Raw genomic sequence first — 130,968 nt, forward strand, 5'->3', positions numbered from 1 at the left:
TTTCTGTGTGTTGTGTTGTGTTTGTTTTTTTCTTTCGTGGCTCGTCATGGTTGTATGCAGAGAATACAGAAACATTTTGATCAACCGTGGTTTTTGTTAAGCAGTGAATCCAGAGCTTTGGTCTTAGTAGTCCATCACTGATCTGTCGAACCAATCCTTAAACTACTACTACTGTGTAGACCTCTTTAGAGTGTGGGGTCAAAGATCATGTTAGATCAAAACAAAAATACTAGAACGTAAATACGAAAGAGTGATATTATCCTGTGTGTGTGTGTGTATGTGTGTGTGCACACTCAGTTAATCCTTCTATGTCATTGTGTACTGTAATCCGTGTGTGTGCGCGTGTGTCACATGACGTCATCATGCATCATTGCTGCTCAGGGTGATGAAGTGTGTGTAACAAAGTGAAAAGACCACAGTAGAGCAAACAGTTGGACTGTTTCATGGAATTCTCCATGAGAAGTCGTGTTGATGGTTAGTTATGTACTGAACTAGTTTCCTTTGGGGCTGCAGTTGGTCGTCAGGCTGTAACGTCCGACCACTTGCATTCACCTTCACAGTTTGGTCTGTTTAGATCTAATTGGTTCATCTCAGCAGGAGGAGTCTCAGTGCTATATGTGGACTCAATGTGCACCTTTCTGGAGTATGAAGCACAGCAGCAGCAGGTTTAGATGGGGTGTGTGTGTTGACCTGGTGAGTGTACGCCTGCTATGTGCCTTTCAGTCAGAGGATGCAGCAGGTGTAGACGTAGTTCGTGTGTGGACTTGGCATGTCGCTCTCAGCAGGAGGAGCTGCAGCAGCGGTCTCTCTGGCACTCAGTGAAGCCACAGATTGTCTAATTAGATTAAGCGAGGCTTTCCTCAGATAATCATTCAGCCAGCTCCTGTTTTTTCCTCTGATAAAGAGAGCTGTTTGAAACTGCGAGCTTGCTGAAGGTCACACTGAAAAAGGACCAGTTTGGGTAGTAAACTGGGGTCTTGGTGCTGTTCTGCAGACTGCCCGCTGAGGAGCTGTCTCTGGGTTATGGGCTGTTTCTGGAGCTGTGAGTGTGTCGGTGCTCACAGTAATCGGACCACCACTAATACCTGCTGCTGCTAACAGGAGGTGATGGGGGAAGTTTCTGTAAGTAAAGCTTTTCTTCTTCTCAGTGCTACAGTAATGGATTGTTGTTGTTTTTTTTATTATTAGAGATGGCTTCAAGTTGTGTTTTTGTCATGAAACCTGGATGTGTTTCTGTTTTTTTGTATTTGTGTGGATGACTTCCTGTGGAATTTATTCATTACTTATGCAGTTTTACTTTGTTTTGCTTCCGGAGCTGTTCTGATGGTTAATTAATTAATAATAGATAATTTGAGATTTCCTCCAATATCCAATTCTAGATCATCTTTTTCAGCTTCTAATGTGAACATTTACAGCTGCACTTAGAATTAGAATTAGAATTAGAATTCGTAGTAAAGCCATACTAAGGTACAGTGAGCAGCAAAACTTCAATGACTATTTTGACTTCTGTCCATCCTGCTCTTCTCTCAGTAGCTCTTTTCTTCCTCTGCCTCAGCCTTAAACAGATAGGCTGTTTCTCCCTCTCCCAGATTAAGCCCAGGCTGACTGATTGACACAGATTACAGCTAAAGGCACAGAGGTCACAACCTGTGAGGCGCAAATATAAAGGGTTTCAGTTCACATAGGAGCAGGGACAAATCTCTACTCCACACACTGTTACATATTCAGTCTGAGTTCCTGTTAACCATTGAGGGGAGAACATTGTGCTTGATGGAAATAAAATTAGCTCTACTGGGTCCTGCTTGGCTGATTTGTGTCTCATGGAGCTGGTTTCTAATGTAAAGGACTTAAGACAATCTCGTAAGCATGCGGTTGAGTAAATACTGGATTGTAATGAGATTTTAATTGTGAAAAAGCTTAAAATACTGTTTTCATACTATTGTCCATCGTGTTGTTGCCCACTAGTTTTCATGTCCTTGCCTTTTTCTTTATAAATTACAAAACATTAGGAAGAGCCTTTCCATGAATGGCTGATCAGGTACAGCAGCTTTACTGGTTGCAGATATTTATGTTAATTGCTTCTATACTATTCATCTCACTGAACTAACCTCAATAATCACTTTATCTCAGACAGTTCAACAAAGCCTTAGCATTAATTTATGCTTTGATAATAAATGTGATCAATGTATCTCTTTTAACAGGCTAAAGACCACATGCTTTTATGGTGCTGTAGTTAAACCCTCCCTTTAAAAGCCCTTATTTGATCCAACTGGTTTACTTCATTATAGAGTGATTAAAAAAATGACGTTTATTAAAAAAAATTATCTAAGGGGTTGTCGTAAAACAGCTAACTGATTAAATACAGAGTAATTATTTATTTAAAAACTTTCAGTCAGGATTTAGAGTTCAGTATAGCAGAGGAACAGCTCAAATTAGCACCATCCTGTCTGAAAGTGGTGCTAAAAAACTGGTTCATCTATTTGTTAATTTAAGGACTTTTGTAGCTCTTTATTTTCATTGTGGTGAACCTACCTGAAATTCTTTCAGGTGATCCAAAAAGGGACTACAAACACAGACTATATTGCCATATTGTCTCCTTCACAGCCCCCTAATAAATCCAGGGCTGAATTTCAAATCAATTTCAACTATCATTATATCTTAAAGACCTTTTGGTATCATAGTATACCAACAGAACACTTTGCTTTCAGACTGCAGGCTGGCTTGTGGTTCTAAGAGTATCTAAAAGTAGCACAGAGAGAGTTTTCAGCTACCAGGACCCTCAGTTATGCTGTTGTAGGCTGCTGGAGGACTTCCCATTGTGCACTGAGCATTCCTTATGTACTTGCATGCTACTACTAGATGCCATTAACTTTTCTGCTCTTCTGTGTTTTGTATGTGTTTTTTCTCGTAGTTTGTCTATGCTCTCCTTTCCCCTCACACAAATCACTCATGATAAATGGCTTCCCCTCCTTGAGCCTTATCCACTGGAGGCTGCTCATCTGATTGTTGGAAGTTGCACCCTGATTTTGTAGAGTTTCTATCTTTTAAAATACCTTGAGGTGGCTTCTTTTGTGAATTGGCACAATACAAACAAAACTGAAATGAAGTGAAGTAAAACTTGTATTGCATGATGACAATGATGATATTTTGAAATGAACTGCTTGGGATTGCAAAAAGTATTTTTTTGACATTATTTATTTATAAAAAACCAAATCTGAAGATGTAGAATCATAAGAAGTATACGAATTCAAATTCATCATATGCAATGTGTAGAATGTGCAAACCTTTACTTTCCAAGAAATCATACCAGAGATGTCACCGTCCTGTCCAATCCCATATTTTTTGTGGTAATAAGTGTATTATTCTTTCTGCAGTACAGCGTATATCCTGATGTTATCAGGACTTATCTTTCTCTCAACAGTCACAGAGTCCCTGTCAGGCTACATCGGTACCTCAGGCCTACCACTGAGTCTGTTTGAGAAGGCCTCTGCTGAGTCCCCAAGAAAGGAAAAATGACCAACAACTCTTTTAGTGGGTCCAAATATGTCCGACGTGGCGAGGCCAACCACGATGCAGAGTTCAGCTGCTCAGTCCAGGAGCTGCGCTCCCTCATGGAACTTAGAGGAGAGGAGGCAGTTGCTAGAATCCAGGAATCTTATAGTGAAGTTAATGGACTGTGTGCCCGGCTGAGGACGTCACCTGTCGATGGTAAATATGTTCAGAAATTGTATTACCTTTGTGTCCTTACAAAACTGACTCCTAGTCGCAGCGTCACAATATCACAGATGTGAATCTAAGATTAAACTTCAGATTAAATTAAGAGCTCAAACATTTGCACAGGCTACTCAGTTTGCTTCATTTTTAAAAAATCATTTAAGGAAAGTAACAGTGCATTAAATGTGAAGCAAGCACAGGGTGTGCAAACTTCTGCATACACCTCAAAGTTATGATTTTGAATAAATTTAGAACTCTTCACTACTGACTCACTGACCTCCCCTCCCGGCGTGGGCATCATTAAAACAGCAGAGGACATACTAGGTTCATTAGTCTTCGGGGACTGTTGACTGTGTGATGGTCAAAGTCATCTGTGACCTGCAGCTCCTGTTGCTCTGCTCTCTGTCAGTTTCTGGGCAGAGAAAAGCACATTGTGTTCAAAAATATTCAAGTAGAGGATTCGTTGCAGTGGGGATAAAAGTGTTTTTTTCTTCTATTTTTTCTGTAGCTGTAAAGATCAGAATCAGAATCGCGTTTATTGGCCATGTATATGCACAGACACATACAAGGAATTTGGTTCTGGTAGATGGTGACTCTCAAGAACTCCCCCCCCCCACCCCCCCACCCCCCCACACACACACACACACTTGTGGATATATACAGCTACACATGCATACACAAACATACACAAGCTGTGTAAACAAACTATAAATGTATGTTGTTGGAGGTGAGGGCAACTCCAGTGTAGCTCAGACAAATGGGGAGAAATGTCTCTGGAAGGGCGTCTGGCAATAAATCTCTGCCAAATCAAATCAATCAAGAAGAAGAAGAGGAAATAACAGTGTGTCTTAAACAGGGATTGGTTTACTTGCTCACAGTGAGGGTAGCTCAAATTATTTATTTATGGATCGGATGTCAACAATCCATTTTACATGTGTGTTTTTTCTTCTTAATGTAATCGTGAAATTTCTTTCTTCTGTGAACAAATATATTAGACTGTTCACTGGAAAATCACACTCCTTGCCAGTCCACTTTTACCAGTTAGTTAGTGTTCAGGTGTGTTTAGTAGTTTTATCTTTCACTTTTATTTTCCTTTTCTTAAAGCACCCACAAGTCAAATCTGCTCATTTACTCAAAATATTTGCTGACTTTGTTCTGAAATGAGAAGCTTGTCTCCTCTGGAGCTTTCTCTCAAGTCAGCGTTTCTTGTTTATAATGCCTCTGCTTCTTTTGCTTTTTCGTGCCTAAGTTGGACTTTAACTTAAGGTTTCCTATTAAACTTTATCTGAATACTGACCCACACAGGGTGTCTTATAGTGACCTACAGACACCGCATTCAGTTTGTCTTTGCTGAGCTTGTCTCATACGTCTGCCCTTTGACATTTTCCCCCCTTTATTAATTCATTCAGTCTGTCCGTCTTCCACGCGCTCGGTAAACACTTTCAGTGCTTCGACTCCTGCTGAGAGTAAAATGTCAGCAGCAGGTTGAATTGACTGGAAAATCCATTCTGCTGCTTTATTTCTCTTTGTATCGACAGCTGGGGACAGATGACATAAACTCTTAGTGTAATCCCACTTACCTAAACATTCGGAGAATGCACAGCACTCTGCTCACTGTGTTTCATTTTCAGACAACATGAAGAGAAATGTTGGGTTAAAAACCAGTTACAACTGACGGAGCCAGCTGCAGCCACGCAGCAGCTGCAGTGTCTCTTAGGGGATCGGAGTGTGTCCTGACATGTTGTTCTACTCCACAGAGGGGAAACCGGTCTGCTCTTTGCTCCCGCACAACACAATATTACTGAAGAGACACAAACACCAAGTGTGATAACCGATGTGTTACATTTAGAACAAGAGCCATCTGAGACTATAGCTTCTCCAAGGAAGAAAATTTCCTTCCACGACATACATTAGCTGAGGCTCTGGATCCAGAGGGAGATGCAAATCTGTATTAGTTTATGATACTTTCTTAAGACGTCAAGGCAATACCATCACTGTATATTTCATCAGTTGTTTTTTTTTATTTTTATTTGATTTTTGAATGCATTCTCATCGAGCACATCATAGGCCACAGTGTTGCCTTATTACATCTTTGGCTACCTAGATCAAATTCATCTTGAGTGTGCATTTAAAAGATCAATCAGAAAATGTGATATTGATGACACATTTGATCAAGTAATATTACACTGTGAACTAACAGTTGTGTTTCACCCCTCGTAAAACAGACCGCAAACAGCTCAATTAGTTCTAAATACATGTCAGGTTGAAGGTGTGATCCATGTTCAGCTGAACGAATATGGAGTCATTTTATCTTTGTGTCTCCTACTGCAGGCTTAGATGGAAAATCGGAAGATATCGACAGAAGGAAAGAGGTGTTTGGACTTAACATCATCCCTCCAAAGAAGCCAAAAACCTTTTTGCAGTTAGTGTGGGAAGCCCTGCAAGATGTCACACTCATCATCCTGGAGGTGGCAGCCATCATTTCACTAGGCCTTTCTCTCTATCATCCACCAGATGCTGAGAGACAGAGTGAGTAGTTTTTGTTACTTGAAAAGAAAACTAGTCTATGAGTATCCAGGTGTCTCGCTGATGCCTCAACATTTTTAGTAGTAGAGCTGTGACGGGTCAATATCTGATCATTAGAAAAGTTAGAGTCCATCATGTGATCAGTGTAATGAGCTTGTATGAAGGTGAACTGGTTTCCACACCAAAATTTCAGCAAAGTAGTCTTCCTGGAACTGGTGTTAGGCCAGTTCCCATTTTGCCTGTAATTTGTCATGAAGTAGATTCAACAAGGTCCCGGAAACAATTCTCAAAGATATCAGTCTATATTGACATGATGGCATCACACATTTGCTCCAGAGTTGCGAAATGCTTCTTTACTCTGCTGGAAGCAGCTATCAGATGTTGGCTACACAATGGGCATAAAGGGATGGAGATTATCAGCAGCGAGTCTCAGGAAGGCTGTGGGCTTTAAATGATACTCTGTTTGTGCCAAAGTGTACCAAGAAAATATCCCCCACACCATTACATACCTTTCCTATTATTTATGCAAAATTCCGACCCTACCGTCAGAATGTCTCACCGGGAACTGAGACTCATTAGATCAGGAAATATTTTTTACAGTCTTTATTTGACCACCTTTGATGAGCCTATGCACATATAGTCCCAGCTGTATTGTCTTCTGCTGCTGTAGCACATCTGCTTCAGGGTTCAATGTGTTGTGCATTAACAGATGCTCCTCTGCATACCTTGGTTGTACCTTGGTAGTTATTTGAGTTACTGTTTCCTTTTTATCAGCTTTAAGGAGTCTGGAAATTTTCTCCATTCTCCGTGAGCCCTAGAAATGGTTGTGTGGGAAAATCACAGTAGATCCAGCTAAAGTCATTGAGCTGTTGCCAATCTGCTTGGTTAAATATTTGCGTTAATGAGCAGTTCAGTGGATATACCTAATAAAATGTCCTGTATTGTATATGGAGTACAGTGGCACTACATGAAAGCTCAGCTTGACTTTATTGTGCAGAGGGACAAACACGCGTATGCATTTCAAAGGATATACCTGGTTCATCTGTCATTGTCACTGTAATCATAATAATAATAATAATAATGCTGTAATAATTAACATCAACTTCATCTAACAAGCTGCTGCTTCTCCAAACTAGCTCTGAGCTTCAGTTCTAATAAAACCCTGAAAACTCCTGACAAGTTCATCCTACGATGCATCTCCAGACAATGTTAAGTGCTGGTCCTTCCTGGTATTTCTGTTATGGCTACTTTCACTGTGCACTCTGCGATTTCACCATGGTGCACCCAACAGTTGAGTAAACGTCAACTTGTGTTTGAAACTGGCATGTGAGGCACTGTTAACAGACAGAAGGTCATGTAAGACTGAAACTGAAAAATGTTCATAAAAGTTCTAGCTGATGTGTCTCTGTTTAGACTGTGGCAGTGCAGCTGGCGGCGTGGATGATGAGAGTGAGGCAGAGGCTGGATGGATCGAAGGCGCTGCTATCCTCTTGTCTGTGGTGTGTGTGGTGCTCGTGACGGCCTTCAATGACTGGAGCAAAGAGAAGCAGTTCCGTGGCCTCCAGAACCGCATCGAGCAGGAGCAGAAGTTCACGGTGGTTCGAGGGGGGCAGGTGATCCAGATCAAAGTGTCCGAGATTGTGGTTGGTGACATTGCACAAGTCAAATATGGTGAGGAAGCAAAATCATGTGTGTAATAATTCACTTTACTAACATTTGGTGACATTTAGTTTGGTATTACTAACAAATAAACAGCTGATACTATTAAATCCTGACTTCTGCAGTCAAATATAAAAATGATTGTATCCTTCTACACAATATCCCCATGTTGTCTTTGTGATGGTCGAAGGTTTAAACCCAACAACAGCGTTATTAGTTTTTATAAATGGTTATTTTCAAATAATAACTAAACATTGTATGACTGCATGTGGCAAGCAGATGACATAACAGTGATGTAACATAATGACCTGAGTGTTTGTCTTCCAGGTGACCTCCTCCCTGCTGACGGTGTCCTGATTCAGGGCAACGATCTGAAGATTGATGAGAGTTCTCTAACTGGAGAGTCAGATCATGTCAAGAAGAACCTTGACAAAGACCCCATGCTGCTGTCAGGTGCATCACTCTGCACTATTTCACATTAAATTACAGCCAAGATCATTGTGACCTGTGCTGTCATTGCTGATGATTTTCCAGATGATTTTAATTCTGACTACCCTCTCTCGTTTTCTCACCTAAATTGGGAACATCAAATCTGTTCTTACAGCCTCAATCCAATACATATAACAAACTATTATTATTATTATTATTATTATTATTATTATTATTATTATTTTAGTCCTTATAGTGAATAAAAACTACAATTTGAAAGCAAACGAACTAGGCCAGAATTCTCTGTGGTACATACTGGGCTTCATATGCCCACAGAGGCTGATGGATATAACATTTCAAATGCAGTCTAATTGTTGATTACTAGTCAATTGAGCTATATAATGGGGTACCAGTTGGCTAATAAAATCATCTTCTCTCTCCATCTAGACAAGTAGGCCATTAAAAAATGCACTTTATTTTAAAGATGTGAAGAACATTCCTTTTTTACAAAATACCATACTCAACCCTGTTAAGCGAGATACAACGTGACTTGTGTTTTTTTTGTTTTTTTCGTGAAATATTTCATTTTCACTTTCTCAGGTACCCATGTGATGGAAGGCTCTGGCAAGATGGTGGTCACTGCTGTGGGTGTGAACTCTCAGAGTGGAATAATCTTCACCCTGCTTGGTGCTGGTGATGAAGGTGACAACGAGGACAAGAAAGACAAGAAAAAAGAGGAACACAAAAGGAAAGATTCAAAGGGGAAGAAAAGTAAGTTCAGTAGAATTGAATCCTATTTGACATGCCAGTGTGGTTCTACTTATATCTAAAACATGTTGTCCACATGTGTTTAAATTGGAGTGTTATTGCTATGGAGCTCAAACCCACAGCAAAAGATTCCTCTCCTGCTCAGGTACTCCTCTGTTTATGTGTGCAAACCTGCTTACACCAATCAACACCTAACAATGATAACAGTTGACTTTGGAGGTTTTAATAATTTATTAATCATTCTTTATGTATGAGTATGTGGGTTAGTCATGTATGTGTGTAGGCATGGCTTTAATAAGAGCAACAGAAACGCAGAACAATGCATGGTCTTCTCACAGAAAAAGTGTTAATTTCCTGCATTCCCATGAATTTATTTGCATCAATTTGTGCTGCTTCCTCATGTTTACACAAAAATTTATATATGGCCTGCAGATCGAAATTAGCTAGTAGCTAAACGTGGTACAATGCATATTTTCTCTTAGAAGATTCATTTTTTCTGTTTATACATGGTCCCTGAAAAATAAAGTGGAAATGGAAGATGAAAATGAAATTCATGCCAGTGATAAATGAATTATGTGGTTTTTGATTAATTGATTAATCAATTAAGTAATTTATTTAAGAACACCTTGGTCTTTAATAACTACGTGGGTGTATATATTGGGGATTATGTAGACTACAGCTCACCTGCTGAAAAGAGAATACCAAGCAACATTTCCTTGGGATTAGCAACAAAACCAGCCAACGAAATTTATACACAACCTGTTCATTTTGGAGACTCAATACTTGCATTTGCCACAGCAGACTTAGTGGTTTATAAACTCAAATTTAATAATATTTTTTGTGATGAAGGATAGAAAAGATTTATGGATGTAGTGAAGGAGGAGAAGGAGGAGTGCTGCATGACTAACGGCTATTAAATGTTTCTTCTTTACAGGCAAAAAAGAAGACAAAGGCAAGAAAGGTAGGCAAACAAATATGCCATCACTGTCTGTGTGAATGAGTTGATGTGAAGGTTGTATTAAACAGCAGAGCTTCAATTTGTTTTTAAAGCTATCTCTGGTTTGAAACCAGCTCGTTCCTCATCCTCTTTGACTGGGCCCAGTTCTCTTGGTCAAATGTGTGACATCAATGACATTTATGAGGGTCAAAGACTTGAGGCCTTTCCCAGTCTGTGCTCCTGTGAATCATCATTAGTCATGGTCTGAGTACTGTCCCATATTTAAATTTCACAGGATGATGTGGATAGAAATATTTTAGGGCATGAGTCTTAAATTATATTACAAAAATACAGATATCTGATATTATCCAATTATCCCGTATTAACTTATCAGTTAAAGAATCCACTTAGTTTTGGTTGCTTAAGGCTGTTTAGGTACGGCTGAAAATCATGGTTACCTTTCCTACAGTTCTTTGAATGAAATCACATCCAGTCTTTGAATATTAGACTTTGGAAAATTATCATCTATTGTTGATGTGTAGTTTTATGTACATCATGTCCAATTCACAACAGTTGTCTCAAGGTACTTGATATTGTAAGGTGAAGACTCTGGGAGAGGTAGCCATCTGCTGCAACCAGTTGGGTGTGAGGGGAAAGAGAGGAGAAAAAGCAGTCTATAAATAGACAGGACAAAACAGTGGAGAAGAAATGTTCACTGTATCAAGTCCACCAGCATCCTGACCCTACAGCGGTATATTTAAGGGCTGGTTCATGGTGACCACATCTAGCCTTAACTAAGTTTTAAGAGAAAGGAAAATTTGAAGCCTAATTTCAAAAGTAGAAAGGTCTCCTGAACCCAAACTGGCTCCACACAAGAGACACGATTGGGCCTGACCTTAAAAGACTTCGTGTGGGAGGGAACCAATAGGGAAAAGCTAATGTGAGAGAAATATGATCTCTTTCTCATCCCTGTGAGTACTCTCACTGCACAGGCTTTTCAGGGGTTTTTTGGAACAACATACAGAATTGTCCAGCCTAAGAGTATCTGTATCTGATTAGATACCATAATTTCAAGATTTCTATGGACCAATACAATAACCTCAGCTCTGAATTCAGAAGTAGAATTCTGATCTTTATTTTTTGCCTCTAGTTTAATTTATTGATTTATGCCATCTTATTTCATAGATAACTATTATGGGGTATCATCTGCATAACAGCACAACACATTTAATTAGCAACTCAGTGTTCAGTATAACATGAAAAGCTTCTATTTTCTGGGCAGGTTACTTCAATCATCCAACCCCTCAAAAAATACTGTTGGAAATTATAGCTTTATAATAGGTAGTTCAGTTAGACTCTTGGTTCCTTTGGAGTTTCCCATGGTCCTGACAGATCCTCCTGTCTCCCTGTGGTCCCACATGGTGTAGTGTGTTTGGCCCTGTGGTCTGAGCAGTAGCAGCAGGTGCTCCTGACTCTATGATTAGGCCCAAGAAGATTATTGGGCTTAAGCTTGGCAGCTGCTTTCTTCTTCTGCCTACTGCTGGCTGTCTGCCTGTCCACTAATAACCTTGTTACGAGATGGGATCAGCACCCTCACATATATATACACACCTGCAGATATGCTTTCTGAAAGGGGGTTGTTTGATTGTTGGGGTTTCTCTTTATTATTGTGCATTAAAATATACAGCACCTTGAGGTGACTATTGTTGATATTTCACACAATGTAAATAAAATAAAATTGAATGGAATTTTACATTTTTATTTAATAGCGTATTAGTGATAAACATTGTTTTCTGAGGGCAGTTTACGAGAGAAAAACAGTTTTTACATTCAAGTGTTTGGATTTCTTTTGTTTGTTCTTTTGGATTTCCTGTAGGGGAAAAGAAGGACGGAGCCTCTGTGGAGATGCAGCCACTTAATGGTGAGGGAGAACCAGAGAAGAAGAAAAAACACATTGCAAAGAAAGAGAAATCCGTCCTCCAGGGGAAGCTAACTAAGCTGGCTGTGCAGATCGGCAAAGCAGGTACAGAGTCTGATTATTGAGATTTAATTTAGATTTAGAGACCACACATCACTGTGCTCTGAAACACTTGACGTTGATTTTTGACGTGATGTCCATATTTGGTAGACATGGGTTGCTACAGCACGTCGCTCTGGATGTTTGAAATGGGAGCGTTTTGCACCAGATGTCTTTCTGGATGCAACCCAGTCGGATCTGTGTCTCCTTACTGGAGATGATCCAGGGATCTTTTACTTGTTAGGCAAATATGTAAAATGACTAGCTGCAAAGCTGCTTTTTTTGTACAAAAATCCTTCAGTGAAAGCTCGCATGCAAGGGAAGCTACTAAGATTACGAAGAACAACTACAAACAATAGGAACAAAACAAAGAGTTCTAACAGAACACTAGAATCCATGGCTTTGATGAGAACAACTTATGTGATGATCATGTTGGATGTGATTTATTAAGCATCTCAAAAAAGGAAGTAATTCCTGAAAAATCTCCTTTGATCCAATATTCAAGATCAGAAGTAACAACAAACCTAGATCTCCAAGAGAGTTTCAGAGCAGATGTAAAGTTTTTCTGCGTTGCAGCAGACGTCTGACTAATTTTGTAAAGGATGCAAAAACTGCACCTTTGCAGTAGCACTGGCTCACATCCAAAGATTCCAGCAGAAATGAGTTAATCTTTCCTCATGCGAATCACTGTTTATACATTTCCAATTTACAAGTCTTTTAACTTGCGAGTGTCATTTCTGAGAAAGACATTTGTATTCCTGAAGTGTATTTTCTCAGAATGTGAACCTTTTTGTTTGAATCTTTCACTTAAAAAGGTTCAAAGGAGTTGTGAAGCTAAAACAACTTGTTTAAACAAGGACTATATTTTGTCCATAGTGAGTGTGACCACAGCCTGTGGAGCCCTTGCATTGTACATAAAGGATGTGATTATATAGGAGTGACTGTATAGGAAGAAATGTTTTGTAGATGCATAATATTTGTCTGGGGGCTGATAAAGCCTGAACATATGAACGCTGTTGTATGCATTTTTAAGATGGTTCAGTGGAAATGAACGCAGATATATAGATCCAGAACAAATTTGAACTTAACTCACTGTTCACTTAATCTGTTATGGTCACAATTAACTCTACAGATGAACTAAAGTCTGTGCCCCTGTTCTCTTCGCTGCCTGTCTTTGCCTTCAGGTCTGTTCATGTCAACTCTCACTGTCATCATCCTCATCACTCGCTTCCTGATCGATACATTCTGCATTCAGGGGGTTGTGTGGATCCCTGAGTGTGTGCCCATCTACATACAATTTCTGGTCAAGTTCTTCATAATTGGTGTGACGGTGCTCGTGGTAGCTGTACCTGAAGGCCTCCCTCTGGCCGTCACCATCTCCCTAGCCTATTCAGTCAAGGTCTGTTTATTTTCCAAGGGAAATTAAAAAATGTTTGCTATAATAAAACTAACATATTTAGCCTGATGAAACATGCCAGATAGATATTTGATCTATTCTTTTTTTTGTAGCACACAGTATTTGTGCAACTTTTACAGATTTATTTATTGTCCACCTCTTTCATTGTAGCAATGACCCGGACTTCAAAAGTAATAATGGAATATTTCAACCCTCGTCAGACAAACTTGGATCAAGCCGAGCTCTTTTGATTGATTCAAAATAAAACCCACAGACTGGTAACATGGCTCTTCTCTTTTATCAGAAAATGATGAAGGACAACAACCTGGTCCGCCACCTGGATGCCTGTGAGACAATGGGCAATGCCACTGCCATATGCTCTGATAAAACGGGCACACTGACTATGAATCGCATGACAGTGGTGCAGGCCTACATCGGGGAACGCTACTACAAAAAGGTGCCAGAGCCAGACCTTATCCCTCCCAAAATCCTGGACCTGCTTGTCCTGGGCATCGGGGTCAACTGCGCCTACACCACCAAGATTATGGTGAGCTGCAAAAATAGAAGTTCATTCAGGAAGCTGAATGGAGTGCAGTGCAGGTTGACTAACACAGCAGTTCAGGACTCATTGGATTACTGTCTCCTGGATCCACTGTATAGCACACAGACAGGAAACCGATTCAGCTACACTATCTATCTATCTATCTATCTATAATATATATATACATACATACGTGTGTGTGTGTGTATATATGTGTGTGTATATATACACATACATATATATATATACTTTGGTGTCACGGTTCGATATTTTTTCGATACAAAAAAAAATGTTCATGCCTTTTTAATTTGTCATTTATTAAATTGTCACGGCACATTCTGCACCACATCTCTGTGCGTTCATCATTTGTTTGAAGCCAGCTCACCTCGTGCAACTACTTTTCCGAGAATATGTGCTTCTTTTGTGGTTCGGACTCCTTCTGACATTTCTTTGGAGGTGGAGGAACATCACAGTAATTGCTTAAAGGAGCTTGCTTCTTCGACATCTTTAAGAGTTCTAAACAAATGTCTGTCCTCCTCCAGAAAATCCTATGTACGCAAACACGCATTGCAACTTCTTATCTTGTGTGCGTTTTTTATTTTGACAGCGAATGCGCACCTGCAGACCACTTATGCGCACCCCTGGTTATTTAGCTCGTCATATTGCAGCCACAGAAATTCTTTTGTCCATGAAACCATAAAGCTGCACTTTCTTTTTGCCTTATAGTCTGATTTGTCATAACTTTTCCATTTTGTGGTAAGCTTTTCTTTGGCTGTCACTTCTTCACCCTGACCTGTCTTATTTGGCTCAGCAGAACTAAAATATATATCCTGCTGCTTTTACACACGCACTCACATAACGCTCAGCGATTCTCTGCGCGATCAACCTCTCACATGTTTAAGCTTGCTGCGGGAGAGTTCACTTGTCATGTTTGCATAGTAAGCTAACGATTGATAAGACGATGTCAGAGGAATTGGTGCGCAAATTATCATCACTCACCAATCAGTGCTGTCGCTCTCTATACACAGTTCGCGCGATTGCAAAGTGAAAGCAAAAAACAAGCGCAAATTCAAACGCGATTTCAACATGTCACATATTGACAGTGGCTCACCGATGCCAATGACATAATTACCCAGCTACATTTCCGAAAGAATGCAAAAGCATTGACATATATATTTCCTTCCTACGATAGGCCGACGGGCAGGGCAGAGATAGATTTTGGTAGCCCGACTGGAAAAATCGCTAGCCCCGGGACGTCGGGCTAGCGATTTTGCAAGCCCTGTATCTGATTGAGGAATCACTCATCTTTGGAAAAGAGAGTTTATTACAGAGAAATGGCTCTTTCCAAAATAAAAGCTATACTATACGCTTCTTCTGGGCTATATTCTCAGCAGCATATTAAACATATCAGGTCCCCATAAGGAGAATCATGTGCTAACGGCTGTCTAAATGACTCGGGTAAAGTTTGTAGCATGCGTGCTTGTTGTTTTTGTCTGCTTCCACTTGTCTTTGCACTAGGATGATGTCGGTGTAAATGTGCAGTCATATTCGTTGTGTTCCCACTAGTGCTGTCAGCGTAAATCTCGTTGAAATGACGTTAACGCCACAACACGGCAAATCTCCGTTAACGAGCTACCCCTGATCGCCCCATGCATGGGGCTGGACGGCCAACACGTTAACGAGCTAACTGCGCTAACACACTAGCTCCCACCCATGTAATTGAGCATTGCGTGGCACATCCAACATACTGTTTTACTTTAGTCTATGACGCGCTTACCTTCAGGGTCATACGTCACATGAAAACCAAAATAGTTCCAAACGCCAGATCTGAATGAGGGTGGGGGAGGTTCAATTTGCCATGTTGCAAGGAGAGCTTAACTTCTGTCTTGCTAGCTTGCCCTGCGCTCAGTGAATCTGCGTTCGACTACTCCGCCTAGGCTGCACTGTCGAGCGCAGATCCACTGAGCGCTCAACACAGACAGCATCGTCAGAAGGAAAGTTGATAAAATAAATTTAAAATTTTGTATTGTTCGATACATATGCGTACCGAACCGAAAGCACTGTATCGAACGGTTCAATATCGATACGAGTGTGCACAGTATAATATTCTGAATCGTGATAGAGACCTAGATGTGGTTAGTTATACTTTCAAATAAGACATTATATGTACATTTCTTTTGCTGACATTTTGTTTTCTATGCTAAAGGTATCACTATAAATTACATCAATTTGTCTGACAATTATTTTAAGCTTAAAAGATCAGCAGCATAGCCTGGGGTTTGGAATCCCCAAGCAGTCGCCTAATGAATGTGAGAGCCTGTGAACTGACAGATAGGTTTAAGTTATCCTTTATTAATCCCTTGGAGAAATTCTTTGACTTTACATTGGGCAGCCAGCTGGTTAAGCCAAGGAAACCAGATATAGCGCTCAGCCTTTGCCATGTTCAGGGCTGTCTTGACAGAAGAACTAAGTACATTAAAAGGCAACAGAAAGCTACCCTTGTGAAAAATTTATAAAATCTTCTATTTACCCTGGAAAACATTATTGCAGGCTCTTTACCTTACTATATAAAGTGCCTTGAGGTGACTGTTGTTGTGATTTGGTATTATATAAATAAAACAGAATTAAACTGAAATGAATTAATTTTAATTGAACCTCAGACAGTGATCATTATTTGACTGTCAAGGATGAAATATCTAGTTTACAGCTGCAGCTACAGTTGTATTGATAGTGACAGACTGTTTTTCTTGTAAGTAGAATAGTAAGTTTATTGATATCTAATTGTGCTTAGTTTTCAGACTGAAAACAGTCTAGCATTAAAAATTCATGTGGTTATGTTATAAACATAAAATTTAATTAGAAAGTCCAATAAATACCAAATTAACAACAGATAAATACATCTAAATGTTTTTTTCTCATACCAGACACTGTATTAAAGTCTAGCACAGCGGTCCCCAACCCCCGGGCCTCGGACCGGTACCGGTCCGTGAGTCGTTTGGTACCGGGCCGCGAGAGTTGAGGCTCAGGTGTGAAATGTATGGTTTTCAGGGTTTTTATCGGTTTTCAGCGTTATTTTGTTATCGTTTTTATCGTTTACTCGGTTTTCCTTGGTCTTTTCACGTGTGTTATGAATAAATTTTCTTTTTTTCAGTACTGGTACTAGTTTTATTTTGTTGTATTTATCCGCGACACCTTAAAGGCCGGTCCATGAAAATATTGTCGGGCATAAACCGGTCCGTGGCGCAAAAAAGGTTGGAGACCTCTGGTCTAGCATGCCACAAGACAACTCTTGAATTTACAGTTTGGCAGGCATGAACTAGTCGTTTTTAACCAAAAGTACTAGTTTCAGCACAGTGTGTCCTTAAAAACTTTCAGGAAACTGGATAAGTGGAGGACAAAAGAAAAAGTGTCAACCCTAAAACACCTACAGCAGACGAACAGTATCTGAAAGCCTTTACTGCTGTAAATTACAGCAAAGAACACAACATGGAGGGAAATCAGACACAAGTCATACATAAGCACATATACAAGATAAAAAGGCTATAAATGAACTGACTTTTATTTTTAAATTAACTTTAAAACCTTGTTGTTGAAAGTTGTGTATTGAAGCTTTTGATTGTTGCTGTATCATTTCACTATGTGTGCTGTTGTCATATTGTGTACATCAGACTTCCCATTAAAGACTTAACTTCCCGATGTTTCTTCTCACAGCCTCCAGAGAGGGATGGTGGACTCCCTCGCCAGGTGGGAAACAAGACTGAATGTGCCTTACTGGGATTCACCCTCGACCTGCGCCGAGACTATCAGGCCATTCGCAACGAAACCCCCGAGGAGAAACTTTTTAAGGTCTATACCTTCAACTCTGTGAGAAAATCCATGAGCACTGTGCTAAAGAACCATGATGGCAGCTACCGAATGTTCAGCAAGGGTGCCTCTGAGATCCTGCTTAAGAAGTAAGTTTACTGCTTGTACTCACACAGCCGTACACAGTAAGATGATGATCACATGACTATCTCTGTGTTTACAGATGTTGTAAAATCTTGACGGGCAGTGGTGATGTCAAAGTCTTCAAACATCGCGACCGAGATGATCTGGTTAAAAAGGTGGTTGAGCCAATGGCGTCTGAGGGACTGAGGACCATCTGCCTCGCCTACAGAGATTTTCCTGTGTCTGATGGAGAGCCTGACTGGGACAATGAAGCCCACATACTAACAGGTCTCACATGCGTCGCTGTAGTTGGCATTGAGGACCCAGTACGACCTGAGGTATGCCAACACAGAGACAGCAGGCAAACCAGTCTTTAGAATAATTGGCTATTAGCAAAAATCTGTCTATTTTAACATTATTGTGGCATGTTTAATAAGACAAGGATGCCAAAGTAATTTTACATCGTGGGCCAGCTTTGATCTTAAATGGGCCAAACCAGAGAAACTCCTCTTTCTGTCAGTGTAAACATATTTAACTACACAATTAATCCCATTTAATGTGGAATTTCAACAGAACAACTCAGTTTTTCTACATGATAGAGAAATTCTTTTGTAGTAAATGCAGGAAATCTGTCAGCACAAATAAATATGTAAAATTACACTTTCTATACAATGTCTCTTTCCCCCCCCGAGGACCCAATGTAAAAAATAGAAATTTCTAAAGTAGATAGTTAAAAAAAGGGACTTCTCTGTGTTTTAATTGATGTTGTTTATCTATTTGTTAATTACTTTGGTGTAATATGAATAGCTGTTGTGGATGTCCTTATCAGAAGAAAACACTGTAAAACCAATGAAAATATGGTTAAAAGTCCCAAATCTGCCCTCCCTCACAATTTCCAAAGCCATCCAGTGGTCTGGTTTGGGGCCTTTGCTGGGTAGATTCTGTCCTATTGTTTGACACCCCTGAGCTAAAGTACAGATGTCTGAAAGACTGGATCATTGGCTACAATAATTCAGAAACTCTGTAGACACCATGGGACCGGTATTTTGTCAGCAACATTTCATTGTTTGTAAAACTGTGATTATTGCAAAAACTAGCTGTGAGTCAGTCAGTATTTTTCTTTGTTCGAACCTTTTATTTTTTCAGTGTTCCGATGAAGCTCACATACTAGATGCATGTTTTTTCTTTTCTTTTGCTCCATAGGTTCCAGAAGCCATCAGAAAGTGCCAGCGGGCTGGAATCACTGTTCGCATGGTGACTGGAGACAATATCAATACTGCCCGTGCAATTGCCATTAAATGTGGCATTTTGCATCCTGGAGATGATTTCCTGTGTTTGGAGGGCAAAGAGTTCAACCGACGCATTCACAATGAAATGGGAGAGGTCAGACAAACATAAAGAAAGAGGATTTGACTGATCAGTAGATGACTGTGAAAATAAGAAAAGTGACACAATAAAAACACAAACATTAGAATGCTGTGTGAGATGTGCATTTATGCATTTACTTACCATTATGGCCTGGCTCACTGTTACAAATGTGATAAGGACTACTCTATTGGTTTGTTCTCCATTTTTATGCTTCGTGAGCCAACCAGTGCTGCCTACACTGGGCGGAGGTCACAGTGTGTTTTTTGAGAGTCACTGCTTTACAGACAAAATACAATCAGCTGGACCTTAAGGCAGCAGAAGCACTGTGTGACAAAATGCACAGACAAACAGTTGATAGAAGTTGCATTTGTTTATGCTTGCTACTCTTTTGAAGGGTAGCAGGACATCTGCAGTTGTTCTGGTGTTGTGCCAAAAACAAAAAAACACTGGCCCACTTTAACCCCTGACCATGGCACAAAGTTTTGCCTCGTTCGTCTCTTTTTATGCAACAAAAAATAACTACTCAAGTGAAATACAGATATATGAAAATTCTATTTAATTACAGTAACAAAGTATTTATACTTTTTTACTTCCTACCTCTGTAACTTTAATTCAGTTTGATTTGATCAACATAGCCTCAGTTAATGATAGTTATCTGAACAACAACAGTTATTCTATGGTAAGGTAGAGGCCCTACAATATATAAAATGTATAACCTCAATGATCTGCTCATCCCCTTGAAAATTGTGAGGAAGCATATGCTGCATCTGGTTGGAAGGTCAGCACAATTAGTCGGACAAACAGTGATTTAAATCAATATTTTGCCGTTAAAACATAGATTTTTTTGGTCTTCTCTCTCTTTTTGTTTTGCAGATTGAGCAGGAACGTCTTGATAAGATTTGGCCCAAGCTCCGAGTCCTCGCTCGATCATCTCCAACGGACAAACACACTTTGGTCAAAGGTTAGACACATCTGGATCAAAGAGGGTGGGTGGGGCAGGAGACAGTTAGTGACAAGGGGTAGATTGAACCATTGAGAGAAGGACAATTTATGTTTACAGGAAAATTTGTACACAAGAAGCTTAATTTTGAGTTACATAAATATGAATATTAAAAGCAATAGAAATTAAACCTTACAAAGTAAATATAAGAACATGTGGAAAGAAATTGAAAGGCAGCTTATGTTAAAGTTGATCCTTTGACACTATTAAACATTAGTAAGGTATTAGTAATTATTGAATTCATTATTTGTAAAGCATTTAGTTTTGTAACCAAGCCTCTAAAAGTCAAAAGAAAAGAAAAGCAAACACCCATTTTTAACATTTCATTTATCAGTTACATCCAGATCCAAGGAAATATTGATTAAGCATTCTAAAAACGTAATTTTGAAAATGGATTCTATCAGGAGTAATGCTTTACAAATAATGAATAAAGTATTTACTCATACCTTATTAATGCTCAAAAATGTGTAGTCATTATAACACATATCACTTGTCTTTTCAGGAATTATTGACAGCACAGTCTTTGAGCAGAGGCAGGTTGTTGCAGTAACTGGAGATGGAACAAATGATGGCCCTGCCCTAAAAAAAGCAGATGTTGGCTTTGCTATGGTAACTTCAGCAGTCATCAAAAGTCAATGTATTTTAACATTTAGTTACATGTTGTTATAGCATTTTTGCAAAGGTGTTTAATATTAAATGCTATTAAATATTGAATATTATTTGCACTGATAATAACGATAGGTTCGTAAACTAGCATACATGCTATGATCTGCAGGGCATCGCAGGGACGGATGTGGCTAAGGAGGCGTCTGACATCATCCTGACAGACGATAATTTCAGCAGCATTGTTAAGGCTGTTATGTGGGGCAGGAATGTCTACGACAGCATATCTAAATTCTTGCAGTTCCAGCTCACCGTCAATGTGGTTGCTGTCATTGTGGCCTTTACCGGAGCCTGCATCACCCAGGTCAGAGCCACCTGAAAACCTCCACTGTCTATCTGTGACTGACTTTAACCGCGTGTACTGTACATTTATTTAGCTAAATTTTAAAATGCAATTTTCTTGGAATTTCTGTAAATACTTTGGAGTAAAATGGCTAAAACCCAACTGGGTCTGCATAAATATAGAGGGTGAACCCCACTGCAAGAAGTGGGACAGTTCTTGGTGCATGAAATACCACTTCTTTGATGAAGAATGACCCAGAGCTTGAGAGTGAGAGATACTAGCTAAATATAATTGTGTTTACCTCAATGTATGCTCAGCACTCGAGTTCTGGAACCAGTCGCTTGGAAAAGCTTTGTACTTTATTCAGCTCTGGACTGGAGGTGGACACAGTGTATATTTGTATATCCCAGTTTAGTGGGCAGTCACTAAACTGGGACAAGTTGCTGTGTGTGAGATACAAAGAAAGTGGTTGTGTACCATTGGGTTGTTAAATGGTTGTTAAATCATTTCTGCCTATATAGTTAATGAGAGCTCAGAGTATTTTTGACTCCCTGGGTGGGGTCCTGGAAGGTGCCCCTACTGGGGACTCCATTGTCCTGCGGGTGGACCTTAATGCTTATGTGGGTAATGACTGTGACTCCTGTAAGGGTGTGACAGGGAGGAATGGCCTGCTGGATCTCAACCCAAGTGGTGCTGTTATTGGACTTCTGTGCCTAACTAATATCATGTCTAACTATATGGGTGCTTATAAGTGCACCTTGCACCAGGAATTACGATCATAAGCCATAGCTCTCATCTGGGGTAAGGGATGGGTGGGGCTCAGGAGGTACAGCAGGTTATTTACTAATTGGAAGATTGGTGGATTGATACCTGGCTGTTGCAGTTGGCATACCAAAGTATCCTTGGGCAAGATACTTAACACTGTTTTTTCTGATATGTTCATTAAAATGTGAATGTATATGAACATTAGAAAGCACTCAGACATAGAAAAGGTGCTTGTGTGAATAGATTAACAAGAGTATCCAGAGCCAGAAGTATCCCATACTTCCTGTATAACTGGATATATTATATAGGAGATATAAGTATAAGAAAGAACCCTTTGTCACTTGTACTCTTTGTAACCTTTATGGAAAGAATTTCTAAGTGCAGCCAAGTATCAGACATGGCCAGTTCCATTTTGCAGATGGTACAATTCTATTACTCTCACTGAACAGTACCTGGGTCAATACCTTGCAGTGAGTATAAAGTGACTGGGGTGACAATTAGCACATCAAATTCTGAGACTATGGTTCTCAGCTGGAGAGCCCGCTCTGGGTAAATGCACTGCACCTCTTATATAGTGCTAGTTCTACTCTATTTGAGCACTCAAAGCACTTTATACAACTTGCCTTATTCACTCATTCACACAAGTACTTTCTTTGTAAGCTCTTTCTATCTAACATTCACACAGCAACTTGGGGTTAGTTTCTTTGGCATGCAGACTGAAGCAGACAGGGATTGGACCACCAGGGATTGGACCCGCTCTGTCTCCTGAGCTACAGCCTCCCCAGAGGAGTTCAAGTATCTTGGGCTCTTGTTTACAGGCGAAGAAATAAAAGAGTGGGAAGTGGACTGAAAAACAGGTGTAGCATCTGCAGTGTTGTAGATGCCCATTGCCTGTTGTGGTGAAGCATGTGAGTGCAGAGTGCAATAACATTCTTACCCTCCCCCATGGACACAAACTATGGACGGTGTCAAAAAGAATGAGATCATAGATTTAAGTGGCAAATCAGCTTTCCCTGAAGGGTGTCTGGGATCTCCCTTAGAGATGTAGTGAAGTGTTCAGTCATTTGTGAGGGACTCAGAGTACAGCTACTACTAATCCACAATAAAAGAAGGATGATGACCCTGGGGCAGACCCCTGACATACTGGTGGCTTGGACTGTGTCTGCCACATATGTGCAGCCACATATAAAATATAACATATAAAATATAACATATAAAATATAGCATATATCGCATTTTACATCATAAATTCAGAATGAGAAATTTTTGAGGTATGGTTTTTACAATTGAGGTTTATGGTTTTGTGTATTTTAGTGCATATTTATTCCTGACTTAGTGACCGTTGTGTATAATTTTGGTCAGGTAAGCTTGTTTTAAATGTCCTATAGAAATAAGTACAGAAGTACTTGAGTTGACTTTATTTTGACTTCAACAACCAGACGAGATCACTTGAAAATGATTCAGACAAACTGGGTGAACATTTTATTTTGGTTGGATGAGTAGAAATTAGTAGACGTGATATTACTTCCATTCACCTATCAGAGTTTAGCAACGTTTAAATCTTAAGTTATTGCAGAGATGGTTATGGGTTTACAACGTGAGCTATAAATTACTTAAGGCATTGGACCCTCTTGAATGTTGAATGCTTACATGAAGAACATCACAATCAATATCCTTCCTGAGAATTGTCTAAGGAGCTTGGAAAGAAAATTCCTGAGAATTAACAAACTAAATTCTCAATACCAATTCCCATCCTAATATTTTTAATTAATTCTTTGTGCATATAATCAAAACCATAATTTTAAATTCTGTTTGTAAATGTTTATTCAAAGGTGTCTTTTCTGTCTGTTTATGCTTTTTGGATTTAACGGATGATTTTCCTCTTCTAAATACCATACAAAAAATGTTTCCAGGACTCTCCTCTGAAAGCTGTGCAGATGTTATGGGTGAACCTCATCATGGACACATTTGCTTCGCTGGCCCTTGCCACGGAGCCACCGACTGAGGCACTGCTGCTCAGGAACCCATACGGCCGCAAGAAGCCGCTCATCTCCCGCACCATGATGAAGAACATTCTGGGACATGGTGTCTACCAGCTGACCATAATCTTCACCCTACTCTTTGCTGGTCAGTGAACACATCACACAAGACCAGTTTTACCCTTCTTTGTTAGGGTGGCCATATTAGGAGATTTTATAGTACATGGCCCCGTCCATAATTCTGGCTGGGTTGTAGGGTATGAAATACTTATTTCACTTAATGACGTGCACATTAATTTATAACTTAAGGTGCCTGCAGCAATAGTGGTGACACAGCGTAAGTCAAATCAGGACCAATCAAAATGGGAAAGATACAGATACAGGTGTAAATACACCCAAGTTATACTGAGGAAGCAGTTTGATCCAGATTGTTTGGGTACATATGACCATATTCTTTTAACAATGTATAAAGGTGATCTGGGCACTTTATTACTGCACAAGCAATAATAAAGTGCAGTAAGATGAATGACTTGGTTTAATTTTGGGTCAGGTTGCGGGTCTGGTAATAATAACTGGATTATTGGTTAGTTCCATAACCCGACTGTAGTTGGTGGGTTGGTAGGTGCGGAAGGATATAACAGGACAGCTTTTTGCTAATGGAAGTAATGCATTAATAATGCATGTTTATTTGCATACAGAACATGAATGTCAGCTTCAGTTCCAAATGTGAAGATACCTTCCAATGCCAGGTGTGAACTGACACACTTAGGGCTCTCCACGTGTGATCAGATCAGCCAAGATGAATGTTGATGCTGAGTGTTTATCACAGCACTCCCTTCAGTCACACATCTTTGTACTGTATTTTACATTACGTCCATATATGTAATAATCTTATGTCTTTTTGCTTGTAGTTTGTTGTCCTTGTAAACAAACTTTACGAAAGCTGATTCTTAGAGGGATTTTAATAGGTTTTGTGTGGCAAATGTCACTAAAGTATTGCTTGAAAATGTCTCAGTATTTACTTATTTTTTTAAAAATTAAAATTTTTGAAAAATATACAGACTTCATGTTCAGTGACCTTTGATCCTCCTTACAGGTGAGACGCTGTTTGACATCGACAGTGGCAGGAATGCCCCGCTTCACGCCCCGCCCTCTGAGCACTATACCATCGTGTTCAATACTTTTGTCCTCATGCAGATCTTCAATGAGTTCAATGCTCGCAAGATCCATGGAGAGAGAAACGTTTTTGAGGGCGTCTTCAGAAACCCCATCTTCTGCTCCATCATCTTCGGAACCTTCGTCTCACAGGTAACCCTGGAAAAAAGAAGTCGTCAGCCTGTTCAGACTCGATGTAATTAAAAGAATTTTCATATAATGTTGTTGCTTTGTCCTCTTGTAGTTCATAATTGTACAGTTTGGAGGTAAACCTTTTAGCTGTGTGGACCTAACCCTTGAGCAATGGCTTTGGTGCATCTTCTTGGGCCTCGGCAGTCTGCTGTGGGGACAGGTAAGAAACTGTTTTTGCTAAAATTATTTAAATACAAACTTGACGAAGAACAGCGATACATGACATATTACACTGTATCATGAATAAACTAAGCCAGAACACAGAAGCACTGTATGTAGTTTACCCTTATTGCTTTCATAGAAATTGACAAGGTAAGTAGGAGCCAAGTGCTGCGAATCAATTCCTTCTTCTTCTTTTGGCTGGTCCCAAAGAAGACCAGCCACAGCAGATCGCCTTATGCCTCTCATTTTATTCCTAGTATCCTTTTCTGAGATGTCCTCTTTCACTACATCCATGAATCTTCTCAGTGTTGTCAGCTAATAGCTCCATATTCATGGTAAATGGTAAATGGACTGGTTCTTATATAGCGCTTTTCTACTCTTCTGAGCACTCAAAGCACTTTACACAACTTGTGCATTCACCCATTCACACCCATTCGCACCAGCACATTTTCTAACTAACTTTCATACTCCGGTGGATGCATCGGAGAGCAATCTGGGGTTAGTATCTTGCCCAAGGATAGTTGGCATGCAGTCTAGGGGAAGCCAGGAATCGAACCACCAACCTTCCGGTCAGTAGATGACCTGCTGTACCACCTGAGCTACAGCCATTCAGTTTCCTTTGTCCAGTATATCCACTAACCCTCCTCTGCTCAAACAATCTGAGACTTGCGAGATGGTTTAGAAATGGCTTCAAACATTCCAACAGTAACTAAAGCTTCCAACAGACCTTAAAGAAATAACCACTATGACTTCATGCCTAAGACATCTGCATAATGTGTCGAAGAACTATCAACTGACACTAAAGTACAGTGAGTCAATCAGGCAAGTTATTAGGAACTCTTTGTCTTTTACAATGGGAGTGGTGTTAAAAAGAAATAAAGTTAAAAGAACAACTCACATTCAAAAAGACTCACACTCACTGGTAAACATTGCCCGCCTCAGTGTGATGGGCATAATTTTACCTGTGCCTACATTATGTTAACAGAAATAAAAAAACAGACTAGTAAATGCATCAATAATAGACCACAAAAGTAGGATGCTCAATACCACAATACTTGAATAAACACGATAAATAAGAGAATGGATGGATGGATGAATGAAGAAATAATGACCTCTTTGCAGATAATCATCATGAGACAATGGTTGCATTAAATCTTCATATTGAGGTGTCCAGGATGCGCTGCTGCTATCTTTGACAAGTGCAATATTTTTTTAATATTGCACTTCAGTTGGTGTCAAGTGTCCCGACAAAGTGGCTGAAGTTTCTGAAGACAGCAGGTCATGCCACACTGCAGGAAGAGATCCCTGATGGGTCCGATGAGGGTAATGATGTGGTTGACCACGGAGACCTCGAGCTAAGCAACGGCCACATCCTGTGGTGCCGCGGCCTGAGCCGCATCCAGACACAGGTACGATTTCAGGCTTAAAGATACATTTGTGTCTCATATGTTTTGCCAGATATCTTTTGTATAATTATCTGGTTAAAAATTCCTGAGGAGATTTAAATTTCAACTGGTTGTTGAACCACTGTTACCATCAGAAATCATGATGTCATCAATTTGTGAAGTTTAAACTACAAAGTAAATCTGTCAGACAGGAAATAAAGTAATTGAATGATGTAGGACCTTATGTTTGGGCTTATTTTGATCAACAGTCAGAATCTATGTGGTTGAATGTCCTGTAAATCAGCGGTCCCCAACCCCCGGGCCACGGACCGGTACTGGTACGTGAGTCGTTTGGTACCGGGCCGCGAGAGTTGAGGCTCAGGTGTGAAATGTATGGTTTTCAGGGTTTTTATTGGTTTTTAGCGTTATTTTGTTATCGTTTTTATCGTTAACTCTGTTTTCCTGGGTCTTTTCACGTGTGTTATGAATAAATCTTATTTTTTTCGGTACCGGTACTAGTTTTAATTTGTTGTATTTATCCGCGACACCTTAAAGGCCGGTCCATGAAAATATTGTCAGGCATAAACCGGTCTGTGGCACAAAACAGGTTGGGGACCACTGCTGTAAATGATCTACCTGAGTTGACTCACTGTCTCTGATCTCCCAGATCCGTGTGGTGAAGGCCTTCAGGGACAGTGTGTCTCCCTATGAAGGTCTGGAGACACCTGAATCTCGCAGTTCCATTCACAACTTCATGAATCATCCCGAGTTCCGTATTGAAGATTCAGAACCTCAGATCCCCCTCATCGATGAAAATGAGAGTGAAGATGATCCCCCTACCAAACGAAACTCTATTTTCATCCCACCACCACTTACTGGATTGTCCAGCCAGCCGCCTCTCCCCTTCACCCCCAACGAGAACAACAACGCCTTGGACCGTGTCATCCCGTTACACAAGGACATCTCCAGGTCTGCACTGGTCCCTCCCAACTCAGCAGGACTACCACCCTGTCCAGGAAGCCCCTTGCACAGTCTGGAAACCTCACTCTGAAGCCCATCCCCCTTACCTGAACACTTCCTGTTACTAAAGTATGTTCGTACTGTGTTTTTTATGGTCAGAATTCTGGTTCTTCTGGGAGCCATGGAAGGGAAAAAATTAAAAAGAGACTCACCAAATTGTTCCAACCAAGAGTTCATCTGCAGAAATGTTTCCAGATGTGCTTTTCTTCTGTGACAGCGACTCACACAGACTGTTTCCTTTTTTAATAGAAATGAACTTCTTGTTACTTAGGAGAATGTTGTTTGTGCAGGGAACAATGAGTAATCAGTTCTGATTGTGTACATATTCTGTTAATGTAGTTTTAAATGTGGGATGTTGCAGTTTTTCAGCAGACCAGCTGATGGGAGCCAGTAGTGATGGTTCATGTTATTTTTTGTTGAGGATCGGTCACTGAAATGTTTAGTGTTTTGTGTTGTAGAGAGAAAGTTTTGAGGGAGGTGTTTAATGTTGAATTTTATTTTAGTGTGGTTTTAGATTGAAAAGGTTACAAAAAAAGTTATTAAAAGTTTCAAAAAATAGACTTTGAGAGCTGGATAACTTTGGTAAAGCATTACATCAGACAAAAGAAGAGTTGTAGCAGTTATCAAAAGTCTTTTCAAATATTTTCACAATGAATTCACTGGATTATAGAGCCTTCCAGTCTCAAGCTTTACTTCACACACATTTCCTAAGATACGCCGTTAGACAGTATGTGACAGCACAACACTGAAATGTCGTCATCATTCTTCATCTATGTGTCAAAAATTTAACAAAGAAAAAGTGGGATTTAAAAAAAGGTGATGCTACTGAAATATGTATGTTTTGTTTTGGTTTGTTTTGTTTTTTGCAAAAAGACGATTCTTTACAATATTTTAGAAAAATACAAACATGTAAATAAGGTTACAAAAATGTAATATTTCAAGGATAACATTACACTTGCAAAAAATAAAAATGGGGGGAATTTGACAAACAAAACAAACAAATAAAACATGTTCAGTGTAAAAATATTGCCATATTTCACTCTATCCTATAGCATGTCTGTGAAGGTTCTCAGTCATCCTTCACCATCATCATCCAGAATCCTTCACTGCGCAAATTAACGCCGTGGATAAAAACATCAAGTTCACCAGGGAAGACACAAAGGACGACTGTTTGCCTTTCCTGGACTGCGCTGTGCACATTGAAGAGAATGGCAACCTCAACATTGAAGTTTACCGGAAACCCACACACACAGACCAGTACCTCCTCTTTGACTCCCATCACCCTCTGGAACACAAACTTGGAGTAATTAGGACCCTACACCACCGGGCAGAACATGTTCCCTCTAAGCCTGAAGGGAAAAAGAAGGAACACACATATGTAAAGGAAGCACTCAAAACGTGCGGTTATCCTAATTGGGTGTTCATAAAGTCAGCAAAGATGCACAGAAAAGAAGATCAGACACCAGCGAGGGAGGATAAGAAAGACAGACGCAACAACATTGTCATCCCCTATGTAGCCGGTGTATCAGAGAAACTCAGGAGAGTTTTCTCCAAGCACGACATCCCGGTGTACTTCAGACCCAGCAACACACTCAGACAGAAACTGGTTCATCCCAAAGACAAAACACAAAAACACAAACTTAACAACGTGGTGTATGCTGTACAGTGCAGCGAGGAATGCCCAGACCTCTACATTGGAGAGACCAAACAGCCACTTGATAAATGCATGGCCCAACATAGAAGAGCCACCTCCACAGGACAAGACTCAGCAGTCCATCTGCATCTAAAGGACAAAGGTCACTCTTTCGAGGATGCCAACGTTCACATTTTGGAGAGAGAGGACAGATGGTTTGAAAGAGGAGTGAAAGAAGCAATTTATGTCCACTGTGAGCGACCATCTTTGAACAGAGGCAGTGGTTTACGACACCAACTGTCTGCCATCTATAATCCAGTTTTGAGTTCCCTTCCCAGACGCCTTAACGCCCACTCACATCCTGGGCCATCTGACCTCAGGAAATCGCATGATAGGGTGGGGCCAGGTTTCACAATGAGCTCACCCGAAACCCTGGCTGATTGTGACCCACACCCATTTTCACACCTCGGCTCATGTGATTAGGTAGAGGATCATCAGGGGGTCCTTTGTCCCTCTTTATCTGGAACTGGAACTGGAACTCTCCACCATTTGACCCTTAGAACTGAAGAAGCTTCTCGGATGAGAGGTGAAACGTCTTCAAGCAACTTAAACAAGTCCAGACGCTTTTCTTTCCAAGCTCCTTAGACTATCCTATAGCATGTGGTTCCGTTACACTGAGCATGTTCTCCTTCAGTACAACCAGAAATCTTCTCTGTCGCCTCTGTGGTTCAATATATCCATTATCCCACCTCTGCACATATCCAAACCATCTCAGTCTTGCCTCTGACTCCAAATCACTCAGCCTGATCTGTCCATCAGATATACTATGACCCCTGACACTTGTCCCCACCCACTCCACTCCGATTGGATTCTCTTTCATCTTTTGCAATGCTCTTTCTTCACTAGGAGGCATACTCCTGCTCAGAGATTGTCAGTTCTTTCCCATAGCTGTAATGAATGCTTGATCAGCTTGAACCCTCTGTGCAGCTCTGCAAATCAGCAGTACGCTTCTTCATTCCTCAGGCATCCTCACGCTCTCCCTAACCTTAATTTTGTTTAAAACTTCCACTGCTCTCTGCCCCCAGACATGTCCACACATCCATAGCCTGGATGAATGTGAATGGATCAACCGCTTTTCCACTTCATCCTCTGAGCTGCTCTCGCTTCTGACTTAAAAATTCACTGCACTTCCTCGCGTTTATCCATTGTTTTCTCTATTCTATTCATCTGCTCCTCAAAGTACTATTTCCATCTTCTCAACACACGCACTTCACTTTATTCATTTCCATCGCTATTCTTAATCACAGGTGCTGCACATCCTCTCCAGTGCAATCTCTCTGCAAGCCAGTCGATCTTCTGTAACCTTGTCTTCAACTCCCCCAACACTATTAACATTCATATTCAAGATTACTCCAACTCTATTTCACTTCCTATCTACACCATGGTACACCAGTCTGATTCCATGAAATTGTCCTTCTTTATGAGCCCTATATTTGATTTGGCCAACATCTTACATCAGATCCTCTTGCTGGTGCAACCCTTTTCTTTTATCCTGGCTTGGGATGAGCACTAAGAGTCCCCTTATTCAACTTTATTGTATAGAGCATAGAACAGGAAATTATAACACACATTTCACCAAAGAGTTAAAGAAATCTCTTTGTCATGGACATAGAAAGTTGTCCCAGAGTGATCCCTGGTGGGCAAATACAGACTTGACAAAAAGAAAAAAAAAAGTCAAGAGGTTAACCTGTTAAACTCCAAGAGTCAATTCTGAGGTTCCTGCTCAAAAATAACATGCCCAAAATTAATACAGTATTTCTCTGCATGATGTCATGTCTCATGATGTGGGAGGTCAGTGCCACAGGCCTGTAATCCAGGGGACCTGGCGTCTTTGGTACAGGGACGAGGCATGATGTCTTCCACAGCACTGCGACCCTCTGCAGACTCAGACTCAACATGAACAGTTTATGAAAGACTCCACAAAGCTGGGGCCACAGGCCTTGAGGAAGCGGGGACTCGCCCCTTCTGGTCCAGCAGACTTGCCTGAGTGGAGTCTCCTCATTTGCATCTGAACCTGGTCATGAGTGAAAGTGATAGGTGGGGGAAGGGTGTCAGGATTTTCACCTGAGGCAACAGTGCTATGTCTATAGATAGATAGATAGATAGATAGATATTTTAGATATTGACTTTCCAGGTTTTTTATTTCTTGTATGATACTTCTTAACTAAACAATAAGAACAAGTAGAAGTAACAAGGTATAAATTGAGAATCTTCCAAACACATAATGTTTGGAAGATGAAACTTTTTTAAAAAAGGCACGTGATTTTGAAAGGGGTCACCTGGCTAAATACAGGTAGGTGGAACTGTCCAAATTAAGATCAGGATAAGGTGTCACTCATGGGGCATTGGTATCAGTGACAAAAGAGACAGATAGAAAATAGAAAATCATGGAATTTCATTCCCATTCACTATGGCGTTTAACTGCCATTCACACTGCTACTAATAATGAGGATAAAGAAGAAGGCAATAACAACATATGTTGACGTTGTTTCTTTGGAGAAATCTGACCAATTAAAAAATAAATACAAATTGTGTCTTAAGCAAAGCCAGCTATCAACAATAGTCCATATTACTTTTTTAAAAAATAAAACACAATCTTATTCCTGATCTTTTCTAATAATGCAAGCCCATTAATGCTACAAAAACATGTGGAAGGTAGAAACTCATGGAAGCCTTTTGAAAATGTGTTATCAATAAGGAGAAGAGGAGACAGGGAATGTCAATTCTTTCATGAAAATTGACTGGTTCCTATTTATTCACAGAAGTAAACACAAAGCCTACATGTTTGCTGTATTCACAGAGCTCAAGGAATATAATATCAAGTGACACTATGACACAAATCACACGAAAAGCACAACAACTTGCAAGGCCAACCGAGAACAGAAAAGATGAGTTGTTAGGTTTGAGGAAGCAACAAAAGGATCAGCGATGCAGCTGTGATAGCTGGCCATATTACTGTCAGCAAGATAACATCGGCTCCAAAAGCATTCTCCGACACGCAACAGGCATTTGCCAAGATCAACTTGACATGAAGCCCTGTGACGGATCGCTCGCTGTTCTCACTATTCACAGTCAGTGCTTTTATCTGCCCACCGACATCCAGCTTGAGGTAACGGACATGCAATGTGAACGTGATTTAGAAAATGAAGCATAAATTTGGACGCATTTGGAACTACTTACCTTTGTGAACATTTTTTTCTGTAATGAACCATAAAACTGCCTTCCAGGCTCAAACAAAAGCACCTCAGTGACATTCTGGCAGCTCCACAGGAGTTCATTCATAATATTGATGCGTGTGTAAAGGCAAAGAAGTGCCAGGTTTCAGGGGCAAGTTAAACAGTAAGTACTGTCTTCATGCAGAAATCTGCCTCAGAGGGTTTTCTTCCCTTGCTGGAAAACAGTTCTCTAACGTTTCCTTAAATTTTACTTGAGCTGCATACATTTAACACAGGAAATTTATGTATTTCTATATTTTGACAAGTGTTTAGTCCATACAAAAACAAAAACATATCAATTTCCAAAGACATGCTGTTAGACACTGCCTTGCAAAAACATAGCTCACTAAATGCAAGTTAAAAAAAATGTACTTGCACTTCTTTACATTAAAAAAAGGTAAACTATTCGAATGTATTGTTTAAAAAAAAAAATGCCCTTATAGTTTTTGGTTGTCTGGCTCCCTTGATATCAAATTAGGCTCTTTGTAGCCCGCAAGTTAAAACGAGCTAGGTAAAGGTAAGTAGGTTAGGTAAAGGCTGGGTAAAGGTTTCCAGTTTGGTTTGAAGCAACATATTCCACTGATAGAGTTTACTGATATCTGTTTAATTATTTAATTGAAGTTCAGAGTCCCTTTCGTGTCTGTCATAATGTTTTACAGTCTCCAGTATCAGTTGGCAGTATTTTTTTTTAATCACTAGCGGTAACAGTAGATTATGTGTGTGTTTTTCTCTCGCTGTTTCCCTGTTTCCCTCTGACAACGTTTTTTTCTGCTAACTTGGGCTAAATTACAAGTTAATAATTAACCGTTAAAGAAGTGTTCATTGTTCACTGACACCACTACTGCAAAAAAGGGGCTATAAAACTAGAGGACAGGGGCACAAGATGAAGGTACATAGTGAATCAGAAAATCTAATTAAATGAACAGCAGGGCGACCAGAGGTCCCATGATTTTCACTCCATAATTTCTACCACATTGATTTCATGAGTCACAAATGCCTCACTAATGTATATAATAATGTTTTTAATGAATTTATGACACGTTGATTAACGATGACACATTTACATTAAGAATAGATGCTACAATATGTTGCATTTATATAAAATCTAAAGGTTCAAACTTTTTAGCTTTTGATTTATCCTTGAAATTTCTTTTTCCATAAGGTGTATGCTGTGCTGGTTCTGTGTGACGGCTCCTTTGTAATAGGCTGATAAGGCTGAATATTACGTGCTTGACTGATAAAAAAATCATTCGATTTTATTATAGGTGCTTTCCACCATGGTCTTGTCTTTTTGCTACGCTTACAGATCAATGTCCAGTTCTTCGTCACCATCTGAGTCGTCGCCCGGTTCCTCTATTTTCACGCCTAGGCCACTGTCCAAATCAGTATCAGCAAACAAGACCTTGGAGTTTTTTTGTGGTTTTCCATCATGTTTTTTGCTGCTTGAGGGTGGTTCCTCATCTTCCTCCTCGCTGTCCTCCCTGTTGTCTGGGAGAATGACCACCTCTTCCTTGGCACTGGGGTCAATGTCTGCCTTAAACCAGACAGACTTGTACCCCTCCTCCACACGCCTCTCCTTTGTCAGGATGGGTTTTACTTCCTTCTCGCTGTCAACCTTATCTGAGCCTACATCACTGGTGTCATCAGGCAAAAGGTCATGCAGTGGTGCAGAAGACCTTTCGATGGCCTCTTTGGTTGGGATATCCCATACTGGTTTTGGTGTCTGTTCACTTTTTGTCTCTGGACCACTTGAGCCCGTGCTTCCTCCATCATCATCATCACGCTGAAAGGCTTCATTGGTGTACTGGATGCCCTCTTTTTGGCCTGGGCCCTGACCCAGCTGTGGATAGAACAACAGAAAGGGGAGAACATTTATAAACAAGAGGACTTGAAAGTGTTATTCACAACAAGCTGCTACATCAGTCTATACAATGAATATATAATTTCATGGAAAAGCATCAGAAACTCTTCCCTTCAGACTTGTCTTTGAATCAAGGATTCACAATGGTAAAACTGTGTCCTTACTATGACTTCCAGTAGACATTTTCTACACTTAGCTTGCTGTTTTGAATCTCCTTTAATGCTGTTTCATAAAGTAAACCCTAGTGATGAGAAAAAAATTACCTCAAATGCTTTAGTCAGGGAATATATTTATTCAGCTAACAGTCTTCATTTTATTCTTACTGAGACTGACACAAAACACTGTCTATTCATATTATAAATGCTCTTCTCCAATTGTAGATGTTGGACTGTATTGTAACACCGATTCAATATTTTCCCTAAATCTTACTGTGAACTATGCAGTCAACAAGAATTCATATAAAAGAGAAAGGGGAAGGGAAGTTACCAGCCAGAATCAAAGCAAATAACCCAAAAGGGCGACCGTGATTCAGGGGGTTGGGAAGCTCATCTTGTAACCGGAAGGTTGCCGGTTCGATCCCCAGATTTGTCTGGCCTGGTTGTTGTGTCCTTGGGCAAGGCACTTCACCCTACTGCCTACTGGTGTTGGCCAGAGGGGCCGATGGCGCGATATGGCAGCCTCGCTTCTGTCAGTCTGCCCCAGGGGAGCTGTGGCTACAACTGTAGCTGCCTCCACCAGTGTGTGAATGTGAGAGTGAATGAATAGTGGAATTGTAAAGCGCTTTGAGTGTCTAGAAAAGTGCTATTTAAATGCAATCCATTATTATTATTATTAAAAGCTACAGGTAAAACATTGCACACTGCTAAATCAATGTGGACTTCTTGATTTAGAGAAATAATCAGAAGGAGGAGGACATATTTACAAAAGATTAGCAAAAAGGTCCTGATCGCCAAAGGTTTTTTTTTTTTTTTTTTTTTTTTTTTTTTAAATTGTGGGTTATTGTTGAACTAGCTTCAGAAAACTTTCCCTGAAGGACTATTGACACAGAATCTGATGGGAAGTTTCTTTCATCCACTGAAACAGACACTCTGACTTTGCATGTAGCATAACTGGGCCCTTCCTGTAGCTTCCATTAGATATTTGTTTCCCCAGTTTATCGTAGTCTTCCCATTGCTTAAAATGACCTCAAAATATTTTTCATATTTATGTTAATTCATCTGGCTGTTGACTGATATTCTGTGGGATGAATATTGAATAGAATAATTAATTGATCCTCTGCTGTTTTTGAAAGTTTGTTTACTTACAAGAAATGAACAGTCTTTAATTGTTATGATAGTTTAACATTAATGGAGACAGAATGTCAACCAAAAATCCAGAAAAACCCCACACCCGGTGTGGGGATTTGGTGTTCTAGTTACCAAGCAGCCAAGATACCTAAAGGATTTTGAGTTTCTGTAAAGAGCAGTGGGTCATAATCCCTCCACAGGTGTGACCAAACCTGGTGACCAGCTACAAGAAACATCTTACCACTGTGCTTGAAAACAAGGGTTCCTAGTGTGAAATTATGCTGTAATTTAGCCTGAATCTCAAAGGTCACAAGGTGTATAAACATTAAACAAGTGAAAATAGTACAAATAAAATATTTCACAAGGAATCTTTTATCTTGTCCTTAAATCTGTTTAACTGAAACCAAGGTGGTCAAAAATGAAAATGTGTGAATAGTAAAGACCAACGTGTTGGAAAGGGATGAGTCTGGATGAATGTGAAAGTTCACCCACACCTAAACCTTAACCTTACGGAGCTTCGAAATATGTTGGCTTCATAGATCTTCTTCCAGTCTGCCTTCCCGTTCTGCATGCGATGGGCAAGCACACCAATGACCACCAGACAAATTAACAGGAGAGCACCCAAGGTTGCACCCAGTGCTGCCATCTCCACTGTTCCATATTCACCAGATGGGTTGATGACTGCAGAAACAATAAAAAAAAAACCCTCATTAAAGAATCTAAACCCTTTCTGTAAACTGAAGTGTTTTTCATCAAATGCTTTTTATTGGAATGATAATTCTAACTGTAAATGTCAGATTAATCTTTGTTACTTGGAATGGACATTTTAGGCGAAACATAGAAGTTTAGCACACTAAAGCTGTGGTTAAGTAACTTTAACACAAAAACTGATAGATTAAGACTGGTTTGATAAGGGTTGACTGCACATAGCTTAAGAAAAATGAAATGACAGATACAATATGTGGATTATAGATCTGCCACTTACTAAAAATGCCGTGCTAAAAGTCCATACTGAACAAGTGGCGAGCTCAAAAATCAAGACAAAGCCAAGAACTGCAGTTCCTCAAGTGGCCACTTGAGACTTGCTAGTCGAACCCCATGAACTCCCCTGTTAAAACGCCTAATGCAGAGTTTGCTCCTTTATAACAACTCAGGAGAAAGTGATTTTTTTTAATACCTCATCCACCTGGATAGTGGATCTGGGTGCTTGGCCACTCGATAAGTGTCCACTGCACCAGACTAGCTTCTCCTAGATGTAATCTTGTCTACTGTAAGTCATTAAACCAGACCACACCATTGTGTTTGTGCTGTTGATGCCTTTTGAAGGAATTTAAATGGATTATCTAACTAATAATAACTAATAATATGGCTTTCTCATGTATCCAAATTCTAACACCAAATAAGAACAAAGGGAACCAGCATGGCAGTAGCTGACATGCTAATACTAGTTTCAAAATGCATGGACAGATCAACATCCATCTATTATGCTGAGCATGAACTTGACATATACACATTTTAAGCTTTCAGAACATATTGAAGATTTATTTGAACTAGCCTTTACTGCACTTTTTTTTCTTTCTTTCTTATTTATTTATTTAGGAATAACTGCTGTGATGAATGAGAAGTATATGGGCCAATGCTTAATACCAACAATGAGACTTTTAAGACATTTTTATAGCTTTGGAACAATGTGAAAAAAGCCTTTATAGGAGGTTAGAAGTATACTCCTGTCTAAAATAAGGCTGGATGACAAAAACAAATTATTATTATTTTAGGAACTTTTTATCACAAGTTTATGATTTTTTTTAATCTAATAGAATATTCTAGCTTTTGGTGTGTAATTTTTAAAAAAACAATTTTAGTCTCAAAGGTTATCCAATTATTTTTTTTCCTGTGAATTTCATTTATTTTCCATGTACTACCCCTTTCCCCAAGGTCATTTCTAAAAAAAACCAAAAATAACAAAACAAAAATATGTGTGTGTGTTAAAATATGTGTTGGTAAATCCTTTGTTTGCCTGGCAATGATTCTTCTTAGATTTACTGCTTGTTTGTTTGTGTGTGTGTGTGTGTGTGTGTGTGTGTGTGTGTCCCCCAAAGGAACACATTTGATCTGATGAAGAGTAATGGGTAAGCACCTGGTGGTGCCTTGCTGGGAGCGGAGAAACTTTCTTCAGGGGTCAAAGTGGGATTAATGGCTGAAGAACTGTCTTCAGTGGATGTAGCAGAGTTAGTGGTGCTCTCACTGGGGCTGGTCATTGAGACGCTGGTGCTGGTTGTGGATTCACCTGTGGTTGTTGTGGTCATAAAGTCTGTAGTAGTCTGAGGTAAACTGGTGGTGGTGAGACCTGGGAGGAGAGCACACTTTGAAGCTTAGTGGGTTTTACCTGTGTCTTAATTTTCTGCTTTAGATGTCTATACACGGCCATTTTAGCATTCTTGAAAGGTCTTTGCAAGCCACATGGACATGAATCTTGATGCATGTAGATAATCCTTGTTCGGTCTGGGCTATAGGGATATAGCTGTTATTCTTCTGCTCACTGTCTTAATGCCACACTCCGCTGGATTGGCCATGACAACTCAAGGACACATCATATAGCCAGGTTCTGTGGCCTCAAATCAACAAGACTTTCTTCTTTGTTGGAGTTCCAAACATTTTACTGTGCATATATTACTTCCATATATTCCATTTGGGTTGGTTTGTCGAGTGCAATTGCCGTTAAGATCAGTGTCATTTCAAGAAAGATTCCTATTTGGTGGGCAAGTAGACATATATCATAATTGCAGTCGCACTGCAAGATGGTCATCCTAAACTTCTGACACCATCAAAAGTTCATCCAGGACTGTCTTTGGTTGTAAACCAACTTTGAGCATCAGTCATGGTGTGATAGCCCATGGTGTGGGTCACTGTTTTAGAGTCCCAATTCTTTCACATGGTCCCTCTCTCATCTGGGATATTCAAAATTACACTCTAAATATTGGTATTATAAGTTATTCAGATTGGGTGCAAGTAAATTTTTTTTTGCAAGACCTTGAATCATGTTTAAGGCAAAGTTTTTAAGTTACTGACACAAACAGAGAAAATCAGATTGACAGGGGGTAAAAAAATAAAAGAAACTTGCATTTTAAGTTTAAAGGGGTACAAATCAACAAAGAACACAAAGGAGAACACAGCAGTAGTGGACAGAACAATTAACATTTCAGTAAAGACCAGGAAACAACACATAGTAGGGACAGAAGGGTAACAATGTACAGGAGAATAAATAAAAGTGGGAAAACCCCCCCACAAAGACAAAGAAACCCTCCTTAAAAACCAACCTTAAAAAAGAACAAGAAATGAAGTAAAAGAGGGATAAACTCATAGGGACTCCTGTTGCTCAGGAGTTAGAGTATTTTGTTTACCAACTGAAAGGTCAGGCTCTCCTAGTCCACATGCTGAAGTATCCTCAGGCAAGATACACTAGTACATCCTCTGGAGAGGGAGTGTATGTGGATATGAATAGATAGTACTGTATAAATATGTGTGTGGGATTGGGTGATTGGGACTTGTGGTAGAGCTTTGAGCTTTGACTGAGTAGAAAGGTGCTATACAAGTATCAGCCCATTTGTTGCATTGACAGAACAAGTGGAGTCAGCAGCATATTGTGGAAGGTTTCATTTACCTAATTTCACCTCCACTGACAGCTGAGCTGTGGCTGTTTCATCATTGGTTGAATCTACTGCCAATACCTGAAAGTTCAAAGACAAAGTTAAATGCTTGATAAGAAACTTGCTCACTTCATCAGTCATTGTAACTTTAACTAGACTTGTACACTCACTTCCAGGGACAGGGTTTCCTCTGGGAGTTCCTTAGTCATGAATAGGAAGCCGTTAATGATGGAGAATTCACTCCTCCCCTTAATGGAATAAGTGATGTGGGGATTCAGACCCTGTTTCAACATATGTAGGAAAAAAAGTTGGTGCTGAGCATGAAGTAGATCGAAAACTCCCAAAAGACTTTGTTAGTAATCAAACAAACTCACAATGGAGTAGTTTGCCACTAAACTGCATAATGTATAAGTCTCTCCATTCAATTCAATTCAATTCAATTCAATTTTATTTATATAGCGCCAAATCACAACAAAAGTCGCCTCAAGGCGCTTCATAGATACAGAGAAAAACCCAACAATCATATGACCCCCTATGAGCAAGCACTTTGGCGACAGTGGGAAGGAAAAACTCCCTTTTAACAGGAAGAAACCTCCGGCAGAACCAGGCTCAGGGAGGGGCGGCCATCTGCTGCGACCGGTTGGGGTGAGAGAAGGAAGACAGGATAAAAGACATGCTGTGGAAGAGAGACAGAGGTTAATAACAGATATGATTCAATGCAGAGAGGTCTATTAATACATAGTGAGTGAGAAAGGTGACTGGAAAGGAAAAACTCAATGCATCATGGGAATCCCCCGGCAGCCTACGTCTATTGCAGCATAACTAAGGGAGGATTCAGGGTCACCTGGTCCAGCCCTAACTATATGCTTTAGCAAAAAGGAAAGTTTTAAGCCTAATCTTAAAAGTAGAGATTGTGTCTGTCTCCCGAATCCAAACTGGAAGCTGGTTCCACAGACGAGGGGCCTGAAAACTGAAGGCTCTGCCTCCCATTCTACTTTTAAATACTCTAGGAACAACAAGTAGGCCTGCAGAGCGAGAGCGAAGTGCTCTAATAGGGTGATATGGTACTACAAGGTCATTAAGATAAGATGGGGCCTGATTATTTAAGACCTCGTATGTGAGGAGCAGGATTTTGAATTCAATTCTGGATTTAACAGGAAGCCAATGAAGGGAAGCCAAAACAGGAGAAATATGCTCTCTCCTTCTAGTCCCTGTCAGTACTCTTGCTGCAGCATTTTGGATTAGCTGAAGGCTTTTCAGTGAGTTTTTTGGACATCCTGATAATAATGAATTACAGTAGTCCAGCCTGGAAGTAATAAATGCATGAACTAGTTTTTCAGCGTCACTCTGAGACAGGATATTTCTAATTTTAGAGATGTTGCGCAAATGGAAGAAAGCAGTCTTACATATTTGTTTAATATGTGCGTTGAAGGACATGTCCTGGTCAAAAATGACTCCAAGGTTCCTCACAGCGTTACTGGAGGCCAAGGTAATGCCATCCAGAGTATGAATCTGGTTAGATACCATATTTCTAAGATTTTCAGGGCCGAGTACAATAACCTCAGTTTTATCTGAATTAAGAAGCAGAAAGTTAGCGGCCATCCAGGTCTTTATGTCTTTAAGACATTCCTGCAGTTTAACTAATTGGTGTGTGTTATCTGGCTTCATGGACAGATAGAGCTGGGTGTCATCTGCATAGCAGTGAAAATGTATGCTATGTCTTCTAATGATGCTGCCTAAGGGAAGCATGTATAATGTAAACAGAATTGGTCCTAGCACTGAACCCTGTGGAACTCCATAATTAACCTCAGTGTGTGAAGAGGACTCTCCATTTACATGCACAAATTGGAGTCTATTAGATAGATATGATACAAACCACTGCAGCACAGTACCTGTAATACCTACAGCATGTTCTAATTGCTCTAATAGGATATTATGGTCGACAGTATCGAACGCTGCACTGAGGTCTAGCAGGACAAGCACAGAGATGAGTCCACTGTCAGAGGCCATAAGAAGATCATTTGTAACCTTCACTAAAGCTGTTTCTGTGCTGTGATGAGCTCTGAAACCTGACTGAAACTCTTCAAATAAACCATTCCTCTGCAGATGATCTGTTAGCTGTTTGACAACTACTCTTTCAAGGATTTTTGATATGAAAGGAAGGTTGGAGATTGGCCTATAATTAGCTAAGACTGCTGGGTCTAGAGATGGCTTTTTGAGTAAAGGTTTAACCACAGCCAGCTTGAAGGCCTGTGGTACATAGCCGACCATTAGAGATAGGTTGATCATATTTAAGATCGAAGAATTAATCAATGGCAGGACTTCTTTGAGCAGTTTTGTAGGAATGGGGTCTAAAAGACACGTTGATGGTTTGGAGGAAGTAATTATTGAAGTTAACTCAGAAAGATCAATTGGAGAAAAAGAGTCTAACTTAACATCAATGGTACTAAGAGTAGCTGTAGATAATATTACATCTGTGGGATGATTACTGGTAATTTTTTCTCTAATGATAAAAATTTTATTTGTGAAGAAGTTCATGAAGTCATTACTAGTTAACGTTAAAGGGATGGTTGGCTCAACAGAGCTCTGACTCTTTGTCAGCCTGGCTACAGTGCTGAAGAGAAACCTGGGGTTGTTCTTATTTTCTTCAATCAGTGATGAATAGTAAGATGTTCTGGCTTTGCGGAGGGCTTTCTTATAAAGCAGCAAACTATTTCTCCAGGCTAAATGATGATCCTCTAAATTTGTGACACGCCATTTCCTCTCCAGATTACGAGTCATCTGCTTTAGGGTACGTGTTTGAGAATTATACCACGGAGTCAGGTACTTCTGATTAGAGACCTTAGTTTTCACTGGAGCTACAGTATCCAGAGTCGTACGTAGTGAGGAGGTGAAATTATTAACAAGATAATCAACCTCTGTTGGGGTAGCGTTCAGATAGCTGCTCTGCTCTGTGTTGGTACAGGGCATTGAAGATGATAACAGTGGGTGGATTATATTCTTAAACTTAGTTACAGCGCTTTCAGAAAGACATCTACTTTGATAAAATCTACTCTCCACCGCTGTGTAATCAATTATTGTAAATGTAAATGTTATCAGGAAATGATCAGACAGGAGAGGGTTTTCAGGAAACACTGTTAAATGTTCAGTTTCTATGCCATATGTTAAAACAAGATCTAGAGTGTGATTAAAGTGGTGGGTGGGTTCTTTTACATTTTGAGAGAAGCCAATTGAGTCTAATAACAGACTAAATGCCATGTTGAGGCTGTCATTTTTAGCATCTACATGGATGTTAAAATCACCCACAATAATTATTTTATTTGAGCTCAGAACTAAATTAGATATAAAGTCTGAGAAATCAGACAGAAACTCTGTGTAAGGCCCAGGTGGACGATAGATGATAACAAGTAAGACTGGTTTCTGAGTTTCACAGCTGGGGTGGACAATGTTAAGCATCAGGCTTTCAAATGAATTAAAAGCCTGTCTTGGTCTTTCATTAATTAATAGGCTGGTGTGAAAAATTGCTGCCACACCGCCCCCTCGGCCTGTGCTTCGAGGTTTCTGGTAGTTAGAATGACTCGGGGGTGTTGATTCATTTAAACTAACATAATTATCCTGCTGCAACCAGGTTTCTGTAAGGCAGAGTAAATCAATTTGTTGATCAATTATTAAGTCATGTACTAACAGAGACTTGGAGGAGAGAGACCCAATATTTAATAATCCACATTTCACTGTTTTACTCTTTGGTTCAGATGTGGATACTGTATTGTTCTTTCTTTTTGATTGTTTATGTTTAAGTTGTTTGTTGCTGGTTTTTAGTTTGTTTTTTGTCTTTTTGGAAGCTAACACAGTCTCTATGGAGATGGTTTTTTGGGGGGGTAGCAGGAGGAGAGAAGCTGCAGAGAGGCGTGTAAGACTGCAACTCTGCTTCCTGGTCCCAATTCTGGATAGTCATATTTTGGGGGGTTTAATAAATTTGTCCATATTTCTAGAAATGAGAGCTGCTCCATCCAAAGTGGGATGGATGCCGTCTCTCCTAACAAGACCAGGTTTCCTCCAGAAGGTTTGCCAATTATCTATGAAGCCCACATCGTTTCTGGGACACCACTCAGACAGCCAGCAATTTAAGGAGAACATGCGGCTAAACATGTCACTCCTGGTCTGACATGGCTAGCTACGGGTGAATGAAGGGTGCGAAGCCGAGTCTCCAATTCAGTAATCCTGGCCTCCAGAGCTGCAAATATGCTACATTTGTTACAGATATCATTACTGCTAAAGGAGGCCGAGGAGTAACTAAACATCTGACACAATGAGCAAGAAAGTGCAGGAGGGACAGGTGAAGTAGCCATGGTGCTAACGAGTCGGCTACGAGCTAAGCTAAGCTAGCGAAACAGTACAGAAACAGTGAGTGAATACTTTGGCTATAAATTAGGTAGTGAGTACACAGAAAGTGTGCTTCGGATGAAGCACGTGAAGATTATACTATGAAAGAAGAATGTATTTAAAAGTTGTTAATTAAATTGCTAAGCAAATAAGCTACTCAGAAACACCACTGTGTTTGAGCAGGAACAGGAAGTGATACTCTACCGCAGAGCGAGCGAACACCAAGTGACAGCGCCACCAAGAGATCAAGCAGAAGTCCATCAGTGAAAATAACTACATCATGTCTGGAAACAGTTGACAGAATGGCTGGACATGCACCACTGCTGGCTGTTACCAAAATGAGCTTTCACTTAACAAACTTGTACATAACAAAAGTCAAACATTCTTGCTGGAACATTCTTTTGTTTTTAAACAAATAATCAATACAAGCATTTGTAAACTACATTTAAATGCCATTTCAGGAAATTTACAAAAGATGCTAAGGAAACATTAGGAAATGGATCATCGAGACATAGAACTGTTAGCTCTAATTTCCCACTTCCATTTCCATAAAAAACTACAGGGAATAAAGAAACATAAGTCAAACCTAGAAGAAGAATAAAAGTTTGGGAACACAGTCTATGAGCAGGTATCATCCATCCATCCATCCATCCATCATCCATCTTTTTTAACCTCAACAAAGCATAAACACTTGTTTCACCTAGTCACATTGGTGTTTAAGGGTTTGAGTAACTGCATTTTACCGCTGTGGCAGCATAATCGTCATCTGTGGCAATAATCTGCAGTGGCGTGTCCTTGTTTGTCAGGTCCATCGCCATGGCACCTACTGAAGAGATGACTCCTTCATAATGATCTTTCTGAAATTTTGGGGGGTGTAAGCTTTTGACTTGGACACTGATTGTGATGGTAGTGGTGGCAAACTGATGAGTGTTCACTTTCTGACTGGCCTGTGAAAGAAAAACACAGCTGAAAACATCAGGATTGTATAATACTGAAATAAATTCCCTGAGATTAACCTGACAAAGAAATTCATACATTTAAATTATTGATGTAATAATTTAATAAGATTTTCTGCCAATTTTATGTCATGTTTAGGGACCAACAGACTGCCTGTCTGCTCTTTGTAGGCAAGATGATTCTCGCTTCAGTTTGAGAATGAGAATTGGCCTCAGGTGGAGGACATATAGCAGAATGTGGCAGCATTGGAAGTAATGCAGATGTTGGAGTGATTGATTTACCAGACTGTAAGAACAATGTGCATGCACAATGACAGTAAAGGGCTATTCTATTCTATTCTAAAATTAATTTTAGTTCAATATCAAAGGATATATTAAATACATGTTGAACTAGGAATTAAGTAACTATTTGTAACTTTGTTTTTGAAAATATATTATAAATGTAAATAAAGTAAACCTAACTAAAAGTTTTTCTCCTGTTTATTAAATTTAAAAGTCTGAATTGGCCAGAATCTGAGTGATCTTGTGAACATCAACAATAGGCCTGTGTGGGAGAGTTCAAGCTGGGTTTTCTTTTTTGTTTTTGTTCTTTTTTTACTGTTTTGGTTACATCCTACATCCATTTACTTACATCTATTTAAAAATCCAGTTTGATTACAGTTTTTAGCACAGATGACACCATCATTCGATAACAGCAAGAGAATATGTTGTGTTTACCAGCACTGTCAAAGTGATCGTCCCCAACACATCAGCTGGCTTCAGCATGGTGATGTTCCCCGTGTTTGAGTTGATCTCGAACAGACCAGCATCATTTCCTGCAAACACAGACAAACTAGGCTTCTTCTTTGTGCTAATAATCAACAACTTTACAATTGTTTGTTATAATTCAAGTTATATACCACTTAGGAACGAATATGTTATCTCCTCATTTATTCCAGAGTCTCCATCAATGGCGTACAGAGGTCCTGGTTTCAGTGGTAACACTGCAGGCTGCGAAAGCAAAATCACAGTTATGGCCTCAAAGTGTTTATCAGGCATTTAAAACCTTCTCATTCATTAACAGTATTAAAAGCTAAAATGATAAAATACCCCTCTATATAATATTTTATATATGTATATAATACATATAATTACTATAGTGGGAGTAACTCACCTCCTGTTCATTAAGGACAACAAATCCAGTATAGCCGGTACTCTGGCAAATCACATTCTCGCCCATGTTATGTGTGGTGCATGGCTGGAACCATGGCGGTCTGTTGTCCCCATCTAAGATAGTGACTGCAATAGTTGTGGTGGCAATATATCTTTCTGGTTCTTGTGTGTCCTAAAAAATGTTGGAAGAAGAAACATCCAAATGCCAGAAAGAAAAACTATAGGTATCCTCCAGAGTTAGGAGGAAACTATTATTGTGTATAATCAGAAATGTTGACTACTCACCAGAACTTCCAATACCAGCTGCACATTTTTGACTTTTTCATAATCAAGGCGTGCATTAACAAGAATAACTGCGCTAGTCGGTGACTGCAGTCTAAAGTAATCCTGCAGATATGAAAAAGGAAATAAAAATGTTTAGATCACTGTGCATCTTTGACCTTACTCTGGTCAAAGATGCTGGAACTAATATCTGCTGTCTCATGTGAGACAAAAGAAAAAAGTCTTACAGATTCAGGTGTGAGTGTATAGTAGAGCGTGGGGTTGTCCAAGTCTTTGGCAGTGAACTGACCCACAGTGGTCCCTATAGCTGCTATCTATATAAAAAAAAAAGTACCACTAAATAAGGTACATTTAAAAAGAAGATATGAGGGCTATCTACTCGTGCCACAACACAAAAATTAATAAATAGATTAAAGAATTACAAAGACAAATAATAACTTCTCTAGTATTTCAACCCTTACCTCACTGACTTCAACATCGTACGGATTTTTATCAAAGCTGGGAGGGTTATCATTCAAATTGCCAATGACTACAATGATGACGATGTTTGTCTGGAAACAGATTAAATTGACATTAGTGTATCAGATAACACATGACCATTAAGTACAAGCAAAGTCTGAGTCTGTGAAAAACACACAGCTGAGTGAAAAACTGAAGACGTTTATTGTTAAACCTGCTCAGCGTGTTTAAAGGCAGTTTTACCGTCAGTCCTGTGGTTGTTTTACACGTGATGCGGACCGGAAAACTTTTTTCAGTCTGCAAAGAAAACAAATTTTATACGATTTTACTCTTAAGCAGTGTAGAAATGACACAAAGACGAGTTTTAATCTTATTGGTATTATTAGTCATGACTGACAGTACCTCATAGTCAAACACCTTTGCAGCTGTCAGGTTGTTTCCATTAATTGAAAATGGGTTTGAGCCTGCAGCTGGAGGAGTAAATTCAAGGGTCACATCTGGCTCGACAGTTATTGTCTCAATAACGTCACCTATTCCGTTGTTTTCTGGAAACTGCACACTTGAAGGAGCAGAACAGACTTGTGGGAGAAGAAAAAAGATGTTCTAATTAAAGAGACAGACCATTAACACATTTATTAATTAACATTTTATTAACTTATTAACATAAGTTAATAGATGTCTACCAGTTTTATTTGTTTTTATGTATACAGAGAAAGTACTAAAGTAATCTGTAAGCAACTTGACAGTTATGTTTATATCTCAAAGACAGACTTAGAATTCCACTATTTTTCACTGGCTATAGAACTATTGAAAAATAGTTTAGAAATTGTTGCAATTGCTCAGAGTGTCTTCCATTTGGTTTCCATTTGGTTGCCTAAAGGCTTTATATACTGGTGCTTCAGCTAGGATGTTAGAAACTCTTTTAGAATGATTTTTGAATATGTCTGTTAGATTGTTCCCCTTATTCCACAATAATTGAGGCCTATGTGTACCAAGAAACATTCATTTCTGGGAGCACAGTGGAAACTGCTCTGAGTGAAAGTGATTTTATCACCTCGCCTTCATCTTTGTCTCAACAGACAGTTTACAAAGCAGTAGAATTTGGAAAAAACTGTGTAGTTTACTGAAATGTTGACAGATGTGGAGGAGCACAAGGAATAAACAATCACAATAAAACTAGTACAGTTTAAAATATTGAATAAGTCAAGTTAGTTTAATAAATACTTAAAGAGCTGTTAAAGAGCTGTTAAAATACTTAAAGAGTTGCAAGATATAAAAAACAAAAAAGAAATGTAAAAATGTAAAAAAAATGCATCAAACAGTGTGACAGCGTGTCTGTTGGCTTCTAGACTTTTGACCCCCTCCCCTTTCTTTTCTTTCACTCATTTCTTAGCTCACAGGCTTTCACTAGCTGTCCAATACACTCTGATAACAACAACAACAACTGGTAAATGGCCTGTATTTGTATAAATACCACTGAACACACTGTTATGCAGCCCATTATTTTTTTTTATAGGAACAGAGATCAACAGTCAGGTAAACAACAGGTGAAACAACAGTGATGGATACTCACAGGTCTGAGCCAATGTCTGAAACGGAATCAGAAGGATGAAGCAGAGGAGTGTTGTCGCAGTGAAGTGTGGATAAATATTCTCCATGTCCGACTGTGTCTTCGTCAGTCCCGACTGATCTGCCTCTCGTCTGTGCCAATCTGCTTGCGTTTATGGCTGCACTGGACTTTTACCCATCATAAAACCCATTACATGTATTCCTGTTTGCTGTGAAGTCATATAAGGTCTTTTTCTGCGACTAATTGTCTTTTATTTGACAAGATTGACATGACGATGCATGTTAATATTGTTTGCACATCTGCAGAAGTGATGATAGTATTTGAGATCATTAAATTATGTATTCCCTCATCTGCTTTTTCCTTAACTTTAGGACACTCGATGTGTCCTATCGCAAGGTCATGTGTCTTGATTTGCATTTATGGTTGACAACAGTGGGATAAACATAACACATACAACACGCCTAGTACAGAGGCCAGTACAGTGGTATTAAGACTTTTCAGTTGTTAAACACTTTATACTGAATTTGACTACTATTATATGAATAAAAGCCTTTTTTGTCCCTATTAATCCATACACAACCCATAATTAGACATGTTTGTACTTTATAGGAGCCACCCTTTGCGAACAAATGACTCTGTCCACTTTTATGTGTTAGATGCCTAAAAGACTGTAAGTACAAGAAAGAATGAAGCAGAACAAAAATAAAAACAGTTCCTTGAATGTTCACTTGATTCTGACTTCAAAAATACGTCAGCCCTCATAGACTCGCATGATAAAATGTCCAACTTTACAGCAGCAATAAACACATTTATACCCTGGTCTTTATGGCTGACTATCCCCTTTATGACAACTGGACAGTGTTGATTTTTTTTTAATAACCCAACAGTTTCAATTGCATTTAAGCTTGAAGTTAGGATGTCCTGAAGGGTGGCGTTTGACAGGAGGATGTCATTTAGGCTACTATTTCATATAAGGGCTTTGCCTTGGTTCATTTCAGTCACACAGCTGGACCTCTTGCCTGTGTTTGCTATATGCAATTTGGAATATTTAATATAGTAATCTAAAATAAATAAATAAATAAATAATAATAGTAATAATAATAACAAAAAGGAGAGGAAGGAGAAAACGATAATAAACTCCAAGATACACTATTTTAAATTAAAAACAAAAAATATTTTCAACTGACTGTTTTTTGTGTGTGTGTTAATATCATCATTAACATATTATTTTAAATGCTATTAAAAAGAGAGTGCCTTGGAGTAATTTGCTTTTTGGCTCATCCAGATAACAAACAGATTAGTTTCTGCGTTGATGACGCATCTATCTATCAGTTCATCCATCTGTTCATGCCTCTGCAATTCACAAGAGGTCAGCAATGACATGCGGCTCTTTAGTGGGTAAAGAGCCACATGCAGACCCACTGGTTAGGGTTAACCTGACCCTATTAATACATATACTATATGTGTGTATGTAATATCCTCTCCCAGTTACACCCATCATCCACCCGTTGGTCTCCCATTACATCGTTCCTGACACCTGTGTGTGTCTGTTGTTTGGTAGAAGGAGCTATATAATATTTAAGAAAGGAATATATAATTGTGCTTTATGTTTTTCATAGCGCTTCTCGAAAAAGACTCCTGTCATTAGAACTGGTCCTGTTACATTTCAGATGCATTATTTATCGATGTGTTCCAAGCATTTTTTCATATCCATACCTTTTTTAATACGAATATTATTTACCCTTTAAAGATGAGAGCTGTTCTTACTGAAGAAGATTGAAGTTGGAGGTTGAAAACAAGCTGCATTTTTAAATTAGAAGTGAAATTTAAATTCAAGTTGCTTGAGTTGAGCTATGTGTAAATACAACATGCACACCATGACTTGGATGGTTGGAGGAATTTTTTTCTATGGCTTTGCGTTCAGGAACTGATCCTCCTGAGAACGGAGGTAGAAAAATATCTTTCTTTAATTTTTTGTGATATATGTGTCCACCACAGAGGACATAAATGAACAGGCTGGGTCTCAGCATGATATCACACAGACTTCAAAACCCTGACATGAGCCTTTAAGTTTTCATTTAGCGCCACCTTCAAGACAAGTTATTGCGGCACAATGCATTCTTGTATGTACAAATATCAAATCCTGCATATAATTATGAAACACACTAGTCACTGAAAAGTACTTCATAAAACATATTTAATAACAAAGTGATGTGTTCCCACACTAAATAAGATAACAGCTGCATTTACACACATTTATTCAGATCATCAGTATCGTTGTTTTTCCAACTAACATCACATTGGATCTCCTCATCTCACTGAGAGTCTTCTACAGGTCGGTGGGCCAGTTGTTGTAGACAGATGGACACATGTACTGTTTCAGCAGCAGATTCACTTTCTCCGTGTCTGCTCCCACCGCACTGTGAACAAACACAGCATAAAAAACATGCTGACACGTGCGGATAAAAACACAAAGAGCCATTAATGAAGAAAATATAAACTCTCTAATGATGTCTGCTGAACTAAAACCTTCAGTTATATTACTTTGTAGTAGCAGCACACCGTAACTGTCTCCAGTTTTATATATTAGTATGTATCTAATTTTACATCCCAATGTTTTATTAAGAACAACGCTTCCAATTCATTCAAACCATGTCATACACTTTACTCTGCTACAGCATAGTGCTTTTAATATGAAAATACTACAGGAAGTGTGAAATTTCACTCAAAACGTTCAACTTGCCACTAAGTTGAAAATCCAACCAGGTAGATTGTGAAAAACAAAAACCCAAACGGTTTATTTCATTGTTTTTTGAGAATTCTACTCAGCTGTTTTCTTCCATTGCTGATTAACTGTAGTCAATGAAACTCAGCATTTCACAATAAAAGCCAGTCAGGGAAAGACTGTGTCAGTAAAAGATCAGAACGTTAATTAAATTGGAAGTGAGGTGACATTAAAACCTAAATGAAAACAGTGCTACAGAAGAACGATAGCAGAGCACTGAGTGCAACACAAACCTGTTGTTGGAATTCGTGCTGTGGAGAATTATTCAGTGGTCATATTACTTCAAACTGTTCATGTTTCTGCCTTTATTTGTTCGTCTCTTCTATGCTTGCTACTTTTATTTGAGACCTATCTTTAAAAAGTTGGAGATAACTCTTGTCTGATTTTGATGCATAAAAAGCGAAAAGTCAGCTTAGAGGGACTGCTGTGCATGGAGTCACAAGTTTTTCCATCGTTAGTGTTAGAATATGTTTCACTGTTCTTATAATGTGCCTGTCACATGTCGCACCTCTTCTTTATGCCTTGCATGCGGCGCAGAAAAGCACAGATTGAGGTGTGTTTGGCTTTAGAGCGCAGAAACTCTGAGTATCTGTTTGAGAACTCGATGTCTCCCAGCTGCCTCCTGCGGTCTAGACCTGAAGACATCAGCTGCCTGAAACACAATCACATTATCATTCATCTCAGTTTTATGTTTACCTGTATATGATTGTGAATGTGCACAATTTTATCTACAATAAAAAGGAAATGCATCACTTATTACACAAATACTGTTGACGCTTTTTGTACAGTGGAAAAAAAGATGTTAGAGCTGACACTGATGCCCCTTGTCCACTTAAAGTAGCCCAATGTTAATGGAAGACAGTTGTGAGAGTCATGTCAGTGAGCTATACAATAAGCTGAAACTCATCGCAAAAATGGCTCCAAAAAGTAGAGTAACAGCAGCAACGGTTAGGTCTTATTGCAAAATCTCACTCAGTGTATATGAGATCCAATCCCACATTTAAGTGAAGAATCACTTTTAATGTAAACTCACCTGAGTCTGGCCTCAAGCAGAGCATCTGCAGAATTTGCTGACAGAGACCATGGTGCGTTCAGGGGTCTGATTTGAGTCAGGAATTTTTCCACTTCATCCTGGTCCCTGAGGTTACATGAAAGGAAGATGAACATTTCAAGAACATTTCTGAACTCTGTTGAGGAATCATAAATCTTTGTATAATAATTATAATTATTATCTTATAATTTCAGATTATTGAATTTTAGCAAAATCTGAAAGATTTGTTTGGGGATGGAACGTTACCTGACAGGAAGTGATGTGATGAGGTGGAGGAAGGAAAACAGCAGGAAAACCTGAGTGACGCTGATGGATGGCATCATGAAGATGGTAAAGATGATAATCTCCTTAGAAGGCAAGCAAATGATTCAGACTTTCTTCAGTAAACTTAGGTTTGTTTAACAAAGTTCTCCTTGTGACCTGCGTCTCATCCAACACATCTGGAACAAACTACAATATCACCGGACCAAAATAATCCTGATTCAGAGCAAATTAACTGTTTATTTCTTTCTTCATACCATCCTCTCGTTCTTTCTTTCTGAAATCTAACTTCTTTTAAAATATTCTTTCAGTGTATGTCTCAGACAGCAACAATGTTTAATGTTCAATGCCAACAGACTTAATAAACTAATCCGTAAGGCCAGTAATGTTGTGGGGATGGAGCTGGACTCCCTCAAGGTGGTGTCGGAGAGGCCGATGCTGTCCAAGATAAAGACAATGTTGGATAACACCTCCCACCCACTCCATGACATGCTGGTCAGTCACAGGAGCTCGTTCAGTGAGAGACTGAGATTACCGAAAAGCACCACTGAACGACACAGGAAATCTTTCCTGCCTGTGGCCATCTCCCTGTACAACGCATCCACTTAACACACTGGTTACTGCTACAACTACACGTTTCTTTTCCAGCTATTTATTAATGAGTGACTTATGTATATATATATATGTATATATTGTACTATTCTTAGTTAGCGTATTGTCTGTCTTGTCTTAATGTTGGTTTATGTTGGTTTATAATGGAGCACTGTAACAAAAAAATAATTTCCCCCAGGGATCAATAAAGTATTCTGATTCTGATTCTGATTAAAACATGCCTGTTGATTACTGCTTTTATTTACATGCGCAGTGGAAATAACTGGATGGATAAAACAGGAATATAAATGCAAGTCTTATTGAAAAGTGGGTACTTACAGGATAGGTACTATGGACAAAACTGAAATTTAGGAAAAACTGACAATCCTCTCCAGTAACACCTTCAATTAACCAACACATCTTTGCGTGCAAGAATATCATATGTCAAAATGCTCAAATTGAGACAAAACAAAATTGCTTTAAAATGCTGCTTTATCAAAAACAATGATGTCTCTTTGAGCTTTGTGGTGAGCGAGAAGCTAAACAGGCATCGCTGTTTCAAACAAAACAGGAAAGCTAAGAAATCATTTGTGGCTAAGATGGTCCACATGATCAAAACAAGGCAAGACAATGAAATTACAAAGGAAACAAATCAAATGCAGTGACTGTTACTTCTGTAAAGAAAATCCAACTTAAACTGCATTAGATCTATATTTAGGTCTGGCTCAGCATTAATAGATCTCTTTCTTTGCACTTCTAAAACGAAAGCTTAAATGAACACACTCAGTACAGTCAATGCCTTTTGAGACTCACCTGCACTGATCCTGCTGAAATCAACCCCGCAGACTGATGTCGAGCTCCGCACCACATCCTTTTGTACCTCCTCAGGTATCGACCTCTGCCAGACTTCACTCTGATTTTACAGTTCTGATTATCTATTCTGTCAACAGATTAAGTTTGCAGTTGGATTTTCCAGCTGCGGGTTGGCTTGTTGACATCCTGAAACGTTAATGATATGGGATCGACCATCCTTAATGAGCTTTAATCACCTGTGAGAGCTGCATCCTGTTTGCTCACATGAAATTAGCAACACGTCATTGCTGAGTATTGATCGGCAAACACACACATTTCAATCTTTTTTATTATTGGGATTTGTGCTTCTGTTTGCTTCAGAGACAACTAGTAATTAAGACTTACTCCAATAACAATGTACAAACATTCTTGTTGTTGCCCATCTTGAAGAGCAGTGACATCATGCCCAGGCCTCTGGTCCATTATGCTTCTGTAAATCTGAGCTTTTGGAGTTTTTTTATTCATAGTTAAATGCAATAAATTTGAGATGGGAAGTAGAGGCCTCTCTCTTCTGGAACCACACCCCCTTTACGTTTAGGCTTAAAACATTTCTTTTTGATAAAGCTTTTATTCAGGAGTGAATCATGTTCTGCATACTAATGTACTCCTATCATCATTACTACTGGAAATCATTTACTAGTGTCAATCTTAGGTCACCAGCTGGAACTGGCCCGCCAAACAATCAGACCCACTCCTCGTAACTGTGACAATTACAGATTTATTTGAAAATAAATTGCAATGACTCTTTTCCTTATCTGTCCATTGGGTGTTACAAATACATAATAAGAATAGCAGAAACATCGAAAAGCTAGAAAGTCAAGTATGTTGCTGTTCATGGAAACCTCTTAAAAATCAATAAGGAGAAAAGTGGACCGAGTGTGGATTTTTTCCATGAAAATGGATAATATCCTATTTGTTCACAGAGGTAAATGGGAGGGCTCTGTGCTTGGTGTGGTCACAGAACATTTCAGTGCTCAAGGAATATAATATTAAGTGACACTATGAGACAAATCATGGCAGAATGCTTTTCGCCATGATTTGTCTTATTGTTTTCTTATTTATGGGGCAAAATGCATATAGGTACTTTACACTCCATTGTTAAAGTCCTGTGATGCTTAGCTACTGTTCACATGAATTAATAGCATGCTGTCTTCATGTTAGTCTGTACATTTGGTCTGGATCTGACACTACAGACAAGATACAGGCACATCTTAAAACTTCCTTTCATTACTGAAATAATAGAAAAGGCTGTTTGGACACAAGCAAAGAAGGCACTGGAGAAGCATAATATTCTTGACAACTTTCAGTCGGCTTTTAGAAAGTTACACTCTGTCCTTAAAGTTTCACCATTTCAATCATATGGTAGGGATATCTGGATCTGTCCTAAAATGGTTCACCTCATTTTTTGGCAGAACACTTTTGATTTCAGTGAGAAAATTTTGGTGAGATGTAATTGAATTTTCATGTGGTGTTCCACAAGGATCGGTTTTAAGCCCCTTGTTATTCTCATTATATATTCTGCCATTAGGCCTTATCATTAGTCATTTTAAAATTATTTCCTATCATCTGTATACAGATTATATCTAACTGTACATTTATTTTAAAATTTGTGAATTGGAAAAATGATCTGTTCTAATGGACTGGGCAATCAATGGTTGGATGCCAAACAATTGTCTGCAGCTGAACACATACAAGACTGAGTGTTTAATTCTTGCTTGAGAGAGTATTAAGCCCCAAATTATACAACATCTAGGTCCCTTCTCAAGCTACTGTTTGGAATCTTGGGTTAATTTTTGATGAGTCTGTGTTTTTTGATGCTCATACCAAGTCTTTGACCCGCTCCTGCTTTTTTTCATTTAAGAAAGATCGCTAAACTCAGGACTGTTGTCTCCAAAGTGAAATTGGAGATACTTGTTCATCCCTTCATCTCCTCTAGATTAAATTCTTGTAATGCTCTTTACTTGTCTGTCAAAGGCTCCTTTATCCCCCTAGGACCACATTTTGGGCTGTCTAGACCAAAATACTAATTTTTCTCTACAGGGGCCTGATATCCACTTACGAGGACATTATACTGCCACAGTTCTATTGAAATTTAAAACGAACGTCCTCTTATGTGGCTCTCATTTATCTCAGAAACAAAAATCAGGCAAAAAAAAAGAAAATCTGGTAATTCTTTGTTTTTATATTCATCGGATCCCAATCAGCCCAAATAGCAAGGAGAAATTGAAAATTCATGCCATGAAAGAGTTCGGGTCTTAGGAGATTAAATCACCTTCAACCACCTATGTACCTGTGGCTTCTTTTAAAATACACCTGAAAACTCATATTTAGACAGGCATTTGGGTAATGTTCTTGTGTAATATGATGTTTTTGTCTATATATTAATTCCCTGTAAATCACTTTGCAACAGATTCCTGGCTTAAAAAGTGCTACACAAATACATTTTATGTACCATTATGAACAAAACAGTTTCATAATATTTCACATAGCCATACTTTTTTTCTTTGGTTGCAATATTAGAGTAATGTGTTGCTCAAAAACACAGGGACGCTTTTTTTTCAGGTTAACTATGGGTGACTGGCTCTACACACACAGGTTGTGCTGACCCTGACAGCACACTCTCCTCTACACGTCTATATGATCAGCCATGTTAATTCTGATTTGTTTCCTAGAGGCCGAGACAAACTGCATAACTCTGAACATGAAGTGTTGAAAATATTTTATTTGTTGATAATGCAACAGCTACAGCAGAAGGTATAAGTTACAGCTCAGATTACAGCTAGAGGTCGACTGATTCACCAGATCAAACTAGTGTTCAGTGTCAGATTGAACTACAGTGTTGGAGATTATAGTAATCCCTGTAAGCAGGAGAGCCTTTAAATGAAACAGTGCTTCACATAACTGGAACAGGGCTAGTTAAAAGAATGCTCAAAATAGACTCAGTGATATGAAAAGAATGGACACTTAGCTTTTATACACTATTAATCAGAAAAGTAAATAAGATTAATAAGTGCTAAAAATACTGCTTGCAGTTCATTCTACATGTTTAACAACACTACAGATGACATGGTTACATCTGCCTCTATAGATTCAAATATAATCACTTTCTCTGGAACTCCCAGTTACATCACCATTTTATTTTTCTTTGCAGCATGTTGATCACTGTGGCATCATGCAACTATTACATGACATGTAAATGAATTTTAAGCTTTTAATAGTATTAAATGACAGACACAAAGCAAAACATGCACTGATGACCTGATGTCTCCATCAAAGGCATCAACAAAAAAGAAAGAAATGCAACACATGTATTCCAGAGATACTTGTGAAATCTATCTGCACCAACAATGCATCCTCCACTACTGGTTTGTTGATGAGGGTCAGAGGTTTCACACACAGCTTCTTGACCCCATGCAGGTACTTTTTTTAGTGCACTGATTGTATTCACAACTGTCTTTGTGCATACCCTAATAGGCCCAAATTAGCAAGAGTAAGTACTACTAAGTCGACAGATAAAGTCCTATGATGACAGATTCAGTGCTCACTACCTAACCAAGCCTTTCTGGAGTGATTTCTCTCACTGTGTTTGCAGTGTAATCCAGCATTGTGCTAGGTTGGACAGTTTTGCTACATTGCTCGTTAAAAACTATGCTTGCAAGACTAGCTACTATGGCTGGCGTGTTAGCAGTAAGCTCAGTGGCTATAGCATCAATCCAGTACTTTAAATTAATGAAAACAAGCAAATTAATTTACCAATTTCTACTTTGACTAATAAATAAAGCTATAATTATGGAACACATTTTAATAGTTGGCTAAATGCAAATATATATTTGTTTCAGTCATCAGTCGACCTCTGTGGATAAGTTTTAATGTATTTGGTTGGTGGCTTTTTTAAGGGGGTGTTACAGCAGTGACTATTGATTTATACAACTTTAAAAGCTAAATCAGTATGTGAAAGGCAGCTCAGCTGAAGGTCTTCAGAGGTCTATTTAATTCCAGTTAACACAGGCCTGTCCTTATAACCCAGTTTACCAGCTTTCCTAAATCATGGATGTTATTCCATGTATTTTGGTTGGTTTCAAAAGTTGTGGAGCTCTGAAGACATCTGGCCTGAGTTACATCTATCACAGACACAGACAAACTGCTACATCAGTGAACCCCTGCTGGTATTCGGTCCGATTAATAAGAATAAATCTGAAAGCTGATTGGTAGGTGTTGCAGTTTATCATCAGCTGCTACTGGTTCCCTTCTCCATCAGTTTGAGTCCAGCTCAACATGGGTGGAAAGGAAACAGGTGTGCTGGTAAACATACAAACACCATCTACAGTCTGAGATTCCAGTGCTGATGCTCATCTTCCTTTCTCTGTTAAATTTCCACATTACTGATTCAAACAGTTATTCTCTGGGATGATCATGATGATTCAATCCAATAATAACAGAAATATGTCTATATAAGAATTAGGCAGACCTCTCTTGAAACCTCACAAAGAATTTCACCATGAAGATGGCTAACATAACAGTTAAGGCTGCTACATTTCTTCATTTTCTACATCGATTAATCTTGTGCACACAGTGAGCAGTGGCTACAGAGGCCTTTGGGCTACGACATGCTCAGCGATGTTTGCTGAAGGTTTTTAGAAATGAAACAGACTGGTGTGTGAATGTTCTCTCTTTGTGGCCAAATTGAACTTTACAAAGAAGTTTTCTTCAACACAACCACAGTTTTGAAAAACAAAACCATTTCTCACAGTAAGCAGAGCATTTAAACACAATTTTATTTACCAAGAAAACTCAAGTATGTGTGGATTAAACACTTACAGCCTTCCCTTTCTTTAGGGAAAGCTTTTGTTGCAGTGTTTCTCTAACCTTTTCACCTGTGATGCTGTGAAAGAAGACACTCTTAACGAAATACCCCTTTGCCAGTATTCCAAAGATTGTGCGTTTCTAGTAGGCAGTGTCTAACAGCAATTCAGATTTTTCTTAGGCATAAATTCTGTCTGGAATTATTTCATGTTTCTGCACTTCAGGAACAGAAGTTTTTACAGAGCAGATTTCATCTGTGACATTTTGACTAGTAATGCTGACATCAGAGCTTTACCACTAGCATATCATCTAAAGCAGGGTTGCAACGGCTCATACACACTTTAAACTAACTGAACCCATAGAGTTCAGCACAGGGTGCTTAGGTAGTATAGAAACGGGAGTTTAGCCTTCATAGAGCCTCTCACAGGTTAAACGCAGCACCTAAGATGAGTCCGACCTTCATACAATATCAATACGGGACTCCAGTAATGCTGTTGTGACTTTCAATGGGAACATACTACAGAGAGTATTGCAGGAGATTAATGCCTGTAGCTTTGGAATATGTGTTTCATCCACATGTCATTGTTTTTTAGCTGTCTGCATTCTTTTGGCCATTTAATGTCTCACTGTGAGGAACAGTTTTGAAAAAACAAAACAAAAAAACCCAACATAAAACAAACAAAAAATTGCAATGGCTATAAAACGTTCTTTTGATTTTTGGAAGGTTCAGATGACCATCTTGAGATTTTGATGAAGCAATATTAACTTGACAAAAGAATTCAAAATGATGCTTTACTACAGAAAAACTGATTTTACAGCTATAGCTTGAGCTCACATATCACAGACATTACAGATTATTGTACAGTTAGTGTGTAAAACTGCTGTTAAAGCATCATGTTTTTTTCTTTCTTTGTGTCTGTACTCAGACTGAGTTGCATATTCAGCAGAAATGGAAGATAAAAAGGATTTATTTGTGCGCTGCTCAGTTTACCCAGCCATGACCAGCTTGACTGAAATGAGACTGAAAAGTATCTTTGAGATTTTTTTTTCTTATTTTCTGAGAATTAAAAAGAGTGAAAAAAAGATTGCAAAGCTACAACTGAGCTCGAGTCTCACAGAAAAAAGTAAGGAACCAAAGAGACAACTCTGATGGACTTGTTTGAGAAGCTGAATGCGTCCCATTGCAGTGAACGCTGTGATTGATAGATGAAAAGTTGGAGCTGTGGAAACAAGTCTCATCAGAATTATTTTCTGTAAATACTGACCCAATTTCCTTCAACCTTTAATAAATGAGCTAAAACCCCTAATGATCAGATGACTCTGGGAATGATTGTAGGGTGTCTGGCATGTAACAGTTAATTCCGAAACTGAGAAAGTAGACCATAACAAGAGCAAGATATTGAAACACTTGTGACAGATCAAAATCAAAGCCCACATGTTTGAACAGTTTAACTAGCTTATCAGTTGGAGCTTTGACTGAGAATGATTAGGAACAGTACCCATGACTGGTCAAAACAGATAGAAGATGGAAGCGAGACTGGACAACGATTTGTCACAAAACAAACACCAATAATGATAAAACAAGTTAGCATTACTTGTGATCAACACGTTTCAGCATCAAAGGTGAAGCTGAACACATATCAATCATAACAAGTCCAGATTAAAAAAAACAAGTCAGTGAGAGAGTCAGATCTGAGTTGATAAGTAAAATAATGAGACAAACAACAAAGAAAGAATGAAATCAAATCAAAACAAGTCTGAGTTAAGAGAAAATAAGACTGGCATAGTGGGTCAGGACCTGACTATCGCAGGACTCAAGAACTACAGGACAATTTAGGCTGTGCAGACATGGACAAGTTCATTGTTTGAGTTTTGGTTTCTTTGGTTTTGAGTTCACTCTAAAACTGTGCAAGTCTCAGCTTCAAGCCTGAGTTCAATATTAAATAAATTTGGTACCAAACACCCAACAACCATTCCAAACAAACACCAACAGTCATCTAGCAAAAAATCCAAAATCTGAGGTTGATGTTTTACTTTCTGCATCTAGAGTTTCATCAGTTTTAGCATCACTTCCCACCTGTGAGGAAATCACTTTAAATCCTCAGACCTGGAAAGTAAAATTTCATTTCTGACTACGCTGATGACATTTGTTGAGTAACAATGTAACTTAGCCAGTTGAGTTTTCAAGTGAAAGATGTGATGAGCATCACATGATGGAGGTGGTAGCAGTGCTTTAGGCGGCGGCAATAATCAGATGGCTCCAATGCCTGGGGACAGACTGGTGGAGATCTATATTGCACAGGGGTTGGAGAGATCCTCAAACACTGGCAGTTCTTCAATCCCTCGAGCAAACAGCTTGATCAACTGGCCGTGCACTCTGAGAAAACAGCAGAAGTTGTTTTTAAAGAGAAAACTTAAACCAAGTTTTGATATTTGTAAGGAAGAAGATCCCACAGGGTCATCATACCTGACGTCAATGGCTGTGTGGGTCAGGATCTCGCCATCGCAGTTCCAGCTGCTGTAGGCGGGTGCACAGCCACAAGCTGGGTGGTCTTTGCAGATCTGGCTGAAGATCTGCCGCTTGCTATTCTCATGCAAGTCCAACTCCAGGTCCGAGTCGCTTTGGCAGTGACGTGGCATGAAACGAAAACGCCTCACTCGATGGACCTCAATGAAGGTAAGGTCAAACTGATTGAGCGAAAAGAGAAATAAGTATTTAGTTGTGGACCAAAATGTCCAAAGAATATCAATAAAAACATGTTTTTTTTGTTTTTGTTTTAATTTAGACTGGAAATATACCTGGTCATCTTTGCTGGTGTGTCGTAGGAGGTGTCTAAGGAAGTTGAAACGGGAACATTTTCGGACGAGGATGAGGTCTGTGGTGCCGTCAGCCAGGTGGGCAGCAGGCGAGAGGCCTTTAGGGCTGCGAGGACAAGCACAGCTCATGCTGGCAGCGTTTATAGCGAGGAACTTTCCTCGAATCGTCCTCCACTCGCCACTACTCTCTGGATGAAAAAAAAAAAAACAGACAGATTTGACTTTACTTGTTACTGCTGCCAAAACAGTTTTCACTCTGTGCCAAAAGTTTGCACATTATTCATTATAAACATACAAAACAAAACAAAAAGTTCCATTCACTACATTCAGTCCAGTGTTTCTCACATAATGAATTTGCTGCAGGTTGCATCACTACAGTTGTGCTCAGGAGTTTACACACACTTTGGGATTAATGGTTTCTTTGAACTGGTCTTTTTCCAACCTTAAATAACTTAAAAAAAAAAAAAAAGGATTAAATGCACAAGGTTAGATTTATTTGGAACTTTCTTTTATCTACACAGGCTCAAATATATACACTTACTTAAATCTTGCAATAAGTAGTGCTGAAGTCTCTTCAGTGTCTTCTTACTTGACAAGGCCAAGGCCTATTAACTTCTTATTAGTGATTATGATTGACTACAACTGGTAGTTTCTGTCACAGCTCTCAGAACAATGGGCACTCGGTGAAGATCGAGAGGTTCAGGTTTAAAGTTTAGGTTCAGTGAATTTGCCGTGAACAAGAGCCAAAATAAACTTGGAGAACCTTGAAGTCAACTTGGACAATAACTTCTCAAAGTGTTCAGTAATAATATGTTGGTATTAGGTTTGGTATTGGTATGGAATTCAATAAAAACTAGAAAAACAAAGCCAGCTGATGTCTACCAAGACTACAGAACAGCCATGGGTGGATGGACACGGTTTTATCATTTTTCAGGAAGTGTTACATATTTGTCTTTAATTCACAAATATAAATATTTTGTGAGATTTAACAAGAAAGAAACATGACAAAGCCAGACGAGGAGATTTAGGAATGGAGTAATGTTCAGTGAGTAAGTTTTTGGACTGACCAGAGTCTGATGCTTCATCCATCTCATACTTCTCACTTCTCTCTGAATTTAGCTGTCCATTGTGCTGACAAATTACACACCTGGAGATTTACAGAGAAACCAGAGTTACTTAAATGATGCAATGAACAAGGACTTTAATGAGAAGCCATTTTACATTTAACCTCAGCGGGTTATCATTTTAATTTATATGACTGCGTTTGGTTGCAACATAAACCAAACGCTTCAGCTGCAAAACTGAAAGTCAGATAGCAAATGAGTTAATTAACTAGAACAGGATTTATAAAATGTTTTGGTTGTAACTGAGGTCACAGGTTTATGATCAGCTTTGAAATATCTATAGATTCAAAAGAGTATTTATATATTTAAAGGAAAAAGGAAAAAAAAAAAGTTGATACATGTTTGGATCTCTCACCCAGATCGACACCTGGTCGCGTCTCGTGGCGTTCCTATGATACCTCTGGCTGGCAGGTAGGACACTGTTCCTTCGTAGTAATGATGAGTCAGGAACATCTTCAGACCTGCAGACCATTATCAAAAAAAGAAATGCTTATGAATAATGCACACATGCAAGCAAATGAAAATAACTGGAAGGACTGTGGTAGGCTGATGTGACTGAGCGGTGACATAAAAACAACCTCTCTTTGCTAATATTTAGAGTACCGGGCCTCTCTGACAAATCAGACATCAATAAATTTCTCTGCTTTATCTGTAAAACATAATAGATAAAATTAAAGGATATTATATATTTTCCCACCTGAGAAGTCATATCTTGCAGGCCCCATCCATCTCTTCCTCTCGCTGTCTGATAGCACATCGCCATAAAAACCATATCCAAGCAGCGAGACAGAGTATCGCAGGAACATGTTGTTGTGATGAACTGAGCACACATCCAGCGGCTGAGAGTCTCCTGCACACAGATATTAAAAAAATGTTATGTTTGCCATTTTTGAAGAAAGACAAGCAGACACGTACACTGAGAATTTAAAACAAACCAAGCTGTGGTTTGTTTTACATTTTAAAATAAGTTCAGTTAAATATATCAAATATTCTATTAAACTGTATCAAATTCTCACTTCTAATACCAATGTTTGACATTGAAAGTCTACTTTAACGCTTGCTTTCTCAGCAAAATAGTTAGATATTACCCCAGGAGTGTTTGTCCTTTTTTTTTTTAATAGTTTCCATGTCAACATTAACTTTAGACTTCAGAAAGGTTATGTTGCTGGAATGGATATTATGACCGCTGATGTCATGGAGATGATGTGACTGACCCACAATGATGTGTAGTGCAGAGGTCACGGGGTCATTTGTGCCCACAGTAGCAAAGCAGATGCAGTCTGTGGAACCTGAAACAGACAGAAGAAACAATGAGCTGAAAGAACACAAACACCATCCGCTAACAGTTTACCAGTGTAGAACATTCCAGTGAAAAGAGGACGGTCATCACCGATTCTGATTATTTTCTTAAACCTTTACAATGTGACTTTACATTGTAAAAGCACTGCTGCTCCTGTTGTGCACACACAAACACCTGCAACCATTAACTGCCCAGGTGTGCGGTTTCACTTTTGTATCTGCACAGAGGAATAATGTCCCCCAGGTGACTCTGTGTGTATTTATAAGCACAGCAGCAGAAAACACCAAGGACACAAACCAGCACAACTGAGAAATGAGGTCACAGTGACTGCCTGTATTTATACTTACATACTTATTGGCTCTCACCTGTCATTAAAAGCTAGATTACCTCTATCACTGTCCAGGTCAGCAGCTAAAACTGTCTTAAATCAGGAAGAAGTCTGGCTATTTTTCACTCGGGATGTTTTATATATAGCAACAATGCTATTTATGTCTTAAAGAGGGAAGAGCTGAGAAAATCAGTTGAAGCATTGATGTGAGGCTTTCATACAAATAATAGAAGGAAATATTATTTACAGACAAAGAAAGAAAACTTTCCAAACAATTTGGTCTTTCTTTTCACGGTCTGTCTTTGTAGGTGTCTATTCTACATCTTGTAAGTATTGTATGTACTTTTTATTTATAGCAGTTGTTTGTGATGAAGTACCAGAGTTTGTGCTGTTAAGAAGATGCTCTTCATATAGGTTAAGGACAGTTTAAAAACTAGACAAGGAGAGACCAAAGTGATTTGTTAGCTGGCAAAACAGCAGACTCCAGAGAGTTGGAGGTTTCTGGAACAATACAGCAGGCGCTAGAGTCTGTTAGTTCAATAAATAATCCCTTGAGGCTTGGAAAACCTTTACATAAGGCTTTGGCACCAAAGAAACCATGTAATGGTTCCAACCTGCTGAAGGACACCTGTGACACTGTGCTACACTGAAGGATGAAGTCAGAGTTACCTACATTTTTGCTGTAATCCAACACAAAAAGAAAAGCAGTGATATTTCTCTGAGTTTCAGACCTGCAGGAATGATTCCGATGCGTAGGGAGCAGGGAGACAGTGCCTCCTCTGGACTGTTTGGATCTACGCCGCAGTCGATCTGTGTTCTCCAGATCAGTCCGTGGATGATCTCACTAAACATGCCGTCCCCTCCAACGCACACCACACTAAGCAAGGGTCATAGTGAAATATTAGCATCGACAATCTCTCCGTGACCTTTTCTAAAAGATCACATGTATAAATGTTGTGCGAAAATCACACAGATATTTTCTGTGGTGCTTTTATTTCGGGAAGCTCAGGGATTTTTTACTGTCCTACATATACAATCAGATCTATGAGCATTTGCATAACACCACCAACAGTTGATGCAGTACTTTTACTAAACCTGCTGAATTAAAGCTGGAAGTCTGGTTGAAAATCATCATCATGTGTAATTGTCCAAAAAGTTTATGAATCTGAATTAGAGCTGGGCCATATCATACCGTTCACGGTAATACCGGTATAATGTTGGGCAACAATAAGAAAATGAAATATTGCGATAGAATATGCATACGCACATGGCGGAAAAAGCATGGCTGCGACAGAGAACGAGAAGGGCGAAAGCGGATTGGTGAATGAAACAGATGAACCAGAATTGGTTTGTAAAAATGCTGCAACTTCAGTGGTGTGGAACTGGTTTAGCTTTTGTCCATCAGATACACAACAAAGCACTATTTTTGGTAGAGCATGCTAGCGGGCCTTCGTTATTGCCGTGTTTTTTGGAAAATACGGCACACTTAAAATCAATCCTTTGATTTTTCTGAAAATCGACAGTGCCCCTTATAATCCCGTGTGCCTTATGTATGAATTCTGGTTGTGTTTACTGACCTCGAAACGATTTTATGTGGTACACGGCGCTCGAAAATCTGTCAAATGTTTTAGTACGACTTTGCTAAGCTACGAATCCGCACTGCTTGATGGATTGTCATAGCATTGCAGCTATCGTAGGCAGGAGCCTCGCGGAGTGATACGTACTGTGCTTCAACATAATATGACCATATTGTGTGTGTACAACCTCTTTTTAAGTTATGTGGATATTATACATGGTTATGCTGAGGATATGTCGGCCAATTTCCACTGGAAATGCCTTTTGGTTAAACTGTCAGCAAGGAATTTGCATTTGCACTGTTAATTTTTTATATAACTTTAATGCACATAAAAAACAGCTGCTTGTTTAAGTGAAAATATGTTGATTTTTTTTTTTTTGCACGAATAAAGTTGTGGAGTTGTAAAGTATTTTGTCTAGTGTCAATTATATCGTCAGTTATATCATTATCGCAAATTTTCAAATGTATATCGTGATAAATATTTTTGGTCATATCGCCCTGCTCTAATCTGAATTATGTTGTGCTCGGTTTCTTTTTTATAGCATTTAAATAATTAATCTTCACTTTACAGGGTGAATCACAAAGAATCTTCCTTTTTGAAAGTGGTTTCATTCTAACACGTAATGTTACAAAGTGCGGGTTTGTGAGTTTCAGGTTGTTGCTGGTAGGCAGAATAACAACAGCAATGGCTGCAGTGACTCCAGGTATGCTCACAAAACTGTGGGACGAGTTTGACAATTGCTTGGACATATGCCATGTATCTGGAGGACTACAATGTTGTTTTGCATGTAAACTATTAAAAACCCTTACTTCAAGCTTCTTTGTCCAGTCTTTTGAAATCTGATGATTGTTTTTGACACACTCTGTAGCTTATGGGTGAACTTCTATTATGGACAAACAAAACTCACCCATCAAATTTCTTCAACTCTGCCTCCATCTTCAAGTGATCTCTGGCGTGATTGGCGTACTCTGTCACTATGACAACAAACACACAGATTCTCAGTGTGTTACATGTATAATTCTGACACAGGAAGTTGGAGACTGGGTGGTGAGTGATTTGGACGTACCAATAACACTGGTGGAGATTCCAGCCTGTGTGAACAGGGGGGCAACTTTCTGCTCGTAGATCCGTTTTCCTTGACGCTTCCCACCATATGGATTTATGTAAACCAGCAGATGTTTTGGTCTGCTGGCTGTTGACACAAATAACAACAACAAGAGCAACTATGTCACAAATAGTTTGTGGAAACGGCATGAGTTATTCAGACAGAGTGGGTTTTTGTAAAATCATACTGTTACTGGTGAGCTGCTCTCTGATCCTGCTGACCCAGTGCTGACACACCGCCTCATCCGAACAAGTGAAGGTGACCTCAGCACACCGCCAGCGGTGCTGCCGACACCTCTCCACGTACAACACTAAAACAGATACAAGTTAAAAAAAATACTTATTTAATAATCAGCCATCTTTGATTGCCAAGGTGCTAGAGTGCAGATCATGCAGTGTTTGGATTACCTGTGAAGGCCTGCCTGCAGTCCTTTCCCTCTCTTTCTCTGATCTTTTTCCAGCTGCCATCGTCTCTTTGTCTGCTGCCATTCTCCTCCTCTTCCTCTCTGACAGAGATGATCTCTGACACTGGGACACTGTGACAGACACCTGAACAACACACACATGCACACAAAGCAGTTAGTGTCGCCAACCAGCAGCCAGCTCTTAAATTTCAGAGCCTCCCGGCAGCATGTGAAGGGACCACCAGGGGTATTGTTGCTTTTGGCTGTTATTTTCTAGAATGAGGTCATGATGATGTGAAACAAGTCCACATATTCAGAGTGATGCAGCAAGTTTAGCAATGCTCGAGTGTGACATGACCCACATATTGGCATTGTCATCTTTCGGATTCACTTCTGACTCACTTATCTGTATCTGCAGCTCACATCACAATCACTCTTCTGCTATTCTGTCTCCACATGAAGGAACCTACGGCACATTTTCATCTTAAAATGGTTTTAATCTTAATTCTGACTTCATAAATAACAAATAAGACTGAGTGAGACCATGGCTCCATTTCAAACAACAACACTACTGCATCACTGGGCTGTGATCATTTCCACAAACGTTCAATTCATTTTCAATAATAATCGTCATGAAGTCCAACACAAAGCTTTGTAAAAATCCCTGTTTACTATTTTTATATTTTATTTACAAAACACAAAAAAAACCCAAATCAGCTTTTCACCATTTCAAAACAGCATTATAGCCAGAAGTAGCATATTTTTTTAAAATACATTCATAAACTTTTAATATCAGAGGTGTCATCAAGATCTGTGACTTTGCCAATAACAAAAAAACAAAAAACAAAAATTAGACCTGATTTAAATTCCCCCCTCAGGGTCAGCTCCTTGTGCATCTCAGGACTGATTCCATTGTTACTGACTTTTTTTATATTCACTCTGTGGAAGTCCTATTGTGACAATTTTCTATGTTTGATGAAGTTATAGGGAGCCACATCTTCATGTTGAGTGAAGACTGTGGTGGTGAATAACAATTCTGAAACCAGAGCTGGAGCTGTTAACTGGAGATACTTTATCAGGAGAAGAACCACACTCCATGCACTTCTCCTCTGGTCATATTTCTCCTTCTGTTGGTCAACCTCTGCCAAAGGAATGAGGAGCCATTGATAATTCTTAATGAGGCTTTCCTCTAATCTAGTTTGTTGCTTCTTTATTAACAAAAATGAACCTACATCACATTTAGGATTAGGGTCCTTGCCATAGAATGTCTGGTTAAGGCATGCTAATTTAGAGAAAGCTGAATATTTAAAAAAAAAAAAAAAGAAATTCTCCTTTTTTGCCATTCATGCCATTTAAAGAAATACCCAGGTGTTAACCAAAAGTGTGATTTAAATATCAAGGGATGGTTGGTGTTTGGAAGAACTGCTACACTGCTGCTACTGTGATCACTAAATGTTTTCCCTCAAATGCCTCGGGACTTTAAAACTGAACCCCGCATCGACAGGGGAGCAGCCATGGTGCATGGTGGTTCTCCTTCTGGTGTCATTTCTCACCTGATCCACGATCTGCTGACTTTGAGAGTGTGTGTATTATTCCACTGAAAACTAACTTTTGGAGGGTGGGCTGCAGTCACCCTCCAAAACTTTGCTCATCGGTGATGGTCCATGATGTGAAAAACACGGTCAGTTTGACACAGAAGTTGATGTTAGCTTGGTAATAAATGAGAAATACGTACACACACTCCAGCAATTCAGAACAGGACTTCCATGGAGCACTGGAAGCAATCCAGAAAAGGACAAGGAGATGACGTTTAATGAGACAGTGGCTAAATTTAGTTCAGTTAAGGTTTTCCTTGTTATGAGCAGAATCACAATACTTTTTGTTTTCACCATGTACTTTTGATCTATACTATATTGCCAAAAGTATTCGATCTTCTGCCTTCACACACAATAGGATTTGAGTGACTACCCACACTTAATCCATAAGGTTTAATATATTGTTGAGCCACCCTTTGCAGCAATCACAGCTTCAACTCTTCTCATAAAAGCTTTCTGCAAATTTTATGAGTGGGTTCATGTGAATTTTTGACCATTCTTCCAGAAACAACTTTGTGATGTCAGACACTGATATCGGACGAGAAGGCCTGACTCACAGTCTCCATTCTAATTCATCCCAAAGGTGTTTTATCATTGAGGTCAGAACTCTGTGCAGGCCAGTCAAATTGTTCTACACCAAACTTGCTCATCTATGTCATTATGGACTTTGCTTTGTGCACTGGGTCATGTTTGAAAAAGAAGGGGCCATCCCCAAACTGTTCCCAAGAACCTGGGAGCATGAAATTGCCCAAAATGTCTTGCTGAAGTATTAACAGTTCCTTTCACTGGAACTAAGGGGCTGAAACAAACTCCTGAAAAACAACCCCACCCCATAATATCCCTTCCACCAAACTTTACACTTGGTGCAATGCAGTCAGACAAGTACTGTTCTCCTGGCAACTCCCAAACCCAGGTTGTACATCGAATTGCCAGATGAAGAAGTGTGAATCCTCACTTTAGAGAACATATCTCCACTGCTCTAGAGTCTAGTGCCCGCATGCTTTAAACCACTGCATCTGACACTTTGCCTTGTGGTTGGCGATACAAAGCTTGGATGGAGCTGCTCAGTCAAGGAAACCCATTCCATACAGTTCTCGGCACACTGTTCTTGAGCTTATCTGAAGGCCACATAAAGTTTTGAGGTCTGTCATGACAGACACTGCAAAAAGTTGGCGATGTCTGCACACTATGCACCCCAGCATCAGCTAACCCCGCTCTGTGAGTTTGTGTTGCCAGTACTTTGTAGCTGAGGTGCTGTCACTCCCAATCACTTCCAATTTGTTATAACACCACTAAAAATTGATTGTTGAATATTTAGTAGAGAGGAAATTTCACGACTGGACTTATTGCATAGTTGGTATCCTATCACAGTACTACGTTGGAATTCACTGAGCTCCTGAGAGCGACCCATTCTTTCACAGATGTTTGTAGAAGCACTCTGCATGCCTAGGAGCTTGATTTTATACACCTGTGGCCATGGAAGTGATTGGAACACTTGAATTTGATTTGTTGGATGGGTGATGAATACTTTTGGAAATATAGTGTATGTTTGAGCATCTTACTCTAAAAAAGAAAAAGAGGAATATCAGACTATTCCTCTACATAACACTTGACCAAAGAGTGTTTTCTTGAAGCCAGGAGCATGTTTATCTCCCATATAAAGAAACTTAAGCAAACTACAGTAGGTCAGCTAAATTAGTGGAACTACAAAGCCAAACTACACATCGAACACTGACACAAGAGCTACAGGGAGGGCAACATGTTTCTGTTGGATCTGTTATTGATGAACAGACTGAACACAGCATTAAACTGACACGTTTTACTCCTAAACATGTGGTTTATTCCAAAATATGACTTCTGACGGTACAGGTTATTTCATGAAACTGAGATTATTTACTTACTCTAACTATAGTAATGTTAGGTTAGGAGGTTGCTTTGTTTTTATTTTTCATCATTTTGGAATAAAACCACTTATTTAAATTGGAACAACACAAACAGAGCTCACACTTCAGCCATCAAACCCAGAAACATGTTCTAACAGCAGAACCACTAAACCTCCACACAATGGGGTGGAGGTGGCCCACTGCATTGTGGGAACTAAATCTCCTACCTGGATCAGGTCGACGAGGAAACAAAGGAACACAAAATCCTGCAGGAAAACCATACAGGTAACATTGTAATTAGCAGATAGAGAGTAAGTTAACCTAAGACAATCAGAAAAAATTTTAACTTTGGTTTCAGATCAACAAGTGCTTAAATGAATGAGGATACTAAGTCACCTTTTAACTTTATAATCTACATGTTTTTAAATCAGCCTTCCTTTCTGGCTACAACAGGTGGGGGTGGAGAAGAAAAAAAAAAATCAATTTAATAAAGTATTCCAATATTTTCCACGGCAACATCGCATCAACATAGGGACAATACAGAGATAAAGTTTGCATGGACTGCAAATAAAAACTGAACTTTTTAGTTACAATAACAAACTCAGCTGCTTCTTCAGTCCACCAGATGGTGCTGTCGACTTTTTCTTGTGAGGTAAACTGCAATGTGGGGCAAAGCTGGTATTGAAAGAAATCAGAAAATGCCATCTGTGTCTAAATCAAAAATGGACTTGAATTGAGAATTGACAGCTCCTTTCGCACCTTACCATAATGGAAAACTGATAGCCAAAGACGACAAAGCTAACATCACATGCACTTAAAAGAAAACACATCAGACACTGGAGACAATTTGAAAAAGTTACCTCACAGTTCTTTCCACAGACACAGTCTGGCTCAGAGAAGTGATGCATAAAGCTGAGGAACGTTTGAGTACAGCTGAAAGGATAGCAGCTCATCATCTCAGAGGACAACTGCCGACTGTTGTCTTACATACACAATACCTGTACACTATGTGTACGCTAGTCTACACATTTGCATTAAAAATGAATTGGAATAGACTGTAATACAAACGGTTTAGTCTGCCAGGTGCATGCAACATGACAGGTTTTAATGACACTGTCGATCAGTCTGTATGCTTCACAGTCCAATTTTGCAGCAATAAAATGACAGAAGTGAAAGGAACACACTAAGACTTCTATCTTATTAAAACAGATATGAACATAATTTGCATTTAAAAAGGCGATAAACCCCAATTTATGCCAATGCAATACTCAGCATATTGCAAACACACAATAATCTCACAAATCATAATCAATTTTTCAGTATGTGAAGAACCCACACAAGCACTGGGAAAGAATGCAAACTCAGTGTGGAGTTTACAACTTCCTCCCGCAATGCGAAGACATGCGTGTTAATGGTGATTCTAAAATGGCTATAGGTGTGAATGGCAAACTGTCCAGGGCGGACCCCTCCTATGGGTATAAGCTGAAGTTGGATGGATGAATGGATGGCTAGAAGGCATTGTATTATGGGCTCTCTGGTGAGTCAGATCTCTACATAGAGTTCCTTCAGCCTAATTTACTCAGAGCACTTAATCTATAGGTCACACATCGTCAGGTATAAAGATGCATTTACACCATATTTCATGCCTACTCATAGTTACTCATAGATTTCTTTTTCTTTTAAAATGCTGCCGTTCTGCCGGTATGTCTTCATGTCTATGATTAGTCATATGCTGCAAACTACCTCTTTTATGGCCACGTGCTTTTAGCTAGACTGGAAAAAACCCTGGGTTGACTTACTGAGTTGATAAGAAGCTACATGTGACTGCTTAGCAGGACTGCTGATTCTAAGATGAGTGAAGCCAGATAAGGAAAAAGATATCCTGGGCATGCTGAACTTGCTTTATAATACAGGCGTTAGGGGGATATTACAAGCTACAGTTATATTCTTAATATTCACTATACTGTTCACCCATTCAGTTCTTAAATTCAAATATCTCATTGTGCACACTTTGTAAATAATGCTGCACTGTATTCAGTGTTGGGGAGTAACGGAATACATGTACCGCCGTTACGTATTTAAAATACAAAATATGAGTAACTTTATTCCGTTACAGTTACCGTTTAAAAAGGTGGTATTTAGAATACAGTTACTTTGTTGAAATAAATGGATTACACGGCACGGTCTTTTCCTGTTTCATATATTAGGCTATGCTCTCTCTATTTTTGGTAATTCCACACCAGAGGAAAAACAAACAAAACGCGCATTAAGAGGCTCTAATGCCTGTGTGTCAATCTCACGGCCCATGTCACCTCTATTTGTGGCCCGCAGAATGACGTGAAGAAATATTTTAAAAAAATTATTGACAAAAATTATTTAATAAGAAGGCAATAGGCAGAGTGTTACAGGCATAGCCCTAAAGAATGTAGCCTCATGGGCAGTGTAGTCCGTGCTGCAGGGAGAATGGACTGCCGTTATGCATCTGTGAGCGCGAGGGAGGGAGAAAAAGGCGAGTGGAAAAGTACGAGTTGTCACCAACCAGAAACGGGAGCTGGAAGCATGTAAATATAATACTAACCACTGCAGCCAAGAAGAGAGCCTGACGAGCCCAGTTGTAAGTAAGCTATTAAGACTCGACTGTACGCTGTGTTCGTGTTTTCCTCCGAAACAATAAGTTCTGTTAGAGCAGACTTTCAACGCCTCTCTCTGTCTCTCGCTAGCAAAGTTGACCCAGACAACAACGTTTAGTGTTTCAACACCCCCAGCAACAGACAGACAGAAACTAGGACACACATAAAAAATTCACAACTGAAATACAAAACACATGCTGGTGTGTGTTTCAGTTTTACACACACAGCTGTTGTCACCATAACACTGGAAACAACTGAACCCTGACCATCTCAGATGAAACAGAAGAGAAGTAACCTGCTGACAAACAAACACTGTCATGCACCTCCTGCAGTAACAGTTGGGATCATTTTAACAGGCACTGTGAGGTGAGTCATTGATGATCAACCAGAGATGTCCAACTCTTTAGTTAAAATTTTAAAGATTCAAGTTCTTTGGTGTAAAAAGCAAAGCTTGCCTCCCAATGTGCATTTCAACCCGTTGAAAAGTTGCATTAAACAGGAAAAAGAAACCTTTCATCACAAAGAGGTAGAAGAAGAAGAAGAAAAAAGGATAAATAAACCGCACATGAGAAGCGCAAACAATGGCTCCTGTGGAGAAAGTTCATCGTTTTAACGCTTGATTTTACTCCTCTTTAAAACCTTCAGCATAGACTGTCTATAAAACATGAAAATAGCCACTGTATGATACCTGACTTAATGTTCTGTCAACCATGATATAAAAATAGTGAATGAGTTCACACATTCATCATAAAGTGAAGGAGCTGAGAGACATTCACCCACAGACTTCTGTACAACAAGAGTCTCCGCCTGCTGGCTATTAGAAAGTATTACGCTCACTTTTGAGATGTTGAAGCTACAGACATCTACACTCTGGAGAGTATCCATAACTCGAAATTTCGAGTTAATAAGTCGAAATTTCGAGAAAATAACTCGAAATTTCGAGTTACTTTTCTCAAAATTTCGAGTTAGCTCTGCCAATCAAAAATATACGTGAATGAGGTCGCTTTCTTGTTACCCGGAAGCATATGGCGCAGAGGACCGCGCACTCAAAAACGGATCCCAACAAATTGGCGCTTTCGCGAGTACGTTTGCTGATAGTAACACCATGTGATTCAGCTAATAACACAGGGATTTCATCATTTGTGAAGCCAGGCTGAAAACACTCAGCAATCTGTGCATTCACGACTGGATGTAATACCGGTAGCTTAGCTGTAGCATTTGTAGCTGAGGGCTTCAGCTTCCGGGTAACAACAAAATGACGTCATTCACGTAGATTACTGATTGGCAGCGCTAACTCGAAATTTCGAGTTGCTTTTCTCAAAATTTTGAGTTAATATGTCGAAATTTCGAGAAAGTAACTCGAAATTTTGAGAAAATAACTCGAAATTTTGAGTTATGGATCCTTTTTTTTTTTTCCAGGGGCGGAAACGGGCTTCCATAGTAAAAAGACCAAAAAAAGTGTATAAACAAACAATAGTTATGAACTTTACAGTAGTTTACTGCCCCCAAGTGGCAGTAAATGGCAAAAACATGTAGACTATCACACTGAAACCTTAACACAGAGTAGACAGGGAGGTTAACAACAAATGCAAACCACAAATTTGGCTTATTTTGATATTTTAACTCCCAAAACAAAATAAAACTCAGGATTATGTTAAGAAATATTGAGGTGAATGACTGTGGTAGTCTCTACTGAGATTTTAACTGGATTCTAACAGAGACTAAAACACTTCTGTTCACCATGATCATCTCAAATGATTCATCATTAATGTGTTCATGTATTAGACAATGTGACTGTCCACGAATAGTACATATTATCAATCTTTGTTATGTTCAATGATACAGGTTTACACTACAAAAGGTTTGTGTTAGCAGACAAATAATGTAAAACAGTCTGTCCTGACTCCATGGTATTTATAACATAAAGCAATGATTACATCCCTGACCCGGGCAGTGATGCATATCAGACGATTAGCAAGATCCACCCAGCTTTACAGTTATGCTGATCTGAATATGTCACTGATAATGTTAAATTAGAATTAAAGTATTAAGAAATATAAAACTATAAAACCTTTGTTTATGAAACATTATTTTGTTTTTTTTATTTATTTGTTGTGCTCACACTGAAGGGAACATCTACATTTCAAATGACAACACAATGATCGGGTGATCGATTCGTAATATGTTACAGTCACAAATCAACAACAGAGAAGTAATTAAGTACATGAGGTTAGCCAGTAACCTTTAACACAAACTCAGTGTTACCATGTTATTCAACACACACACTGGTTCATATGTAAACCAGTTAATTTGGGACTGACGGTGTGAGAGAAATGTGAGTAGGGGGCTCGCTTTCACATGTGGAGATTTTGTACTTACTTTGAGTACTCTTTTTGATACTGCTGTGGCATTTAAGTGCAGTATCCTTCTTTAAAATCTTGTAGTGGAAACTGTAAACAAGTCTCTGTATTCGATGAACTTCCTATGTGACAATCCCATAGCTTTCAGACGAAAACTTATAAAAATGTTACAGATTTTACAGCAAAACATCAAGTAGCCAGTTTCATTAAAACATAGCATGATACGGATTTAAAATAAAGTGAATGGTACAATTGCCTTCGTCAGCTGGACACAATGACTCACAAACAAAAGCACGTCTACTGAATAAATAAATCACTCAACCCTCTGCTACTTGAAAAACTGATTTTTCATTCTGTTGTTTGTGGTTAAAATATTCTAAAATTATGTATGAGGTTTGGTGTGTTTGTTCGTCCCTGCAGCTTACAGCCTCAGTGACCTCCACTGTCAGACTGGATGATGAGTGTTATGTAACCGGATGTATCATATCTCATATGGTCCTACAGTCCGGATACATTGTGTTCAGAGCTGAAAGTTAACTGCATGATATCCACAGGTCCAAACACTGCTGTGTGTCCCCTTTCACGTTTTCTCCGAGTTCTTTGTTTATCACACAGGATGTCGCGGTGCGCTTAAAGGCCAACAGAGAGATATATTAAGACACATAGACAAAGGCATGCAGACACATTAATCACGGATCTTACTGGGTCTGAACGGGTGGTACACGGGACTAGATGCCCGTCTCTTCCAGATGAGCAGTGACCGGCTCAGGCTTACATCGTACGCGGCATTTCTGACGCGGAGCTCCGACTGCAGCAGCAGCCTACCCGGCCTCTCCATTGGCGTCTAGCCGTCTTGCTCCGTCCTTTAGCCGGATGAGGAGGCAGCAGCACTCCGAGTACGGTTACCTTTCCCCGGGCATGTTGTCTGTGAGTTTCCCTTAGAGGCCCCGAACCTCGAAAATAAGTACTTTTTTAAACAACGGGGATTTCTGTTAATGTATACCCATGTAACGGACTACAGGTCGGTACAATTTTCTGGCTGATAGCGGTTTCTCACCGGATATAGGAGGGGCTTTGTGGTGCATTCAGGTGCCTTCAGAAAACCCGATCTACGTGTTTCGTAATTCAAATATTTTGGCATTGAACCGCATTGAAATCTCCAAATTGAATATACAGCTTAAATGCTCCAAGTTAAACCTTCCTGGAAACCTTGTCTCTATTTTGATTGTTTTTCAGGACGAAGTGCGAAACAATTAATGAAGCTGATATAAACAACATAAAAATAAACTAAACATTAACAGATAAGATTAATTCACTATTTCATTTGTCACTCAGTAAAAGTATATTACAACACACCTCGTCAGTCTTAAAAATATGAAATCTGTCAGGATTACGGTTTTGTTTTGTTTTGTTTTTTTTAAATCTCACGGTCTTATGGTCAAACTGGTATGCTAACAAGCTACAAAAAAGCAAAGTCATATTTAAGTGTACAGATAATTATTTTATATTTAATTTCTTTACATATTAAACACAAGGAAAAGAAAATAAACTCATGTTATGAAAACAAATGAATATTATCTGTGTGAACACCCACGAATGTTATTATAACCATTCCTTCATTGTATACTTCACGAACACCATGTTTGTTTGTTTTGATCCACGATTTAAATTGCTGAATACTTGGGCATGGCTCAAAGTTATGGAAGAGGATTAGGGCCACTAGGGGGGAAAAAAGTGGGGACGTCTCTTTTCTTTTTTTTTTTTTGCTTTTCCCCCAGAATTTTGGAAAAGACGCCCACCCAAGTGTCCCTAATCCTCTTCAGTACAAAGTCCCCATTTAGAGCACTTGATGTTTTGGCCCCTCAAACCAGAAATACAAAAATTCCTCCCTGTGGTCCTCACCCTTGAACTTTAAAATCCCACATGCCCTTCAGACTGTGATCCCTCCCCATCACTGAATTCCCTGTGAAAGTTCAATGATAATGTGTCATTTATAGCTTTGTAGATTATTTGAATTGTGTAAAAGTAATCCAGGTTGTACTTTCCTCCTCAGGTCCAAGAACTGAAATCAGTTGACTGTTATTCTAGGGCAACCAGAGCCAATAAGCTCTGACATGGCTTTGACCAGAGCCATTTCAAAACTCTGACCAGCTGTACCTTACCGATATTTGTGACAGACACATACTTAGTAATTGCAACTTTCTCAGATCTTCACAACAACCCCAAACGTCAGGAAAAAAAACGCTGAATAAAAATTACTGCTAAATTACTCCCAAATGAGTAAAAGTACAGTCACAAATGTAATCTAAGGGATCAAAATTATCCACATATCTCACTTATCTTAACTGCACTACTGTATAGCTCTGCAAATAATCATTCTGTACATACGATAATTTTTAACCCTACAACTGTTTACAACTTGCATAGTTCCCATTTCTGTATAACTGTATATCTCAGATTTCTGTAAAGTTATTTATTTCATATTCTGTATAGTTTTTCATATTTATATCCTGTTCATAGCTTGTACTCACTACAGCCTGTACATACCTATAGTTATAGAATATTCACAACATACTTCATACCGTGTACATTATAACATACCATAATAGACCCATTTCTGTAATATACTTACATATCTATATTATTGCTAATATATATTGTAATATATCTATATCACTAAAGCACTTCTGGATGGATGCAAACTGCATTTCGTTGCCCTGTACCTGTGCATGTGCAATGACAATAAAGTTGAATTCTAATTCTAATTCAAAGTACTGTAGCAGTACTGTAAATGTCCCTGAAATACAGTGGAGTGAAATACTGAACAGTTTAAAACAACAACAACAACCAAACAAAAAAAAAAAAAAAAAAGTGGAAATCCATTAATTCTCTTCTGCTCATCATTGTTAGGGTCGCAAGGGGGCTGGAGCCTACCCAGTGAGAGGCAGGGTACACCTTGGACAGGTGGCCAGTCTGTGGTAGGGCATAGAGACAGACAACCATTGACACTCACATTTACACCTATGGCCAATTTGGAATTACCATTTTAACTTAACCCCATTAACTGCATGTCTTTGGATTGTGGGAGGAAGGCAGAGTACCCACAAAGAACCCATGCAAACATGAGAGAACGAACTCCAGGCCTCTGGAGAACTTCAAGACATGTTGAGGAGGTAGTTTAGCCATTTAAATCTGCTGTGTTGGATCAAGGACACATCTAAAACCTGCAGGACACCCGCGCTTGAGGACTGGAGTTCCCCTGCCCCTGCTTTAACTCCACCTCTTTAGATGTCATAATTTATCCCACTTTAAACCGGTGTATAACAAACAAATAACAAAACAAAAAGAGAAACAAAAATCAAACGTCAACAAAACAACGTCCCACCCCTAGTATATTCAGACTTTGTTTTTTTCCAAAACATAACGTTGCCAAAATGAGAGAGTCAGTTCTTCCATTTTTAAAGCAAACCAGACAACCTCACTCAGCAACAGCAGGGGGAGCTGCTGTCATGGTCTAAGGTTACTTACCATCTCCATCTTCACAAACACTACTTTTTTTTTTTGGTTCAAACAAACAAACAAACAAACTGAACACCACAAAATAAGTAATGCCAGCACAGCTAAAGCTACGAGGAAAACGAAATACAAGAGGAAGTAACAATCATTCTTAATTGCATATTTGATCCTTTTCAAAACCTGTTTTGGTATGAGCTTTAAACAAGGATTTCAACTCAAACTGAGTTTGTCTGTCATATGCAACCTGATTTGATCTTGTTACAAAAAAGGCAAAAAAGTCCCTTTTTCTTTAAAAGAAAGAAAATAAGGTTAAGTATGATGTAGTATGATGTGAAAGAAAATCATTAACATGGGCCCTTCAGCTCACCCTATAATAAGAAATCTTAAATGTAAACCCCCCCCCCAAAAAAAACAAACAAAACTGGCAGCCCATATAGACTTTGTCCCATAAATGAAAATAAATAAAAATATATAATAAAATCAGAAAATGGATAAATAAGAATAACATTCATTTATTTGAGGTGCTTGGACCCACTGTTAACAAAAAAAAAAAAAAAAAATGCACAAAACACAAAATTAAAGAAAAGGGGAATAGGAATACTATTCATTAAAGGTGAAAGTGGTGTAAGTTTAAGCATATAATTCATCCACTGTCCATCTGCTTCAATGCCACGTGCCAACACAGTACAGAGCAGCGACCTGAAAGCTACTCCCACAGAGGCCGATTGTCTTAATAATTTCACATCTTCACTCCATATGACTGTAGTGTAGCTTCTGAAAAAGCAAGACTCCGATCAGAGTCACTCGACTCCCTGGTATAATGTGAACCTTAAAACAGACAACTCATAAGCTGGAGAAGAAAGTGGCGTCTCACTCATTTAGAATATTATCATTTAGCCTGAAAAATAGTTTGCTTCTTTATTTAAAACAAGACAGACACACACACACACACACACACACACACACACACCTACCTGATTGAACCCTAGGTTTCTCTTCAGCACTGTAGCCAGTTTGACAAAAAGTCAGAGCACTGTTGAGACAACCATTCCTTTAGCGTTAACCAGTAAAAACTTCATGAATTTTTCACAAATAAAAATTTAAACATTACAGAAAATACTCATAATCATCTCACAGATATAACATGTACAGCTACTTCCAGTATCATTAATATTTATTTTACACTAATTTTATCCAATTGATATTTCTGAGTGAACTTCAGTAATTATTTTCAAAATTATTTTTTGACCAGGATTTGTTCTGCAATGCACATATTACACAAGCATGTAGGACTGCTTATAATGATAAAAATAATTTCCCCTAGGGATCAATAAAGTATTCTGATTCCATTTGTGCAATATCTCTAAAATGAGAAATATCTTGTCTTAGAGTGATTCATGCATTTATTACTTCTAGGCTGGAATACTGCAATTTATGATTATTAGGATGTCCTATAATAGAAAAAAAGTCCCTGAAAAGTCTTTAGCTGATCTACAATGCTGCACCAAGAGTACTGACGGGGACTACACAGTGAAAGCATGCTTTTCCAGTGTTTGCTTCTCTTCTTTGGCTCCCTGTTAAATCCAGAATCGAATTAAATATTCTTCTCCTCAAAAGGTCTTGAATAATCAGGCCCTATCTCATCTTAATGATCTTCTAGTACCATATCACCCCATCAGAGCACTTCGCTCACAGACTGCTGGTTTACTGGTTTAATTCTGAGGGTATTCAAAAGTAGAATGGGAGGCAGAGCCTTCAGCATCTAGGTCTGTCTTTGTGGAACCAGCTCCCAGTTTGGATTTGGGAAACAGACACCCTATCTACAAACTAGGATTAAAACCATTTGAAAAAGTATATAGTTAGGGCTGGATCAGTGACCCTGAATCATCCCTTAGTTACACTGTAAAAGGTCTATGCTGCTGGGGGCTTCCCATAATCACTGGGTGTTTCTTCTTCACTTTTTTTTTTTCCTTTTTTTAAACTCACTGTGTTTATATGCCACTCTGCATTTAATCATTAGTTATTAATCTCCGGCCCTCTTCCACAGCGTGTCTTTTGGCTCAGATGATTCATAATATAATTCACTTTTAAGGACAAAACTCAGGGAAAAGTCCAAAATTAATGTCCCCCTTTGGTCCATTGGACAGCTTTGCAAGAGTGTAGCTTTCGGCATTTATTCATGTAAGGATTTACACATCACTGAGCCTAGTTAGGGAGGATATTTATCGATAAATTTAAGATGAGCAAATTTAGTAGCTCAACTGTAGCTTACCATTATTGTAAATACTAACTAGCTTATTAGGTGAAGTTGCCACAAATTCAAATAGCAAAGATATTTGAGAATTCATCGGGCTGTATCAGTTAAACATTTTTTAAAGTAAACTAAATTTTCTACAAAGTTCACCAATATTTTTTAGATCAAGTTATTTGGTCAATTCAGTAAATCAGCTTTAAATTTCAAGACTTTTAAGCCTGACCTTTGTTTAAGGTCAGTCAGCAGCCATCCTCTCCTCCCCTGAGAAACTGAAAGCAGAGACTGATGACTCAGACAGGTAGCTCCCCCCTGGCCCATGATGGATGCTGATGTCCCCACAGCTCAAGCAGTGATGAGGAAAGGTGGCTTGAGGGTGAAGTTGATGGTGTAGGTCAGGAGAACAACCCTCTCTGATACATGGTGACAAGGCTTTCCCAGCTGAGTCTACTCAGGTGATGTCATTCAAAATGGATAATGGTGGAAGAGCAGAATAGCTGGCCCTATGCAACACCAGTAACTGCTGAATGATTTGAAATACACCGCATTGCCAAAAATATATTCTCATCCGTCTCACATGCACATGAACTAGAGTGACATTAGATTCTTAATCTAGTATTTACCATGATGTAGGCCCACGCTTTGCTGCTACAATAGCTTCAACTCTTCTACAGTAGGAAGTCTTCCCACAAGGTTTAGGACTCTGTACAGGCCAACTAATTCTTTCACACTAAAACTGCCAGATTTCATATTCATAAACAGATTAATCCTGAAACAGCATTTCCTCTTAGAACAAAACTAAGAATTCACACCTAAATTAAACAAACAAATAGCTAAAACTCAAAATCGGCTCCGTAGTAGAAATGACATTTCAAAAAACAAACAAAAACAACAAGTTTCCTACAAGTTTTCCATTTTTTTGATTTAACTCCGACCTTAAAACAAACCAAGGACACAAACTTGGGCCTAATTAGTGTAAAAGACCTTTATTATTGAATAAAGTCCTTTTTCATCTTAGAGGTTTCTCCATTACTGTGATTGGTCCAACAGCCATTTCCTGTTCCCACTTTGTACCTTCAACAGATAAACAGTGTGACATCAACCTTAATATTTGTATCGATTCTCATATTGGAACTGAGAAAAATATTTATTCGTGTAAATTTTATGTGAGCGAGTGTGTGTTGCTGCTTACCCTTTACAGTCAGGCTGCTCTTTGTGCCTGCCCTGCAGTCTATGTCACAGCAGGAGCAGGCATGATGGATACCACTGGCCTCCCTCCACCTGTCATTCAAAAAGGTTCCTCTTACTTACTCCTCGTACTTGTTAGTTAGCTGAGTGCACCAAATACAATGAGCATACTATTATTATTTTTATCTTTCTAATCAAGAAATTGTAGTATTTTAGCACTAGTACCAGAGTTAAAATTAAAATCCTTTTAAGCAACTGAAGATGAAATTTGAGGATGGGAGTTTTGTAGTAATACTGCTAGAGTCTTACCCACTGGAGAATGAACAGGCTTTGTTGGTGGCATTGACATTTGCAGCAGCTTCCGTGGCCCTCAGGCTGCAGGTAATGTATATCTAACGAGACATATACAAAGAAGCAAAATCTACATTTCTGAGCAATGATGTGAAACCAGCATCTGCCTGGCAGGAAAGCTGTTGCATATCTTACCACACCACTGTTTCCGTGCTGGAACCTGAAGGCCTCCAACTCAAATTGTAGTTTGTCTTTGTGAGACTGAGGCAGGAAGTGAGAGCTGGATCCTGTCAGCTGACTGTCAAACATACACCTGTACACAACACAGAACTCTCATATTAAACTCACATTTAGAAGAGCAAGGCTAAAACATACAAGTAACAATATAAACATATTTTTGGGTTACAGAGTACAGTAAACTGACCCATTATTTCCCAAGAATGTGTATCGTGGGACAGTGTCCACGTTTGGGACCACAGTTGCCACACAGCTGTCTACAGTTACTCTGAGAGGGATGTGGTGAAACTGTTCAACTGAAGCTTCAAACTTCATCATGTCTCCCAGAAAAAACTGAGTACTTGAACGAGGGAACTGCCAGTCATCTGAAAAATACAGCACAAAAAGAAGAGAACGTACGCAATCAGAGGACCTGAAAAGTTACTGTAATATGTGAACAAGAAAGAGGCCCACCAGTCATTAATCTGAGGGAGAAGTAGAGACTTTCCTCTGATGCTTTGGTCTCACTGAAAGGAGCCCAAGTTGGCTTCAGCACATCACTGCTCACATCATTCTTCCTAAAACACAAAACAAAACCCAACTGCAAACACCTGAAAAAGAAAAACTTAGACAGAGTCTGACTTCAGGGTCCAGCTTTATCAAAAAGACATCCTTTTGGTTGAGTTAGAAAAATAAAAAAGCCTGACCTCCGGTAGTGACACTCGATGCTGACGGAGACATCTATAGTTCGGACGATGGGACTGCCCCCCAGAGGGCTGGGCGTGTAGAGCAGTGTGAACACATAAATGAATGACTCCTCAGACATCTGAAGTATAGTTTTAAGAACATTTCAAGTTCCATTAATGTGAACTTTCACACAAACATTAGTATGAACACATATTCCTACTGATTGGTCTGCAGTTCATCTTGACTAGTTCCTAAGTCAAACAATTAAAACCCAAATACCACTATTGATTTATGCCAACATAATTAATTATTTTATCGACTGAATACCAGAGATGGTGAAGAATCTAACAAAGAAACAGGAAAAGGAAATGTCAGACCTTGGTGAAAGTGCATATTAATTTGAACATTTAAGCCTCACCAGTAACTGGCTGCCACAGCCATGAAGCTCTGACTCAAAGATTAGAATCTGAGCCTTAGGATCTTCCTCTGTAGCAGCACATCCTCCCAGTGTGACATCTGTAGTCTGAACCAGAACACCAGTCCCCAACAGGTCTCTCTTGGCTTCCACTCTGATCGAGTTATCCCCACAGATGACTTTGATGCTTTCAGGTGCCATTGGAGTTCTCAACTCAAAGTTTGGAGGGAAACGAGGTTCATCTTTAGTTGGTTCCTCTGGAAATCTCCAAGACAATGGTTCAAGGAAAGGTGGTTCCTTCTGTTGGACAGCTTACAAAGAAATATGGCTTCTCTCAGTTTGTTTTGTTCTTTTAGTGCTGAACAGTTGTGCAGTTCAACAACAGCCAGCCCAGTCTCAAAAAGGTTTTTGTCTGCAAAACCCAAAGATATCTTTAATAAACAAAACTTTCAAATATTTTAGTAGAGACTGTCCAAGGATTGTTTCCTTACCAGTATAGCACCAATGAAAGTCATTTGGTATTAAGCCACAGTGAGCAGTAGTGAGAAACTTACAGCTTCTCACTACTAAACTGAGAAATTGTGTACGACACCATAAACCATAACACCTATACTGTACTATGCATACAACACAATGAAATTCATAAGATTCATCAGAATTAGAAATGATGCAGTAAGCATAAATGTTACTGCTCTGATGACTGATTTGACCTCATTTTAAATAAAATTAAGAGATTAAGATTATATTTATTTGCAATATACAAAAATACATATTTAACTTCTAGAGAAATGAAAAATCATCACTTTGTGTGTTGTGTACCTGCTGGTCTCTGGACTTGCTGGTTTGCTCTGTGGTTTCCAAACCTGTTGGCTGCAGGATGGAGGATCTGGTTGGACTCCTGAGCTGCTGCTAAAGCACCACAAACGAGACAAAAAAAGATTCTCATCATTTTGTCAGGCATGTGTTTGCTGTGTTTCATCTGTTTGAAACAGGTTCACCTGTGCAAAAGGTGGCTTTGTAGAGCTGACTCTTGGCCCTGCCCACTATGTGATTGACCTGATGATTCTGCAGCTGAGTCATGTTTACCTGTTCTGAGACCAGATAAATAAGATCCCCAACTACACTGACTGAAATGCAGCCCTATAGAGTCCACGCTGTTGATAGATGTACACACTTCCTCCTGACCTTCTTTATTTGTTTTGTCATCAATTTTCTTTTTAAACACATCGGCTTTTCATCGGCACTGCTCACAACTGTAACAAAATGCTCCCAGGCAGGAAGGAGGCAGATCAAAGCCATGGCACCGGCACCACCTCCAGACTTGGATTAGCTTGGCTCACTGCAGATCAACACCCCCAAACCCAGAAAGTATTATTTCTGAGACCTGTACTTGTTGCCGGTCCAAATCCAAGTCCAAATCTGATGTTGTTCCCCTTTTCCTTTGGGTTCTGTGTGTATGTTTACTCTGCCATGTATTATTGCTGCTGGTTGGTATTTGAGTGAATTTAAGGTTGTCTTTTACAACTTTTTGTTCACCTGTGGTTGAACCAGCTTTACAACAATAAAGTCAGTATCATATACCGCAAATTCTGTTTACCTCTTTCAAAGGTAACCCGGGATGCCCGGGTTTCTCCGCCTTCCTGTCAAAGTCTCACCTACCATTTCTAGTCATCAAGATGGTTTCCTTAGACTGAAGCAGTCATTACTCTTTTGGAAATAACCTCTGTTTCTGTGCAGACCTCTAAGCATTTTGGATACCCTCAAGTATGTATGATAGCGTGTGTCCGCCCACTCTGGGAACCAGCAGCATTACAGACAGTGTTTTTTTTTCTTGCCTTTTTGCCACATCCTGTCAATAAACCTGTGCTAACCCCTTTCAGTGTCCTGCAATTGAGTCCATCATTCTGAATGTTCATGCATATCTATCTACCAAAACAAAAATAACACATTTAAAATATTTAGCAGTAATTTAAAATCATTTAATGCAATATTTTATAAACAATAAGGCCTTTTGGAAGCCCACAGATATACAGAACATTCAAAATCCTATTTGAATCTATATGAATCAATGCTTATGAATGAATACTGCTTAAAAAAATGTGTATGTCACAGATATTGACATACACATAATTAAATATTATGTGTATTTAAATATTATGTGTATTTAATTATACTGATCATCCATACTAATGTTTAGGCTGGCTCGTCTTAAAATAAAGTCTAACAAGACAGACAGTTTGGTCTTAATTTGAATAATTTGCTATAGGACTCCATTCTACTGTATCTACAGGACATGCTGGCCACCTGGTCTTGCTTGACAGGGCATTAAACAAGAAAAAAGAGTCTGATTAAACACTAAGTTGTCCAACTATTTGAATCATTAAAGAGTTTCCAGTTTAAGGAGCAAAAAAAATCTTTACAGGTAAAGAAACATTTTTGTAATGTCTTCATAGTGTATTATACAATCACTCAGCTTTTTATATATGCTAAATAAAACTGCTGCATTGTTATCACAGAGGTTCAGTTGTTACTTTGAGAAAAGAGAGAAATCACAGAGAGAACTCTCTTGCTCTACTTCTAGGGCAAAAAAGACATGTTTCAGCAATAAGCTGTCATCAGTTGCTTCTCGTTACAGTTCTTATTTCGTCATTGAGAAATAGAATAGAATAGAATTCAACTTCATTGTCATTGCACATGTCACAGGTACAAGGCAACGAAATGCAGTTTGCATCCATCCAGAAGTGCTTTAGCCATGATATAGATATATTACAAATGAGTTCAGACCCAGCTCTGTGTGCACGTAATATAAATATATTTAACGTAAGAAACAACATATGTTCTATTTTTGCCATATTAAAATGAATAATACACATTTATATATATATAATTTATTTAATATATTATAAATTAGACAGAAAATGTTCGATATGACTCTGTTTGTGTGTCAAAGACTAATTAATTGCTAGAGTTCATCCTCGTAAAACTGTTTATGAGTCGCTGCTGTACCTCTGTGTTCTGCATAGAAATAATTAGTCCAGCCAAGGTCACAGTAACACCCAGGCCAAAACAAATGCTGAAACACATTCATGCACAAGGACACAAACACAAAGAGCTCTGTTCTTTTTGTAACTGAGAGCCTTGAGAGACAGAGGGGAGACTACAGTGAGAGGACCAGAAACCAGAACCAGATCTCAGTTGTCGAGTGTAAACCTGGGGCAGCTCATCAGGAGTATCACAGCTGATCACACTCACATTCAGATTCATCCAAAGTCAAACCCAGGACCTCCAGGCTATGACGTGAAAGTGCTGCACATAGTGATGTAATGGAAATATCTCAGGAATGGAAAAAAGGAAATATTTGGAACTCTCTTCATACACAGTGGAGCAATGTCAATGCAGTGCCTATGTGCTAATAATGCATGCGTGTGTAAAAGAAGAGAAACTGACAGGCTTTGTGGTGCCAGCCTCGAATGACCATTCAAGGAGTGGCATTGTTGTTTTATTTTTTAGCTCTGGAGAACACCCTCACCACCCACCACCACCCCTCTCTCCCTCTCCCTCTCATGTATAAACAGTAGCAGTCTCCTGGGGCTGTTAGCAGCTCACCTTCACTGATATTAATGAGCTCTTTCTGCTCATTTCCCTTATTTATTAACTGCTGATAGCCAGAGGAAAGGTAGGTGTGTGTGTGTCTCTGTGTGTGTGTTTGTGTGTGTAGTGTTGTTTGAGTTTAATGTTAAATGTTATTTTTTTGCACATGTGGCTGTTTTTTTAATGTTTCTCAAAAAGGAGCAGTTTGTTAATGATGATGTCAGTGAGTTTTAGGAATGACCTTAATGGAGGAGAATGTTTTTTTTTTCTTTTAGAAAATAAAAAAGCTTTAATGGGGCACAGTCACTCACAGCCAAAGGGACAAATAGGGACCACATCCTCATTTTAGTTTTGACACCACTTCTAGTAGATAATGGCTTGAGCATGAATCAAGGCTGCAGTTTGGGAACGGCTTCAGGCAGATCCCCAAAGAAGTCATGCACTGGAACCAGTGATGACTGTATGTTACAAAGGTCAAAGATTGTTGCTGGTAGGCAAGCTTGGCACTGGGTGGTCAGGGATTCTATAGAGTCAAGGGAACGTGCCAGCAAAAAGGAATGCCAGGAGAAGAAATCAGAAGAAATTCTGGATAATGAGAGAGCTTGATAGAAGAGTGAGGGGAACCTGAATCAGGTAGCGACGTGGCTGGACACTGAACAGGGGCTCTGATAGTGAAGCTTGCTGGGATTTTTGAGGCTGGAATGGCCCGGCAGCTCATAAAGGCTTAAGGGTTGTTGTTTGGCTGGTTAGTTTACCTTATTTGAGTAAAGTAGCGGTGAATACTGTATAGATTTTGTAAATGAACAAAGGTGACGGTAAGCAGTTTTGGACACACAATGTGATTTTGGCCATGAAAGCCTGACGGGTCCGTCCATCCTACAAACTCTCAGCTTTAGTTCTTTCCATATATTTTCAATTGGATTCAGGTCAGGTGATTGGCTGAGCCATCTTTATTTTCTTTTTCGAAAGCCAATTGAGAGTTTCCTTGGTTGTGTGTTTGCGATCATTGTCTTGGTGAAAACATCCACCTCCGTTTCATCTTCATCATCCTGGAAGATGGCAGGATGTCTCGGTACATGTTCACATTTATCCTTCCCTCAGTTATGTGAAGCGTGTCAGTGCCATTGGTTGAAAAACATTCCCACACCATGATGTTCCCACCTCCAAACTTCACTGTTGGTGTGGTGTTTTTGGGGTAATATGCATATGTTTAGCACCAATAAGGCAGCGACAATCTTGAAAGGGCCTACTGGTTTTACCAATCATGAGCTGGTTCTTGTGTGACACGTTGGGAATTACACACCTTTTTACAGGCCTTCAGTTGGACTGAACCGGCTGATATTAATTTGCACTAAGTGGCAGGCTTGCTCTCTAATTACTGATAGATTTCAGCTGTTGTCATGACTTTTTGCACCTCTCTATCACTGTGTCATTTCTCATTATTACACAATTTGTTGGTTTGATTTTGCTGGTTTGATTGCAAAGAAATTATTTGATTTCTTTGCATGTGTGATACACTGAGCAGTGCTGATTTTCTAACACTGGAATATTTTTTAAGTTATTTTCCAGTGTTAGAAAATCAGCACTGCTCAGTGTTAGCCATTGTTAATCTTCAAAACTGACTAGGTTACTTTTAAACATATAACACTGTCAAAAGTGTTAATTTAACACTCAACAGTGTTGTATTTAACACTCAGAGGTGTGGACCCATATAGACACTCTCTAGTGTTAATTTAACACTGGAGATTTTGCTGTGTAGCAATATCTGGGGTTAGTTAGATTTGGGGACGGGGTTATTTAAATAGTGTTGTAGATAGATTTCATGCCAGTAGCACCTTTAGAAATATATTTACCTAGAAAGTTGATGACGTGTTCAACACTGTTTTTACACGGTGTGTGTGTGTGTGTGTTTGTGTGTGCGTGTGTGTGTGTGTATACACACTTTCTGCTGTGTGTTTGTGCTTTGTCAGTGTATGTCCACCACGTTTTAGGGACGTGGCGGACACACTTGCTCGGACAGATTGGGTTTGAGGTCATCAGAAGACAAGCGAGTGCTGTTGTAGAATCTGCTGAGCAGCACATTTCTTGTTTGACCTTTGACCTTGGGTGTCCATTCCAGTCACCTTGCTGCACTCTGTCTTCTGTCTCTGTTGTGTGACTCCTGCAGTTACAAAGAATCAGAAATAAACCAGTCGCCACTTGTTTTATGGGGAGAAAAACAAAATTAAAACAGACCAACAGATGTTTCCACTATTAATCTGTATCATCCAAAATAAACTGCAGCACATTTTTGTATATGAAATCTAGAAAGGTCACAATATACAGAGAAGCTGATGAAAAGTAAACACTTGATTCTTTCTGAAATTTTAACTATCAACAAAATGATCCGCTTATTTCATGGTAATACTTGGCACAAAGAATTTGTCACATCCTCAGATCAGTACAATTAGAATTATATTGACTGAGGTTGATTTGGTGCCAACAACTAAATCTTTGCTCAGGAACCCATCTTTCCTACACCTTTTACTATAACCTGGTTTCAGTTTGCCTCTGAAGTGTGTGTTTTATTTCCCGTCCTACCCTCATCCCACATGGCTTAGACAATGTCCCACACTTTGATTGGTTCTTGTTTGCAAAACTAAGGACAGTCTCACAAGAAACTTGGCTAAGAATGTGCTGGTCTGTGCATCCATATTGAAACCTAAAGATGATGCAGACAGCATCTGAGATAACAGCTGGGTTTATTTATGGAATTAAAATTTTGCAATGTATCAAAGTGTGTTTTGAGGTAATTTGGGAAAATCTGACCGCAAGTTATTGAACCAAAAGTGGACTTTTTAAAAATGACAAGATAATCACACTACCAACCAAGAACTGCTTAAGAGAAATGAGTTTAATGAAAGTCTAGAATTTAATGCCAGTGAAATGTTGTGCAGGGATTAGATCAAAGAAAACTTTTGAACATCATACAACTAAAGGAATTTTACATTGAAGACTGGCAAAACATTTAAGCAAATTGAGGTCAGATACTATTGAGCAGTAACGAACTGTACAGAACTTCTGAGTTCAGGGTTATACTGTAATAAAACAGTACATCTATTGACATGTTTAACAAATGATTGAAGAAGTGGTTTCAAGTGTATCACCTTTAACTGTAGGCACTGTGGGAAGATGATAAAACTAAAGCAATCAATTTTTTTCTTACTTATTGAGATAACTGAATTTTAAAATGAAACTTAATTTGTTGTGTAAGAAAGAGGGCTTCCTTACTAGTATGATGGTAACTTGTACAGCACCTCAGGAACATCTTTAACCAGCTGCACACAAGAGGTTTACTATTTGAGTATTTTAATAATTAGCAGGTAGCTTTTTGTTCCAGGTCCTGCACATGGAATTGCTTTTGTTTTTGCTTTTGTGTTTCACTGTTCTTTGAAAACTTCAAGTAAACTTTGAACGTGATAGAGTTTGAGTGAGATCAGTGGGTAGATAAAAATGTATTCTAAAATCGGATCCTATGCTGGTCTGTAGGTGAATCTGTTAACTGCAATGAGATCATTTTACCAGCAGTGATGCATGCACCTACTGTTTGTCTATCCCGACAACACACACAGTGAGCTTCAGATCAGTGTGATGTTCAAAAGAAAGCCTTGTTACATGTTGCCTGGGGAGTCGTTCACTGAGCATCTACGGTACATAACTCCCTTCAAAGTGAAACCAGAAACCCCACGAGTTCCTTTGCCAAAACTTTCTGCTGTCAGAGAGAAAGACGTACATGTATCTAAAAGCTTTCTAACATAATCTCGCTGTCAGATCCTTTCTCCACCAGCACTGCAGAGGGTGGAGCAGAGCGCAGACAGGTCTAACATCAGTGGCATAAACTGGAGAGCAGCTCAGGGCAAGCAGATGGACATAGGAAGTCCAGGAGGTGCCCAAGAAGAATAAGAGTGGGATGTTTATCTTCTCATAGCCCTCAGCTCAGCATTATTATTTTCTAGAACAGATGATAACGTCGAGGGGAGAAAGTAAAGCAATTCAATGTTTAAAGGACAGAAAAGGTTTAACCATAAAATAAATAATTGAATAAAATATAATTTTAGAGGTAATTTATGTTATAATATTAAATGTGTTAATTAACAAGAGGATATTAATCCTGTTTATTATTGCAGAAATAACAGTATGAAAAAATGTAATAAAGGTATCTGTACTTATCTGTGCTTGAGTATTTATTTTGCTTTATGTTCAGCTGTTTCATTTATAGCATTTATCCTCAGGGGTTAAAGTGGGTGAGTGCAGGTGTCCTTATGTTGTAGTCAGCATCTAGCTAGTGCTACAGAAGAGGAAGGTTTCAACATTTCTAGCTCAAAAAACATCAGCAAACACACAAACTGTCTGTGAGCAGTGTTATTGGCTAAAATAAGAGAGGTTAGGTTTAATGGTAAGGACTGCTTAGTGACACTAAGCTAAACTGCAGACTTAAAGATATATAATAATAAATAATGTCCTTTTTAATCACATAATGGACTTGTATATTATATATTGTGAATCTATACTAACTATATACTAACTTTGTGTTATTCAAATGTTCCATGAAAATACTGGGTAGTTTTGTGCAGGATAAAAAGGTTAGCTTGCATTAATGTGGTGAATTCACAGTAAAGCACTGTGCTGGACTGGAACACAGTGGCTGTGGTGGCCATTGTTGGGTTACATTGTGCAGTAGTGTAGCAGAGATTAATTTACATTTAAGATGATGGCGCTTAGATTCATTCACTGAACTCAATTCACAATCCACAAAGTGCAACAGGTCAGCTGATCACAGCCCGTACACTAAGAAAACTTGGTGTACAGGCTGTAGCTCATTAGAAATGATTGTGAACCGTTAGTATTTTCCCCATGCTGAGCCACAGCAGATCATACTGCTGTATCTCACTTTCACCCCTGACAGACAATATTTTTCTTTATTCTCTTTTACTGCTTGTGTCTGAAAAAACGCATTCTGGCTGAGTACATTCATTAGAATTAGATTTTAGTTTGGAATACCATTTATATTCTTGTGTACTAACATTATTTTTGTATTATATTAATATGGCAGAAATTCCAGTCACCTGTGCATAAAATAGATGGTAGAATTGTCCTTGAAGAAGCTACTTTTTACTTTGAGTACATTGCAGCATGTACTTTTTCACTTTTACTTGAATAAAGAAGTTGAATCAGTACTCCAACTTTCAATTGAGTGTTTTCTTTAATACAAGTGTCTGTACTTCTACTTAAATACAGAATGTCTGTACTTAGGAGTGGAGCGGACAGCAGACACGCTCGCTCTGCTCTATCATAAAACCAGCTTGAGACAAGGAAGAGCCTGCAGACAGAACGCAGCTCTTCCCCTGTCTCTGCCTTTTCTGTATAAAACAGGTTAGTAGTGTGAGCTAACTAATTGCAATGCACATAAAAGGCCTAAAACCTTTTCTTGTGTGTTAGTCTGATGGACTGAACAAAAACTTTCCTGCCAGTTGTAGTGAGAGTTGTTTTCCACTTGCAGTGTAATGAGATGCCGAGTCTTACTGCGTATGTTTTATTTTGTGGTAAATGTAGCTCCTGGACACACCTTTAATCCTGAAGTCACTAAAAGTTTTATAAGTGTGTGACTGCGTCCCGGTTAGCTCGCCGTGATCGTATAGTGGTTAGTACCCTGAGTTGTGGCCGCAGCAACCCCGGTTCGAATCCGGGTCACGGCAGAGAGGTGCACCATCATTGGGACATTTCTTTTTACTGAATTTCTCGGAGAAACAAACCCAAGGGATTAATATAGTTCTATCTGATTAACATGAGTTCTACGTAACCTAGATCTCACTCAGTATGCTTCTACATGTAAACAGTCTCGTATATTTGGATTTTTGGGAGATTGTGGAATATATTTCTTTATTATTTCCTGATGTGATGTATTGTTGCACGTGTTACGATATAAAGAAAGGTTACAACGGTAATGCTTAGCAGGTTAATCGCAGTGTTAACGCTACTGCACAGACACATTTTTGAAGCTAGACAGCAGCAGAATTTAGTTACAGATTTGTTATAAATAAGAGGACCTATAAGGGATTTTTATTTTGTAGACTTATACATAAAAAACACAAGGGGATTTAAAATGTGAACCTTATTGAATGTGATCCTTTTGTTAGAAGAGGAATGTGTGGAGAAAAGATGAACGCATGTGTAAATGAACAGAAACCAAAGATGTAAACTTCTGTGTAGTAAACAGGCGAGGGAGAGCCTGCAGTCAAGCGCAACTCACGTCCTCTGTCTCTGCTTTTTATTGGAGCAAAATAGTCATTAAAGCCACTACTGAATCCCAGCTGCAATATTTAATGCAGCCACAGATGTTAGGCAGCGTTCTGCTGACTAACATGCAGCAGAACACTGCAGTATGTGTTCTGCGCCCGTTCCACCTGTCGGTCTTCACAGGCACATCACTATATATTTAGTTAATTCATGTTTTTCATTTAATTTAGCTGTTTTTTTTTTGGGGTTTTTTTGTTTTTTTTTTTTGGGGGGGGGGGTTGGGTTGGGTTAACAACCACCCTCCATTTATACCGTTTTAATCATGATGCGTATCTTTAAATAGCACGGCAAAGTGTAAATAGGGGAAATTACACAAAATACACTCAAATGAAGCATTCATTCATTTTTGAAATTTTTAATATACTGTATCATTAGTGACACACAGTGCGCACGTTTTTTCCTATTTTTTTTTTTTTTTTAAGTAATTGACTGTATACACACACCACATATTTTACTAGGTTTAAGCACAGTGATACACTCTTGATTTTTGCATGGTCATATCAACATTAGATCTTTTATTGTGAGTCATCAGAACTTCTGAGTGAAACATGGAGTATCCCTCTGTAACCATGGTTATTCACTGTCAGGCTTGACATTACTCTGAGCAGCATACATGATTTTATGAATCAACATTTGTGGATTTGTGGTTATACTCACTCTCTCCCTTGTAGAATAACTTTGTTACAAGTAATACATTTGTTTTGCGATTAGGCTGAAATGAGAAAATCGATGTGATGGAGTGTGAGAAGTGTGTCAGAGAAAGCAGCCCTAACTTGTAACAACTTGAAGTCAGTGTGGAAAAATAAAACAGTTGCTTGTGTGGGACTGTAGCCTATAGGTTTATATTATTAACTGACAATTATAAGACAGGTAATGTAACAAGTATTATAGTGAATTAGTTTCTCCTGGGAGTAATTCATTAACATACTGCATTATTTTAAGAAAAGTATTCTGTGTAATATGTGCAATACATTATTTTTTGAGTAATGACCCAACACTGATCACAACAAAGAGGGGAAATACCTCCAACAGGCACAAACATTCCTAACACAGAGAGCTTGACCCTCTGCTAGGCCTCACCACCTCTAACAAGGTCTTTCTTTCACAAACACCACTCAAGATGGGTGGTATTGTTTCCCCTGCGTCTAAATACGCAATGTTTTTTCTAAAAAGTTCACCATGGCAACTTGAAAGTATGTAAAATTATGTGTACAAGGCTGGTGTCTGCTCCTCTAAAGTGACAAAAAGCAAAAAGCAAAAAAAAAAAAAAAGCGCTTTTTCTGAACCAATGTCTTCATTTGAGGCTCTTAATAAATTTCAGTTTTGTTTTCTGTGAATCTTCTGGACCTGAACTCAGACCTGCATCTATGATCTTCTTGGCGTCTTCACTATCAGCTACGACAATCGACAATGTGGAAGTGCTGATCTTGTTCTGCTAAGTTTAGCCCAGGTGGAAATGCTGCTGAGAGGTTGTGGGTGGAGTAGGCCAGCTCGTCAGTGAAGAGCTATATGTTCACTGGAGCCTGTATCTCTTCCTGCATTTATAGTTAGCTCTGTCTGTAGAAACGTTTGTATCTGAATAAATCTTGCTCCTTCTTCCTAAATCAGACTGCTATAACCTCTGTTACTGTACAGAGTGTTAACTGCAAAGCTGTCATTTAGTTCTGTTTTAAGCTGGCATTTTGATGAAGTGGTCCAAAGATAAAATTATTAGTTATTCACATACAGAATTGTATATGAATGACCTAGAGTAACTAGAGTTTGAATTTCTGTGTTTGTATTGCTGTGAAACTTTGACTTATGCTAGTAATTCTTAAACTTCCAGTGTTCTTTATCCCACAGGCTGAACTGTCCTCCCTGAGTCTCTGAATCCAATGAAATGAAAATGAACATTCAGTTATATAATGAAACATGCTGTAATTGAGGGGTTAGCTCATTATGCCACATTAGTCTGATATAAATAGTGAGCTATTAGACTTAATTTATTAGCCAGCTTCATTTTATTAAAGAGCTTGGGGCCAAGTATGCTGTGGCTCCTCATTTACAAAACTGCTGCTTAAAATCTGATGGGGACACCTGTGTGTTAGAAATTCTGACCATTGGTAATTTATCTTCACTGGTTGTGGACAATGGAAGCCACTGTGGTATCGGTTATATTTAAATTGCTTTTATCTTCAGTCTAGACCCAATTAAAATATATATAATTAAATGAAAACATGTTCTTACAGTACTAAAGTTTGATACTACTCTAGAACTTAAATCTCTTTAATGCAGAACTTTGTAGAAACCCACTTGGCAGCAGACATCTCTAATTTTTCTTTGTGAAGTCTGTGTACACCAGGTCATTGTTATATTGACAAGTTAACCATTGCTCCAGTTTCCTAATTAAAGCAAATAGGACTCACTGGGTATTAATCTGGAGCCACACTAACAAGCCTGGATACTTTTGTGAAATATAATAGGAGTCAGGTTTTCAAGACACTGTCTAATGCTTTATTTTGCTTTTTTTTAAAAAGAGCAAAATAAGACATGCTGTACAGAATTTTTATAATCTTACCTTTTTATCTTATAATTTTTGTTTCCCCCCTTTTCACTACAGACATTAAATAAGATAGAGAATCTGTATCATCAGTGAAGACGTTAATAAAATAATAGTTATAAAACAGCTTATAATTTTTTTCAAAAATCTTTAAAATTTTCTGTAATTTCTCATCAGACATTACTTTTGGGCATTGAAAAGTGCCTGACAGCAGGCAGACAGCATTTTATCTCTGATGTCCACACTTTCATTTCTCCAGAGCACTGCTTTCTTCTGTTTCCACCAGTGCTGTCTGATCGGGAAGGCTCATCAGTCATCAGAACGACTTGGCTTTACTTGGGTCAGAACAATAATATCCCTGCCAAGCGTGATGGACAGCTGAGGCGAGGTTGCGAACAGCGGCATGGTGTCAGGACACAGACTGAAGGTAGAGAGAAGACAAATGTTGACGTTTCCATCAGAAATCTGCTCAAGGTGATGTTTGGGGTGGCTGCACCCTCCACCTGCAATAAAACATCCTCCAAACGTTTCTTCAAGGCCTCGGCTGTGATTGCACTGCAGTGTTGCTCACTGAAAAAGCAGTCACAAGAAACACTTCAGGTTCATCCACACAGGGGTTTATTGGATCAGAGAGGCTTTTTTTTCCATTTTAAAATTTTTCTTCACACTCAAAGTGTGACAGCTGGAGTGGGGTGTGGGGAGCAAACTCATAGAAAGCATGTTGCTGCTTTCAATTCCCTCATGACATGACAGGATTTCATCATTGCAAGATGTGGTTGTGCCCTGCAGTGTTAAAAAGTCAAATTAATTTTGTTCCTAGAAAGGCGGCGATGACTATATTGGTTTTAGCCTGGACGTTACCGCAAATACTTTTTGACTGCTTGATAGTTCCCAACTATATACCCAGATTTGAAATGAATCAATTGGTGCCACCCTCAACCTTTTTAAACAAATGTGCACAAAGCCAGATTGTGAACGACTGAGTTGATTTCCCAAGGTGATCCCTTGCTGTTCAGCCACTTAACATGACTCCAGTGGTTAGATCTACTGAAGCCCGGTATCAAAAAAATGCTGGGAATTTGTGTCATAGTCCACTCGCGTAAAGCCCCGCTGTATAAACAGGCATTTGTTTGAACAGTCAGATGAGGATCCTGGAGATGTTGCTGCATTTTACAGGCTGCAGTATCTCTAACCATCTGTCAGAGTTCATTATTTAAACCGACATTTGTCATGGTGCTCCTGTGTGATCGTTGATATGCATCGTGTGTTCAGAGACTTCAAACATGCACACTTACACAAATCCTGCAAATAACAATTGCTGAGATGAACAAATTAAGAAGACAGGAGGTGTGCGCCATATTTGACAGTGATGTTTATACAGTTCAAACTTTAATAAACTCTAAATCAGAAATAGTTTGTGTGTAAACTCAGTCATCAGTGAAGTGATTATAATTCAGATCACTGGTTGATTTTTTTTATTTTCTCAGTAAGGCGTGGTGTACTGTAGAGAGCCGAGAGAGTAGCTTCAGACGGCTTTCTATTGAACAGCATGCTGATCTGAAACTCACCGTGTGTGTTGTCGGGTTAGACAAACAGGGATTGCGTGCATCACTGCTGGGGAAATGATCTCATTGCAGTTAACAGACTCACTTACAGACCATCATGGGATCAGATTTTAGAATTAATTTTCATCTACCCACTGATCTCACTCAAACTCTATCGTGTTCAAAGTTTACTTGAACTTTTTAAAAAACACTGAAACACAAAAGCAAAAAAAAAAAAAAAAAAAAAACTGAATTAAGATTTTATATAACACCGATTTAATAGCAATAACTACAACAGACAGCCTGGAGAGATTCTGTTAAAACTCTTGCCTAAACCCTGTCAAATGTGGCTTCAACCTGGTCTAAACGGATCAAAATCCAAACTAATTGTCACGGTCCTGGGTCGATGGTGTTTAGTTTATTATTATTGTTCTATTATTTCTTTGCTGTAAGTGACTTGCGTTCTGATTTGATGTTTGGTTAGTGTAAAGTGTAAAGTAAAGTGTGTGTGTGTGTATGTCCCCATAGGGAAATAGTTCCTCTGCATTTAACCCATTCACCCAGTGAAGCAGTGGGCAGCCACCAATGCAGCGCCCGGGGAGCAGTGTGTAAGGACGGTACCTTGCTCAGGGGTACCTCAGGGTAGCCGTTCCCTGCCCTGCTCATCATTGTTATCACTATTTGTCATTTAAGCTTCTTTCTTTGTATTTCTAGTGCTCTAGTTCTTTGTTATGTGATTTCTAGTTCTTAGGTTTTCCATGTGTCCCTTTTAGTTCAGTGTCAAGTCTGCGTTTTTCTGAATTGTCTCTTGTTTTCTGTTTTATTTTGATAGTCCCAGTTCTACGTTAGTGTTTCTAGTCCCGTTATGTCCGATTAATCCCAGCCATGTCTCCCTCCTGTTTCCCATTCCCTGATTGCCCTGTGTGTATTTAAGCCCTGTGTTTTCTTGTGTGCTGGTTCATCTGTATTTTTCCTTGCATCATTTCCCTGCCTCTCTGGTTCAGTTCTGTGTTTCGTTAGTTTTTCCCATTTAGGTTTTGCTTAGTTTCCTTCCACACCTTTGTCGTTTCTGTTTGTATCACCACCTTATGAGTAAACTCACTTGCATCTCAGCTGCCTGCACCTTGGGTCCTAAAACCTCCACCTCCACACGTCTGCTGTGGCAGACATGACACTAATATTGGCGAAATATTAACCCCGTTGAATATCCACTGTCTTCTTGTTTTATTTTGTTCAGCTTTCCTTTTTTCACTGCCTTAAGACATTGTAAAGCTAAGGCTTTCAGCACATTTGAGTAAAATAATAATTCAGTAATTCTCAAATGCACATAAGTGAAACTGAGTTATCCCGCCCTGCCAGCTTCACTTTGATTATTTTGTATATTAACATTCAAATAGCGTTAACACTGAGTTCAGGAAGCTGCTTTGTCGAGGTTTTCTGAATCAGCTGAGTGTTGTCCAAGATTTAGCTCCTTCTTTACATTCAGATTTTCTGGGAGAACTCATGAAACACATGGTGAGAAAATCTTGTGATTCTATAGTCATTCATATCAATCAGCTCCGTCCTTCACATTGTGACATTTTGATTGGATCCCGCAAGCATCTGTGGTAATAAATGATCTCCAGTTGCTGCGTCACATCGTCTTCACTAGTCAAACCATCAGCTCTCTCACTCTCTGTGAACAGGGCCGAATCACAACAGTAGCTGCCTCAAGGCTGAGTCATAGATGGAGAGACGACCCAAAAATGCACATCTTAATGATCAGCAGGTTGAATGCTGGATCCAAAACAAATGAATCCACACACCAAAAGTCTCCCACATCAAGACTTACTTATATGAGGTCTCATATGTGAGGCTCTTCTTCAGATCTTTTCATGTCCGCTCTAGATCTGCTTTTCTTTTTTGACATCAGTTACAGGAATATCTTACAAACACAGAAAATTCAAACATCAGAAAAAAACTGCAACTGATCCTTATTACTGGAAAGAATAGGTGCAAATATCAAGTGTATTTTACTTTAGAAGAAAATGGATTTTAAGTGTGCATTGCCTGGATATACACCTGAAAACAACTGAAGCATATGCATTTTGTCAGACACTAACAGTGGATCAAAGACAACCAGTTTATAGTTTTATAGCTTACCGTTGAACATCTTATATGGATTATTACATTGTGGTGAGTTTTACTACCTGCTGGGACAAACAGTTGCTGCAGGATGAATCCATAAATCCCTGAATAACAGTCGTATTAATTCAGCCCTCCATAAAAGTGACATGTTTGCTGCCGCTGACTTGATGATGTGCCATAAATATCTTCTGCCACCGAGGCTGATCGCTTCATCCGCCACTGATGGAGGTTGAGCAGCGCACACATCCTGCACACATTAACAAAATCCATTCATATGGAAAAACACAGTGTTGTTATTCGTTTCCCTGATTTACCAGTAATAAATGATTTTTTTTTAACCGAGTGTCTTTTCTTTTTGAAAATAATAATTTTAATTATTAAAACTTGTTCTTAAGTAGAGCATGAAGCAGCTTTTAATTCCAGCTGTTTCAGTGTTGTATCACTCAGCCTCAGTTTTACCTGGTACTGTCATTAGTATCATTTTAATAAATGAACACATTAACGTCCAGAGATCATTTGGTTTGAACCCTTATCATGGATTATGGGCCTAAGTAGAAATGAACATATTCTGAATATGATGAGAAAAGATTTGCAGCTGGAAATTTTTGTTTCAGAAATCTGCTGCATTGCACAATGAATCCCATATGTTACTGTTTTTTTTTTTTTTAAAAATTCAATTTATAGAGTTAACCAGTGTTGGTAAAAGAAGAATTATCAAGGGCACACATTTTCTGGGTGTTATAGGGTGTGACCAGCTCCCAAGACGTACAATTGCATGGCTGTTGTCAACAGAGACGCTTCTAGTTTACCTGGCCAGCACTCGGTGGCAATTTATATCACAGAGAACAAACTAAGATATTTCTTGACAGTTTCAGGAACCACCTGGACATTTTTTCAGGGTGTTCTTTGTGGAAAACCTGCACCAGTATATATATTTTTTTGTTGAAGACAGGTTCAGAGTGACCTCCCCACAACCTGCTCTCAACAATGAAATGCGTGCTTTTTTTTGGTGCCATATAGAATGCAGGATAGCTTTCACACAGCTGATTAATATGTCTGATGGTAATCTTGTTTTTAATAGTCCATGCTTTTTTGTTTTGGTAGGTAAATACAACCAGTTCCATATGTTTCAGATATGCTTGTGACATGAATACTGGTGTTATGCAACATATCATATTTTACTATCTATTTATTAACATGTTTTAGTATAAAAACCATTCATATAAAACATTCCTAATTAACTTTAGCATTAAGAAATAATAAGAAAAGCATTCACTGTCTTTTTCAGGGATCTGTATGAAACCCATGAGTCAAGTAACCATCTAGTTTGGTCAAATGTAGGCACTTATAGCTGTTAATGTCTGAATACAGCAAAGTTGTATGCAGCGTGGGGTAGAGATGCTCAGACATAGCACCACTGACAGAGTGGGGAGGGAATATACAGAAGTGCAGGCTGTTGTTGTCATTGTTGGGGTTGTAAGAGCAGAATTAGAGAGACCAGAAAAAGAAGCCATATTTGGACCTGCAGCACAAGCAGTAGCAGTATCAGCAGATTAAACACACATATCACATAGAGCATAATTATCATCATCATCATCAAGACCAGTTACACACGCGCACACGCGCACACACACACATCAACCACCAGTGCAGAGCATCAAATTGCTCAGTTGTTACATCAGAGCAATGAATAAATGCATACAAAGTCAAAGCAGACATCAGACCTGGCCCTAATCTCTTTGGGATTATTATTGACACCAGGCTGATCAGACTCATCACCATGTTCTAAAGAAAGGTTTTAGTGTAATTATCTCATTGCTGATCATTTGGAACGACCAAGCTGAAGAAACCAAAGTGCTGCAGGGTTTGAAGTCTGAATGCCTGATTAACTCTTTGCATGAGTTTTTATTCTACTCCATATTGGTGTGTGAATGTGAATATAGCACAAAAAATGCAAAATGTAAAAAGCAAATCTGATATTTACTACTAATGTTTACAATTTTTATAGAATACATGAAATGAGAAACAGATTTAATATGGGGCTTATGAAATATGGCCTTGGGATCTCCAAGAAAGAACTTATTTCTAAAACTTATTTCTAACAATGTGCCTTTAAACACAGGTGCTACACTCTTTTAAGTCAGAATACAACAAGACGGACTCTTTAACCTCCGAGGAACTGGCGTCCACATATGGAGACATCACATTTTGGGTTGTCTAGACAACAATACAAAATTTTGCTCTTACAGATGGCTTTCAAATGAGCCGTACTGCTCAAAGGGGCACAATTGTTCTTTCTCATTTTGTTTTTTTACTCAGGAAAAATGCTTCTGTGTTCAGACACCAGATCAAGAGTTTTGCACATCATTACTCAATTGGTACTTTATTGTGTTCTATCGAACTCTATTAAGCCCAAATAGCAAAGAGAAAGAAAAAATGCATGCCATGAAAGAGTTTGGTCTCAGGAGGTTAAAGGAAGCCTGTACTCGGCATCATGCTATAAAATAAATATGGGTTATACTGGCATTCTCATACATACTCAGTTGGCTGTCTAGTTTGTTGGCCTGCTTAATCTGTGCAAACTACAGGGTGGGCCATTTATATGGATGGTAATGTCACAAGAAAAACAATGGTGTGCTTGGTTTCAACGTAACTTTATTCTTTCATGAGTTATTTACAAGTTTCTGACCACTTATAAAATGTGTTCAATGTGCTGCCCATTGTGTTGGATTGTCAATGCAACCCTCTTCTCCAAATTTAAACACACTGATAGCAACACCGCAGGAGAAATGCCAGTACAGGCATCCAGTATCCGTAGTTTCAGGTGCTGCACATCTCGTATCTTCACACCATCTTCAACTGGCCCACGACAACCAATCTACTTTCCAGGAAACTGTTCATCTAGGAATGCTCGGACCTGGCACCCATAATGTGGTGGTGCACCATCTTGCTGGAAAAACTCAGGGAACGTGCCAGCTTCAGTGCATAAAGAGGGAAACACATCATCATGTAGCAATTTCAAATATCCAGTGGCCGTGAGGTTTCCATTGATGAAGAATGGACCCACTATCGTTGTACCCCATATACCACACCAAACCATCACTTTTGTTGTTCCAACAGTCTTGGAGGGATCCATCCAATGTGGGTTAGTGTCAGACCAATAGCGGTGGTTTTGTTTGTTAACTTCACCATTCACATAAAAGTTTGCCTCATCACTGAACAAAATCTTCTGCGTGAACTGAGGGTCCTGTTCCAATTTTTGTTTTTGCCCATTCTGCAAATTCTGTGCGCCGATCTGGGTCATCCTCGTTGAGATGCTGCAGTAGCTGGAGTTTGTAAGGGTGCCATTTGTGAGTAGCTAATATCTGCCGAAGGGATGTTTGACTAATGCCACTCTCCAGTGACATGCGGCGAGTGCTATGCTGTGGGCTCTTGCTGAATGAAGCTAGGACAGCCACTGATGTTTCTTGATTAGTGACAGTTTTCTCGCGTCCACATTTTGGCAAATCCAACACTGAACCAGTTTCACGAAACTTAGCAAGCAGTTTGCTAACTGTAGCATGGGAGATGGGTGGTCTCGTAGGGGGTCTTGCATTGAAATCTGCTGCAATGACCCGGTTACTGCGTTCACCAGATATCAACACAATTTCGATCCGCTCCTCACGTGTTAACCTCTTCGACATGTCAATGGCTATGAACAAAGAGAAACTTGTAAATAACTCATGAAAGAATAAAGTTACTTTGAAACCAAGCACACCATTGTTTTTCTTGTGACATTACCAATAAGTTTGATGTGTCACATGGCCCTCTTCCTATTGAAAAAACAAAAGTTGTATCCAAGATGGCCGACTTCTAAATGGCCACCATGGTTAATATCACCAACCATTCCCATGTTATTACGATGTATCCATATAAATGGCCCACCCTGTACTTTGCGACTCATCTCCCCGCGTGCAACACCATTTAAAAATTACATGCTATAACCTTCACTAGTGTAACCTAGACACAAAAGTAACTGAGTTTGAACATATTGGGTCTGAAACATATTGATCTAATATCAGAGGAAACCACAGCTGACAGGAGGAAACACTGGGTCCTTTTTAAAAATTCAGTGGTACGTTGGAGATTGTGCACCATGTTCAGAAGGTTGACTTCAGAATTCTGCAGATTATCAAGAAACAGCCTGAATTTATGCATCAGCCAGGAGCTGCTCTAACATCAGTATGTGATAAATGATGAATGACAGTGTGGTTTATTAAACACAGAAAACCTCAGAGCGAAGGAGCAAATCATATGAGCCACAGCGAGTAGAATATTGACTGCAGTGTTACTGCACAAAGTTGCTATTTTCTTATTTGGGATCACTTTAAAAAAAAGTCAGAGTTGTATGACAACTATTTTAAAACAAAACCTAAAAAGATGCACAAAACAACTACAAGGGGATATAAAAAATGACTCAAAAGAGGAACAAGAACAAGATTCCACAAGGATGTGAAATATTGCCACAGAAGCAGTTAAAGAATAAATAAACTGTAGCACTTTCTAGTTACTAGGGAACCCAGCACTACACACACACAGGGACTGACAGGTTTGTGATTAAGTGCAGTTGTTTTATTTACAGTGTTCTCTCAGACTGCAGTATCCACTGCGTCTACTTTCTGCCCAGCTTGCTCCATCACTTGCTCATTGCTGATTGACAGATGCTCCTTCTCGACCATATTGTAACACGTCTCGTGCGCCAGCAGTTTACGGATGGCGTAAATAACATATCCAACAATATTTAAATTAAGATATGACTTGGGGTTTATGTGAGCACAGTGGTAGAGAAATGGTCGTAGAGTTACTAAAATCTGAAGCAAGAAGGATACTATTAAAGACAATCCATAAAGACAAATAATGGATCAATTAGTAGAAGCTGACAGATATAAGAGCAGATGAAGAGAAGAAGCTGCAGAGATGAACCTCAATGCCTCGCATCATATAAAAGGAAAAAGGATAAAAGGAAAAGAAAGCATAATAAAGGCTTGGAGACACATACAATGGATCTGATGAAGTCAGATGTCGATATTACGTGCTGCACAATAATGTTTAATATTTAGTATTTACTGTTATATTCCCATATATCATCGTGATGTTGTTTATTGTATTGCTCTTGTTTTCTTCTGCTTGTTTTCCTTTTTCTTTCTCAACAGGTGATCCAGGTGATTGATATATGTATTTTTTTTTGTCTGCTTATTTAGTTGGTTTTTGTTTTTTTGCCCTTTATCCCCGTCCCTCTTCTCCGCTGTTTTTTCCCCCCTCTTCCTTTCTCCCTTTTCTTTTCCTCATTCAAGTCTGTCCCATATCTAGCAAGTGAAAATAAAAAAATAAATAAAATAAACAATAAAAGGTGAATCAAATAGACCATTACGGCAAGGCTGGGATGGTCAATTTGGTAAAGTAAATCCGTTGGGCATCTTTCTTCGCCTTTAGACAATAATTCTGATGGCAAAAGAACCAAACGGGACAGGCAAAAAAAAAAAAAAAAAAGGATCTGATGAAGGGGGATTTTTCCAAGCTTGTGTTTTGTTTTTTGTTTTTTTCCAGTTGTGCGCTGAGAAGAACACAAGTGACACAGTGCATGTGCGTCTCACAAAAACATATGCCTCAAAATAATATCCTGATATATTCTATCTGAATAATATCAGCAGTTAAAAATATTAACTGTTACTGAGATAAAATTCTAAACTGAAAAAAATATTTTAACAAGACAGTACAAACAAGAAACAGACAAATGTTAATGTTTTAATACTTGTCATATTTACTTTACTTCTGCTTGGTTTTACTTGTAGGTGGACACCACTGCGTGATTTCTAAGAGAAGAAATATCATATTGTTGTTCATACAGGGTCCAAATGTTAAGGGGGATCTACAAAATAAGTCCACTGGTAACTGGCACAGTGATTGGATTTTTACCTGCCCGTTTTGATAAATCTGGCTCCCAACATTTCTTCTAGTCAAGTTTAAGGGTGGAAGGAAATCACAGACATATCACTCATGTGCAAGTACAAGTGGTTAAAATAGTAGTATGAAAGAACAAGAGCTCCGAAAGCTCTCTTATTGTTAGGATCAGGATGACTGAGAACCTTCACAGACTCTTATTATTAGATTATTAGTAGTACATTTGTTTTAAATTTCCTGATACAGCTCATGTCATTCTCACAGGTTTTCTCATTATTTTCAGCATCTTCCTGCCAGTGTAGTGTTGCCAGGGAAACCGACCTTGCCAAAAGAACTTTACTATGAAGCACTAATGAGGGTAAATCACGAGGGAAGAGAAGGAACTCCATCTGAGATACAAATGTAATGATCAAATGTATGTGAATGCTACTGACTAGGTTCATTGAAATAACCTTATATCACCAGCAATATAACAGCTAAAATACTTTGGTTAAAATATATCGTCTGTAACTGTAAGATGGGGGTACAGAGTGGAGAAATCTCTGTTTCAGGATATCATTACATTTTTAGGGGGTTCCAGGTTACAGTAATGGCATGGCAAAGATGAAGTACAGCCTCTTCTTTCATTTTAAAATCTAACTTTGACCTAGAATGCACAGATGTATGTCAAGTTGTATTACAGAAGGTAGGAATTAAAGTAGAAATATAACCCCTCCTTCCATTTTAACCTCAGCAGACTTGTGATACCGCTGCACAAGTTTTTTCTGGTACAAGGCCTCTTTGGATGGTTGAAATTACCACACAGGAAAATCAGCTTGGAAAAAGCCAAAGGTTAAATCTGACCTGACAGCAATGACCAGGCGAACATGCTTTTGTACTGACAAATGTGTCAATAATGGAAGGCGAACAGCAAACTTAGAGTGACCTCTTGCTTTCTCCCAGAGTTTGGCCTCCTGGCAGATAAATGAAGCAGAAACAAGGCTGTGTTCTTAAACAGAAAGATGTGATATATTATGAATGGACACTGCAGTTGTGTGTTCACCAGATCCATTGTCAGACATCCTCTGTGTTGTTCACTGTTAGAAATTTGTCATGTGAAGCAGAAAATGCACTCTGCATGAGTAAACACGCTCCATATGTTAGAGACACACTATGTGTGTCGATGACAGGTCACATCTCAGAAATAACAAGCTGGGATAACAGACTCGATCACACACCATAGCACATCCACCTGCACTGGAACAGAGTTTAATGGTACTGCCACATTTTGTACATGATTAGTTTATTGGTTAGCCATGGATAAATCTGCAGATTCCAAATCACATATGAATCAACAACAGAAAAAAAAAACCAAAAAACTTCTAAACCTTCCAGGCCAGCCATACTTGTTTGATGTTTTTCTAACTTTATTGTCATTAACTTTAAGATTTAACATGCTAACTGAGGTCCATAGAGTCTGAGATGTAGTTCGTTTTTTTGGGTTTTTTTTTTGCTCTTTCTCTGAGTATTGGATGATCTCACCATCGAGTGAATTTGCTATGAGGTACACTCCCGGGAAGATTGGGTTATAACGCCTTGAAGCTCCAGGTCAGCAAAATACAAAATTACTACAATTATAGAAGTAGTCACACATACTGATAATCACTTAATCAAGTCTCGCACAAATGTATTATGATCTGGGGTGGATTATCCATTGGGCTTTCTAGGCACATGCCCAGGGGCCCATATACATTTGGGGGCCCATCCAAGAGGCAAATGGAAAAGAAAAGACCAGAATTGTATTATCTTAAATATTAGCAAAACACAGATATATATTTTTTTATCATAATAAATAAACAATTGGTAGAATCCAGTAGTCTGTGTTTAAAAAACAAAACAAAACTTTATTGGTTTTCTAAATGGATGCATCCTAAAAGTGCTTTTCCTGATAACAGCTCTCTGGGCTTCATTATTGTTTCAACACTCATTTGGGAGTGGGACTGTGGTACTGTCAGGAGCTGCAGGAGGTGCCAGAGGAGGAAAAAGAGGAGGTGATCTGCTGGAAAACAGAGATGTATGTGTATGAATGTGCTTTAACAGCTTTAAATAATGTACTTCAGAGGTTTTAGTGAAATGTTACTGTTGTGGCTACTTTTCTCTCTTTTTAAAAAAATTTATTTATTTATTTATTTATTAGTAAGTTATGGTCTGTTCTGTGTAAGTGTATGCATGCATTCCTGTACAATATGTCTGATTACTGAAGAAAGTGTGATCCTTAAAATAAGTTGGCTAAGGTTCATTAAACATTTGTGCCAAGGGGTCTGTTACTTAATAATCCAAGCATGATTATGATCTATAGTCATAACTAACATTCAAAACAACACCAAATCTTCTGGGTTTATTTTCTGAACCCCCACCCCCAAAAAGTTTAACATCATTACATCAATTTAAATAATGATCGATGCAACCAGGAGAGATAATCTATTGACTATCTATTGACCTTTTTTTTTTTTTTTTTAAGTTCAACAGAGTTTGCCACTATGTTGTCCCATCTGTGTTTTTACAGCTGATCTAATGTGTAGTGATCAATATTCCCACAGTTCATCTGGAAAAACCAATACTACTGATCAATTTCCACTTCCATTGTAATTTGAGTTGATGAAGATGTTTGACTCCATGAAGAGGTTGGAGGTCAAATGCTGCAAGTGATGAAGGGTTAGAGGGGGAAGTACAATGGAGAAGTGTGGAGGATAAAACATATTCAGTAAGTGTCAATATATTTCTATTAGCTGGGGAAAGAAGAAAATAGGGAAAACACTAAAAATAACAGATGACTATATAAATTGTACACAGGACCCTAAATTAAACCTTGAAGAATACCGATAAATGTTCAGTAAGTTAAATTAAACTCTAAGAATAAAACACATTTTTTCAAACCAGAATTAAAACCACAGTATCAGAGAAAACCAGGAGATTCTGGAAAGATCATTGGATTAAAAAATGTATGTGTAAGGAAATAAAATGACGTGAGAAAACTAGGAAAAAAATTGAGAAATAATAAGGTTATAAGAAAATTAGTAGCAAAGACTGCAGTTTTTGAATTTATCAGTTAGTGAATAAAATGTATCACCTTAGTATAAGGAATAAAAAAATATATAGTGCGACACAAGGACTGATGCACACAATTAGATTCCAAAAACGTTAAAATGAATCTGAGGAAATATAGAAAGAAGTGGAAAAACCTGGGGAACAAATATGTTTGCCTCGGAAAATAAAAATTAATTTATTTTTAAAAAGACCACAAGGAAGGTGGGCTCAGGAGAGAAAAAAAGTCCCCCTTCACCCACCAAATCACCCAAGCTTTTTTTTCCCCTATATGCTACATACTCTTTTAAATACCTTTCTCAAGCTGCTGAGATATAGTAAATACAGTGGTCTTCTGGAAAAAGAAAAAAAACAAAAAAGTGTTCTCCTCTGTGCTCACTGAACTCTACTGAGTGCTTGTCTCCACACAGCAAACTGGCACAGCATGAATCTGAGGTGAAGGAGAGAAATTCACTGATGTCTTAAAGAGATGAAAACAGCAATTTGAGACGAGAAGCTCAACGGGAGGCAGAGGAATCTTCAGAGACAGAAAAATATCTTCACTTCAGAAAAAAAGAGAAGTAGTCAGCAAAACCCTGCTGTTTAACACAGTGCTGAGACGGTGAATACAGATGTCACTTGATCCAGAGCAGGAGGGTCGACAGAGAAAACTGAGCCTCAAAAATATACACAGAGGAGCCAATTATGACCTTTTCTGGTAAGGTTTTGGTGTCTTGGCTTCCTCCTACTGTCAGGGCTCTGTGTGCGGGCAGGCGGAGATGAGGATCTAAATGCAGGACTCGGACACTGAATTGCAACTCAAAAAACCTCAGCATTATTGCTGGTGATGAAACAAAACATGAACTGACAATAAACCACTGGCAACAGAAACACACAGGCAAATATGAGGGTACAACGCAACAGAGAGCAAAGGAAAACACAGGGCTTATATACACAGAGGAGTAATCAGGGAAAGGGAAACAGGAGGGAGACACAGCTGGGAGAGATTAGGGCTAACGAGACAGGGGGAGTGAAGTTAGACACACTGAAATAAGACATAACCCTTCAAAATAAAACAGGAAACAATACACAAAGACGCAGACTAAGAAAACACGGACTTTACACAGGCAGAACTAAAAGAAACTAAAAGATGCTCTAACTCAGTTGTCTGGTCATAATAATCTGATCATTGTCAGAGTTCTTTAACATCTGCTCATTTCTCATGAGTCCAACTTATTACAACTAGAAATACCTGTTGTCAACATTTCTGTGGATGCATTAGATGCTAATAGTTTCATAGCTTTATTTGAATTTTGCTGATCTCTCATTCAAGTTAATCTTCTCTTGCATTTCACACTTGCACAGATACTGCAGAACCACTGGTAATTTTAGATAGAAAGAGATTTTGAGAGAACTAACCAGTTATGCTGTGCACTGTGCAATTTTAACCTTTTGTGAATGATCGTTGCAGGTGATAAAACCTGGGTCTCTGACTATGGGCAAACAGTTTTCAGTCCAGACTGAAAGGTACTGAGCCAGGTTTTTTGTTTTTTCCTGTTAAGAGGACGTTTGGATAGTTTGGTTCCTGTTATAATGCCATATGACCATGTCTGAGATGACAGTGATTTGCTGGGATAAACATGAAACATATCAGAATTTGAATTTAAATCCTTTGTTTCATAGTTGTCATAGAGCTGTAGCTAATTTTACCTCTCTTAACTGTGGAGATGGGATAGTTCTGTGGATATTAAATTAGGGGCATGGCTGCTTTGACAGATATGCCAATATAGACGACTCTATCCATCACCTCTCTGTGAAGCTTCATATTCAATAACTGAAGGAAACGTCTTAACCAAGTTTGTAGTGTTGATACCTTCTGGACCGGTTTGATGAAATCTGCCACATAAGGTATCATATGCTTATGCAAGGCTCTTTAGTCATTTGTGGATGTAGCTTGCTATCCAAATAACAGCACTTCACAGTCCTGGATCTGAAATACCAACACTAAGGCTTCAAAAAGCAGAGATAACAGTGGGTCATAGCATAGTGACAGCATCCATCACTTATATACAGTTTATAAAGTACATCTAAGAAGAGGTCTCTGATAAACCCTTTAAAGCCGGTAGGAGCAGGCACGCTCTGTTTTGCTAACTATTTTTAAATCCCTGTAAAACCGGAACCAGGTAAGCTAGCGCAATAATTTTTTTTGCACATGAAACCAGAGGAGGTGTACTTGCATCTTATGCCATCAGCTTGTCCTAGGTCACGGTTTCCTTCCACATATAGCTTTGCAAAAATTGCATAAAAACCACTTGCAGGAACAAAAACATAATATTCCAGAAACACACTTTGCCGATCTGATCAGCTGTTCGTAACACTTCCTACATTGAAATAGACGCCAATGATCGCATGTCTGCCATTACCTGCCCAAAACCGGAAGTGACATCATTTTCGCGGAAAATGTAGTTTTTTACTTGTAGGCCTTAAAAGCCTATACTGGTGTCCCAGTCATGTTTGACTTTATGCTTTTCTGAATAGTTGCTGGGATGCTTAGAACTCAAATTGCACTGCTTTAAATAGTTTATTTTGATGCACATGCTGTTTTCTTTGCAAATTTGCATCATAGGATTGTTTTTCGTTTTTCTGCAGTATATAAAAATTGGTGTATCTCAAAAATAAAACTATGAAGACACTCAAAATAAATTTCCTGTGGTTGTAAACTATTTTTTGCAACTTTTTTGTATTTAAAGTTTTGAGGGATAAACCTCTTAAATTTCTCTAATTAGAAATATATGTAAAAAAACAAAACAAAAACGATTTTCAATTTTTCTGTAGTTTATTGCACTTTTTGCTTTATGTGGTTACAATGGATTTAATCAGAGATGGGCAGTAACGCGTTACTTGTAACGCGTTACTGTAATCTGATTACTTTTTTCAAGTAACTAGTAAAGTAAGGGATTACTATTGCAAAAACGGTAATTAGATTACCGTTATTTTACCGTAGGAACGCTGCGTTACTGCGTTACTAAAACCGTGATTTTTTTGCAAGAATGTCTCACGACAGTGACATAACCGAGTGCAACGTTCGTGACAACAGCTGTATGCAGATCAACAATGGATAATATATTGAGTGCAGGAGAGAGTATGAGCATGCAGCGTTTAAAGCGTGGAAGTACTAACCTTACTTTGAGTTTGATTCCATAAAAAGTGACAAAAACATTAGTGTCCGTTGTGCGTGGGAAGAAAACTTATTTTTACAGCGAAAAAAAAAACCCTAAACAAGCACTGAGTGCGCAACAACGTAATGGGAAACTTACAGAGAAACTCGCGGATTCTTCAACTGACCGCGGCACACCTGCACCAGGGTAAACCTCCGCCTACCCTACTCCTGCTTTACAGGTGAAAATAGAGCAAAAGGACCGCTAGTCTTTGACTTTATTTATTTTCTGCTGTGTTTTACTTGCATCTATTTGAAAGACTGAGTGTAAACACAAAAAATATTTTATTTTATGTGCTGGAATGTGCAGAAAATAGGTTTAAATGTTAAACTAATTTATTCAAGTCAGAGAATGGTGCATATAATTTTATTTTTGCTTGATGCATAAAGTTAAAAGATTAAAACTGATAAAACAAGTTAAAAAAAGAGACTTTTCCATTTGATTACATTTTGTATGATGGATTATGCAGAAAAAGTAGAATTGGGCTGAAAGATCTATCGCTTTATCACCTATTCAGGTTGTAAATCGTGTTTTTAAAAAGTAACTAAGTAACTAAGTAATTAATTACTTTTGAAAATAAGTAATCAGTAAAGTAACGGGATTACTTTTTTGGGGAAGTAATCAGTAATTAGTTACTGATTACTTTTTTCAAGTAACTTGACCAACACTGGATTTAATGCATAAATATTATTAAAATTCGGGCTATAACAGTTGTATTGATGTATAGCAACTTGAAATACTCCCAAATATGCCACTAGAGCATGTAAAAATATAAAGTAAGCTCTGGCGGACTTGGTTCTATGGTAGGTCTAGGTTAAAGGGTTAACTTAACTGTCAAAATATAGAAGCAAATAGGTTGGTCTTAATGAAAGAAGAAGAAGAATCCATTGTGCCATAAGTCGGAGTAATTAAACTAAAGAACAGTCTATACAATGCAAATCTTATTGTGATAAATGTCACAGATTTGTAATGATTATTATTAGCTATTCATTTGAGGTAACCAATATATTTTATAGGTAAACATTCTCCTCACTGCCACCATTGCTAAGCTACTTAAATGGCTGATGACGAAAATTAGATCATGATTAATTTTGGGTTATATTTAGAAATACAAGACAACAATGTAGCCATTCGGTCACCAGTTTTTAGTTTGTTTGAGTTTTTTTTCCTAAACAGTGGCCTAGTACAATCTTAGCATCACAATACTGATTTTTATAACTGTAAAATACTAGAATCCATAGACGAAGGAGTTTATACTAAAATCACATATCTTGTTATCTTTTCAATAAAATGTTCTACGTGTATTCTCAGTCTTTTGATCTACTGCCAAAGAAGGATTGCACATATGTATCCAGTAGCAGGCTGTTACTCTTGACCTCAAACAAAGATGAAAACTTTTTTTTTTTTTTTTTTAAATCTCTCTGACCTGGAAAATTCTCTCTGAGGTGTTCACCACTGCCTGTCTACCCTTGACGACATAACCTTCCACAACCACTGCTGCCTGGAGAAAAGGCCAGCACTCACCCGCAGAGTGCTTAGCACTGGTGGTAATTGGATCCCAGTTTTCCTTTGCCCCCCATCCCTCCCTAACTTCTCTGTGTCCTCTCCCTGCTGGAGGTGTCATCATCAGTGCTCTAATAAGGCGAAGGCTGCAAATGCCTTCAGCAAGTCATTAGTCACAGTAATGACGTCCCACTCCGCTCTGAACACACTCTGCTCCTAATGTGCAGGACAAGTTGTATCTGCATGTACAGTACAGAGCTGGATGGAAGTTTAAGGACTGAAGTCAAAAGACAGGAAAATGCAAAGTGAAAAGTTGTTAAAATATTTTCCATCCAGCAATGAAACCCAGTGACAGTTTAACCATTTTTTAAAATTTAGCAGATTTTTTCATATAGATTTTACCAGAGATTGGTCATCAAACATGACAAGTCTGTATGAAAAGCAAGCCAGAGGGTTTTTGGCCTCTGTCTGGGACCACTTGTGGCTTTAAATAAATCCTTTCTTAAAGGCAAACTTCTCCCTTCTGCAAAAAAAAAAAAAAAAATGCTGTTCTTAAATTCGCTTGGTTACTGCAATTCTCATACTTCCTTCATTACTAATGTTACATGTTCAGCAAGCGTGACATCACCAGCAAAGAAATTCTATGTATGTTTATGCCTGCTACATTTATACACTGAAGAACTCGATGTGATTTCTGTTGATCTCATCTACATGTTAGGCAGTGCTTCACAATATGAGCTCAATGTGTCCTGATCCAGTATCAGTGTTTGAGGCTACCCTGTGTTTATACATACAGACATACATGTTGGTTACAGTTATAATGATCTCTACACATTTATAAGAAAGATTTTTTTGTGTTACTTGTAGACAGGAGTTAGGATTTTTGTAAAGACTTGACTTTTGGATGAAGTCAAATTTTAATGCAAAGAAAAGAAGCAGAAGAAGAGGGCTGTGCTTTGTTGGATGAGTCATTGACCAGTAACCTGGGGTAACACAACTGCTTATGTGTGCTTGCTTCATCCTTTGATAATTTATACTTCAAGAGTCTCGTTTCTGCTCTAAACACACATACATGAGTGAAAGAGCAAAATGTAGCTTGGTGTTGGATAGTAGTCTGTAGGATAACTTTGGAAATTGGAAAAGAGATATAAAATGGTGGAAGTTCAAGGAGAACGAATGCTGCTCAGAGTTCAGGAAAGGCTTGAGAAAGGCTCTTTAGGGTAGAGTTCCAGATGATTTATGACTGCAACGGTACAACTGAAGTGGTGAGGGAAACTACCACAAGGCATTCGGTGTATCCTCTGGACAGAGAAAAGAGGATGAGGAGACCTGGTGAGGATGTACAGGGAAATAGTCAAAGGAATTGATTAGCAAAGAAAATGTGGGATAGTCAGGGAGGTGAAGAAAGAAGGCAGGAGTACTGGGAGGTTAGGCATACAGCAAACACAGGTAGCAAAGGAATAGGTTATATTGAGTTGTATGTGAGGTTAGATACTAAGGAAAGAAGAGGAACTGCATCAGTTGGCAGAGAGATCAAGCCTCTGATCAAACCTCAGAAAGACCCTTGGGGCTCAAGAGGTAAATAACAATAATTCAAATCAATTTTATTTATACAGCACCAAATCACAACAACAGTTACCTCAAGGCACTTTACATTGTAAGGTAGACCCTACAATAATACATACAGAGAAAAACCCAACAATCATATGACCCCCTATGAGCAAGCACTTTGGCGACTGTGGGAAGGAAAAACTCCCTTTTAACAGGAAGAAACCTCCAAACCAGGCTCAGGGAGGGGCGGCCATCTGCCGCGACCGGTTGGGGAGAGAAATAACAGTCGTTTAAGATGCTTTACATAATAAAATTAAAAGCAAAAATAAAAGAATAAGAGGCAAAAGAAATACCAGGAGTAACAAGAGCACCCAGAGAGCACAACTCCCCCAAGGGGGGTGGTTAAAGTGAAGTAAAAACTTTGATGGTTTTATTACAAAATTCTGATGTTTGCCTGTTATGGCGTTTTGCTGTGTACACCTAAAAGCAATATTTCAATACCCACACACTCAACTGTACACACAGATACCAATCATGCTTCGTTACATGCTTGTGAATTCATGCCAAATAACATGTAATTACGCTGATTCCTAAACACACATGCAACACAGAGTACTAAGATAGGAGCACCACGTCCTGTGCTGTATAAATCAAATAAACAATAAGAATATTGCACCTGATGTATCCAACAGACATGAGAGAATTCAATAATGAAATAAAATATATTATAATGCACATAGTGTTATGAGATTTTTTTTTACACATGAACGGTGTGATGCAAATATAATATTTAGTCCTGAGATTAGGATGATGTAGATGGTGAATTTGAGGTGTTTCTGGGAGTTTAGTACAGTAACGGTTCTTGGGAAGAAGCTGTTTTTCAGCCTGGAGGTGTCTGGGCTATGAATGGCCCTGGAGGTGGCAGTAAGAGGAACAAAAGGTGCTGATGAAAGGTCAGTTCCATCTTTCAAAGGCTTTATGGAGGCAGCAAGTCCTGTGTCATTCAGTGTGGGGAGTGGGAGTCAAATGATTTTCTCATCTCTGTGGATGGATTGACTTTCTTAAGTGTCAGGAAGTAATAAAGCTGCTGTTGAGGCTTGTTTTAATCAGAGCAGTGGAGTTGCCTGTCCACGTGAAGTCCTCCTAGACATCCATCACCAGAAATTTAAACGAGGAGACTCTCCCCATTGTTGCTTCTTTGATAATTAGTGGAGGGAGGTCTTCTTTGTGTTTTCCCCAAGTCCATAGTGATTTCTTTTGTCTTTGATGCTTCATGTTAGGTTCTTTTCTGTTCTGTCTATTGTGTTCTGTCCTTCACTTTACTGATTTCGGTTAGTGTACAAGCAAACACAGACAGACAGAGAGAGGTGGGTCAGCCAGGAGCACATATACAGGTTAGACAAGGCTTGCATAGCCTAACATTTGGGTAGGAAAGGTGATCTAAAATTCTGATCACTCACCATTTAGACATATGTCTGTGAAGGTTCTCAGTCATCCATGTCATCGTAGTCTAAGGAGCTTGGAAAGAAAAGCGTCTGGACTTCTTTAAGTTGCTTGAAGACGTTTCACCTCTCATCCGAGAAGCTTCAGAACTGAAGAAGCTTCTCGGATGAGAGGTGAAACGGCTTCAAGCAACTTAAAGAAGTCCAGACGCTTTTCTTTCCAAGCTCCTTAGACCACCTTTTAGACACTCATTAGAGTGTCTGTTTTCTGTGTCTTATTAGTATTCTCTGAATTGGTTTGACTGTGTAAAGACTGTGGTATGATTACCAGTAGCCTAACTTTACAGGAAAAATGGTAGTCTTGATACAGGTGCTGTGTCTCTGAGTAGACTTTATCAGGTCAGTAAATCGCCCTACCTAGACTCTAATTACAGGCTACCAATGGCCCAGTTGCCATAGTCATTTAACTTCCTAAGCCCAAGGCTATTTTTTTTAAATTTCCACAAGAGAAATCTGGTGCAAAATAAACAACCTTGGGCTTTGTGGATAAGAGGCACAGGGGAGAAGAAGGAGACAATCTAGGAATGGTTCTGTCATTTGTGTTTATCCTGGTAAACACCTTTTAATATTTAGGAGCTTTTATTTTGACAATCTAGCTTGCAACCAAGCTAGCGTCCTAGAATTATGCAACTATTTGCTTTTTTTCTTATGCATGTTTAAATAATTATTTTTATGCCTGTGCCAGCTCTTCTAGGGATCTCTACACAGGATCTTCACAATTTTCTGGAGGGAAGAGAGGCCACCATTTCTATAGAGTAAAGCTAAGTCAGTACATGGTTTGGTATAATGGCTAATGGTGAACTTAATTTGTGGTGATTTTGTTGTGGAATTTATATGGACAATCTCTCTCTCTCTATATATATATATATATGTGTGTGTGTGTGTGTGTGTGTGTGTGTATACAAGCTTGATAGCATTCGCTGATAACTTGGCACACCACCCTTTATCTATATACATGTAATTTTTTTGCTTCTATTAAAATTTCAAACTGATTGTCTGTGATAATTATTTTATTTTCTTCACAGCGTTCTGTTTTCACTAAAATCTTGGCCAGGAGGGAAAAGAGAAGGAGGAAGAGTGATGCTTTGGGAGCAAGCATGAAGAATCCGTTTGCTTCAGTAGCGGTGCTGGTGTGAGCAACAGACAGCGGCAGGGGGATATTAGGAGCTGATATCTTGCCTCCTCATTCATCCCTGATAAAACACAGCAGGATGATGGCTCTGCTATTTCTGCTGCTGCTGCTGAGATGATTGCTGTTATTATCTGGCTGCTGGAAGCTTCTGTTTAGAGCTCCTGGATTGTCACAGCAGACCAATCAGTCAATATCAGTGATAGATTTATGGAACTCCTGCTGGGTAACATTAGTGTTTGTTCAGCTATAGTCAGCTGATTATACACAAGGACATTTATCATGTTTGCATCAAATGTTTTAAGTAGAAAATAGATAATATTATGGATAAGGCATTGTGTCTTTTATCCCAGCATAAATGGGATGATGGTTTCTAACAAGTTTAAATGTCAAACAGACTGATTTCAAAAGTGGCTAAACAATGCATGGAGTATTAGTTCCTTATAGTATGGTTTAACTTTATGTCAAATGGTTTTTAGGCTCAAGTTTTAGTTTTAGATGCTATCATTTACCATAAAAGTATTTTGTTTCCCTGCTTTGGGTAGCAAAGCAGTGCATGAACAAACAACTCTGACTGGTTTTAGAGGTCACCAGTGTGGATCATCTACCTCCATCTCACCCTGTCTCTAGCATCCATTTCTTTCACACCAATAGTCTCCATTTCCTCCTTCACTACATCCATAAATCTTTTATGTTGTCTTTCACTTATTCTCTTTTTTTTTCTTTTTTTTCTTTTTGCCTGTCCCATTTGGTTCTTTAGCCGTCAGAATTGTTGTCTGAAGACCAACAAGGATACCCAATGGATTTACTTTGCCAAATGGATCATCACGGCCTTGCTGTATTGGTCCATTTGATCAGCCTTTGTTGTTATTATTTATTTTATTTTATTTTCAGTTACAGACGGGACAGACATGACTGAGGGATAGGAAAGGGAGAAAGAAAGATGAAGGAAAAGAAAAACAGAAGGGAAGAGGGACAGTGAGAAAGGGCAGTTAAAAAGAGAAAGAAGAGGAAAAAAAATCTCCTGGATCACCTGTTGAGAGAAAAAGAAGAGAAAACAAGCAAAAACAACAGAGCAACATACTAAACACAACACCATCACGTTAATCTAGCTAAGTGCAAACAGCAGTAAATACTAAATATTGAATGTTGTTGTGCAGCACATAGGACCGACAGCGCACAATGTGCTTGGAAATAGCAGCCAATAGAGGTGTAGTTTATGTCTATGAACAGTGAACACCCATGTGCACACCTGTGTGGATCAGCGCGCTTGTATTCAAAAGGTTTCCCCATGTAATGGTCTGCTAGAGGATGTAGAGAGCCATAGCCCTGTCCCCCAGGGCATGAAGCAGGCATGGAGGAGATCCAGGCCCCAGACATCCAGAGGCCCCAGAGTGCGACAGCCCAAGGAGGACCACCGGAGGGGCATCCGTGCCACCCTCCTGGGAAGAGCTGAGGAGAGCCCCAGATGAGGGGTCACCCAGTAGCCACAGAGCAGAAGCCAGAGGGGGCTGCAGTGGCGTGCCCGCCGGCTCTGCCGGCAGCCAGCTGTACCAGAGTGAACCGAGCCGCAGGCCCAGAGGCCAGAGGCCCGAGGGCCCCCTTTGCCCCGGAAGAGGCCTGACCAAGCAACAGGCACCAGGCCCCGCCAAGTAGTCACCGGGAGTGAGCTGGTACATACCTGAGCGCCCAGCCCGGACACCAAGAACCACCAACGCACCGACCCCTGAGGGCATTTCACTTATTCTCTTACCTGGGAGATTCATCATCCTTTGTGCAGTATATCCACTATCCCGCTTGTCCAAACTATGTCCAAACTATCGCAACCTTGCCTCACTGCCTTGGTCTCCAAATTGCTCAAGCTGTCTCTGTGATGCACTCATTTCTAGTTTTTTTCATCTTGGTCACTCCCATTGAAAATCACCACATCTTCGAATCTACCACCACCACCATCTCATCATAAAAACCAGCACAGAGAGACTTTAAAGTGATTGTTATAGTGATCTGACTTTAGAAACATGAACAGGTAGAAACAGAGGCTGCAGCCTGACTGCTTTTGTTATGTGTTGAAGTTCAGGGTCTGGCTGCTGGGCTGGTCACCATTCACTCAATCTTAACATCATCTGGATTCTTGACTAGCTTAGCGTTAGCATGGTGTCTGTGCAGGTACTTGCAAAGAGCCCGTTAGAAGCATAATATTGCTGTCAACTGAGCCCTCAGTTATCTCTGTCCTGAATGCAGGACAGAAACAACTTTAACTTCCACTTTACTATTGCGCTTTCATCTATTTGTGCAATAAAAGAAATGTTTATATCCACGTTGTGGACTGAGCCACTATTTTCCTCCCCTGGCACACAAACTGAAATCAGCTGATTGTAGTGCATGTGAAACCAATAAGCAGGACCAATAGGCAGGCAGACTAACGATCCCAAGGAACTGAACCAGTGGGACCATTCTCGATTCCCATCCCTAATCATAGTCCATGAAAACTCCCGCCTAACCTCATCTGTCAACCTGTCCATCAGCACTGCAAGCAAAAAGGGCCTGGGCTGCCCCCCCACTCTTTCCATGATCTCTTTCACTCCTCATTCAAACCGTCTGTTAGAGTTACTTCTATCCTTTAAGAGTCTTGTCCGGTCGAGGTAGCCCCTCTGTATTGTGCCATTTTTTAATGGAGTGGCTGTTTGGTGTGTCCCAGGCTATTTTTTGCTTGACAAGATCATTGTAAAAATGATCTTTGAAGCTGCCAATGTGCGATGTAGGACTACTGTTCTAAAGCCATGACTAAAGATATTACAGCAGATCTTTCAAGTTGGTCATTATTTGTTTGGGACTAGCCAAAAATCCATATTGTAAAGCCAGCTCTAAAAGATACGCTGCTGCACTCTCTATGGTGGAACTGATTTTGCATCAATGTGTAGTCATTGATGCAAATCAGTTCCACCCAAAGAGTCTTAAAAAATATGCAGAACAGATACAATAGAACTCCACATTTAACTACAAAAAAAACAGCTCATGTCCTTGATGGATGAATGCACGAAAGTAGCAGCTGCTCAACTTAAGAAAAAAACTGTACTATACATGTATCTGCCTTGCCATCTTTAAATGTTGCCTACAAATTTGCAAAACACCCAGAAAGATGCAATGCGATAGGCTTGATGAAACTGAGAAACATTTGGAATAAATTTGTGAATGGTAAATTGTATATTTTCATAAATGTAGGCATGTTTATAAATATAAAAAATGTAATGTTTACAAATTTTAACATTTGCCCTACTGTCCATATTGCCCATCATATTATTCTAAAGTAATAAGCAATTATAATGTGCCTCATTATAACTAGAGGTTATTATAAATAACATAGAGGTTTGATCGTGTACAGCAGTTTTATGTATGAAGGTTTGTGATATAGTTATAAAATCCTGAGCTATTTAAGTCTTGTGCAGCAGATGTGGACCCATCCTAATATCTGCTCATTACTGTGCTTTCACTCTATTTTTGAAATGCAACATTTTTCACTTGTTTCATATTTTATCTGTAATCTGATTCAGTCAGACTATAATGGATAAATTTGCCTATTTAAGCATGCTGTCATCTTCCTTCAACATCTTTTAACTTCAATGATTTCTGTACATTTATCTTTCCACAAAAACCTTCCCCTTCCTCTAGTCTAAAAATCTTTAGTCAAGACATGCTTTTTAAAAATCATTTTCACTTAACAAAAACCTTCTTTTTTAATATCTCTGAATTTAGTTACTTTCTTGGGTTTTAGGCTTCAACCTCAAACTGTTGCATCTCACCTACACCTATGTAAACACTGAGAATTACTGTCTGTCGCACCCTGGAAAGCATCAAGATTCATCACAGAAAACAGCTCGATGATTTTTCTTTCACCTTTCCATGCCGGCATTTGATCAGTGAACCACCTGCTGCTCGAGGCAGTTTAACCCACACTTACTGAGGTTATATACTTCAACGGAGCAGAGAACACAGATAAGCTTAGCATTTTTTCACTTCCCAAACCAGTTAATCCATGCTGACATTTATCCTGATATCTTATTACAGCAGAAATTTGAACACTTTGACTTCAGAGTGAAACTTTTAAAGAAAGCTTTTTTTATACTGAGTTAAGTTAATCTGTCCTATACACGTTTAGGCAATGAGAAGTCTGTGAATATAAAACAAAGAAGACACCATGCTCCTGCTGTCATAAATAGAAGGACCACTATTGAGTTTTGTTTACTATCTGGGTTTACATAAAGATTATATTTAACCAGGATTGTTTCTAGCTGTAGAGGATTCCCAGTTAGATTCACCATGATATGATCGCTTTCTTCTCTATAAGGCTTTGGGTTGCACTGTGAAAATATTAAACAATATTTTGAAAGGTGTCAGTGCCTGTGTTTCTCATTTTGGTTTCACAATATGGAATAACTTATTAAATATTTACAAAGCATGACTCCTCCTTAGTATTTATAAATACAGATATACGTATCTTAATTAATAAGCTCATATATAACATGTTCATGGTATCATTTATAAACTTGAAATAAGTTATTAAGAAAGTATTTAGATGCATACACACGTGTGTGTTTGCGAATGTGTTAATAGAGGTTTTGTAAATGCTTATTCAGTAGTGTATTTCATGGTAAATTCATGCAGATATTAGTTGTTACTTAAGTGTTTTGTGTGTCCTCATCTAAACTGTGGGCAATGCTTGCTGATGAAAATTAAAGTACCTTGAGACTCAAACAAGTCTCAGCTCTCTTCACAACAGCACAAAGGACAAAAAACAGCAAATGGCAGAGAACCTTGCAAAGGATTATTATTGTTTAAAGCATATTTTTATTATTAAGAAAACGTCTTTTTTTTCTGGCTCTATTCTGTTGCCCTAATGCACTTCTGATATTCTCTCAGTGCTGCAGACTCAAACTGTGTTTTCTATAACCACAGTCTGTGTGTCTGCTGTGGAGAATGAATTGACTGCCTTGTGATGTATTGCCTGTGTGTTTCCTTTAATTAATCCTCTTCTTGTGCAGTAAAGTGAGCATAATAATTCCACAAAAGCTTCTCTGATCTGCCTAATGTGCTGCTCTACCTTTGACTTTAAAGCCAGCCTAGAAAACCATTACCAGTAGAACGTTGGGAAACCCTACCTAAGAGACCCCATGGGGTCTTTTATAAAATACCATTTGCGCTAAATAAAAGTTGTCATGTCACCTGCATCTTCTACTGAAAACAAGGTATCCTTTGGTTTTCTGACTAACAACAAATATGGTCCTATTATAAAGACGGTGCTGTGAAAAAGTATCTGCTTCTTTCCTGATTTCTTTTTCTTTCTGCACATTTTTTCCCAATTATATGATTGATTGATTGATTGATTGATTGATTGATTGATTGATTGATAATACTTTATTCATCCCGAGGGAAATTGGGTTAAGGCTGCCAGCCGTGCCTGCACCATCTTACCCTTCCGACCATACATACATTACACAAACATCACATGGGGAAGACAGGTCAGAGAGGTATAACAGTGGAAAATACACAACATGAGGAAAGACGAGGAGAAAAAAGAACTCCCCCCAGACTGAGCTCCAACAGGGAGATCAGTTTGAGAACAGAAAAAAAAACACCTCAGCGCATACAAAAAGCACATGACTATCAATACACCATAGAAACACAAGACAAGCAACAGGGGCGGATAAAGGGTAATAGAGAGCCGGTGTAGACAGCGCATCTGGTCCTATGTTTCAGATAGTCTAAGTTTTAATATTAGAAAAAGATAACATGAGTAAATACAAAGTGCATTTTTTCATTGATGATTTCATTTATTAAGATAAAAAGCTAATAAATGGTTGAATCACCTTTGGCTGCAAGAACTTATTTGCTTTTTCCACATAGCTACCAATCGTTATATTTTAAATAACTGTAATAGATGTAAGTTTATTAAGAATTGCTAGGGAACCTCCTCCACCACATTTTAATAGGTGATTATTAATGTAAATACCGGTATACAAGATGTGTACAATAAGTTCTGAGGACAGGTTTGTGAAAGTTAAAAATCTTACTTAAGTAAGCTCATTTCCTGTTCAAGGTCATCTTCTCAGGCATGTCCAGGCAGATTCTGGTATCTGAAGCTCTTTTAAGATTAGCCACTCAGTTTGACTGAATGAGAAAACTGGATCTAAAGCTGATGCGGAAAAAAAATATGTAGCAAAAGGTGGAGGGCAAGGAGCAATTGATCTGTCAGCCTGCGATGACAAATTCATTGCAATAAAAACATTCATACTATTCAGCTGATAATAGCAAATTGGACTTGGTCCACCAGAACCAGAAATACTTTTTAATGATTTTTTTTTTTTTTTTAAAGATGAGGACTATTTGAATATGTTTGAATTTAAAGGTTAAAGCTTACAGGTTTCCCTTTAGTATTTTCTTTTCTTTTCATGCAGTTTTTATTTTTATTTATGTAATTCTGAGAATTTTTGGATTGTTATTAATAATAGTAGTACAGTCAGAACAGATTTTAATGATATTTAATGATAAAATTTTATTGTTAAAAATGCATTTTTTAAATATTGAAAAACAGCCAGAGCTACAGTAAATTGTTCAGGCACATGTTCAAAGGTCTAAATTATTTTGTAAATTACAAATGCCTTGACACATATATGCAGCTCCGACTGACCCCTTTCCTGTTTTCATACTTAAGTCAACACCAATGCATGAATTACTCCATAAAATGAAGGCAGGTGATTGAAGCGGGACTTTACTTAAGTCCAGTTGTCTAATTATGGTGAATTATTCTTGAACGTTTTTGTTCCTGTTATTGTTTTGAACATTGCCAGATAACATGTGGGTCCATTTCTGTCATTATTATTGTTTCCTTATTGGTGTATCTAAGTTTCTACCCTCACCGCTGGCTACTCAGGTGCTACTGTTACTGTGATAAAAGCAGGATGTGTGTTCAGTGACATTTTAAAAATGAATACTTTTTTTTTTTTTATTATTATTTTTGTTTTTATTTTTCTATAGAAGAAACTAGTAAAACACATGCTCAAATTGTGGCGTGCAAATGAATGCAGAGGTGCTCCAAGTGTGGAAGTGTGCACAGAGATGAAGAATGTTGAGATAATTTACAACATGAATGCTGCAACACTGGTAGGCAACATGTCCCCTATGGGAGCATCGAGGGAGGGACCAGAGAGAGAGGGCAGAAAGGGTGAGAACAAAATCAGAGGAGGAACTTGGTGTATATTTTGAGTGAAATGTAATTTGGGTTGGGAACTTCAATGCACAAAGCACATTACTGGGTAATTGCAATGAAGGGTAAATATTATACCAGGTGAAAAATCAACAATTCACACTAGTCTTACATTCATTGGTTCGTGTTTGTTATGAAGGGTACTTAAAAAAGACATCGGTAGGAAGTGACCACTGTCCTTTAAGGGCTGATAAACAGTTAAGTGTAGAGGAGAAGGTTGCACCGAGTGTACAGAAGTGAGCCTTTTGGAGTACCATTGAATCCTGGTACCTCAGTCACCCCTTCGTAGTCCTATCTATGTTCCTAACACACATACACCAACACACATGCACACGTCTTCCTTTACATGCTTAATATTCATTAAGCTATTTAAAGAGCACTTTTGCTCTGTTTCAGGTAAATTGTAAATCTGCACCACTGATTTGTGTGATGAAATTTTCTCTTCATCTTTTTTCTGCTGTAGCAACCAAAGTCAACCAAAGTAAAACACAGGTATTGTCACAATTTGTTTGGTGCAGGACTCAATTGCAGGACTCCAAAACTAGTGAAACAGTGAAGAGATGGGGATTGGGATAATCAACACTGTGGAAATTGTTTGGATTGTTGTTGCACATTACCTTGTATATAAATCCACTGAACTTTTGAGTGCGTCCTGCTTGCCTGGCTGCACCTTGACACTGATGAGTGTCATCCCCACTAACATTAACTATTAACAGGTAACCCCACATTTGCCTGTTAATAGTTTAAATTTTACCGCTATGGGGTTAGCACGCTTTGTTTATCATTTATATAGCACTGCCACCTCCTCAGGTGCTGCCTTAGTACATACTGACTTGTTTACTAAGACTTTTCACTTGAATCATTTGCAGCACATTTGGTTCACCTTGGATGGTCATTGTAGAGACACATGATATTAATTCTGCTATTTACTGTCCTATAGTACATGTAGTATGATTTCTTAATTACTTTGTGAGTGTGTATCCTTTATCCATTTACCTGAACTATACCCTTTTTTAATCCTTTTTGTGAGGGTGGTGGGTTGATTAGTTTTAATTTTAGTACATTTCTGTGGCTGGGTTCTGGCCCTAGTGCTGTGTCTTGTCCATGTGTGATAATGTGTTGCATTGATACATACTTTCAGGATCAGTCAGTTCTCTACACAGCTGCAGTAATGACTTCTTTTCTGAATATGAATCTGAGATGGCAGTGAAAAAAAGGTCTTTTTGGAAAAATCCATGCCAGATTTGTTTCCTTCAGACAAATGAAAACTTAATTCTGCAGCGTCTAGGTTCTCTGGTGAGTAGACAGAACCTTTGCGCACAGGTTGAATTTAGACCTCTGGTTGATTTGATTGACCTCATCTCCTCGGTTCCTTTTCTGTCAGACACTTTTCATTTCCTGTGCTGTTACACACACCAGATAGGTCCTGGCAGCATTCTTGTTGATGTCTCTCTCTCTGTAGATTCATCTCATACAGCACCTCTGACTGACAGTTCTGTGGAAAGCTAATCGATGGCAGGAAAACATCAGCAATAATCACTGCCGGCAGAAATCCAGAGAGCGTGACCTGATGAAGATGGATCTTCATCAGAGCAGTAGGGCAGCTCTGATGGAGTCTGTCTGACAGGACGCTGAGAGCTTTGATAAGAGTCTTTGAAAGTAACCTGGAGCCTCTGAAGCTGAGCAATCAATCAGCTGGATGGATTCATTCAGAGAGGTTGAAAAACTGATGCACTGCTGTTACTGTCTTCAAATGTTTCCATCATCAACCAACAGTTTTATTAGTCCTCATTCATCTCTAAATACTGAACACAAAGGAGAAACGTTGCTGCGTGATATTTATCAGGCGAAGTTTGGAAAAAAAAATATTGCTGCTTAATATAAGAAAAATTATTTGATAAATAACTCTCCCCCCAGATAACTTCAGGCTTTACTCAGTGGAATAGAATCATTCTGTAACGTTGGACCCAAGAAACATAAGCCGGAGCGAATTTGACGACAGCAAAACTTTTATTTAACACTGTGGTTTACTGGGACACAGACACTCCAGCTCTCTCTCTGCTGTCACGTCCGCTCTTCTCCTCCGACTGTCACTGCCAACATATAAAGAGACACAATCACTGTCAGATCCCAGCACACCTGTTCACCCCGCCCCTGCGCCGCCCCGGGAGCTCACTGCGTCACCCCTCCTCTGCAGCTGGCCAGAGACCACACCCACGCCACACATTCATTCACAAACATTCATATTTGTTTGTTTTTCTTCTTTTTTCCCCAGTTATGAAGACACTTTTGTGATTCATGAGCTCAGCTAAATCAATGAAATTTGGTTGTCTGCACTGTTTCCCATTATAGCTTTCACTAATTATTTACTGTAATAGGTTTGCAGTGTAGCGTTCTTGTGTTGTCTATATAGGTATATGTATATGTGTTCATTACAGATGTTTGTTTTAATAATTTGCTGTTTGTTTTTTTCTGTTTCCTGTCATTTAACTGAAACTAATCACTTAATAAAACCATGATGTGGTACTGACCTCTCCTTAAAAAGAGAAAAAGGAACTTCCTTGGACTGTTAAAGCCTTTTTAGCAAGTTTTAAAATGTAATTGATCAGTAGCGACATTATTAGTTAATATGACACAACATGATCAGGGGTGCAACGATGCATCGAGTTAGTTGAATAATTCAATTATAAAAAAGATTTTATGTATATTTTTAAGCTATTTTTTTTGTCTTCTTTTAGGCTATACTTGTTATTTGTAGCTGTCCATCCTAACACAGCAGGCTAAAACTGACTCTGATCCTCAAAGGCAGGACCGCATACTGGAATATATTTTTCCTAGTGTGATGTCAAGATGTCTGCCGAGAAAAAAAGGTCTATCTGTATATCCCACCTATCTGTCTGTGACTCGTAGGTACATCACTGTTTGGAGAGGATCTCAAAGAGCCACCTAATCACAAAGACATTCATTCACTCATTCAAAGACTTCTAGTTATTCTAAGTTTTTCTTTAGTTCAATAAAGCTGGGATTCATACTTTTGACTACTGCCTTGCCTTAAGAGGTCTCCATAGTCAGCAGTGCTTTTTTCATTTGGCAGACTTTAATGCCAAATACACTTCCTGGCACAATCCTCAAAGAGGGTTTGTGTAAAGCAGATCTATTAAGAAAGGGTTTGTGAATTTGATGATTGACTAAACAGAAAAAAACTCTCTTGCAACCAATGACTTTAATGAGCAGAAAAAATGACATTCTTTATTGAATTTTTAATTTATTGAATTGAATTTATTATTAAAACCATGGTTTTAAATACAACTAGTTTTGATTTTATCTAGGATGTTGTTGCAGTGTATCTGACAGCTGGTACCTGGGAAACCCTACATCGTAAAAAAAAAAAATCCTAAAAAACCAGTAATACTCCGGCAGCTGGGGGGCCAAAATAATACCATAAAATAACAGAAAATAACTTTCCCATGAAAATACGGTTATTTTCAGTAATGACAATACAGTTTGTTGCCCTAATTTTACATGGGATTTTGCCTTTTTCAAGTGCTTTTAAACATTAAATTAGGAACAATTTAATGTGATTAAACAATGAAATTACCTATAAAAAAGGTCAATGAATGCGGCAATATGAATAATAATACTTAAATGTACAGAAATATACAGTTAACAGTTGGTTTAAATAACAATGGATTGAATTCATATAGCGCTTTATGAGACCCTCAAAGCGCTTTACAATTCCACTTTACCACCCACTTTCCACCAGTAGGTGGTAGGTGAAGTGTCTTGATCAAGGACACAAGGACTGAGAGTGTCCGAGCCGGGGCTCAAACCGGCAACCTTCTGATTACAAGACGAACTGCCAACTCTTGAGCCACGATCGCCCTAAACAACAATAACAATAATAATAATTATTTGATGTAAAAAAAGTTTATACGAATCATTTTCTATATTTTTCCATAGCATTACATTTGAATTTACAGTTCAATCTTTCAAATAATGGACAAATATTTGTGAAATTATGATGCATTTGTGAATGTATTTTAACAATCTAAATATGCATATGTACAGACAGATACATTTAAAAAAAACATGAAAATTATGTTTTATTACATTTACAGTGATTTTAAGTTAATTTACATTTGAAATGTGAAATCACAGTCTATTTATGTGAATTTAATGATATTCTAGAAAAACAGTACAAAACTGTAAAATACACAGTAAAATACTTTTATATCACGATTTTTTTACAGTGTACTTAACCCTACATATGCTGTTTTTGTATTTATATTTAACTGATTACCTTTTACATCTGTTTAAAGTATTTTTCTTGTATACTGATTGCTGATGGATGCTAATATTTGTGAGGTGATTAATAATTAGCAGCAGTGGTATGGACAGTGATTCAGAGTTAGGAGCGTGATTCCTCTTTACTGGAGCAGATCGGCGGGGAGGAGCTTGAAGTGTTGCCAGTGACAAGTTATCGGTTGTTGCCGCAATAAAAGTGAATAAACAAGATGAAAAATAAATTGATCAGCTGCTAAAAATGGCTTGTAAAATACCACGAGTTGTGTGACACTGTATACTTTTAACATAGCAGTGTAACAGCTCGAGCTTGTGGCAGCTACCGGTGCACACTACTAAACATCTCGGGAGCGGCGACAGCTCCGGCTGGAGATTCTGCCGAGGACCGTTAATTTGAGCGGTGGAACTGAAGGCTCGCGGAACCCTCGCAGAACATTCCAACTATAATGTTTACCAAAGCGATTCACATGAGAAGCCTTTCCTATGAGACAGTCGACAGCATTATCAGTTTCTCATGTGGCCCCTGGGAAAACATCTCACCCCTGCTCTAAATGAATGTATAATGAATAAATAAATACACGAAAACATATTTCTGACATTTCTGCTATTTTTCATGTGTTTACTGTCGTATATATAACAAAATAAGGACGATACTGTAAACGTACTTTTGTTCTGCAATTTAAAAAATACCAACATACCTATGTTAACTAAAGTAGGCTTGCAAATAGTTTTACTTGAAATGGAGATTCCTCTTAATTTCTCTGAACACGTGATATTTTTTTATTTCAATGAAAATCAAAAAATTTAAATAAATGATGAATTAAAAAAATGTTCTGTTTATTATCAAAAAAATACATCATTAAAACAAGTTGAAGCCCCAAGAGGACACTTTCAGTTTCCAGGTTGTGTTTGGGTCCTGTGCACAGCAAAATCTCCAGTGTTA

At 38.8% G+C, this 130,968-nt stretch overlaps 4 protein-coding genes across 5 annotated transcripts; 1 reads left to right on the forward strand and 3 right to left on the reverse strand.

Moving 5' to 3' along the window:
* The first annotated feature begins 556 nt into the window (after positions 1–556).
* Positions 557–29,302, forward strand: LOC146383116 (plasma membrane calcium-transporting ATPase 1-like). Its single transcript, XM_084934286.1, has 21 exons — positions 557–1,122; positions 3,422–3,708; positions 6,046–6,243; positions 7,654–7,911; positions 8,227–8,352; positions 8,929–9,099; positions 10,031–10,057; positions 11,910–12,056; positions 13,235–13,449; positions 13,751–13,993; positions 17,699–17,940; positions 18,015–18,252; positions 19,118–19,297; positions 20,156–20,243; positions 20,785–20,891; positions 21,058–21,249; positions 23,907–24,120; positions 25,069–25,280; positions 25,372–25,479; positions 26,711–26,890; positions 27,534–29,302. Exons 2-21 carry the CDS (start codon positions 3,513–3,515, stop codon positions 27,915–27,917), a joined length of 3,726 nt encoding a protein of 1,241 aa, XP_084790412.1. The 5' UTR covers positions 557–1,122; positions 3,422–3,512; the 3' UTR covers positions 27,918–29,302.
* A 4,537-nt stretch (positions 29,303–33,839) lies between these two features.
* cdhr5b (cadherin-related family member 5b) lies at positions 33,840–48,478 on the reverse strand. The gene is made up of 15 exons (XM_084934288.1): positions 48,394–48,478; positions 47,223–47,398; positions 47,064–47,117; positions 46,823–46,912; positions 46,589–46,675; positions 46,365–46,466; positions 46,081–46,251; positions 45,827–45,917; positions 45,645–45,742; positions 44,715–44,918; positions 39,759–39,869; positions 39,603–39,669; positions 38,079–38,288; positions 36,453–36,622; positions 33,840–34,634 (listed from the first exon to the last, which is right to left on the reverse strand). Exons 1-15 carry the CDS (start codon positions 48,476–48,478, stop codon positions 34,095–34,097), a joined length of 2,256 nt encoding a protein of 751 aa, XP_084790414.1. The 3' UTR covers positions 33,840–34,094.
* Positions 48,479–56,632: 8,154 nt separating this feature from the next.
* LOC146383118 (ceramide kinase-like) lies at positions 56,633–76,938 on the reverse strand. 2 transcript variants are annotated; one of them, XM_084934289.1, is made up of 14 exons: positions 76,558–76,938; positions 71,093–71,131; positions 67,392–67,532; positions 67,172–67,294; positions 66,946–67,071; positions 66,787–66,853; positions 65,034–65,179; positions 63,889–63,963; positions 63,372–63,524; positions 63,030–63,135; positions 62,618–62,697; positions 61,533–61,738; positions 61,201–61,421; positions 56,633–61,110 (listed from the first exon to the last, which is right to left on the reverse strand). In XM_084934289.1, exons 1-14 carry the CDS (start codon positions 76,691–76,693, stop codon positions 61,023–61,025), a joined length of 1,707 nt encoding a protein of 568 aa, XP_084790415.1. In that variant the 5' UTR covers positions 76,694–76,938; the 3' UTR covers positions 56,633–61,022. The 2 variants fall into 2 exon arrangements, with proteins under 2 accessions (XP_084790415.1, XP_084790416.1); XM_084934290.1 differs by lacking the exon at positions 71,093–71,131.
* Positions 76,939–82,585: 5,647 nt separating this feature from the next.
* Positions 82,586–85,398, reverse strand: LOC146383119 (zona pellucida sperm-binding protein 3-like). The gene is made up of 9 exons (XM_084932545.1): positions 85,239–85,398; positions 84,423–84,730; positions 84,025–84,143; positions 83,792–83,895; positions 83,526–83,703; positions 83,297–83,414; positions 83,120–83,202; positions 82,815–82,903; positions 82,586–82,696 (listed from the first exon to the last, which is right to left on the reverse strand). The coding sequence occupies exons 1-9, from the start codon at positions 85,396–85,398 to the stop codon at positions 82,632–82,634; spliced, it is 1,224 nt and encodes a 407-aa protein (XP_084788671.1). The 3' UTR covers positions 82,586–82,631.
* Positions 85,399–130,968: the final 45,570 nt, after the last annotated feature.

Source organism: Perissodus microlepis, chromosome 7 (assembly GCF_051167445.1).
Source record: "Perissodus microlepis isolate ML-2025 ecotype Zambia chromosome 7, ASM5116744v1, whole genome shotgun sequence".
Classification (NCBI taxonomy): domain Eukaryota; kingdom Metazoa; phylum Chordata; class Actinopteri; order Cichliformes; family Cichlidae; genus Perissodus; species Perissodus microlepis.

Bases quoted from the DNA above. Each gene is read 5' to 3' on its own strand.
- LOC146383116 (XM_084934286.1), top strand. From the start codon at position 3,513: ATGACCAACAACTCTTTTAGTGGGTCCAAATATGTCCGACGTGGCGAG. The intron at 10,058-11,909 runs GTAGGCAAACAA...GATTTCCTGTAG, and splicing joins AGAAGACAAAGGCAAGAAAG to GGGAAAAGAAGGACGGAGCC. The intron at 21,250-23,906 runs GTCAGAGCCACC...AAATGTTTCCAG, and splicing joins CCGGAGCCTGCATCACCCAG to GACTCTCCTCTGAAAGCTGT.
- cdhr5b (XM_084934288.1), bottom strand. From the start codon at position 48,478: ATGGAGAATATTTATCCACACTTCACTGCGACAACACTCCTCTGCTTC. The intron at 47,118-47,222 runs GTACTGTCAGTC...TTTTCTTTGCAG, and splicing joins CAAAGGTGTTTGACTATGAG to ACTGAAAAAAGTTTTCCGGT. The intron at 46,252-46,364 runs GTGAGTAGTCAA...AACATTTTTTAG, and splicing joins AGCTGGTATTGGAAGTTCTG to GACACACAAGAACCAGAAAG.
- LOC146383118 (XM_084934289.1), bottom strand. From the start codon at position 76,693: ATGGAGAGGCCGGGTAGGCTGCTGCTGCAGTCGGAGCTCCGCGTCAGA. The intron at 67,072-67,171 runs GTATGATTTTAC...TTGTGTCAACAG, and splicing joins AGAGCAGCTCACCAGTAACA to CCAGCAGACCAAAACATCTG. The intron at 61,739-62,617 runs GTCAGTCCAAAA...TTTTTCATCCAG, and splicing joins GGATGAAGCATCAGACTCTG to AGAGTAGTGGCGAGTGGAGG.
- LOC146383119 (XM_084932545.1), bottom strand. From the start codon at position 85,398: ATGAAACACAGCAAACACATGCCTGACAAAATGATGAGAATCTTTTTT. The intron at 84,731-85,238 runs GTACACAACACA...TTTCTTTGTAAG, and splicing joins GCAAGTCCAGAGACCAGCAG to CTGTCCAACAGAAGGAACCA. The intron at 83,415-83,525 runs GTCAGTTTACTG...TGTTGTGTACAG, and splicing joins ACATTCTTGGGAAATAATGG to GTGTATGTTTGACAGTCAGC.